Source organism: Salvia miltiorrhiza, chromosome 6 (assembly GCF_028751815.1).
Source record: "Salvia miltiorrhiza cultivar Shanhuang (shh) chromosome 6, IMPLAD_Smil_shh, whole genome shotgun sequence".
In the NCBI taxonomy this organism is placed as follows: Eukaryota; Viridiplantae; Streptophyta; class Magnoliopsida; order Lamiales; family Lamiaceae; genus Salvia; species Salvia miltiorrhiza.
The window spans coordinates 44,175,400-44,319,578 of NC_080392.1; the positions used below are offsets into that span (position 1 = coordinate 44,175,400).

General features: G+C 36.2%; 5 protein-coding genes, 2 long non-coding RNA genes, 1 other non-coding gene and 4 pseudogenes across 15 annotated transcripts; 7 read left to right on the forward strand and 5 right to left on the reverse strand.

Annotated features, from left to right (window-relative positions):
- Positions 1 to 2,088: 2,088 nt before the first annotated feature.
- On the reverse strand, positions 2,089 to 4,890 carry LOC130989856 (pentatricopeptide repeat-containing protein At1g20230-like). Its single transcript, XM_057913994.1, has one exon. The coding sequence runs from the start codon at positions 4,530 to 4,532 to the stop codon at positions 2,469 to 2,471; it is 2,064 nt and encodes a 687-aa protein (XP_057769977.1). The 5' UTR covers positions 4,533 to 4,890; the 3' UTR covers positions 2,089 to 2,468.
- A 13,877-nt stretch (positions 4,891 to 18,767) lies between these two features.
- On the reverse strand, positions 18,768 to 18,870 carry LOC130991060 (small nucleolar RNA Z103). Its single transcript, XR_009091024.1, has one exon. It is a non-coding gene; the product is annotated as a small nucleolar RNA Z103 (small nucleolar RNA).
- A 1,562-nt stretch (positions 18,871 to 20,432) lies between these two features.
- On the reverse strand, positions 20,433 to 26,653 carry LOC130989857 (uncharacterized). Of its 8 annotated transcripts, none has more exons than XM_057914001.1 (12): positions 25,819 to 26,653; positions 23,904 to 25,397; positions 23,507 to 23,674; positions 23,148 to 23,208; positions 22,947 to 23,017; positions 22,358 to 22,422; positions 22,162 to 22,206; positions 22,001 to 22,081; positions 21,756 to 21,823; positions 21,456 to 21,504; positions 20,843 to 21,003; positions 20,433 to 20,700 (listed from the first exon to the last, which is right to left on the reverse strand). In XM_057914001.1, the coding sequence occupies exons 3-12, from the start codon at positions 23,613 to 23,615 to the stop codon at positions 20,634 to 20,636; spliced, it is 777 nt and encodes a 258-aa protein (XP_057769984.1). In that variant the 5' UTR covers positions 23,616 to 23,674; positions 23,904 to 25,397; positions 25,819 to 26,653; the 3' UTR covers positions 20,433 to 20,633. The 8 variants fall into 8 exon arrangements, with proteins under 8 accessions (XP_057769984.1, XP_057769979.1, XP_057769982.1 ...); XM_057913996.1 differs by having other exon boundaries at positions 23,904 to 25,428; XM_057913999.1 differs by having other exon boundaries at positions 23,904 to 25,472.
- Positions 26,654 to 30,109: 3,456 nt separating this feature from the next.
- LOC130991011 (uncharacterized) lies at positions 30,110 to 45,926 on the forward strand (annotated as a pseudogene).
- On the reverse strand, positions 40,328 to 42,307 carry LOC130989858 (uncharacterized). The gene is made up of 2 exons (XR_009090764.1): positions 41,321 to 42,307; positions 40,328 to 40,945 (listed from the first exon to the last, which is right to left on the reverse strand). It is a non-coding gene; the product is annotated as an uncharacterized LOC130989858 (long non-coding RNA).
- A 524-nt stretch (positions 45,927 to 46,450) lies between the features above and the next one.
- Positions 46,451 to 64,529, forward strand: LOC130991012 (uncharacterized; annotated as a pseudogene).
- A 600-nt stretch (positions 64,530 to 65,129) lies between these two features.
- Positions 65,130 to 80,029, forward strand: LOC130991013 (uncharacterized; annotated as a pseudogene).
- LOC130989859 (uncharacterized) lies at positions 76,052 to 76,995 on the reverse strand. Its single transcript, XR_009090765.1, has 2 exons — positions 76,408 to 76,995; positions 76,052 to 76,329 (listed from the first exon to the last, which is right to left on the reverse strand). It is a non-coding gene; the product is annotated as an uncharacterized LOC130989859 (long non-coding RNA).
- Positions 80,030 to 80,063: 34 nt separating the features above from the next.
- LOC130991014 (uncharacterized) lies at positions 80,064 to 83,019 on the forward strand. Its single transcript, XM_057915216.1, has 3 exons — positions 80,064 to 80,070; positions 81,445 to 81,756; positions 82,008 to 83,019. The coding sequence occupies exons 1-3, from the start codon at positions 80,064 to 80,066 to the stop codon at positions 82,370 to 82,372; spliced, it is 684 nt and encodes a 227-aa protein (XP_057771199.1). The 3' UTR covers positions 82,373 to 83,019.
- A 10,509-nt stretch (positions 83,020 to 93,528) lies between these two features.
- LOC130991015 (protein FAR1-RELATED SEQUENCE 5-like) lies at positions 93,529 to 96,158 on the forward strand. Its single transcript, XM_057915217.1, has 3 exons — positions 93,529 to 95,819; positions 95,889 to 95,996; positions 96,069 to 96,158. Exons 1-3 carry the CDS (start codon positions 93,759 to 93,761, stop codon positions 96,156 to 96,158), a joined length of 2,259 nt encoding a protein of 752 aa, XP_057771200.1. The 5' UTR covers positions 93,529 to 93,758.
- Positions 96,159 to 108,660: 12,502 nt separating this feature from the next.
- On the forward strand, positions 108,661 to 110,823 carry LOC130991017 (protein FAR1-RELATED SEQUENCE 5-like). Its single transcript, XM_057915218.1, has one exon. The coding sequence runs from the start codon at positions 108,680 to 108,682 to the stop codon at positions 110,798 to 110,800; it is 2,121 nt and encodes a 706-aa protein (XP_057771201.1). The 5' UTR covers positions 108,661 to 108,679; the 3' UTR covers positions 110,801 to 110,823.
- A 15,030-nt stretch (positions 110,824 to 125,853) lies between these two features.
- LOC130991018 (uncharacterized) overlaps positions 125,854 to 144,179 on the forward strand; it is an 18,555-nt pseudogene continuing 229 nt past the window's right edge.

Here is a 144,179-nt window from a genome sequence, read left to right on the forward strand (position 1 = left end):
ACTTTAATGAATTTTTTATTCAAAATTCAATATTTGTTTTAATTATTAATTCTTTTTTATTGTAATTTAAATCTAGTTTTAATTACATTAATTTCTTTTTTATTATAACTGGAAATTTAATTTAAAAGTTTTAGATGCATTTTAAATTCGAGAAATGAGGAGAAATGTAATTGAAAATATTAAAGTACATTTTAACGCCTCATGGATGTCGATGAGGGGCTCTTATGTAGGGTCCCAAAGAGACTATTGGCTGTGGATGCTCTATGACTTTTTATATAAAGAGAGGCACGGGTTCTAAGACCAAATTGTTGAGTCGTGAATGTATTGAGATTGATGAAAATATGTTGAAATTAGCATTGAGAGTGGTAAAAATAAATTGTGATAGGATAGTGTCCTAAAATAAAAAGAGAAGTTGTTTTAGAGTAAATCGAAAAGGAAAGTTACGAAGTTATTTGAATGAGGGAAAGATTAATTTATTTCTACACAATTTATATTGTTATACGCTTTGTTCTATTTCAAAGAGAGGAGAGAATTATTATTATTATTATTATTATAGAATTTTAAAAATTCATGCATTCTATTTGAATAAATAAATCTTTTTCTGGTAAAAGTAGACATAGAAACAAAAACAAATAGCACCTTTCGTATCAAATGCATTCAATCGACAAAATGAAATAGAATAAGGAAGAATATTTATATACACAACGACGAGTCACATTTCATTTTATAAGATGCTTCATTTTTAGTAAATAAGTTGAAGTTTGACTTACTAAATATGTGTGATCAGTGTAGAGTTTGTATATGAGTGTAATTAAAAAATATTTTATCTTTTTAATTACGCAATAAAAAAATTATATATATCTAAATATATAATGAAGTACAATAATATGAAAGGAGAATATTTTTAGCGGTGGAAATTTATAGGAAGCAAATATTTGATATAAACCGTAGCTTTTTATTTTAGAGGATATATACCTTAGCTAGACACCCTAAAAGTTTCACATTATTGTATAGTGGCCAATAGTGTTGAGTTACTATTGCTAGATTCCTTTAATTATGAAGTATAGTATTTTATTTTATTATAATATGAACTTCATAATTGGGGTTTAATTCGAGCGCTTACAGATTGGAATGGCCCCTACGAACCTTACCTAGCAATAGCAATGCACATTAAATTCAAGAAAGCTTTCAAATAAATGGTGAGAAACGAAAGCTTAATATATACTCTCTCCTAATTTGTAGTATAAATTAATTAAATATGGTCGAGTTTACATTTAAAAAAATAATAATAAATTGTCATTTAGATCATCCATAATGGTAGAGTCCCTCCATTTAAGAGCCACACCTTCAATTCAATTTCATACAATTAACATGTTCGATTTTAAAATCAAACATTTCATTAAATTTAAAATCTCAACATTACATTAATTGAAATACAATGTATAATAAATCAAAACATTATAATAATTAAAAATTAGGTAAAAAAAAATAAATGAATTAAAAAGTTTAGAATTCGTTTGCCCACACGAACTCGTATCGAGATGATCTATCACTTTAATTCAAACTATATTTCCTAATTTAGCTTAGCTTCAGCGCAGAAAGGGGAAGACGAGGCGACGGCGCTAGGGCAGAAGGGGGGAGTGGGAGGCAACTTAAAAAATTTAATCATCTTAATTAAATTCTGTAATTAATTGTGTAATTTTTATCAAAATTAATTAATGTAACAATTTTAATCAAGTAGGAAGTAAAATGAGAGTAATAGTATAACTATTAATCATGTGGGGCAACATACTTTATACATTAAACACATTCGCATAAATTTTCATGTCGAAAAGAATCAATCAATACACTTGTTATGAGACGAAAGAGTAGTGTTTTAAAATTATAAATGATACATTACTACTTAGGTAATAAGTACTTTCCTTAATAGCAACATAATATTTCTGTTAATTATAAATCAACCTTCACATAACTATAAGCAATACATTTATTCAAACAAAATGATACTTTCATAATGACATATTCCTCAATTTTACTCAGACACTTCATTTTAAATGACAAGATTTCTGGAATTGATGCTATTGTTCGTTTTAAATAATGCATTTCTTTATTACTATAAATTATTACTAGTACATCCTCCCGTGCAGTGCACGAACATGGTTACGGGGATTCAGAATCACTGCAAATAACCACAGCAACTGGGAAATCATTTTGCAGCATTCTCAACTAAAATCAGAAGCACTATTCATACAACACAACATTGCAATGTTAGATATAAATTAAGATGAGAGAATGAACAAAGTTATCAGCATCAGATGAAGCATTTGCTAGCTTCTTTGATGATTATTTGCATTCACACTTAAGCACTTTCTCCTCCTCACTTCTTCCCTTCTGCAATTGCATACTTGAAAGAGCAAAAAATTCCACAAGACAAGACCAAAACTCTCAAACTTCTCTTCAATCAATCTTTACCAAAAATCTCTACAGGAACACAAGCCCTCTTCAAAATGGTGAAACCTCAAGGAATCCCTTACGACGATTCGTATACCTGCGAATTTCGCTATGAACTTGATGGTGTTATGACAGTCACCACATATCCTCAGGTTCTTGAAGACCCTAATGGATGATTCACCTCTCAAACTGAGTATCCCGAAAGCAACGGCCAGCTTCTCGCTATGATTGCACAAACTATCCTCCTGCTCCTCTCCATCCAAATCTTGTAGCACGAATTCCATATCAGGATATAATCCTGCCAACTTCATTTTCACGCGTACTTCGTCTAAAAATTTATACATCTCGCTGCTCATATCGTTGTCTTTATCACCAACAACAAACGTGTGCACCCTATTGTTCACTCGAATCCAGCTGCAACCGGGCATTTTCCTGATTCCTCTGTCTCTCATCAATCTCCTAACCTCGGAGGCTTCACCCCACTGTTTAGCAGCTGCAAGGATGTTAAAGAGTAACACATAATTTCCGGGGTTGTTTGGTTCTATCTCAAACAGTCTGCGAGCAGCAAGACGCCCTAGTTCAACATTCTTGTACGTCCGGCATGCTCCAAGCAAAGCTCCCCACGCGGCTGCACTTGGTTCTGATGACATCTGTTGGATGAAGTTATGCGCCTGAGCTAAGCGACCACCACGGCTAAGAACATCAACCACGCAAGAATAGTGCTCTGCATCAGGTTCAACTTCATGGTCCTTCATCATTGAATCAAAAATCGATAGCCCCTCATCCACCATCTGCGCGTGGCTGCAACCGGATAGAACACCTGTGAAAGTAACAGAGTTTGGCTTTACTCCTGAGCCCACCATCTCATTAAACAGTGATACAGCTTTCTCCCCTCTCCCGTGCATTGAGTTTGCAATGATAATTGTGTTCCACGCAACAGTATCTCGCAATGGCATCATTCTGAAAAGCCGGTTGGAGGCTTCTACATCGCCAGCCTTGGCATATATCAGCACTAGAGCAGTAGTGGCTGCCAGATCCTCCATTAAACAATGTCTAGTTATATACGCATGGACCTCGTTCCCTCCTCTCCATGCTTCTAAAACAGTACAAGCAGTCAAAGCACTCGTAACTGTGATCTGATTAGGCTTGCACCCTACTCGTTGCATATCTCTAAGCAACTCCAGCGCTTCTCGTGCTTTTCCATTATCAGCACAACCAGAAACGATGGAGTTCCAGGAAACACGATCCAACTTGACTCCTCGACTTCTCATGTGTTGAAATGTATCAAGTGCTCTCTCACCCTCACCGTTTGCAAAATATGCTGAGATGATTGCATTCCACGACGCAACATCAGGCCGTGGCATGTTAGCGAACACTGATTGAGCGTGCTTGATGCTCGAGCAACTCGAATACATATCCACAAGAGCACTACTCACAAACTGATTCTCCCCCATCCCATTCTTGAGGGCAAAACCATGCATCTCGCGCCCCGAATGCAAACACTTCAAGCGGGAGCAAGCAGGAACCACCGAGGACAATGTCATTGCATTCGGCCTAACTCCACTCACAACCATATCGCGAAAAGCACGAAGCGCCGCCTCTGGAAGCCCGCAGTTGACGCAACACGAGCAAAATGATGTCCAAGTGATGACATCCTTGATCCTCAAATCTCTAAACACTTGCTCCCCGCCCTTAAAGTACTTGCATTTCCCATACATATCAATCAGAGCATTCCCAATAAGCAAATCCGAACTAAACTTGTAGTTCAAAGCATCAAAGTGGACTTCTTTTGCCTTCGCCAAATCCCCTGAAACCGCACAAGCTTTGGCAGCAGCTAAGATAACAAACTCATCTAGATTTATCTTTCCCCTGTTTTTCACTTCAGTGTAAAGCTTAATCGCGTCTCTACTTCGGCCAGTCTTGGTATAAGCTGAAATCAATATAGTCCATGACTGCACGTCTGGTTCGGATATTCCGTCGAACAGTTGGCGTGCACGCGCTAAATCTCCCAAGTTGAGAAATTTCTTTATGAATTTGGCATTCAAATGTAACGGGAGACCAGTGGGTACCTTTGCGAGCATTTTATTGCCGGCATTCAGTTGTAAAGAAGAAGCGGCGGAGCCAAGAAAGATCTAACCCATCTCCGGCGAGATTCAGCTCAACTTCTTCTTGATGGAAAGGGCGGTGCGTGGCTTTGTAAATGGTAGAATAATAAAATTTCATAGCATTAGTGATTAGTGCATTACTACAGAAAGATTTTTTTAATATTGAAAATATAAATTGACTATAATTTTATTACATTAGCTCAAGTAATTTTTTTTATTACTTTTATTTTAATCGGATAAAGTTATGTTAGATGTTAACAATTAGCTCAAGTTAATTGATAAATATGTAATTGATGAAAAATGTGTTATAATAAGGTGATAATTTAAATATCACAACGCAAATGTGACTTGCATAATGTTCCTCCCTATAAATATTAATGTAGGCATAGTGTGGAAAATATTGTATATAGTCCGTTATAACATTCGCACATATGCAATCTGACATCAACAAATAGATACTAATATTTTATAGTATTATATTTAGTGTAAATAATTTCAGATTTAGGAGTTAATTTGTTGAAATTAATGATTTGTTGATTTGAAAGTTATTTGTTGAAATATTTGTGATTTACATCGTGATTTAGATAATTGTTAATATGGATTTGTTGAAATAACTATTAGATAACTTGTTTCATATAATTATGCACTCGATTAGTAAGAATTTTGCGCTGGATAATTACCGAATGAGCTTAGTTAGTAAGATTTTTGCGCCTTTTAATTACTTTTTTTTAGCAGGAAGAAGAAAATTTAATAGAAACGGCGGTACCAATAGTACCAAAAGGATTACAGAGATTAAAAAAGAGAGCTTCCCAGCCTAAAGACTAGATGCTAATTCTTGCTGCCGCAATCCACCTCCTGTAGTCACTTGGAATTTTCGGTATATTGTGCACCGTCATCCAACTTCAGATACGTGATTTGAGGTCAACAACAACACGATTTTTGTTCCATTCTCCTTGTTGGAATTTACACTCGTTTCTCTTCTTTCAAAAACACCATATCACTCCAGTCCAAACACCAAGCAAAAAACGCTTTTCTTTCTTGCAACTCAAATTTATAAAAGCATTAAAATGTTCTCTCACCTTGCATTGAAAAGTTGTTTGCTTGCCAATCCAAAGAACCACATCATTCCATATCTCGGTTGAATTTTCACATTTGAAAAAGATATGATCTGCCGACTCCATCTCCTCGTTACAGAAAACACACATCGACTCCATATGTTGGACGACCACATTTCTTTTCAAAAGATTCTCGCACGTAGCCAGTTTTCCTTTCAACGCCCTCCATGCCGTTGTAACGACTTTGGGAGGCATCGGTGCTCTCCAAATGGTAAAAAGCTCTGCTTCATTTCCGGGATGCTGTGAGGATCCGCGATGAAGATAGAGAGTCTTATACGCCGATTTAACTGAAAAAATACCATCATTCGACGCTTTCCACCACCACTTATCAGCCCTCCCTTCTGTTAGTCTCGCTTGACTAATGACATTTAGTAGTTGCTGAACTTGTTCTTTTTCTCTATCCAAAATATCACGGCTCCATCTAGGATTCCAGACCCACTCACCCTCCGACCACTCCCCATGCTTGAAACCGTCCCCTCCTGATTGCGGCTGAGTCGGCATAATCTTGGGAAAACTTCCGAAAGCCTAGCCTCCCCTACCCAAATGTGATGCCAAAAGGAAATGGAGGCTCCGTCTCCCACCTGCTGTTCAACATTTTCTCTAAACCAATTTCCCTCCGGACCCCAACTTAACCTCAACACGTTATTCCACCATCCTGCTCTCTGTCTCCCCGCCGTTCCAAACCCGCCAGCATCCCATTCAATTTTTCCATGACAGGCCCGTACCACTCGTGCCCACAGAGCATCACTCTCGGTGATGAATCTCCACAGCCATTTTGCCAAAAGCACCGTGTTAAACCAATCCAGATTTCTAATACTACAACCCCCATCCTCGCGCTCTCGGCACAGCTCCTCCCACTTTATCCAACAAATTTTTTTTGCTTCTAAATCTCCCCTCAGAGGAACTTACAAAGCAAGGTTCGAATTTCTGAATGCGCTCGTGCATATTTATTTTAAATAATACTCTCCGTAATATCGTTTCCACATTTGTCATTTCGGTCCGTCCGCGATATCGTTTTCACAGTTGCTATTTCGGTCCGTTCGCGATATCGTTTTCACTTCCATTTATAGAAGTAAGATCCACAAAATTCCACTCACAATAATAGTGAAACTCAAACTCCACTCACTACAATATTTTCTACTATTCACGACTTTTCTTAAAACTCACGCCGTCCACAATGTGAAAATAATATCGTGGACAGAGGGACTACTAAAATCTCGAGCGCATAATGATGTTAAACGAGTGCATAGTAGGATTTTAAGGTAATGGCTTATTATACTACCGATCACATTTCAGTAATTATATATAAGATTTTTGTGTAATTATTTAGGGATAATTGCATGAAAAAACACCAACTTTGATCAAAATCCAAATTTAACGCAAACTTAGGATTTTTCAATTTAATACACCAACTTTCATTGTTGTCCAAATTTGACACGGCTCAATTCTTAAAAATTCGAAAAATGACCCCTTTATGATACTAATTACACAAAAACCCACTTATGTTACAAATTGGGACATTCCAACCCAAAAGAATTTGATATCCTTATGATGTTTCTTTTAATTATATATCCGCGCCAGAAATGGTATCAGAGCGGGTTTTTAATGAGGAATTATATTATGTTTAATTTATTTTATGATTAACCTATGTGGATTAACCCATGTGGGAGGAGACTCCATTAAAATTATATGGATCCGGACGAGTGTCCGAGATGTATACCTTACAGGAATTCTCTCCAACATTTGGAAAGAGAGACTACTCGTCTACTAGACGAGTTAAACTGGAATAATCGAGCCCTCGTAACAAATATTCGGCGAGGAGAAGAGGTGGAAATTATCCGTGATATCATCACGGGTATTCAATCTTACCATGAACATCTCATGGGAATCGCTGCGACCAGAACGGCGATTGAACGAACCCAGGAGAAAGCCCATCAATCTCACATTTGATGGATCAGAAGGACAAGGCGGGAGTATCTTATCCTAGCTACCAAAAGATCGAGCCAAACTCTTCCGACAACGTCAACTTGCGGGAGATTCAAAGAACGGTGGAATATTATGGCGTCAAGCTGTATGAACTACCGATGGAGATGAGCAAAATATCACTCAAACAAGAGGAAATTCTAAACCTCTTGTGTGATATCAAGAAGAAGGTGGAGGACATCGAACAGCGAAAACCATGTTCCGGGAAAATTTGGAATAAATGGTCCAAAGATCCGACGTATCCACTACCACTCAATTCAGCACCCAAGGAATTGAAGCCGGAGGATATAATTCGACTCGTGAAAGGGAAACAACATGAATAACCTTGATCGAGTCGGATTAGAAGATCTACAAAAGTTAGCAGAATCTTTTGCTAACCTCAATATGGTTGATCTAAACATGAACCAAGAAGGAGAAATGCCGAAAGTCGAGCATCAACAAGCATGGTCGTCTAAAAGAGATGGGGCTCAAGAAGATTCGGGCCATTATCAACGAACCAGACGACGCAAGCCTCAGATGCAGGATACTCCTGTAGGAAAGGCCACACTTGAACCAATCCATCCATACGGATTGATTCTCAACATCGATGAAGCCAGTTTCAAAGATTGGGAAGGACTCATCGACGAATGGACTTCAGCAATGAAGATCGTGATTGCCACGATAGAATATGATAAAGAAGAATTTATCAAAATCTTCGAGGCAAGTTTTGCTGGCATGGCAAAACAATTCTGGGATAAAGCGGCAATCAAGGAAAAGAATGAGCTGCTTACCAAAACATCAGTTTCTGAAATCCTTGAGGGAGCCACCCTTCAGATTAAAATCCATTTTCTTGGAATGGGGTTTTTCGAAGGATCAGCAGAGGAGAAGCGCAAAAAATATCAACAGGCACTTTACAATCTACGATTGGTGGTGTTAGAGCCAAAAGCTCTCGATAAATTTCTGCGCCTATACACCCTATATGTCCATATGGGGGTAGTTGATGATCAAACCGCCAAGGACCTCTTTTTCACAAAGTTTCTGAGTCCATGGAGGGAGATGCTCATCAACGAGTACGTGTCACCAGGAGATTATCCACTTGATAGTGCGTCAAGGAGGATGTCATATGTTCACAGGAAGCTGTCCGAATGGTGCCAGAAAGCAGCGGACCAGAGGAATCTCAAGAAATTGAGAAGACTCAACAAAAGATCTCCATTGATGTGCGACAACATCGATCTTCCAATAGAGATTGGAGCCGAGTTGCTGTATCAACGGAGGAACAGAAAGAAACATAGGTACCAACCCTATGAAAAAAGATCAAAGAAAAGTTCTTGGAAGCCAAGATCTATGTGGACCAGACAGAAGGCACGTTCCTACAAATCAGGCCAAAGGAGCGGACCATCAAGGAGCCGGTTTTCATCTCAAAAGCGAATCCCGGCAAGAAAAACTTTCAGGCGTACTCAAGCCAAAACAAATGAAAGTTTTAAAGATTGCAACTGCTGGACGTACATGTGGTGCAAAGGGGCATATTTCTACGAATTGCCCAGACAACGAGCAAAGAGGGATTAGGAGATTCGAATCCACACCAGATATCGAAGACGCCCTCTATCACCAGGAATTGATACCCGTGTATCAGTTCGAAGATATACCCTCTGAAGATAGTATTTACGAGCAAGAAGAAGTCTTTAGTTCTGAAGATTCCGATTGGACTGATGGATCAACCGGAGACGAGTCAGACTAAAGAAGAGAACGAGGTTTTTCACACTCAGAAGGAGGATCAGAATGGATTTATCAGCAATTTTCTGATTCCCCAAGAAGAGGTAGTAAAGAAGCTCGTGAAAAAACTCAAGAAGGAAACCACGGAGGTACAAACATACCAACGATTTTCAAGTGGAAGAATGAATCAAGTTCTACATAGTTTGATTCCATTCAAAATAAGGCATCATGTCTTCTTCGGAGTTACCAATCGGGAGATGGCACTTCCAATTGAGATAACCGGCAACCAGGTGGAGATCCAACTTGTTCCAGCCGTTGACATCAAGCGGGATCTTAAAAGAATGAAGCCAGAAGTCGTCAGTACGATGAAATGAATTCATATTGGAGCAATCCAGTTGGTAATCAAATCTGCAATCTCACCCGGGACAGACCAACCAATTGATGTTGCACTCTGCGACAAGAGGATTAGGGATGCTAAAGATTCAGTTCTTGGAGCTTTCTCAGGCAATCTCTATGCTAAAAAGATTATAACCGAATTATACCCACAAATCGCTTATAATCTTCAGGATTCATCCTTCAGTCGAGCTCTGACACTCTATCAGGACTACAAGAGGAATTATCTATTGACAGGGGGAAATATGCCTTATTCGATTACATATCAAGTATCGTATGCCTTATCAAATTCCCACCACATAGATTTATTTCTGGGAAAAGAATTTATTGAGGTTCCAGAGATATTCAAAGAAGTAGCCAAGGCGGTCAATCCAAACCGAGTAGAAATTCCCCAAATTAGGGAAATTGATATCGAGATTGGAGACAAGCAGGTGCTAAACCACGATCAAAGTCTTAGATTGGGAGCACCAAGGCTATCATTCCAAGGAGATAGGCTTACTTCAAGGCCTTTAGAAAGAAGCTTCTCTCATTCTTATGAGAGAAGAGAGATTCAAGAAATACCAGCTCCAGACATGAGGGTTAAAATCAAATGTCCCGAAGGATGGAGAAGGGTTTCCACAAGAATTGATACAACCGAAAGGGACTTAATCCGGGTTATTGCCGGGTTGATGTTGCGGGAAAATATCCTCGCATCTGGATGACCACCGGAGCCAATCCTCAGGAGGTCAAAGAATGGTATGAATTCGGGGCATTAGCTTCAGTTTATACTACATCGCCAACATTTAGCGAGATCAAGGGTCTACCTAGGTGGATCCAAGAAACGGTTTATGATGCTTGGGCGAACAACAAGTCCCTTAACCGGGGAGATGTCCTGGAGCTATACTTTCTCAGTGCAGCCCCAGAACCAGCAGGCAAAGGGAATCATGAAGATTTTCATTTTATTAAGCTTCGGAGACCTGACACGGAGGCCTTAAACCGAATTAAGGCACCAAATCATGAAGTTTCTATTGTCACAACTTTTACGGAGGATCAAATCTCCACCAGACGTGCATGGGGACTATGGGTCTGTCTCACAGAGATGGACAAAATAAAGTACCAGTTCAAGTTCTCTCATAATGCAGGACTTGGATCTTTCCTGTTGAATTCCATGACAGGGAAAACTACAAGCTTCGCAGAGAAGGCCTTCGAAGAAAAAAGGCAGACTCTCTGGCGAAACAAGGTGGCGGAAAGCAAAGAAACTCGTCACAAGTTCTGTAATATGGCTCATCTGGGCCATTGGACAGATCACATCTGCACGGAGTGCCCAACGCAGAAGGAACCGGAATTCGGCAAAGGCTTCTTTCCAAAGCCTAACAAGAAGAAGTTCCGGTCCGACGAGCATGAGGAGCACCAGACTCCACGTGGACGAGCACCACGGGCACCAAAAAAGTAAGATGCCCGACAAAGAAAAGGGAGTCATGTGACTCAGGACAGGAGGACCACCCACTAAAAGAGAAACGACGAAAGTGGGTGGAAAATAATACAGGCCAACTACCCACTGACCGAAGTGGGTAATTTTACAGGAGCTCCACTCATCAAAAGAAGACAAAGGATGGTGGAAAAGTTGCAGGCTGGCCCCTCATAGCATTATCAACGGAATAATGGAGTATGGGACCAGAAAAGCACTACTCACCGAAAGCTGGAGACAAGGTTGAGTGGAAGATAAAGCAGCTGGACCCCACCAACCATTATCACAAAAGATAAAGGAAGGTCCAACTCCATGTGTAGGCACCAACTAGTGTCGGCAATTATGGCAGACAAGAGAAGGTGGCTGTCACTTTCCAAGCTAGCTGGCCACGAGAAAAAGGAATCCAAGGCCAACTACCGAGCAATTATAGAGGGCATCAGACCTCTATATAAACCCAAGCTCTGGAGAGGAGGGGGGCATCGAAAATTTCACAACCTTCTCACACACCACACTCTCTTTCTAGAAAATTATCTTTGTATTTTTAAATTTCTGTTTTCAAAGTTTTTCAATTTTAGTTTTAGTTTCTTTTTATCTATTATATAATAGGATTAAGCCTTAACCTATGTGGCATATCTAAAATCTCACCATTTCAAAATTTACCATTTATAATCTTCATCATTTATTAATCTCTGTTTTCAAAGTATTACATTCCATATAAAGATCCATTAATCTTAATAAATATAATTAATAATAAATGTATATATATATATATATATATATATCTATAATATTAACTTACATATAGTCTAAATTGATAAATTTTATTATTTATTTTATCTCGATAAAAATTAACCTTAATAAATATAATTAATAATAAATTTATACATATATAATAATAATATTATCATTAACTTACATATAATCTAAATTAATAAATTTTATTATTTATTTTATCTCGATAAAAATTAGATTTACATGTCTGACAAGAAAAAAATTATAAATGATTTTAATTGAATGTTAGTGATTAGATGTATATTTGTTATTAATTTTATATTTCTCAAAAGTGTGTATATATATTATATGTATATGTTGCAATATATTATACTGTATGAATTTATATATATATATATATATATATATATATAATATTTATCTTCTTAATTTTCAATAAAATCAATTTTAAATTGAGTTTGAATTGAGACATGCACACGTATGTAAATTATAAACGGGTCAGGTCATTGATTTACATGTTTGAATAATAAGGCACAAATTCTATAACCTGATTACTTTAAAACAAAATCGTATTTTATGTCTATCAAAATAATTAAAATTTTATTTTTTTTATGAAATATATCCGTACATTTTATTTGTATAGGGAAGAAAAATATATTTTTCATATCTAAAAACTTTATTTGTTTCCGTTTCGTAAATAATAATAATAATAATAATAATAATAATAATAATAATAATAATAATAATAATAATAATAATAATAATAATAATAATAATAATAATAATAATAATAGATAAATTATGAAATTAGTAATGCATAAATGAAGAATTTAGATAAAGAACAATAGAGGATATGATGTTAAAATACATTAAAAATCTTTAATTATGTATTAAATTTAAAATAATCTCAATCGAGTGAATAATTCATATAAATTACCTCATTTCACATTGATTTTTTTTAATAAGGTTTCACTAAAATAAAACTTATACAAGAAGAAGCCGTTGCTCTCCAAATTAAAATATCTATATTTAATTGGTGGAATGATTGAGACTAATACAATTTGAATTGCTCCAAGCGAGATGATTCTCGTAACCCAATTAAATGATGATACTCACAAGTTAAATTTATTCTTTCAAACTCCAAATGAGATGATTCTTGGAACTCAATTATAATATTTGAAGCTAATTAATAATGCATAAAAGTTTGTCAAGATTTTTTCAAGTTCCATACAAAATGATGTTTACAAGTTAGTTATGATATTAAAAGCTCCAAATCATACAATCTCACAAGTTAAATTTGATTTTTAAACCTCCAAATAGTGATGTTAAAAAAATTGACGCATAAAAGTTCATTTTGTGTATTTTAAGTCTAGACGAGATGATGCTCAAAAGTCTGGTATTCAAACATTAGATGTCGTCTTCCGGGCTTTAGATGATGATATGATCCTACAAGGTGGTTCAGACAAGATGATGTTCAGATGAAATAAAATATTCAATATTGACCTTTTTTCAAAATATTACACCCTCCGTCCCGCTATTCATGGCACGTTACTTTTCGGCACGGAGATTAAGGAGAAGCAAATTAGAGGAATAAAGAGTGTGGTCCACATCTTTGAGTTTGTGATTAAGGAGATTATTAGTTATTTTTATTTTATTAATTTCCAAAAAGACTTGATTTTTTTTATTTAATAATTTTATTTTGAATAACCTGTATTTACATGGATAATTTACTAAAAATCGAATAACCTGTATTTACATGGATAATTTTATTATGAATAACCTGTATTTAAAACTGATCCATGATGAGTCAAGTGCGCTGGAAATTGAAATCTGACCCAAAAACTTTAAAAAACTGGCGCCATTAATTGAAAACAGTACACTGAAGCTTTTTCATTGAAAATTTCAAAGTTCCCACAATTTTTGAAAGGGCAGAAACTAAAGCCCTTTATAAATAAGGCCTACAATCTGATTCCTACAATTTCAACAACATTCGGCAGATCCCACAACTGCTAAAAGACTAAAAAAAAAGCTACAAATGGCTAGAAGAAAAGATCTTTCTTCCTTTGAAAGAGCAGCCATCATCCAATTCCTCCTTCAAGGTAGCAAAGATGGAAAACCTGGCAGAGGGAAGATGAGTGCAGCGGTGCAAAAGTGGAGCAGTTCGCGTAGAACGATTAGTCGACTTTGGGCAGCTGCAAAAAAATAAAGTGAAAGTGGTGAGGTAATTAGTTCTTTGAGCAAGAAAATGTTAAGACCAAGGAGAAAACTTGTAGAACTTGATTTACATTTGATTGCAAGCTTAGATTTGTCAAAAAGATCTACCATTAGAAGGCTAGCATGTGGGATTAAATGCAGTAAAAGCACTGTGGGCAGGTGGATTAAATCTGGACTGATCTTACGGCTCCAAACAAGTTGCTTAGGCTACGGTTTTCCTTAGAAGCTCTAGAATATGATAGGATTCTTAGGAGTTTGACATTTAAAAGCATGCACAACACAGTCCACATTGATGAGAAATGGTTCTACATCACAAAAACTGCACAAAGGTTCTATTTAACTCCCGAAGAGATAGAACCTGACAGAACTTGCAAGAGCAAGAAGTTCATCACCAAGGCGATGTTCATGTGTGCTGTATGTAGGCCAATTTTTAATAGTGATGGTAGCTGCTTGTTTGATGGAAAAATTGGCATTTTTCCATTTACTGAATTGGTGCCAGCCAAAAGGAAGAGCAAGAACAGGGCAGCAGGTACAATGGAATGGAAACCAATACAAAGCATCACCAAACAAGTAGTGAAAGAATGCCTAATCAATCAGGTACATAGGGTGAATGTTATCTGCTCTAAATGTAACAATAGCATGTACCAAGTTCATGTCACTTCAGTTTATGCATAGCTAATGTAATGTAGTGCTGAATGCATGGAATGTATTCATAATGGCTGTGTAAGAATGTGTATTGCTTAAAAATTCAGATTGTAGTGCTGAATGTATTGCTAATGTACAAACTGATTCAGATGATTTTGTAAATGCAGCTGAACTATGAATGCAAAAATGCAGCTCGGCAGAATACATCAACACCCAACCAACAACCAACAACCAACAACCAACCATCAAAGCCCAACAATACCAACAAACATCAGCCATCAAATAAACAGCCACACCCAGCAATCAGCAGCCAACACCAAACAACAAGAACCCCATCAAATTAGAACAAAAGGATACCAAACCATAAGAACAAGGGAACTGATAAGAAACAGGGATATTTCATCTCATATTTAATTCTTTTCAATCATAGATGAACAATAGAATAGGGACCAAAAGTATGAGCATGTTTTCATCATTTCAGACCCACATAATCACACATAGCACATAGTACAAACACTGCAAATCCCACATGCCGCATATACCAACTTAAGAACAAGGGCTCGGCCGCATATACATCTACTGTGAAGAGCAGATTAGGGATTAGGGTAGATCTCACCAGAAAAAAGTTAGGAAGCATGATCTTCATCATCCTCATCTCACCATCGCTCATTTCCCTGTGTTGCCAGTTTTCCTCACAAAGGAAAAATGAATCGGGGTAAGCATCATAATTAGGGTTTGAAGATGATACAGGTAGTTCATCGGAGACCATAGGAGTACACGGGCTAGAGGGAATGAGAGTGCCTTTACCTTGTTGAGCTAAAGCCAGGCGATGCCATTCTCTGCATCCATCTTCAATCACCTTGACCTCGATCCATGTCTCCAAAGAACTCATCCATTTCCAATCATATGAATCTCCTAAATATTTCGACATCTATTCGGTTCAATCCCTCAGATTTTGGCAAAAAAAACTCTCAGAGCACTTGCGGCGAAAGGCGGAAGACGAAGAGAGAGATTGATCTGATTTTGGGTAAGGGTTTACATCATAGGGATTTCTGGAAAGGGGGAAGACGATGGTGGAGGCCAAATTGGTAAGAGACGAATGCAGAGGGGGCGGCGGCTTACAGCCAAACAAGGCGACGAGAGGCGGCAGGCGAAGAGAGGTGGAGGTTTCAGGCGAAGAGAGATGGAGGTTTCAGGCGAAACCTTCAAGCTCTAGATTTAGGGTTTCTCTGCGGCGGACTTGAAGAATTTTGTAAAATGGAAATGATTTCTCTATCTTTACAGATCCGATCGCCCGTTCCAATTCCAAGCATTAAAGTCAATTCGGTTTTAGTTAGACGCGTTTTTGTGTGGGTGATTTAATTAGGGTGTTAATTAGTGATTTAATGAACACTAACTACCCCCTTATTATTTCCTAAAATGGAAACGAGCCATTATCGGTGGGACAACCCGAAATGGAATACGTGTCATGAATAGCGGGACGGAGGGAGTAATAAATAAAAATTTATATTAAAAGAATATTTATTATTTTAACAAAAGGTTAACATTTAATTGGGGAATATGATTCAGATTAATATAATTTCAACTATATTACCTTAAAGTTAGAGCCAGAGCCAAGTCGCCAGATCCAGAGTCAGAGCTAAGTCGTTAGAGTCAGAGCCAGAGCCAAATCGCCAGATCCAGAGTCAGAGCTAAGCTATTGGAGCCAGAGCGTGGAGCCACACGCCAGAGACAATTCGCCAGAAGGCGGAGCTACTTAGCAGAGCGGAGCCAAAGAGTAGAAGTCTGCCCAAGGAAGGAAATACAGAGCTACTAGACAGAGCGGGACGATGAGGATAGAATCCAGCTCTGTAATTAGGGGACAACGACCTGACAAGTTATAATCTAATAATAGCCTTAATTAGTTTAATGGCGAGCATGCGGAATAGATGACCAAACGAATTTTCTACTTTACCCCGACTGTAATGCCTATAAATACATACGATGATGAAATAAAGCACACGCTCTCTCTTTTACTGCTTTAAGAACTCTTCTCTTTCCTTTCTCTCTAGAGTTTGAACTAATAAAATTATATACATAAATAAAATATCTAAATTGTTAGAGTTATGTTTGTTAGATAGTTGACAATTGGAGTCATGGTTGAATATAATTTCATACTTGATGATGCTCTCTCAAACTCTAGATGAGATGATGCTCAAAACTCCAGACGAGATGATGCTCTTTCAAATTTTAGACGAGATGATTCTCTTTCAAGTTTCAGACAAGATGATGCTCAGAAGTTAGAGGTGATCTGTCAAATCTGAGACGAGATGATGCCCACAACTTGGTTGGTCTTAAAACTCCAAATGATACGATGTTCGATAAATCAGTTATGGTCTTTTAAATATCAGACGATATTATTTTCATAATTAATTATGCTTTTAGAAGTTCGGAATTATATGATACTCACAATTCAATTATGATTTTTCAAACTCCATATAAAATTATGGTCAAAAGGCAAAAAAAAAAAAAAATTTGAACAAAATTAATAAATCTTGTAACAACAACAAATGCAACAAATCAATCCTCCATCATACCTATGTCAAATTTATATGTATTTCTACTCATTTTTTTTTCTTACGCGTCAACTTTTTATAAAATTTCATATGAAAACTGATGGGTATTTTTATGATCTCAACAAAATTAATAATTTAATTACTAAAAGTTGTTGAGATTAATATAATTTAAAATGTATTACTAATTTAATTTAATTAATTATATAATTAATTTACATAAAAAATTATTTTATATAATTATCATAAGAATAACATAAAATATATAAATTACAAGAAAATATGTACACGTCGAATTTCGACGGGTAATACACTAGTTTTATGTATACAAGAATTAACTACTAATGAGTAGCTAAACAAGTTTGTCTCCTCCCTTAGGGAGATATTATGAAATAAATTAAATATTTTATAATTCCTCTTTAAACGCTTTGTTTTGCTCAAACTTTTCGGTTTAGTAATTTTTTTTTTTTCATTAATCGACAAAGTATTCAACGTCGGCACTTAGTGAAGGAGGAAGGTTGCAACCATCTCTTGCGAGTGCGTGGTTGGACGAAGCCTGAAAGGCGGACGGTCCGTAAAACGCGACGAGAACTGACTCCCGAAGAAGACCAGTCGACGAAAGGTATAATGTTGATTTATGTTAGATTTATTTTGAAGTGTTACGGAAGCATGTTGGGCATGATAATTTGATTTAATTTGAAAATTATAATTTTTTGAAACTCATAAGGATTATATTGCATGTGGAAAGAAACATTTGGGGTATTTGTGATTTTTGGTTAAATAGAGGGGCAGATTTCTAATTAAAGAAAAACCGGCGTGTCAAAAATGGACAAAACTCTAAGTTCATGTATTTTATTGGATTTTCCTAAGTTGGTGTTAAAAATGGAATTTCTCCATAGTTGGTGTATTTTCACGCAAATTTCCCAATTATTTATAAGATTTTAAGATGGTTATAAACTATGCGCTCCCCTCTATAAGTAATTACATGCGCTCTTATTTTTTAAGATTTTCGTATAATTGTTTGAGATTAATTAGAAGTAATTATATGCGTTTGAGATTAATTAAAAGTATGGTATACTTTTGTGAGAAGGATTGTGCTCTTTGTCACCGCCGATTCGACCAAACTCCCATGGCTGTGGTATTTAAGAATCTCATTAATATAGTCATTTCTGCACATCACTAATTAGATTAATTTGGCTACCTATCATTTAGGTGACCTTCGTTGAGTTTCTCCACAAACCCAACAAATTGATTACATTATTTAAGACATTATATATGTTAATACAGTTCAGTATTCAATTTTATTACGTTCACGTGGATAAATAAAAGAGGCAAATAAAGTAACAAAAGCAACGAAAAAAACTTTTCTTTATTGCTCTTAAAAACAGAACAAAAAAAATAAAACCATACACTAAAGAAATTGAATTTATATAAAGAAATGGATCAAAATTTTGGCTTGAATTTTCTCCACAAAGAGAGAACATAAGAGCGCTCAGTTATTTCAGCGTCGAATCATCTGGGGAAAAATTCATCACATCCATTATCCAATTCATAATTTAATAGTTTTATTACACATGGATTAAACTGGAAAATTTTCATATTTTAACCCTAAAGAAAATTATTTTGTTTGAAAATCAATATAAAAATTTGAGTTGATAATAAGAGATGGATCAGAACTTTGGCTTGGATTTTCTCCACAAAGGGAGAAAACATAAGAGCGCTCAGTTCTGGTTTGGTTTGGGTTTGGCCTTACAAACGGTTTGGTTCGGGTTGAATTTTTAGCACCAGTTCTGGTTCCATTTTTTCGGGTTCGGTTCGGTTTTAAACCAAACCGCCCGAATGCTCACCCCTACATGCGAATAGGTTCTTGAAAAAATATAGTATATGTAACATGCAATTTGAATTAAAGAACACATCGAGAGTTTTAATTTGATATATAAACATAAAAGATAGATTTCAAATGAACAAATGGAAAGTCAAACGGCAATACCATCTATACCCTTGAGACGTATTTAAAAGTGAATTTGGTAGTTGAATTCTACGAATTAGAAAATGGAATCACAACTGTTTAATTACGCAAGATCTACGGTCTTAGTAGGTTCTTAATTTATATGCTAAGGGGAGTTTATTGAATAACTGCCCTATATATATATATATTGAAAATATCAAATGAAAATGGACAAATGTGGTGAAAATGAAAAATGATTGCATAAGTCAGTATATATATTGCATAAAATGCTTGTAATTTGCATAAGCTGCTTGTAATGATTGCATAACGAAATTAAATTAATTAGATAAAATTTTCGCTCCCTCCACGATTTGAACCCTGGTAAAAAACTTGTACAGTATTATACTACATATACAACACTATATATTGACTTATGCAATCATTCTCAATTCTCACGAAAGATAACATTATATATATATATATATATATATATATATATATAAGATCAAGTTAAACAGAGAATTATTATATATTTCACTTTGAACAAGTCTATACATGTTACGAACAAATCAACATAACAAACGAACAAACGTATTTAGTAAAAAAATAGAAAAACTCGCCACCAGCAGGATTCGAAACCGAGGAAAATTGCTGTTCATGCGGTACATTGATTTGTTCGTAAAAATTGTAGATCTGTTCGTTTTTGTTTCACGAATTCTCTATTTTCTAAATATTTAGCATTCTTTGTTTAACCTTTCTATATATATATATATATTTTTTTTTCTAAATTTGATAAGAATCCAAAGATTATGACACCAACAAATATGTAAAAAAAATATTATGACAGCTATTGATGAGCTTTCACCACAAAAAACATTATGACTTGTGATTAGAAAATGATCGTTTTTCTCCAACAAATCTTCATTATTGTGATTAATTTTGTTGTCCTAAATTTTACTGTGCGAATTATTTACATAGGAAAACGGAAATTTTCAAATTTTGAATATATACATTTTTCACAGTAAATTTGTAAATATTCATATTGCATTTTACTAGACGTTTGACAAAGAGAAAAGATCTAGTGAGAATGACTAAATGTATGGGAATTTTGAAAAGATAAATATATGATCGCATCAATCGTCTATAACCATTTCGTTTGAAATTCAAACACACCAAAAACTATGTTTTATAAATGAAAAACAGAGCAAATCTCTATCACATCATGTATCAGCACAGCTGATTCCTCTAGCAGAAATTGAAATTAAATTCTTAGAGCTACAAGTTAACACTCACCATGAGATATCATGCACATTCTTCGAATTAAATCAACTCGAAAACTAGATTCAAGCAACCGACTTACACGATTTTCTTAAGGGTGGTAACGTAAGTACAGCTCGAAAATGTCACAAATAGTTTGCGGAACCTGAAATAGGAAGTAAAGCCAGAAGAAAGAATTAGTCATAATATATTCACTAGAAATCGAAAAAGAAGACTGCGTGTATGCATTCACTATTAGTTCATAATGATGCCAAATAAGTCGATGAAAAAGAACAAGGCAGACGAACCAAACCCATTGGCTGGAATGCTGAGCCATAGCTGCATAACTTTTACGGAGATCTAAGTTAACCAAGCAATATGATGGTCCGTCTTTTTTAAGTCTGCAAAACAAGATGGATAACCAAATATCTACTGGTCCAATGTACTTGCGCACTATGTTAGGGCTTACCTGAAAATGATGAAAACTTATCACAATATACTTGGGTCAAAATATTATACTCCCTCCGTCCACGAAAGAACTCTTATCTTTCTTTTTTGAGACGTCCACAAAAAAACTTTCTACTTTTTTTTGGACTATAGCCCACCACTTATAATTACTTACTTATCACTTTTTCACAACTCCCAATATTAATTATAATACATTTTCACCACTCTCAATATACTCAACAACTTTTTCTCTACGCTCAATATACTCAACAACATTTTTCTTAAAACCCGTGTCACTCCCTCCTAGGAAGTTCTTTCATGGACAGAGGAAGTAGTAATAAAGTCAATCAAGACTTAAAAACATATGTAACAATAGTTTGGGACTTTTAAGATATGACATACAGTTGATTTACAAATGTTGAACCGAAACATCTAAAGCACGAATCTAGATAAAAATGACTGGGGGTATCTTACAATCTCACAGGCCTCGAGGCGTCTCCCGGAAGCATCAAGCAACAACTTTCTGGAATACAAAGAAAAGAACCTTATGAATTGATTGAATAAAATTAAAGAACTGCTATTCCAATAGAATCTTATAAAAGAAAAACTAAGAGATGCATTCATCTCAGTGAGCAATCTCACACCTTGACATGTTGCTCAATGCAACTAGAATTTCCTTGATTTCCAATTTAAACAGATGCACACAACACCGAAACTTCTTTTAATCAACATATGACCAACAAAGCATAACCTACGACTTCATCTAGCTCTTACCTTACTCCTTGATGAACGTCGCAATGGTTGCAATGACCAGATATACCGTAATCGTCAAATGTAATGATCTAGAAAATAAAATTCAAGAGCTTAACAGAATACAGTATCAATAAACTAAAGAATGCGCACAAGTGCTACAAAATTGTGGTTCCGCCAGCACAAACAACTCAAATATCAACACAATTGTTCCTTGATTGGATAAGTTAATTGGATAATAGGGACATGTTGACCAAAATAAATTTTACCAAGTCAATAGAATGGGTACGAGTTTCCTCATCAATGATGCTCGCCAACAAGTTCCAGTTCCACACTTTGCCAAAACCATCCTAGTATGTAACCTAACATTATGTTAGCACTTGACATGAAAAAATATGAACTAACATAAGAGATAAATTTCGAAAGAAACCTGCAAATCTGGATGGTCCAGTATCTTCACTTGCTGCGTTGGGATCTGCATATGATGCAATCAAAGTGAATTTTGGAAAAGACAATAATCAGAAACTATATATCTAGTATGGAAAGCGTTCACGATAAAATTAGGAAAAAGATATCCTTTGCAATGCTTCGCATATAGATGACAAAGCAAAAGTCAAAATGCAAACCTTGAGAACCACGGAGGCCAGGTATAACTCTTCTTTTCTAATACTTCCCATGCCGTCTGCATTGCCTACATTACCAAAAAGTGTTATAAGGTCTGAGAAAATTCTCAAAACCTAAGAGAAAAATATTCTAAACTAATAACCATCTTCACAATCAATAACTTGGTTCTGATCTATGATAGAGCTACATTTCATTATGTGATATATAGATGAAGTTCCATTGTAAAAAATGAAATCCCTCTAACATGAATTAGAATATCAAAAATTGTAAAAGCCAAAGTCAGTTGATCTTATATCCTGTGTCAATTGAATATTATCCTTGAAAAGAAGACAAAATTGTCCGTAGTCAACTTTAACACTTTCTTGCATGTAAATCTTTTTAGTTACCAGTGGTTAAAAAATTTCATCAAAAAAGTGTCATGACATCTAGCCAACAAGGCCTAATGGTTCTGGAAACTAAGTTAGAGATCTTTTTCACAACCTTGTTAGTTCCAAATTTTGATAATTTAAGATTCAGATATAACCAAATGTTGTCTGGGGCAAAATTATATTGGCACATACTGAAAATTGTAAGTACATGTGGCAGAGTTACCAGTTGACATGCAAAGTATGTGTACATTATGATGCCCAGAAGTCAGGTAATTAATCACAGGAGCAAAGAACCTGCAAGTGTGGAACAACACATTATACATGAATCCCAAATGGATCGAGCACGACAAAGATAGAGAACAAGTCTTCAGGAAAGCATAAATAGTGCTTGACATCAAATGAGAATACAAAATTTCAATCTTACATAGACTCATCGTCAGGATGAGCAATAACCACCAAGACATTTCTCCTTCTAGAACTCGCACCTTCCATTCAAGAAACCAACTATAAAGATTTAAGTTTTATATAAACCACATTTATGGATTGCCGAATAGCAGACAATTTTTTTCTTGGAGAGTGAAGAAAACAATAATTAAGAAGCATATTTTTGAAGGGCAAAAACTTGTGTGGGTCCTCCCTAATTAAACCGAATTAGAATTTATTAGTCTCCAATTATGGTTTGATAATTACAATTTGAATTTAATTAGGGTGAAGTGTGCCTCATGTTGAAATGCTGCAGTTCATCACATGTCATCATGCTCATGAACAAAATTCATAAATTACCATCGTTTAAGAATGCTGCTTTTGAGGCGGACAAAGATTCCAGAAAAACTTTGCAAAGAGAAGTAAATAAGAGCACTAGCACTGGTGAGATTAATGCTATCCATATCATGTTCGATTCTGAGATAGGATGTAGCCGCAATCATTCACTGAGGCATTTCATCGAACAATCTGTACATCAGATTCTTGCGTGAGGCCCGAACAAGAATCAAATAATGAGAATAGAACAAAATACACCAACAAACACCAAGAACCCTGATAGGCATACCTCAGGCATAAGTGTGAATTTCAACAACCAATCATCAACTATATTAGGAATGAATTAAATTTTCAATCAATGATTGAGTGAGCTATTCGTGATATTCCAACAATATTTCGGCCTAAGCAGAGAAAGACTAACCGAAGAGCCGAGCCTACGGTATTGAGGCGGTGGAGTTCGTCGGGCCACCGTGAGTGGAGAGATAGAAGGTGGGTCGTGGTGGCGGGTGAATCTGTTGTTTCAATGGCGATTACAGTCTTGCAGACTTCTCTGACAACCATTAGTTTTCTCGAATTTCTTTTTATTTCCATATTTTATTTTATTTGAATTTGATTATTATATTATTTGAGCACCGATGGATTATTATATTACTTTTGTCCATAAAAGATCTTCATACTTTTTCTTTTTGAGACGTTCACAAAAAAAAATTATTTATTTTTGGACTATAATTACAATACACTCAAGTGACTCAACTCACCAACCTTTTCCCCGCTCTCAATACACCCAACAATTTTTTTCTTAAAACACATATCACTCCACCCTATAAAGTTTTCTGGAGGTGGGATGCAATGCCTATCTTGGCCTTCCTACTTTCTCTTTAAGCCAAAAAGGAATTCAATTTGGGTATTTGAATGATAGATTGGAGAAGAAAATTTTATGCTGGAATCAAAGGAAGTTCTCTGCGGGGGAAAAAAGAGGTCCTTATCAAGGCGGTAGCTCAGGCGATGCCAACATTTGCTATGCAATGCTTCAGAATACCGGATACTATCCATAAAATATGTATGATATTTTGGTGAGGCGACAAGGAGGAGAAAAAATGTATGCATTAGGCGAGGTGAGAACGCATGTGTGTGTCGAAACAAAAAAGAGGCATGTGGTTCATGGATTTAAAGATTTTAAACAAAGCTTTAGCCGCGAAACATGCTTGGAGGATGATTTTGTATCCACCCGTGTTTTTAAAGCTAAATACTTCAAAAATGATGATTTGATGCAAGCTCATGCTCTCTCGAGATCGTCTTATGTTTTGGCGCTCTATTGCCTAGACGGAAATTAGTTTTTCAAATATAGATTTACCAAGATTGAGAGGTTTTATTAGTCACCTCACCACTTTTTTTTCCAACTCTATTACAAGTCCACCAAAATCAAAGTCATATATTTAAGCAAGTACAAGAACAGTAGCCTATTCCCTCCCCTGCTCTGCAGCACCAATTTCGGCTGTCATTCAGCTACCCTACTCTTTCATTCCTATCAAGCCTTTGAAGGATCGCAGAGGACCCATCTGCCCATATACATATACTATCAGCCACCATACTTCAACTGTTGAGGTACAAAAATAGGGAAATGTCTATCCTAGGCTGATACGTGGTAGGCTGGGACGTTGGATGAGTGCCACGTCAAAAGTGATAGATAACTAGTTCATTTCATTTAAATCAACCCAATCAACCCAGAAAACCGGTTCATTTCATTTACAACCAACCCAGACCGGTACTATAGTGCTTTTGAATTTACATCCAAAAATAGCTCATTCAGCCCCCTACACTTGACCCTTCTTCTCAAGCCTCCCATGGATCAATACTCAAGTCTTCATCCAAACTCTACTCCCTTTAAAGAATCAGCAACAATCCCTCTCCATTTCTTTGCACGCCAATACAATCCCTCTCCATTTCTTTGCACGCCAATAACAGAGAGTCAATGAGTTCATCTTAGCTTCTGCCAAACTTAAAAGATTTTTTTCCCAGCAAATCTATTATCACAACCAGGTTCAAACACATTCGCAAGGTATTATACTATCTCAGTCATTCAACATGATTCACACCAATAAGAATTCTGAGTAAGGCATAAATGACATCAACAGACTAGAAATTTTTAGGTGAAATAAGTGTGCTTTAACTGATTAGCTTTTGAACTCAAGTACCCAAATAGAACGCTAGTAAATAACACACAAGGACCTATCTATTGCATAACTGGTGAGGGCCACAATCAAACACCAGACCAGATTTCATAGTTCACCTAGTGCAGTAATTAGTTGAACTTAAGGCTTTGTAAGCTTACGAACCTGTTGATTCGAGTGCGGGTTATGTTGGCTGGGGTCGGACCTTGGAAGAGTTGGGCGAGAATGGAGACTGCGTTGCAGGGCACCGCGAATCGACGGAGCAACGGATGACTGCTCCGTTCACCAGATGCAGGGAAACAACAGCGCGGTGACCCCAGTTAAGGAAGACACGACAACACGATCGGCGTTGGGGGATCCAACACCGACGACGACGAACGCTATCGACTCGCCGATCCTCGAACCACCAGCAGCGATGGGCGGATTCTAGGCCTCGCAGCTCACCGATTTTTCTTGAGATGACGACGGTTGGGCTGTACCGAACAGAGAACAGCTAGGGCTCGACCCTTACTAGAGCTACGTTAGAGAAAATCAGAGAGAAGAGAGAACCAAGGAGGAAATCATGCCTATGGCCTCGCTCGGTAACGGCGGTGATTTCTGATGGAGAAGAGAATTAGGGCTCGCCCCTTTCGCCTTGATTGAGTGCGCCAGAGAGGGCGTGAGTGAGAGAGGGGAAAAGAGATAGAGGTTGCGAGTCAGGCGAAGGGGGATGCCGCGTTGACGACCGGATTCCGGCCTCGCCAGAGCTTAGAGAAAGGGAGAGGTGCTGTTCTGTATACAGCGAGAACGAGAGAGAGAGAGAGAAGGTATCAGCCGATTATTGAGAAGAAAGAAAGAAAGAGAGATGGGTTGGGCTTCAGTAATTGATTTTTTGATTGGGCCTCTACTGTTGGGCTGCAATTGTTTGACTGAAATTTATGATATTAATGGGCCAAGTCTTTAGGCCGAATCTGTGGGGGAATTTATTTTCTTAAAGGGTAATTATATATATAGCCCCCATTTTACTCAACATAGCCTCAAATTTATAAAAGAAATACAAATATTAGTGAATGTATTATTTTGCCCTTGTAGCCCCCAAATTTAAAACTTCAATAACTAGAATTCTAAAGACGTCAAAATACGCTACAATTCAATAAAATGTATAGCCCCAAATTAATAACTAGAAAATTGAAGAAGAACACGATACATAATGAAGAACATAACATATTTTCAAAGGATCAGAAAGTAACGTGCTTGTACCGATGGAGTTACTGAAGCAACGATCCTTGCTCGTTCTCGATTTCTTTCTCTGATGCGAGAGAGGGTGCATGTAGCAAGTCGTTCCAAGAAAATACTTTGCTATCTTGCAGAAGTCAGCACGGTGACTCACAGTAGAGATGCCACGCTTTCTACCATATTTCTGGCATGATATCTGTTATTGTTTTATCCATTTTAAGCTTCCTGTGACACTTTGATGTTCAAAGACCAAGGTAATCCGTTGAAGGATTTCTTTTTGCTTGCTTGATGTTTGAGATTACTTTAACTGCTATGCCCACCTGCAACCACATATGATTGTATAAGCATCTTTATTAATTCACTCATCTCATAAATTGCTCTAAAATCTGCTATAATCAAGCTTGATTTGGCAAACATGATTACTTTAAAGAAACTTTGATTCCTAATAAGCTAAGCCAGTAGTTTGAGCCGCATTATAAGATATTTAATACTCCTAATAATCTTAAATTTTAGGCTTCTATAAGCAGAAATTTGAGTTCAAAAATAACTTATAGATCTATCTTTATAATAGAATCATTATTTGTTCGTAACTTTCTACTCTGCCTGCGGGAGTTTAGTAGAAACCAGTAAGTCGTTCGAGGCTATACCGCCTCCACACATGATTTCTTGGAACTCTATGGTGTCTGTTTGTGCAGTGAGTGGCTGTATACACAATGTTCTTACTAAGCAATGTGTTTGTGGGATAAAAAGCCATCGGCTTGTTCATTCTTGGGGTGGGTTCTTGAAAGTATCCAACACGACTAGAAATTCATTCTTGTGGGGATTGTGTTGAGTTTTCTTCAATTTAACTGCATTTATATCTGATCAATTGAAAATATTAAATATGTTTTGTACGTATTGTGTTCTTCTTTTATTTTCTTTTGCAGGTTTTTAATTAATAATTTGGGGCTATACATCTTATTGAATTCTAGCGTATTTTTATCTCTTTAGAAATTTAGTTATTAAAGTTTTAATTTTGGGGGCTACAAGGGTAAATTTGTACATTTATTAATATTATTTTAATTTTTTTAAATTAGAGGCTATTATGAGTAAAATGGGGGCTATGTATAAAATCACCCTTTCTTAAATGGGTCGAGTTGGACTGGAGTTTTATTAGAAGAGGGCCAATTACTGAGTGGGCCGACCCCAACTATTTATTAAAGTAGAGTGGGCTGTTAGATTAAATGGTATTTTTTGGGGCTGCCCTATGTTGCTCCCATTTAATACTTCCAGTTAAAGGACTAGTCTACATTATTTCTAATTATGGATTTAACGAGGTTGTGAGATTAGTCAGCAAACCCTAAGATGAGTAGATTAATTAAGATTAATAATCTGAGCTCATAGACGATATTGCAAGCCATATCATCAGCCATCATGAGAATTATCCTCTCATCTGGAATTCCTAATCGTTTCACCGTTCTTAAGACAAAAAACCCACTAAAAAATAAGTAAAAATCATTATATAATTCGTTTTGACACGTCAACGACAACAAATAAAAAACCAAGACACGCACAAGATGAAGAATAGACCCCGATTACCTGTACAAGGATAAAGTATTGGCCATATGCCGATAATTAAACCCGAAGGACATATTTTAAGCAAAATTGAATTAAATGCTGATGATATGAACAAGCTGCAATAACAAGAAACACAACTATAACAGTTCAAAAGCATAGATATAATAAATCTAGCATTCGATTTGCTTTACCCTGAACATTAAACCCAGTAATTTGACCATTAAATTGAGGTGGAATTGTGTGGGGCATCATAGGGAAGAAGGCATTGCTGGAGGAATGCTAACTCGTAGGTGGAGTGATTATGTTGTACGTGTTGAAGATTCTTAGTTTCCGAGGGGAATTGCATCGCTACTTTTATGATTATCGTGCAAGGAAATTCATAAGGTGTCTCAAGATGCCCTCTAACTCTGAGATCCTTGCATAGTTGCATATAATGGAACCTTCATTTCACCTTAATTAGAATAAAACACTTCGTTTCACCTTAATTAGATGTTTTTTCTTTCCTCTCTTGTTTACAGTTTAGTTGCATTTGTTCATGTTAGAGAATTTACTGTCTTTTTCTTGTTTGAAGTTTAGTTGTATTTGTTCTCGTAATACCCCTACATTTCCCAATATAATCTTTCAGTATAATTATTGAATTTGAATTATAGGTAGTTATGCCCGAAAAAAAATTTATATGTATATATTCATTTTAAATTCCAACAAAGAGATTTTCAAAAGTTCATATGCAAAGCATTGCAAAGGATATCTTTCTCCTAATTTTATCGTGAACGCTTTCCATACCAGATACATACTTCCTAATTTTGACGTGGTAAGATTTATTTTGGTTAACATGTCCCTATTATCCAATCAACTTATCCAATCAAGGAACACTTGTGTTGATATTTGAGTTGTTTGTGCTGGAGGAACACAATTTGGTAGTACCTGTGCGCATTCTTTAGTTAATCGATACTGTATTATGTTAAGCTCTTGTATTTTCTTTATTAGATCATTACATTTGACGATTACGGCATATCTGGTCATTGCAACCACTGCGACGTTCATCAAGGAGTATAATATAAGAACTAGATGAACTCGTAGGTTATGCTCTATTGGCCATATGTCGATTAAAAGAAGTTTCGGTGTTGTGTGCATTTGTTTAAATTGAAAATTAAGGAAATTCTAGTAGCATTGAGCAACATGTCAAGCTGTGAGATTGCTCACTGAGATGAATGCATCTCTTAGTTTTTCTTTTATTTAAGAAGATTGTATTGGAATGGCAGTTCTTTAATTTTATTCAATCAATACATAAGGTTCTTTTCTTTGTATTCTAGAAAGTTGTTGCACGATGCTTCAGGGAGACACCTCGAGGCCTAGGCGATTGTAAGCTACCCCCAGTCATTTGTAATATAGATTCATGCTTTAGATGTTTCAGTTCAACATTTGTAAATCAACTGTATGTCATATCTGAAAAGTTCCAAACTATTGTTCCATATTTTTTCAAGTCTTGATTGACTTTACTACTATAATATTTTGACCCAAGTATATTATGATAAGTTTTCATTATTTTCAGGTAAGCCCTAACATAGTACGCAAGTACATCGGACCAGTAGATATTTGGTTATCCATCTTGTTTAGCAGACTTAAAAAAGACGGACCATCATATTGCTTGCTTAACTTAGATCTCCGTAAAAGTTATGCAGCTATGGCTCAGCATTTCAGCCAATGGGTTTGGTTCGTCTGCCTTGTTCTTTCTCATCGCGATTTATTTGGCATCATTGTGAATTAATAGTGAATGCATACAAGCATCATTTTTTTTCGATTTCTGGTGCATATATATGACTAATTCTTTATTCCTTGTTTACTTCGTCCTATTGCAGGTTCCGCAAACTATTTGTGACATTTTCAAGCTATACTTACGTTACCACCCTTAAGAAAATCGTATAAGTCGGTTGCTTGAATCTAGTTTTCGAGTTGATTTAATCCGAATAATGTGCATGATATCTCATGATGAGTGTTAACTTAGAGCTCTTAGAAATTAATTTTCATTTCTAAAACATAGTTTTTGGTGTGTTTGAATTTCAGATGAAATGGTTATGGACGATTGATGCGATCATATATTTATCTTTTCAAAATACCCATACATTTAGTCATTCTCACTATATCTCTTCTCTTTGTCTCCCTGTATAAACGTCTAGTAAAATACAATACAAATATGTACAAATTTACTGTGAAAAATGTATAGATTCAAAATTTGAAAATTTTCGTTTTCCTATGTAAATAATCCGCACAGTAAAACTTAGGACAACAAAATTAATCACAATAATGAAGATTTGTTGGAGAAAAGTGATCATTGTCGAATCACAATTATTATGATGATGAAATTGTGCTGAAATTGTATGTATACATGAATTATGTTTTATAGTACGTATGAAGCTTCAGAATAAATTATTGTCTTTTCCAAAATTCACTTTGATTGCATCATATGCAGATCCCAACGCAGCAAGTGAAGATACTGGACCATCCAGATTTGCAGGTTTCTTTTGAAATTTCTCTCTTATGTTAGTCCATATTTTTTCATGTCAAGTGCTAACATAATGTTAGGTTACATACTAGGATGGTTTTGGCAAAGTGTGGAACTGGAACTTGTTGGCTAGCATCATTGATGACGAAACTCGTACCCATTCTATTGACGTGGTAAGATTTATTTTGGTTAACATGTCCCTATTATCCAATCAACTTATCCAATCAAGGAACACTTGTGTTGATATTTGAGTTGTTTGTGCTGGTGGAACCATAATTTGGTAGTACCTGTGCGCATTCTTTAGTTAATCGATATTGTATTATGTTAAGCTCTTGTATTTTCTTTTCTAGATCATTACATTTGACGATTACGGCATATATGGTCATTGCAACCACTGCGACGTTCATCAAGGAGTAAGGTAAGAGCTAGATGAACTCGTAGCTTATGCTCTGTAAGTCGAAATCATTGGGAACACCAATGCCGAAACTAACATTCGTCAAGATTCTTTCCTTGGCAGCCTGAGAAAATTTCATCAACAAATATTGTTTAGGAATGTTTTTCACATTCATAAGATAATATATCTTTAAAATGTGAGAACACAAATATCCCGCAGTGTCAATTATGCGACAAGTGCACGTAGAAGGATAATTTTCCTTGTTGAACTGAATATGCCTCCGCTTCCCACCAACACAACCCGAGGACAAAATGAATTCAAGGTCATCCGAATCATACTTTGATGGACCTTTGATTATATCCACATTCAAAGACTGATTGGCCTCATGCTCAAATTTACGAAAAACACTTCTCGTCAGGACTTTAGCTGCATTCTTCATTAGTTCATTGTGATCCACATATAGCCCAGACATTCCTATACATAGTGCATGCTCTTCACTTTCTTTACGCCTCCATTCAATTTGAATTTCATCAAACTTAAACACAAAATCATGCAAGGATGTGCTCGCATGTAATACCCCGCTCATTTCTATTGAGTTTATAATTTATTTTAGGGGTTTTTGCAAATAAAATCACGAACAATTTTAAATTTGCAAAATTTTAACGTGACTTTTGAAGTGTGGCGAATTAAATCATAACCTTTTCAATTTTTGCAATTTCGTCCCCTCAATTTTTTCCGGCCACCGAAGTGATGAGTTGGAGCTTATGTGGATTATTTTTTTCCACGTAATTAATTTCTAACTAAGATTAAATTGCTGACTAAGATTAAAACAAAATCAAAACCTAATTCTTTTATTTTACTTCTTTTTCGTCTTTTATAAAAATATATTTGATGTGTATCTTAAGTTAAACATTATGACAAGATCTTAAATTTGATTTAAAATTCATTAAATATGAATTTGAAATAAATAATTTATTATAATTTAAAATTTTAAAGTGATTGTTTTTCTCCCTCCTATCTCTTATACAATATTCTTTATTTTTTTCTCTTTCTCCTTATTTTGTTATTATATTATTTCTATTTGTATCTCTTTCTCCTACAAAATTTATATATCTTCTCTTCTCTTTTGATTAAAAAAACATAATATTTATTTGTTGAATTATTTTATCAAAGCATACATAAAAATATTTAAATTAAAAATATTAATTAAAAAATATAATGCACAATTATCAACAAATATCGAGACAATACTATAAAAGTATTTATTAATTTTAATTTTAATAGAAAATAATAATCGATAACAAAAAACTTTCGGTAAATTTAATTATTATTATACAATACTCATTGAACTTAATATTATACTCCTACTCATTAAGTTGATAAAATTATTACTATACACTACTTTAAATCAAATACTAATATTTAAATTAATATATTTTTTGTTAGTAATTAATTTGATTCATAAATAATAATATTTTTACATAATTTCAAATTTTAAAAATAAATAAATATATCGTGGCCGTGCATCGTACGGGAGGGCGTACTAGTTTAAGGAAAATGGGGGATACTGAAATAAGTTCGACGAAAAAGAAGAAAAATAAAAGAATTAGGTTTTGATTTTATTTTAATCTTAGTCAGAAATTAATTACGTGGAAAAAAAATAATCCACATAAGCTCCAACTCATCACTCCGGTGGCCGGAAAAAAATTGAGGGGACGGAAATTGCAAAAATTGAAAAGGTTATGATTTAATTCGCCAAACTTCAAAAGTCGCGTTAAAATTGCAACTTCAAAATTGTTCGTGATTTTATTTGCAAAAACCTCTTTATTTTAAACTTAGATTAAACGATTTACGCCGGAGAAATAACATAAATTTATTTTTAATGCCAACAAAATGATTTACAAAATCGTTTGAAAAATTCATCTATTCAAATCTTTATGCATTTCATATTATTTAAAGTGATCATATGTGATTTATCTCTATGATTAAGTATTTATTTGTACATAATTTAATTTAAGTTTATGTTGAATTTTAACTATTTAATTGTGTTGGGCTTGATAATTTTTATTTGGGCCTTTTAGTTAAGGTTAATTGGTATATATATTTAGCATTTAATCCTTAGCCCAAACCCAACCCCATTTCTCTTTATCCCAATTCTCCCAAGTAGCAGCAACTCATTCTTTCATTCAAAACACATCAATTTTTACAACGTATGAACTTTATGAAATGTGTATACAATTTAGAATACAAGTAGTGGACAAGCATGTATAGAACTAGCCTTATAAACTGTAATTTCAAACTTGAGTCTTGGTTTTGGCTGTTGAATGCTGAGTGTGTACTTGAGAGAGATCTTTTGTTGAACTTGTGGTGTGTCTGTTGCTGTCATGAGAGTCGAGAGTAGAGGGGAGGGCAGCGACGGCTTCTCGCTGTCGTTCGCCGGAAGTCAGAGGGAGATGGGGGCGGTACGGTCGGCGGTGGCTCCGAGCTGAACAAACGGAAGAGAGAGGCAGGAGCTAGGGCACGGTCGCCGGAGTGGGGTCTGGTATTTGGGGATCTAGGGTTGGAGGTGGTGTTGTCGCCTGATATACGGGCGACAGTGGCTGCTATCGCCGGGGAGCGGCGCAGTACCTGTGTTCAGTGTGTGTGTTCTGTTTCTGGGGGAAGAAGAGGTGAGAGACGATAGAGGGAGATCGGAGGGAGAGGACGAAGGAGTCAGTGGCCGGCGGCGGAGAAGATGAGAGAAGAGCGGTGGTGGCCGGCTCTTCGCTGCTGCTACCGTCGACTGCGGAGTCCAGAGAAATAGGTTGACCGGTGGCTGTCTCGCCGGTGAAGAAGGCGGCGCGGCGGCCGGAGTTTGGTGAGGTAGCGAGAGGGTGGTGAGTGTGTGGAGTCGGCAGGGATTGAGAGAGAGAGAGAGAGATCAGCATTGTTTGTGTGTGCGCGCGCGCGCGCGTGACTTAGGTTGTAGAAGAAGGGTGAGGGTTTGGGTTTGAGAGTGGGCCTTTGGGCCGAATTTGTTTTTGAAAACTTGGGTTGGGTAATTTGTTAAATGGTGGACTGGTATTTACTTTTATTTGGGCTGCGAATTTTTGAAATAAAAATATGGGCTTCCATTTAATTGTTGGACTTGTTTAATTGATTTATTAATTTAACTCTTTATTTGAGTTTAATTAATTATTTTTAGAAAAAGTTTGCATAATAGTATTTTCTTATTATGTGCATATGTTAAATATATTTATTTAATTATGTGAGTTAAAGCATGAATTAATTTTGCATCAAACATTTTACATAGAATCATTTATGATTAAATTGGTTTTATTATTAATTCAATTATTTAAGAAAAATCGAATAAGGATATTGTTGGTGTTCTTGACTCAAGAATTTATTTTTCAATTATTTATTTATTAAAATATGAAAACCCGGCTAAGTGAATCATAGGATGATAAGCACTTCACTATGACTTAAGATTAGATTCAAGAGACCTATTAATATTATAGATTTCTTGTAGGATTTGTGGATCGTGAGGACTAGCACTGCTATTCCGATTCAGAGTTAAGATTAAACGACAGGCTTTGCCTAATCAGGTGGGCTTATTTTACAAATGTATGATTTAGCTATTGAGCTTAAATGTTTCAATGAAATGAAAACTGTTTATCCGATAAGATATTTTTGTGCACTTTGCTCTGTTTTAAAGCTCGCATAAGTTAATCAATCGAGGTTCTCTCTTGACCTAACACGTTATTTGAGAATTGTGTACACCTATTAGCTGACTCGGTGGGTTGATCTCCATTCGGGCACTAATCATGTATGAGGCGTTATAAGAGTGCTCGACGGGATGTGTTCCGGAGCAGTGGTTGAAAAATACTTTCAAATATTTTTCAGGTTGATTGGTCGGTGCTGACGGGGCAGATCTGAGGCTAGGGTTCAACTCCGTATTTTATCTTCCGCTGTTGTACTAGCTCTTATTGTCCTTTGTTTCTCTAACTTAAGACTTTTATGTTAAATTCTGAATTATGTTCCTTATCGAGCTTAGACTCTAAACTTCTGGTACTATGTTATTTAACATTGGTTATCAGAAGCATGAAATCAAACTTGTGATCCTAAGGTTTAGAATGTTGTTAATTGATTAGTATCACTCGATTTCTATCTTTCTTCATTCAAAGGGCGATGCCAGACTTTTTATCCTATTATTTGAATTTCACAAGGTTCTCCCCTTGTTTATTTCTATGATTTTGGTCGCACCTCGATTATAGTTTATTCCTTCAAGAATTGGGGTGTGACACACTACAAATAGTCTTCAGAACTTTGTTTGTTACCTCACTCCGTGAGGTTGCATGTAGCCCGACGCAAAATCTATAGGAGTGGTTGACACTAACAAATGGAACACAAACAAGCTTGTACTTGTTTGTTCGATACATACTATCCACCGATAAGACGTCGCCAAAATACTCATAATCAAAGGAGTGGAGCTGCGCGAGTCTCTGAAAAAAAAATTCATTAGGTGGCCATCATCATCTAGTTGAAAGTCCCGATAAAAAAACGGCTCGCTATTTGCCTTCGACGTAAAATATTGAACAAGCCACTTTGCATCACCATTCTCCACTTTTGTCTTCATCTTAAGGCTATTTATATGATTATATGCATCATTCCTCGTAAAACCGCCATTTTTTAGGACCACCAGACTCCTTCTCCATGAATCTACAAGCCCTAGCAACGCTAATGCCTGCTGAGTTCATCGCTTCTATCAAACTTTTCTTAGTCTTCCACAAATTACGTGCTGAACGTAGCAAATAGGACTGCTCACTGGGAAACAAATCATGATTGTGCTGTTTGTAGAAAGAAGAAACTTTCCATTGCCCCTCCCTCTTGCGTGACACCCTTAGCCTTGTCGTCCACAAAGATTTCCGAACTTGCTTCTTGAAAGTTGGCAGCCTTCCATTTAATGGTTTCGCTTCACTCTTCCCATGCCAACCACAAATAAATTCTTTGTAACAACATACTCTAGTACCACCAAAGTAACCTTGTTTACCTTTTGTCACACTAAAGCCCTTAAGTCTTCCATACTCACAATATATAAAGTGAGCAGCATCAGGATCTTTCACGGGGAACCCTGGTTCTAATTTTTTTTCTCAAATTCATCCACCAAGTCAAAATCTTCATCATTCAAATTTTGAATCTCATCTTTCAAATTTTGCTCACCAGCTTAAACATCTTCATTCCTTGCTACATCTTCAATAATAGGTTCTTCTACATATGATTTATCAGTAACCAATACTTCGTCTTCAAAGCCAACATCATCAAAAGGAGGCTCATTCAAATCAAATTCCATTATTAACCTAAAATGTTACAAAAGTGATTCATAATACGAAAACATTACGTCATACCATTAAAACAAGTTTCATGCCGAGTTAAAAAGTAAACTTCAACCAAAATATTGACTTGCCAATATCGGCATATTTTTATTCAATAAAAAAACAGGCCTATATATGTACTTGCCGAAATGAAAAACTGTCAAAACTCTACCAATATTTAAATTTATGATACTATTACAAAAAGACACTTTTCGAATTAAAAACAAACCTTTGCCGAAATATGTACTTGCCAAAATCGATAATTATGATATTCAATAACACCCACAAAAAAAAACAACATAAAAATATGATATTATCAAACTAAAAATACACAATAAACAAATAAAATGAACAAAATTCACTAATAATCCGTCAAAACTAGAAAAATACGTAACTTACAATGGAACTTTGAATAGCTTGAATATGGACATTTCACAATAGAAAAATCGAGCTTACAATTTCAATTTTCATATAAGAAGAATAAAAATAAATGATTAAAAAATGAACAAAATTCACAAATAATCCGTCAAAACTAGAAAAGAAATTTGGCCGAATTCTGATGTGATGACATCACGGTTCCCAAGAATCAATTGAGTGCTAGACGAAATCCATAAACGGAGTTAACTCAAAACTACAAAAGAAAAAGATAAATTGATTAAATGAAAAGCGCCACATGGCGCATCGGGAATAGAAGTGTTGGGCACCTAGGTGTGGCATAAAATTTACCCACATTTACACCTTCTCCTTAATTCATGTGTCGAAAAGTTTTGAGCCACTTATAGTTGGACGGAGGGAGTAGTATTTAGTAGTGGGTGAGTTAGTGGGCCTGTGATAGAAAACTATATAATTATTTGTTTATAAATTGCCCTTATTTTATGATTATAATTGCAAATTTAACACTAATTTGGCGGCAAAATATTAGTTGTAAAACTGATGTTTTATTTATTATATAGATATCTGATTAAGGGAGGTGTGGACCTATATTTGTATTAAGAGAATCTATGAGAGCCCAATGACATGCTATTTTTTAGCCCATTGTCCATTAAACCTCAATAGCTCAATCAATTACTCATTTTCTCACCCCTCAAAAAAACTTACTCATTTTCTCACGTTTTCATTTGTAGAACCTAGTTGAAACTTGAACATAGAAAACAAAGATTTTTTTATTTCATTTCATGTATACAAAGCCTTCACCCTTTCACATCAACAATTAGTTGTTCGATTCTCAACTCATTTTCCCAACATTGAGGTCCTCCTCAAATCTCAAATTGTTTCCAGATCAAGTGCAAGTTGTTTCAGCTGAATAGCAATGCACCTTTAATATCAAGGTTTCCAGGTTGGCTTCTCTTCTCATCTTAGCCCTGCAAATCAATTTTGAGTCACCATCCATTTTATAAAAATAATGCATCTAACTTTACAAATCGATAAAACTTGAATCTTTACACTTAGTTGGAGAATTGATATAGAAGGAAGCATTGTGCATATTAAATAAAATTGTGAACTTAGCCTTATGCCTGGTGATTGTTGAGTGATTTGGAAATAGAGACGGAGATGGGGTTTTGATGGTGAGAATCAGAACGGCGGCGGTCGTGGGGCCGTTGCTGTCCGACCAGAGGAGAGGAGAAGGCGGCGGCGATTCTCGCTATGAGAATAGAGGCCGGTGGCTGTTCGCGGGCTAAGATTGAGAGAGAAGGGTTTCTGAAATTTGGGGGAATTATGGGTGGAAGGTCTGAGAAGGAATAGAGAAGGAGAAAGAGGCGGCAAGGGAGATAGGGAAGGAGAGAGCTAGAGAGGGGGAGATGCCGGTGGTGACGGGGGCCGAAGGCGGCGCCCTTCGCCGGGGAAGAAGGAGAAGGCGGCAGCGCTGGAGAGATCGAGAGAGTGAACAGAGAGAGAAGTCTGATTGATTAAAGGAGAGAGAAAGTGTTCATTTGGGCTTTGGAAACTGGGCTTGTTATTTTACTCTTCTTGGGAATAATTTAATTTTTGTTGGTCTTACTTTAATAATCAGATTTTGGGTATTATATCAAATGATCGATTAGGCTTTCATTCTTTTTAATAATGGGTTGAGACTAATGAGTTGAATTATTCAATTGAATAGAATATAGATTTGATATACTTAATCAAATTCAATTGAATAATTCAACTCATTAGTCTCAACCCATTATTAAAAAGAATGAAAGCCTAATCGGTCATTTGATATAATACCCAAAATCTGATTATTAAAGTAAGACCAACAAAAATTAAATTATTCCCAAGAATAGTAAAATAACAAGCACAGTTTCCAAAGCCCAAATGAACACTTTCTCTCTCCTTTAATCAATCGGACTTCTCTCTCTGTTCACTCTCTCGATCTCTCCAGCGCTGCCGCCTTCTCCTTCTTCCCCGGCGAAGGGCGCCGCCTTCGGCCCCCGTCACCACCGGCATCTCCCCCTCTCTAGCTCTCTCCTTCCCTATCTCCCTTGCCGCCTCTTTCTCCTTCTCTATTCCTTCTCAGACCTTCCACCCATAATTCCCCCAAATTTCAGAAACCCTTCTCTCTCAATCTTAGCCCGCGAACAGCCACCGGCCTCTATTCTCATAGCGAGAATCGCCGCCGCCTTCTCCTCTCCTCTGGTCGGACAGCAACGGCCCCACGACCGCCGCCGTTCTGATTCTCACCATCAAAACCCCATCTCCGTCTCTATTTCCAAATCACTCAACAATCACCAGGACTAAGGCTAAGTTCACAATTTTATTTAATATGCACAATGCTTCCTTCTATATCAATTCTCCAACTAAGTGTAAAGATTCAAGTTTTATCGATTTGTAAAGTTAGATGCATTATTTTTATAAAATGGATGGTGACTCAAAATTGATTTGCAGGGCTAAGATGAGAAGAGAAGCCAACCTGGAAACCTTGATATTAAAGGTGCATTGCTATTCAGCTGAAACAACTTGCACTTGATCTGGAAACAATTTGAGATTTGAGGAGGACCTCAATGTTGGGAAAATGAGTTGAGAATCGAACAACTAATTGTTGATGTGAAAGGGTGAAGGCTTTGTATACATGAAATGAAATAAAAAAATCTTTGTTTTCTATGTTCAAGTTTCAACTAGGTTCTACAAATGAAAACGTGAGAAAATGAGTAAGTTTTTTTGAGGGGTGAGAAAATGAGTAATTGATTGAGCTATTGAGGTTTAATGGACAATGGGCTAAAAAATATGGGTATTTGAATGATAGATTGGAGAAGAAAATTTTATGCTGGAATCAAAGGAAGTTCTCTGCGGGGGGAAAAAAGAGGTCCTTATCAAGGCAGTAGCTCAGGCGATGCCAACATTTGCTATGCAATGCTTCAGAATACCGGATACTATCCATAAAATATGTATGATATTTTGGTGAGGCGATAAGGAGGAGAAAAAATGTATGCATTAGGCGAGGTGAGAACGCATGTGTGTGTCGAAACAAAAAAGAGGCATGTGGTTCATGGATTTAAAGATTTTAAACAAAGCTTTAGCCGCGAAACATGCTTGGAGGATGATTTTGTATCCACCCGTGTTTTTAAAGCTAAATACTTCAAAAATGATGATTTGATGCAAGCTCATGCTCTCTCGAGATCGTCTTATGTTTTGGCGCTCTATTGCCTAGACGGAAATTAGTTTTTCAAATATAGATTTACCAAGATTGAGAGGTTTTATTAGTCACCTCACCACTTTTTTTTCCAACTCTATTACAAGTCCACCAAAATCAAAGTCATATATTTAAGCAAGTACAAGAACAGTAGCCTATTCCCTCCCCTGCTCTGCAGCACCAATTTCGGCTGTCATTCAGCCACCCTACTCTTTCATTCCTATCAAGCCTTTCAAGGATCGCAGAGGACCCATCTGCCCATATACATATACTATCAGCCACCATACTTCAACTGTTGAGGTACAAAAATAGGGAAATGTCTATCCTAGGCTGATACGTGGTAGGCTGGGACGTTGGATGAGTGCCACGTCAAAAGTGATAGATAACTAGTTCATTTCATTTAAATCAACCCAATCAACCCAGAAAACCGGTTCATTTCATTTACAACCAACCCAGACCGGTACTATAGTGCTTTTGAATTTACATCCAAAAATAGCTCATTCAGCCCCCTACACTTGACCCTTTTTCTCAAACCTCCCATGGATCAATACTCAAGTCTTCATCCAAACTCTACTCCCTTTAAAGAATCAGCAACAATCCCTCTCCATTTCTTTGCACGCCAATAACAGAGAGTCAATGAGTTCATCTTAGCTTCTGCCAAACTTAAAAGATTTTTTTCCCAGCAAATCTATTATCACAACCAGGTTCAAACACATTCGCAAGGTATTATACTATCTCAGTCATTCAACATGTTTCACACCAATAAGAATTCTGAGTAAGGCATAAATGACATCAACAGACTAGAAATTTTTAGGTGAAATAAGTGTGCTTTAACTGATTAGCTTTTGAACTCAAGTACCCAAATAGCAGTAACAGACCCTCTAAGCTTTTATGAGATGAGTAGAACGCTAGTAAATAACACACAAGGACCTATCTATTGCATAACTGGTGAGGGCCACAATCAAACACCAGACCAGATTTCATAGTTCACCTAGTGCAGTAATTAGTTGAACTTAAGGCTTTGTAAGCTTACGAACCTGTTGATTCGAGTGCGGGTTATGTTGGCTGGGGTCGGACCTTGGAAGAGTTGGGCGAGAATGGAGACTGCATTGCAGGGCACCGCGAATCGACGGAGCAACGGATGACTGCTCCGTTCACCAGATGCAGGGAAACAACAGCGCGGTGACCCCAGTTAAGGAAGACACGACAACACGATCGGCGTTGGGGGATCCAACACCGACGACGACGAACGCTATCGACTCGCCGATCCTCGAACCACCAGCAGCGATGGGCGGATTCTAGGCCTCGCAGCTCACCGATTTTTCTTGAGATGACGACGGTTGGGCTGTACCGAACAGAGAACAGCTAGGGCTCGACCCTTACTAGAGCTACGTTAGAGAAAATCAGAGAGAAGAGAGAACCAAGGAGGAAATCATGCCTATGGCCTCGCTCGGTAACGGCGGTGATTTCTGATGGAGAAGAGAATTAGGGCTCGCCCCTTTCGCCTTGATTGAGTGCGCCAGAGAGGGTGTGAGTGAGAGAGGGGAAAAGAGATAGAGGTTGCGAGTCAGGCGAAGGGGGATGCCGCGTTGACGACCGGATTCCGGCCTCGCCAGAGCTTAGAGAAAGGGAGAGGTGCTGTTCTGTATACAGCGAGAACGAGAGAGAGAGAGAAGGTATCAGCCGATTATTGAGAAGAAAGAAAGAAAGAGAGATGGGTTGGGCTTCAGTAATTGATTTTTTGATTGAGCCTCTACTGTTGGGCTGCAATTGTTTGACTGAAATTTATGATATTAATGGGCCAAGTCTTTAGGCCGAATCTGTGGGGGAATTTATTTTCTTAAAGGGTAATTATATATATAGCCCCCATTTTACTCAACATAGCCTCAAATTTATAAAAGAAATACAAATATTAGTGAATGTATTATTTTGCCCTTGTAGCCCCCAAATTTAAAACTTCAATAACTAGAATTCTAAAGACGTCAAAATACGCTACAATTCAATAAAATGTATAGCCCCAAATTAATAACTAGAAAATTGAAGAAGAACACGATACATAATGAAGAACATAACAAATTTTCAAAGGATCAGAAAGTAACGTGCTTGTACCGATGGAGTTACTGAAGCAACGATCCTTGCTCGTTCTCGATTTCTTTCTCTGATGCGAGAGAGGGTGCATGTAGCAAGTCGTTCCAAGAAAATACTTTGCTATCTTGCAGAAGTCAGCACGGTGACTCACAGTAGAGATGCCACGCTTTCTACCATATTTCTGGCATGATATCTGTTATTGTTTTATCCATTTTAAGCTTCCTGTGACACTTTGATGTTCAAAGACCAAGGTAATCCGTTGAAGGATTTCTTTTTGCTTGCTTGATGTTTGAGATTACTTTAACTGCTATGCCCACCTGCAACCACATATGATTGTATAAGCATCTTTATTAATTCACTCATCTCATAAATTGCTCTAAAATCTGCTATAATCAAGCTTGATTTGGCAAACATGATTACTTTAAAGAAACTTTGATTCCTAATAAGCTAAGCCAGCAGTTTGAGCCGCATTATAAGATATTTAATACTCCTAATAATCTTAAATTTTAGGCTTCTATAAGCAGAAATTTGAGTTCAAAAACAACTTATAGATCTATCTTTATAATAGAATCATTATTTGTTCGTAACTTTCTACTCTGCCTGCGGGAGTTTAGTAGAAACCAGTAAGTCGTTCGAGGCTATACCGCCTCCACACATGATTTCTTGGAACTCTATGGTGTCTGTTTGTGCAGTGAGTGGCTGTATACACAATGTTCTTACTAAGCAATGTGTTTGTGGGATAAAAAGCCATCGGCTTGTTCATTCTTGGGGTGGGTTCTTGAAAGTATCCAACACGACTAGAAATTCATTCTTGTGGGGATTGTGTTGAGTTTTCTTCAATTTAACTGCATTTATATCTGATCAATTGAAAATATTAAATATGTTTTGTACGTATTGTGTTCTTCTTTTATTTTCTTTTGCAGGTTTTTAATTAATAATTTGGGGCTATACATCTTATTGAATTCTAGCGTATTTTTATCTCTTTAGAAATTTAGTTATTAAAGTTTTAATTTTGGGGGCTACAAGGGTAAATTTGTACATTTATTAATATTATTTTAATTTTTTTAAATTAGAGGCTATAATGAGTAAAATGGGGGCTATGTATAAAATCACCCTTTCTTAAATGGGTCGAGTTGGACTGGAGTTTTATTAGAAGAGGGCCAATTACTGAGTGGGCCGACCCCAAGTATTTATTAATGTAGAGTGGGCTGTTAGATTAAATGGTATTTTTTGGGGCTGCCCTATGTTGCTCCCATTTAATACTTCCAGTTAAAGGACTAGTCTACATTATTTCTAATTATGGATTTAACGAGGTTGTGAGATTAGTCAGCAAACCCTAAGATGAGTAGATTAATTAAGATTAATAATCTGAGCTCATAGACGATATTGCAAGCCATATCATCAGCCATCATGAGAATTATCCTCTCATCTGGAATTCCTAATCGTTTCACCGTTCTTAAGACAAAAAACCCACTAAAAAATAAGTAAAAATCATTATATAATTCGTTTTGACACGTCAACGACAACAAATAAAAAACCAAGACACGCACAAGATGAAGAATAGACCCCGATTACCTGTACAAGGATAAAGTATTGGCCATATGCCGATAATTAAACCCGAAGGACATATTTTAAGCAAAATTGAATTAAATGCTGATGATATGAACAAGCTGCAATAACAAGAAACACAACTATAACAGTTCAAAAGCATAGATATAATAAATCTAGCATTCGATTTGCTTTACCCTGAACATTAAACCCAGTAATTCGACCATTAAATTGAGGTGGAATTGTGTGGGGCATCATAGGGAAGAAGGCATTGCTGGAGGAATGCTAACTCGTAGGTGGAGTGATTATGTTGTACGTGTTGAAGATTCTTAGTTTCTGAGGGGAATTGCATCGCTACTTTTATGATTATCGTGCAAGGAAATTCATAAGGTGTCTCAAGATGCCCTCTAACTCTGAGATCCTTGCATAGTTGCATATAATGGAACCTTCATTTCACCTTAATTAGAATAAAACACTTCGTTTCACCTTAATTAGATGTTTTTTCTTTCCTCTCTTGTTTACAGTTTAGTTGCATTTGTTCATGTTAGAGAATTTACTGTCTTTTTCTTGTTTGAAGTTTAGTTGTATTTGTTCTCGTAATACCCCTACATTTCCCAATATAATCTTTCAGTATAATTATTGAATTTGAATTATAGGTAGTTATGCCCGAAAAAAATTTTATATGTATATATTCGTTTTAAATTCCAACAAAGAGATTTTCAAAAGTTCATATGCAAAGCATTGCAAAGGATATCTTTCTCCTAATTTTATCGTGAACGCTTTCCATACCAGATACATACTTCCTAATTTTGACGTGGTAAGATTTATTTTGGTTAACATGTCCCTATTATCCAATCAACTTATCCAATCAAGGAACACTTGTGTTGATATTTGAGTTGTTTGTGCTGGAGGAACACAATTTGGTAGTACCTGTGCGCATTCTTTAGTTAATCGATACTGTATTATGTTAAGCTCTTGTATTTTCTTTATTAGATCATTACATTTGACGATTACGGCATATCTGGTCATTGCAACCACTGCGACGTTCATCAAGGAGTATAATATAAGAACTAGATGAACTCGTAGGTTATGCTCTATTGGCCATATGTCGATTAAAAGAAGTTTCGGTGTTGTGTGCATTTGTTTAAATTGAAAATTAAGGAAATTCTAGTAGCATTGAGCAACATGTCAAGCTGTGAGATTGCTCACTGAGATGAATGCATCTCTTAGTTTTTCTTTTATTTAAGAAGATTGTATTGGAATGGCAGTTCTTTAATTTTATTCAATCAATACATAAGGTTCTTTTCTTTGTATTCTAGAAAGTTGTTGCACGATGCTTCAGGGAGACACCTCGAGGCCTAGGCGATTGTAAGCTACCCCCAGTCATTTGTAATATAGATTCATGCTTTAGATGTTTCAGTTCAACATTTGTAAATCAACTGTATGTCATATCTGAAAAGTTCCAAACTATTGTTCCATATTTTTTCAAGTCTTGATTGACTTTACTACTATAATATTTTGACCCAAGTATATTATGATAAGTTTTCATTATTTTCAGGTAAGCCCTAACATAGTACGCAAGTACATCGGACCAGTAGATATTTGGTTATCCATCTTGTTTAGCAGACTTAAAAAAGACGGACCATCATATTGCTTGCTTAACTTAGATCTCCGTAAAAGTTATGCAGCTATGGCTCAGCATTTCAGCCAATGGGTTTGGTTCGTCTGCCTTGTTCTTTCTCATCGCGATTTATTTGGCATCATTGTGAATTAATAGTGAATGCATACAAGCATCATTTTTTTTCGATTTCTGGTGCATATATATGACTAATTCTTTATTCCTTGTTTACTTCGTCCTATTGCAGGTTCCGCAAACTATTTGTGACATTTTCAAGCTATACTTACGTTACCACCCTTAAGAAAATCGTATAAGTCGGTTGCTTGAATCTAGTTTTCGAGTTGATTTAATCCGAATAATGTGCATGATATCTCATGATGAGTGTTAACTTAGAGCTCTTAGAAATTAATTTCAACTTCTGCTATAGGAATCAGTTGTGCTGATACATGACGTGATAGAGATTTGCTCTGTTTTCATTTCTAAAACATAGTTTTTGGTGTGTTTGAATTTCAGATGAAATGGTTATGGACGATTGATGCGATCATATATTTATCTTTTCAAAATACCCATACATTTAGTCATTCTCACTATATCTCTTCTCTTTGTCTCCCTGTATAAACGTCTAGTAAAATACAATACGAATATGTACAAATTTACTGTGAAAAATGTATAGATTCAAAATTTGAAAATTTTCGTTTTCCTATGTAAATAATCCGCACAGTAAAACTTAGGACAACAAAATTAATCACAATAATGAAGATTTGTTGGAGAAAAGTGATCATTGTCGAATCACAATTATTATGATGATGAAATTGTGCTGAAATTGTATGTATACATGAATTATGTTTTATAGTACGTACGAAGCTTCAGAATAAATTATTGTCTTTTCCAAAATTCACTTTGATTGCATCATATGCAGATCCCAACGCAGCAAGTGAAGATACTGGACCATCCAGATTTGCAGGTTTCTTTTGAAATTTCTCTCTTATGTTAGTCCATATTTTTTCATGTCAAGTGCTAACATAATGTTAGGTTACATACTAGGATGGTTTTGGCAAAGTGTGGAACTGGAACTTGTTAGCTAGCATCATTGATGACGAAACTCGTACCCATTCTATTGACGTGGTAAGATTTATTTTGGTTAACATGTCCCTATTATCCAATCAACTTATCTAATCAAGGAACACTTGTGTTGATATTTGAGTTGTTTGTGCTGGTGGAACCATAATTTGGTAGTACCTGTGCGCATTCTTTAGTTAATCGATATTGTATTATGTTAAGCTCTTGTATTTTCTTTTCTAGATCATTACATTTGACGATTACGGCATATATGGTCATTGCAACCACTGCGACGTTCATCAAGGAGTAAGGTAAGAGCTAGATGAACTTGTAGCTTATGCTCTGTAAGTCGAAATCATTGGGAACACCAATGCCGAAACTAAGCAGCCCGAGAAAATTTCATCAACAAATATTGTTTAGGAATGTTTTTCACATTCATAAGATAATATATCTTTAAAATGTGAGAACACAAATATCCCGCAGTGTCAATTATGCGACAAGTGCACGTAGAAGGATAATTTTCCTTGTTGAACTGAATATGCCTCCGCTTCCCACCAACACAACCCGAGGACAAAATGAATTCAAGGTCATCCGAATCATACTTTGATGGACCTTTGATTATATCCACATTCAAAGACTGATTGGCCTCATGCTCAAATTTACGAAAAACACTTCTCGTCAGGACTTTAGCTGCATTCTTCATTAGTTCATTGTGATCCACATATAGCCCAGACATTCCTATACATAGTGCATGCTCTTCACTTTCTTTACGCATCCATTCAATTTGAATTTCATCAAACTTAAACACAAAATCATGCAAGGATGTGCTCGCATGTAATACCCCGCTCATTTCTATTGAGTTTATAATTTATTTTAGGGGTTTTTGCAAATAAAATCACGAACAATTTTAAATTTGCAAAATTTTAACGTGACTTTTGAAGTGTGGCGAATTAAATCATAACCTTTTCAATTTTTGCAATTTCGTCCCCTCAATTTTTCCGGCCACCGAAGTGATGAGTTGGAGCTTATGTGGATTATTTTTTTCCACGTAATTAATTTCTAACTAAGATTAAATTGCTGACTAAGATTAAAACAAAATCAAAACCTAATTCTTTTATTTTACTTCTTTTTCGTCTTTTATAAAAATATATTTGATGTGTATCTTAAGTTAAACATTATGACAAGATCTTAAATTTGATTTAAAATTCATTAAATATGAATTTGAAATAAATAATTTATTATAATTTAAAATTTCAAAGTGATTGTTTTTCTCCCTCCTATCTCTTATACAATATTCTTTATTTTTTTCTCTTTCTCCTTATTTTGTTATTATATTATTTCTATTTGTATCTCTTTCTCCTACAAAATTTATATATCTTCTCTTCTCTTTTGATTAAAAAAACATAATATTTATTTGTTGAATTATTTTATCAAAGCATACATAAAAATATTTAAATTAAAAATATTAATTAAAAAATATAATGCACAATTATCAACAAATATCGAGACAATATTATAAAAGTATTTATTAATTTTAATTTTAATAGAAAATAATAATCGATAACAAAAAACTTTCGGTAAATTTAATTATTATTATACAATACTCATTGAACTTAATATTATACTCCTACTCATTAAGTTGATAAAATTATTACTATACACTACTTTAAATCAATTACTAATATTTAAATTAATATATTTTTTGTTAGTAATTAATTTGATTCATAAATAATAATATTTTTACATAATTTCAAATTTTAAAAATAAATAAATATATCGTGGCCGTGCATCGTACGGGAGGGCGTACTAGTTTAAGGAAAATGGGGGATACTGAAATAAGTTCGACGAAAAAGAAGAAAAATAAAAGAATTAGGTTTTGATTTTATTTTAATCTTAGTCAGAAATTAATTACGTGGAAAAAAAATAATCCACATAAGCTCCAACTCATCACTCCGGTGGCCGGAAAAAATTGAGGGGACGAAATTGCAAAAATTGAAAAGGTTATGATTTAATTCGCCAAACTTCAAAAGTCGCGTTAAAATTGCAACTTCAAAATTGTTCGTGATTTTATTTGCAAAAACCTCTTTATTTTAAACTTAGATTAAACGATTTACGCCGGAGAAATAACATAAATTTATTTTTAATGCCAACAAAATGATTTACAAAATCGTTTGAAAAATTCATCTATTCAAATCTTTATGCATTTCATATTATTTAAAGTGATCATATGTGATTTATCTCTATGATTAAGTATTTATTTGTACATAATTTAATTTAAGTTTATGTTGAATTTTAACTATTTAATTGTGTTGGGCTTGATAATTTTTATTTGGGCCTTTTAGTTAAGGTTAATTGGTATATATATTTAGCATTTAATCCTTAGCCCAAACCCAACCCCATTTCTCTTTATCCCAATTCTCCCAAGTAGCAGCAACTCATTCTTTCATTCAAAACACATCAATTTTTACAACGTATGAACTTTATGAAATGTGTATACAATTTAGAATACAAGTAGTGGACAAGCATGTATAGAACTAGCCTTATAAACTGTAATTTCAAACTTGAGTCTTGGTTTTGGCTTGAATGCTGAGTGTGTACTTGAGAGAGATCTTTTGTTGAACTTGTGGTGTGTCTGTTGCTGTCATGAGAGTCGAGAGTAGAGGGGAGGGCAGCGACGGCTTCTCGCTGTCGTTCGCCGGAAGTCAGAGGGAGATGGGGGCGGTACGGTCGGCGGTGGCTCCGAGCTGAACAAACGGAAGAGAGAGGCAGGAGCTAGGGCACGGTCGCCGGAGTGGGGTCTGGTATTTGGGGATCTAGGGTTGGAGGTGGTGTTGTCGCCTGATATACGGGCGACAGTGGCTGCTATCGCCGGGGAGCGGCGCAGTACCTGTGTTCAGTGTGTGTGTTCTGTTTCTGGGGGAAGAAGAGGTGAGAGACGATAGAGGGAGATCGGAGGGAGAGGACGAAGGAGTCAGTGGCCGGCGGCGGAGAAGATGAGAGAAGAGCGGTGGTGGCCGGCTCTTCGCTGCTGCTACCGTCGACTGCGGAGTCCAGAGAAATAGGTTGACCGGTGGCTGTCTCGCCGGTGAAGAAGGCGGCGCGGCGGCCGGAGTTTGGTGAGGTAGCGAGAGGGTGGTGAGTGTGTGGAGTCGGCAGGGATTGAGAGAGAGAGAGAGAGAGATCAGCATTGTTTGTGTGTGCGCGCGCGCGCGCGTGACTTAGGTTGTAGAAGAAGGGTGAGGGTTTGGGTTTGAGAGTGGGCCTTTGGGCCGAATTTGTTTTTGAAAACTTGGGTTGGGTAATTTGTTAAATGGTGGACTGGTATTTACTTTTATTTGGGCTGCGAATTTTTGAAATAAAAATATGGGCTTCCATTTAATTGTTGGACTTGTTTAATTGATTTATTAATTTAACTCTTTATTTGAGTTTAATTAATTATTTTTAGAAAAAGTTTGCATAATAGTATTTTCTTATTATGTGCATATGTTAAATATATTTATTTAATTATGTGAGTTAAAGCATGAATTAATTTTGCATCAAACATTTTACATAGAATCATTTATGATTAAATTGGTTTTATTATTAATTCAATTATTTAAGAAAAATCGAATAAGGATATTGTTGGTGTTCTTGACTCAAGAATTTATTTTTCAATTATTTATTTATTAAAATATGAAAACCCGGCTAAGTGAATCATAGGATGATAAGCACTTCACTATGACTTAAGATTAGATTCAAGAGACCTATTAATATTATAGATTTCTTGTAGGATTTGTGGATCGTGAGGACTAGCACTGCTATTCCGATTCAGAGTTAAGATTAAACGACAGGCTTTGCCTAATCAGGTGGGCTTATTTTACAAATGTATGATTTAGCTATTGAGCTTAAATGTTTCAATGAAATGAAAACTGTTTATCCGATAAGATATTTTTGTGCACTTTGCTCTGTTTAAAGCTCGCATAAGTTAATCAATCGAGGTTCTCTCTTGACCTAACACGTTATTTGAGAATTGTGTACACCTATTAGCTGACTCGGTGGGTTGATCTCCATTCGGGCACTAATCATGTATGAGGCGTTATAAGAGTGCTCGACGGGATGTGTTCCGGAGCATTGGGTCCCAAATGGGAACATGGCTGGGTTACGCCCTCAGTTCAAGTAAGCAGGAGTAATGGATTCGTCGGTGGCTAAAAGGTCCGTGATCACAGCGAGTAACGAAAAGGGAGTGTGACAATTGCGCGCAATATAATAAAATATTTTAACATGCTTAGAAGTTATTTCAATTTAAAACCTTCTAAGTCATGTCAAGTATAATTGGATAAACTGCTCTTATGATTTATGAAATGTTTATAAAATGCTATCCCACTAAGTACATTAGTACTTAGCCCAAAAATACTTTCAAATATTTTTCAGGTTGATTGGTCGGTGCTGACGGGGCAGATCTGAGGCTAGGGTTCAACTCCGTATTTTATCTTCCGCTGTTGTACTAGCTCTTATTGTCCTTTGTTTCTCTAACTTAAGACTTTTATGTTAAATTCTGAATTATGTTCCTTATCGAGCTTAGACTCTAAACTTCTGGTACTATGTTATTTAACATTGGTTATCAGAAGCATGAAACCAAACTTGTGATCCTAAGGTTTAGAATGTTGTTAATTGATTAGTATCACTCGATTTCTATCTTTCTTCATTCAAAGGGCGATGCCAGACTTTTTATCCTATTATTTGAATTTCACAAGGTTCTCCCCTTGTTTATTTCTATGATTTTGGTCGCACCTCGATTATAGTTTATTCCTTCAAGAATTGGGGTGTGACACACTACAAATAGTCTTCAGAACTTTGTTTGTTACCTCACTCCGTGAGGTTGCATGTAGCCCGACGCAAAATCTGTGATTCGTAAAAGCAGACGACCATCTTTTCTTCAATCCATACATGGTATCTATGCTCACCGAGGCCATACTCATGAATCATAGCCTTCCAAGCCTCTTCAAATTCGGTCTCCGTATCACATCCATTCATACAATGAAACTAAGCTCTCTTGAAAGTAGCACTCCCGTTCAATTTGCCAAAATGAGATGGCACGTTTTGGTTCATATGCCATTGGCAAAGACGATGACTAAAAGTCAGAAATACGGAATCAGTTGCATTCATAAGAGATTGACATTGATCGGTAAAAATAACCTCCGGTTATTTGGCAGACATGCTGGTCCAAAAAGTAGTGAACAACCATTCATACGATCGGGTTGTTTCATCTGATGAAAACCCTAGGCCAAACAAAACATTCTTCAAGTGGTGGTTGACATTAACAAATGGAACACAAACAAGCTTGTACTTGTTTGTTCGATACATACTATCCACCGATAAGACGTCGCCAAAATACTCATAATCAAAGGAGCTGCGCGAGTCTCTGAAAAAAAAATTCATTAGGTGGCCATCATCATCTAGTTGAAAATCCCGATAAAAAAACGGCTCGCTATTTGCCTTCGACGTAAAATATTGAACAAGCCACTTTGCATCACCATTCTCCACTTTTGTCTTCATCTTAAGGCTATTTATATGATTATATGCATCATTCCTCGTAAAACCGCCATTTTTTAGGACCACCAGACTCCTTCTCCATGAATCTACAAGCCCTAGCAACGCTAATGCCTGCTGAGTTCATCGCTTCTATCAAACTTTTCTTAGTCTTCCACAAATTACGTGCTGAACGTAGCAAATAGGACTGCTCACTGGGAAACAAATCATGATTGTGCTGTTTGTAGAAAGAAGAAACTTTCCATTGCCCCTCCCTCTTGCGTGACACCCTTAGCCTTGTCGTCCACAAAGATTTCCGAACTTGCTTCTTGAAAGTTGGCAGCCTTCCATTTAATGGTTTCGCTTCACTCTTCCCATGCCAACCACAAATAAATTCTTTGTAACAACATACTCTAGTACCACCAAAGTAACCTTGTTTACCTTTTGTCACACTAAAGCCCTTAAGTCTTCCATACTCACAATATATAAAGTGAGCAGCATCAGGATCTTTCACGGGGAACCCTGGTTCTAATTTTTTTTCTCAAATTCATCCACCAAGTCAAAATCTTCATCATTCAAATTTTGAATCTCATCTTTCAAATTTTGCTCACCAGCTTAAACATCTTCATTCCTTGCTACATCTTCAATAATAGGTTCTTCTACATATGATTTATCAGTAACCAATACTTCGTCTTCAAAGCCAACATCATCAAAAGGAGGCTCATTCAAATCAAATTCCATTATTAACCTAAAATGTTACAAAAGTGATTCATAATACGAAAACATTACGTCATACCATTAAAACAAGTTTCATGCCGAGTTAAAAAGTAAACTTCAACCAAAATATTGACTTGCCAATATCGGCATATTTTTATTCAATAAAAAAACAGGCTTATATATGTACTTGCCGAAATGAAAAACTGTCAAAACTCTACCAATATTTAAATTTATGATACTATTACAAAAAGACACTTTTCGAATTAAAAACAAACCTTTGCCGAAATATGTACTTGCCAAAATCGATAATTATGATATTCAATAACACCCACAAAAAAAAAACAACATAAAAATATGATATTATCAAACTAAAAATACACGATAAACAAATAAAATGAACAAAATTCACTAATAATCCGTCAAAACTAGAAAAATACGTAACTTACAATGGAACTTTGAATAGCTTGAATATGGACATTTCACAATAGAAAAATCGAGCTTACAATTTCAATTTTCATATAAGAAGAATAAAAATAAATGATTAAAAAATGAACAAAATTCACAAAATTCACAAATAATCCGTCAAAACTAGAAAAGAAATTTTGCCGAATTATGATGTGATGACATCACGGTTCCCAAGAATCAATTGAGTGCTAGACGAAATCCATAAACGGAGTTATCTCAAAACTACAAAAGAAAAAGATAAATTGATTAAATGAAAAGCGCCACATGGCGCATCGGGAATAGAAGTGTTGGGCACCTAGGTGTGGCATAAAATTTACCCACATTTACACCTTCTCCTTAATTCATGTGTCGAAAAGTTTTGAGCCACTTATAGTTGGACGGAGGGAGTAGTATTTAGTAGTGGGTGAGTTAGTGGGCCTGTGATAGAAAACTATATAATTATTTGTTTATAAATTGCCCTTATTTTATGATTATAATTGCAAATTTAACACTAATTTGGCGGCAAAATATTAGTTGTAAAACTGATGTTTTATTTATTATATAGATATCTGATTAAGGGAGGTGTGGACCTATATTTGTATTAAGAGAATCTATGAGAGCCCAATGACATGCTATTTTTTAGCCCATTGTCCATTAAACCTCAATAGCTCAATCAATTACTCATTTTCTCACCCCTCAAAAAAACTTACTCATTTTCTCACGTTTTCATTTGTAGAACCTAGTTGAAACTTGAACATAGAAAACAAAGATTTTTTTATTTCATTTCATGTATACAAAGCCTTCACCCTTTCACATCAACAATTAGTTGTTCGATTCTCAACTCATTTTCCCAACATTGAGGTCCTCCTCAAATCTCAAATTGTTTCCAGATCAAGTGCAAGTTGTTTCAGCTGAATAGCAATGCACCTTTAATATCAAGGTTTCCAGGTTGGCTTCTCTTCTCATCTTAGCCCTGCAAATCAATTTTGAGTCACCATCCATTTTATAAAAATAATGCATCTAACTTTACAAATCGATAAAACTTGAATCTTTACACTTAGTTGGAGAATTGATATAGAAGGAAGCATTGTGCATATTAAATAAAATTGTGAACTTAGCCTTAGGCCTGGTGATTGTTGAGTGATTTGGAAATAGAGACGGAGATGGGGTTTTGATGGTGAGAATCAGAACGGCGGCGGTCGTGGGGTCGTTGCTGTCCGACCAGAGGAGAGGAGAAGGCGGCGGCGATTCTCGCTATGAGAATAGAGGCCGGTGGCTGTTCGCGGGCTAAGATTGAGAGAGAAGGGTTTCTGAAATTTGGGGGAATTATGGGTGGAAGGTCTGAGAAGGAATAGAGAAGGAGAAAGAGGCGGCAAGGGAGATAGGGAAGGAGAGAGCTAGAGAGGGGGAGATGCCGGTGGTGACGGGGGCCGAAGGCGGCGCCCTTCGCCGGGGAAGAAGGAGAAGGCGGCAGCGCTGGAGAGATCGAGAGAGTGAACAGAGAGAGAAGTCTGATTGATTAAAGGAGAGAGAAAGTGTTCATTTGGGCTTTGGAAACTGGGCTTGTTATTTTACTCTTCTTGGGAATAATTTAATTTTTGTTGGTCTTACTTTAATAATCAGATTTTGGGTATTATATCAAATGATCGATTAGGCTTTCATTCTTTTTAATAATGGGTTGAGACTAATGAGTTGAATTATTCAATTGAATAGAATATAGATTTGATATACTTAATCAAATTCAATTGAATAATTCAACTCATTAGTCTCAACCCATTATTAAAAAGAATGAAAGCCTAATCGGTCATTTGATATAATACCCAAAATCTGATTATTAAAGTAAGACCAACAAAAATTAAATTATTCCCAAGAATAGTAAAATAACAAGCACAGTTTCCAAAGCCCAAATGAACACTTTCTCTCTCCTTTAATCAATCGGACTTCTCTCTCTGTTCACTCTCTCGATCTCTCCAGCGCTGCCGCCTTCTCCTTCTTCCCCGGCGAAGGGCGCCGCCTTCGGCCCCCGTCACCACCGGCATCTCCCCCTCTCTAGCTCTCTCCTTCCCTATCTCCCTTGCCGCCTCTTTCTCCTTCTCTATTCCTTCTCAGACCTTCCACCCATAATTCCCCCAAATTTCAGAAACCCTTCTCTCTCAATCTTAGCCCGCGAACAGCCACCGGCCTCTATTCTCATAGCGAGAATCGCCGCCGCCTTCTCCTCTCCTCTGGTCGGACAGCAACGGCCCCACGACCGCCGCCGTTCTGATTCTCACCATCAAAACCCCATCTCCGTCTCTATTTCCAAATCACTCAACAATCACCAGGCCTAAGGCTAAGTTCACAATTTTATTTAATATGCACAATGCTTCCTTCTATATCAATTCTCCAACTAAGTGTAAAGATTCAAGTTTTATCGATTTGTAAAGTTAGATGCATTATTTTTATAAAATGGATGGTGACTCAAAATTGATTTGCAGGGCTAAGATGAGAAGAGAAGCCAACCTGGAAACCTTGATATTAAAGGTGCATTGCTATTCAGCTGAAACAACTTGCACTTGATCTGGAAACAATTTGAGATTTGAGGAGGACCTCAATGTTGGGAAAATGAGTTGAGAATCGAACAACTAATTGTTGATGTGAAAGGGTGAAGGCTTTGTATACATGAAATGAAATAAAAAAATCTTTGTTTTCTATGTTCAAGTTTCAACTAGGTTCTACAAATGAAAACGTGAGAAAATGAGTAAGTTTTTTTGAGGGGTGAGAAAATGAGTAATTGATTGAGCTATTGAGGTTTAATGGACAATGGGCTAAAAAATATGGGTATTTGAATGATAGATTGGAGAAGAAAATTTTATGCTGGAATCAAAGGAAGTTCTCTGCGGGGGAAAAAAGAGGTCCTTATCAAGGCGGTAGCTCAGGCGATGCCAACATTTGCTATGCAATGCTTCAGAATACCGGATACTATCCATAAAATATGTATGATATTTTGGTGAGGCGATAAGGAGGAGAAAAAATGTATGCATTAGGCGAGGTGAGAACGCATGTGTGTGTCGAAACAAAAAAGAGGCATGTGGTTCATGGATTTAAAGATTTTAAACAAAGCTTTAGCCGCGAAACATGCTTGGAGGATGATTTTGTATCCACCCGTGTTTTTAAAGCTAAATACTTCAAAAATGATGATTTGATGCAAGCTCATGCTCTCTCGAGATCGTCTTATGTTTTGGCGCTCTATTGCCTAGACGGAAATTAGTTTTTCAAATATAGATTTACCAAGATTGAGAGGTTTTATTAGTCACCTCACCACTTTTTTTTTCCAACTCTATTACAAGTCCACCAAAATCAAAGTCATATATTTAAGCAAGTACAAGAACAGTAGCCTATTCCCTCCCCTGCTCTGCAGCACCAATTTCGGCTGTCATTCAGCCACCCTACTCTTTCATTCCTATCAAGCCTTTCAAGGATCGCAGAGGACCCATCTGCCCATATACATATACTATCAGCCACCATACTTCAACTGTTGAGGTACAAAAATAGGGAAATGTCTATCCTAGGCTGATACGTGGTAGGCTGGGACGTTGGATGAGTGCCACGTCAAAAGTGATTAGGGATGTCAATGCAGCCCGAAACCCGTGGGCCGACCCGAATAACCCGACAAAATTAGAGGGTTAGGGTTGAAAAATTGCAACCCGAAAAAACCTCCAGCCCGATTAGCCTGCACCCGACTAACCCGGAACCCGATAGGGCTAGCCCGAAAACCCGATGGGCTGGCCCGATGGGCTGACGGAATTGTGACTGATGCATCCAGTTACAACTTCTGCTATGTTTAGATCTATGGTATTTGCTTAAATATATATGTATAGCCTCATTAAAAAAAGTTAAATTAATTAGTTAGAATATATATGTGTGTGTGTAATCTCATTAAAAAAAGTGAAATTAATTACGGATTTTTTGTAGAAATTGATTATTAGTATCTCATTAGTTAGAAATTAATTATTAGTATCTCATTTTAAAGTGATACCAATTTTTTTTTTTCTGTCAATGAGACGTGCATGGTAAATCCACTAATCTATATATAATATAATAATGCAGTTTTTAACAGTAACAAATTAGCGCTATTATTTAAAAAATCAGTTATTGACTAATCAAATGACAATTCAACTGTTTCGCATATCCAGCTCACTTCTTCTATATTTATGCTAATTTATGGTTTTCTTTTTCATTTTTTCGTTTCCTTTATCTTTTGTTTTTTTTTTTCTTTATTTTCTCTCTTCTAAAAAATTATACATTTTAACTAATAATAAAATATTCAATATGCATATCAATTTGAAGAGCGTGATAATATCTTTAATTTGATATATAATATATTAAAAATAAATTTGAGATGATAAAGATATTGCAAGTTAAGTCTCAAACAAAACTATTTTCTCTATCCTCTCTCTTATTTTATTTTTTCTTCAATTATCATTTTATTTTACTTTTTATATCATTTGTTTATTTCATTTTTTCTTTTAATTAAATTTATTTATTTCCTTTTGTTTTTCCATTTTCTTTTCTTTACTTGCACATAATTTTTTTGTGAATGATTATTATGGAAATACAATTGTATAATTTTAATTATTAGTGCCTGTATTATTTTTAGTACAAATTTTTGTTTATTTTTTTCATTTAATTCATGAATTTAAATCAATATTAATAGTTCCCCCCCCCCCCCATTTTGCAGCATTTATACTTTTTTTAGTAGAGGGGTAAGACTTATAGAGTACTTAATTGTTTTCATATATTTGGTCATGTGTTTGGATTGCTCTAATAATTATACTATCAATTTTACTTAAAAAAACTGAAATTTAAATAAATAAAATATTATTGAGACAGTAAACTTGAATTTGAGATCTTTAGTGCCAATCTATACCACTTTACTATGAGGTCAAACACATTTACTTTTCAACTATATATACTCTTTCTTAGGGTGTATGCTCATAGAAGGAATAAATAGTATTTTTTAAAAATTTAAATTTATAATGACATTTTATTAAACAAAAAAATGAGGATATTTTTTCACAACAATAGATTTATGATTTCTTTTTTTACGAAAATCTAATAATTTGTGTGGGTTCATGAAAAAATTATCTAAATTATCTTTTAAATTGTTCCATCTAAATTAGTTGGTGCCTTTTTTATAGTGTTTGATGGATACTTTTATCCATATTATTATATTGTGTATATTAAGATATTGCTATATGTATGTTTAATTAGATTTTTTTATGTATGTAAAATTCTACAAATTTTGATAATGTTCATGGCACGGGTACGAAACTAGAAATTTGGATTATGAAAAAAAGTAGGACATGTATATTTTTAAAAGCTAGGAGATTGAAGTCACAAGAATATAGAAAATATACAATATCTAAATAATATCGGTTAAAAAAATAATATCTAAATAATATTTTTTTACAGTTAAATATAATTTGACTTTATATTTATCTTAATATTATATAGTATAAAATATTTATTTAATTACTATAATTATGATTATATTTTATACCAAATTGAAAATTTACGTGTTTTCGGATTTAGGTTCTTTATTGCATTATTGACGTGGATTATTATTATTTTTAAATAATTTTATTTGTTTATATTTTAATTTTATTTAATATATTTATTAACAAATCTTTTAATTTTGACGCTCGTCGTGCATCGCACGGGTAGACGTACTAGTTATTCAATAATAATTCAGATTGATTCTAGTGCATTGATACATGTTAAATTTTACTATCTCATTTTAATATAATTTTGTTTATGTAATTTGAATATCTTATATTTTTGCATTTCATGCTTTGCTACATAATTTATATCTTTAATATCTATGTATATTTTATACATTATACACTAGATCATTAGGAATAATAAAATACAAATGATAATTTTATTTTTACGCCTTTAACCTGATTAGCCCGATGGGCTAGCCCGAAACCCGAAAGTTTAGGGTTAGGGTTGAAGATTTACAACCCGAAAAAATCTCCAACCCGATTAGCCCGCACCCGACTAACCCGGAACCCGATAGGGCTAGCCCGAAAACCCGGTGGGCTGGCCCGATTGACATCCCTAAAAGTGATAGATAACTAGTTCATTTCATTTAAATCAACCCAATCAACCCAGAAAACCGGTTCATTTCATTTACAACCAACCCAGACCGGTACTATAGTGCTTTTGAATTTACATCCAAAAATAGCTCATTCAGCCCCCTACACTTGACCCTTCTTCTCAAACCTCCCATGGATCAATACTCAAGTCTTCATCCAAACTCTACTCCCTTTAAAGAATCAGCAACAATCCCTCTCCATTTCTTTGCACGCCAATAACAGAGAGTCAATGAGTTCATCTTAGCTTCTGCCAAACTTAAAAGATTTTTTTCCCAGCAAATCTATTATCACAACCAGGTTCAAACACATTCGCAAGGTATTATACTATCTCAGTCATTCAACATGTTTCACACCAATAAGAATTCTGAGTAAGGCATAAATGACATCAACAGACTAGAAATTTTTAGGTGAAATAAGTGTGCTTTAACTGATTAGCTTTTGAACTCAAGTACCCAAATAGAACGCTAGTAAATAACACACAAGGACCTATCTATTGCATAACTGGTGAGGGCCACAATCAAACACCAGACCAGATTTCATAGTTCACCTAGTGCAGTAATTAGTTGAACTTAAGGCTTTGTAAGCTTACGAACCTGTTGATTCGAGTGCGGGTTATGTTGGCTGGGGTCGGACCTTGGAAGAGTTGGGCGAGAATGGAGACTGCATTGCAGGGCACCGCGAATCGACGGAGCAACGGATGACTGCTCCGTTCACCAGATGCAGGGAAACAACAGCGCGGTGACCCCAGTTAAGGAAGACACGACAACACGATCGGCGTTGGGGGATCCAACACCGACGACGACGAACGCTATCGACTCGCCGATCCTCGAACCACCAGCAGCGATGGGCGGATTCTAGGCCTCGCAGCTCACCGATTTTTCTTGAGATGACGACGGTTGGGCTGTACCGAACAGAGAACAGCTAGGGCTCGACCCTTACTAGAGCTACGTTAGAGAAAATCAGAGAGAAGAGAGAACCAAGGAGGAAATCATGCCTATGGCCTCGCTCGGTAACGGCGGTGATTTCTGATGGAGAAGAGAATTAGGGCTCGCCCCTTTCGCCTTGATTGAGTGCGCCAGAGAGGGTGTGAGTGAGAGAGGGGAAAAGAGATAGAGGTTGCGAGTCAGGCGAAGGGGGATGCCGCGTTGACGACCGGATTCCGGCCTCGCCAGAGCTTAGAGAAAGGGAGAGGTGCTGTTCTGTATACAGCGAGAACGAGAGAGAGAGAGAAGGTATCAGCCGATTATTGAGAAGAAAGAAAGAAAGAGAGATGGGTTGGGCTTCAGTAATTGATTTTTTGATTGAGCCTCTACTGTTGGGCTGCAATTGTTTGACTGAAATTTATGATATTAATGGGCCAAGTCTTTAGGCCGAATCTGTGGGGGAATTTATTTTCTTAAAGGGTAATTATATATATAGCCCCCATTTTACTCAACATAGCCTCAAATTTATAAAAGAAATACAAATATTAGTGAATGTATTATTTTGCCCTTGTAGCCCCCAAATTTAAAACTTCAATAACTAGAATTCTAAAGACGTCAAAATACGCTACAATTCAATAAAATGTATAGCCCCAAATTAATAACTAGAAAATTGAAGAAGAACACGATACATAATGAAGAACATAACAAATTTTCAAAGGATCAGAAAGTAACGTGCTTGTACCGATGGAGTTACTGAAGCAACGATCCTTGCTCGTTCTCGATTTCTTTCTCTGATGCGAGAGAGGGTGCATGTAGCAAGTCGTTCCAAGAAAATACTTTGCTATCTTGCAGAAGTCAGCACGGTGACTCACAGTAGAGATGCCACGCTTTCTACCATATTTCTGGCATGATATCTGTTATTGTTTTATCCATTTTAAGCTTCCTGTGACACTTTGATGTTCAAAGACCAAGGTAATCCGTTGAAGGATTTCTTTTTGCTTGCTTGATGTTTGAGATTACTTTAACTGCTATGCCCACCTGCAACCACATATGATTGTATAAGCATCTTTATTAATTCACTCATCTCATAAATTGCTCTAAAATCTGCTATAATCAAGCTTGATTTGGCAAACATGATTACTTTAAAGAAACTTTGATTCCTAATAAGCTAAGCCAGCAGTTTGAGCCGCATTATAAGATATTTAATACTCCTAATAATCTTAAATTTTAGGCTTCTATAAGCAGAAATTTGAGTTCAAAAACAACTTATAGATCTATCTTTATAATAGAATCATTATTTGTTCGTAACTTTCTACTCTGCCTGCGGGAGTTTAGTAGAAACCAGTAAGTCGTTCGAGGCTATACCGCCTCCACACATGATTTCTTGGAACTCTATGGTGTCTGTTTGTGCAGTGAGTGGCTGTATACACAATGTTCTTACTAAGCAATGTGTTTGTGGGATAAAAAGCCATCGGCTTGTTCATTCTTGGGGTGGGTTCTTGAAAGTATCCAACACGACTAGAAATTCATTCTTGTGGGGATTGTGTTGAGTTTTCTTCAATTTAACTGCATTTATATCTGATCAATTGAAAATATTAAATATGTTTTGTACGTATTGTGTTCTTCTTTTATTTTCTTTTGCAGGTTTTTAATTAATAATTTGGGGCTATACATCTTATTGAATTCTAGCGTATTTTTATCTCTTTAGAAATTTAGTTATTAAAGTTTTAATTTTGGGGGCTACAAGGGTAAATTTGTACATTTATTAATATTATTTTAATTTTTTTAAATTAGAGGCTATAATGAGTAAAATGGGGGCTATGTATAAAATCACCCTTTCTTAAATGGGTCGAGTTGGACTGGAGTTTTATTAGAAGAGGGCCAATTACTGAGTGGGCCGACCCCAAGTATTTATTAATGTAGAGTGGGCTGTTAGATTAAATGGTATTTTTTGGGGCTGCCCTATGTTGCTCCCATTTAATACTTCCAGTTAAAGGACTAGTCTACATTATTTCTAATTATGGATTTAACGAGGTTGTGAGATTAGTCAGCAAACCCTAAGATGAGTAGATTAATTAAGATTAATAATCTGAGCTCATAGACGATATTGCAAGCCATATCATCAGCCATCATGAGAATTATCCTCTCATCTGGAATTCCTAATCGTTTCACCGTTCTTAAGACAAAAAACCCACTAAAAAATAAGTAAAAATCATTATATAATTCGTTTTGACACGTCAACGACAACAAATAAAAAACCAAGACACGCACAAGATGAAGAATAGACCCCGATTACCTGTACAAGGATAAAGTATTGGCCATATGCCGATAATTAAACCCGAAGGACATATTTTAAGCAAAATTGAATTAAATGCTGATGATATGAACAAGCTGCAATAACAAGAAACACAACTATAACAGTTCAAAAGCATAGATATAATAAATCTAGCATTCGATTTGCTTTACCCTGAACATTAAACCCAGTAATTCGACCATTAAATTGAGGTGGAATTGTGTGGGGCATCATAGGGAAGAAGGCATTGCTGGAGGAATGCTAACTCGTAGGTGGAGTGATTATGTTGTACGTGTTGAAGATTCTTAGTTTCTGAGGGGAATTGCATCGCTACTTTTATGATTATCGTGCAAGGAAATTCATAAGGTGTCTCAAGATGCCCTCTAACTCTGAGATCCTTGCATAGTTGCATATAATGGAACCTTCATTTCACCTTAATTAGAATAAAACACTTCGTTTCACCTTAATTAGATGTTTTTTCTTTCCTCTCTTGTTTACAGTTTAGTTGCATTTGTTCATGTTAGAGAATTTACTGTCTTTTTCTTGTTTGAAGTTTAGTTGTATTTGTTCTCGTAATACCCCTACATTTCCCAATATAATCTTTCAGTATAATTATTGAATTTGAATTATAGGTAGTTATGCCCGAAAAAAATTTTATATGTATATATTCGTTTTAAATTCCAACAAAGAGATTTTCAAAAGTTCATATGCAAAGCATTGCAAAGGATATCTTTCTCCTAATTTTATCGTGAACGCTTTCCATACCAGATACATACTTCCTAATTTTGACGTGGTAAGATTTATTTTGGTTAACATGTCCCTATTATCCAATCAACTTATCCAATCAAGGAACACTTGTGTTGATATTTGAGTTGTTTGTGCTGGAGGAACACAATTTGGTAGTACCTGTGCGCATTCTTTAGTTAATCGATACTGTATTATGTTAAGCTCTTGTATTTTCTTTATTAGATCATTACATTTGACGATTACGGCATATCTGGTCATTGCAACCACTGCGACGTTCATCAAGGAGTATAATATAAGAACTAGATGAACTCGTAGGTTATGCTCTATTGGCCATATGTCGATTAAAAGAAGTTTCGGTGTTGTGTGCATTTGTTTAAATTGAAAATTAAGGAAATTCTAGTAGCATTGAGCAACATGTCAAGCTGTGAGATTGCTCACTGAGATGAATGCATCTCTTAGTTTTTCTTTTATTTAAGAAGATTGTATTGGAATGGCAGTTCTTTAATTTTATTCAATCAATACATAAGGTTCTTTTCTTTGTATTCTAGAAAGTTGTTGCACGATGCTTCAGGGAGACACCTCAAGGCCTAGGCGATTGTAAGCTACCCCCAGTCATTTGTAATATAGATTCATGCTTTAGATGTTTCAGTTCAACATTTGTAAATCAACTGTATGTCATATCTGAAAAGTTCCAAACTATTGTTCCATATTTTTTCAAGTCTTGATTGACTTTACTACTATAATATTTTGACCCAAGTATATTATGATAAGTTTTCATTATTTTCAGGTAAGCCCTAACATAGTACGCAAGTACATCGGACCAATAGATATTTGGTTATCCATCTTGTTTAGGAGACTTAAAAAAGACGGACCATCATATTGCTTGCTTAACTTAGATCTCCGTAAAAGTTATGCAGCTATGGCTCAGCATTTCAGCCAATGGGTTTGGTTCGTCTGCCTTGTTCTTTCTCATCGCGATTTATTTGGCATCATTGTGAATTAATAGTGAATGCATACAAGCATCATTTTTTTTCGATTTCTGGTGCATATATATGACTAATTCTTTATTCCTTGTTTACTTCGTCCTATTGCAGGTTCCGCAAACTATTTGTGACATTTTCAAGCTATACTTACGTTACCACCCTTAAGAAAATCGTATAAGTCGGTTGCTTGAATCTAGTTTTCGAGTTGATTTAATCCGAATAATGTGCATGATATCTCATGATGAGTGTTAACTTAGAGCTCTTAGAAATTAATTTCAACTTCTGCTATAGGAATCAGTTGTGCTGATACATGACGTGATAGAGATTTGCTCTGTTTTCATTTCTAAAACATAGTTTTTGGTGTGTTTGAATTTCAGATGAAATGGTTATGGACGATTGATGCGATCATATATTTATCTTTTCAAAATACCCATACATTTAGTCATTCTCACTATATCTCTTCTCTTTGTCTCCCTGTATAAACGTCTAGTAAAATACAATACGAATATGTACAAATTTACTGTGAAAAATGTATAGATTCAAAATTTCAAAATTTTCGTTTTCCTATGTAAATAATCCGCACAGTAAAACTCAGGACAACAAAATTAATCACAATAATGAAGATTTGTTGGAGAAAAGTGATCATTGTCGAATCACAATTATTATGATGATGAAATTGTGCTGAAATTGTATGTATACATGAATTATGTTTTATAGTACGTACTGAAGCTTCAGAATAAATTATTGTCTTTTCCATAATTCACTTTGATTGCATCATATGCAGATCCCAACGCAGCAAGTGAAGATACTGGACCATCCAGATTTGCAGGTTTCTTTTGAAATTTCTCTCTTATGTTAGTCCATATTTTTTCATGTCAAGTGCTAACATAATGTTAGGTTACATACTAGGATGGTTTTGGCAAAGTGTGGAACTGGAACTTGTTGTCTAGCATCATTGATGACGAAATTCGTACCCATTCTATTGACGTGGTAAGATTTATTTTGGTTAACATGTCCCTATTATCCAATCAACTTATCCAATCAAGGAACACTTGTGTTGATATTTGAGTTGTTTGTGCTGGTGGAACCATAATTTGGTAGTACTTGTGCGCATTCTTTAGTTAATCGATATTGTATTATGTTAAGCTCTTGTATTTTCTTTTCTAGATCATTACATTTGACGATTACGGCATATCTGGTCATTGCAACCACTGCAACGTTCATCAAGGAATAAGGTAAGAGCTAGATGAACTCGTAGCTTATGCTCTGTAAGTCGAAATCATTGGGAACACCAATGCCGAAACTAACATTCGTCAAGATTCTTTCCTTGGCAGCCCGAGAAAATCTCTTCAACAAATATTGTTTAGGAATGTTTTTCACATTCATAAGATAATATATCTTGAAAATGTGAGAACACAAATATCCCGCAGTGTCAAATATGCGACAAGTGCACGTAGAAGGATAATTTTCCTTGTTGAACTGAATATGTCCTCCGCTTCCCACCAACACAACCCGAGGACAAAATGAATTCAAGGTCATCCGAATCATACTTTGATGGACCTTTGATTATATCCACATTCAAAGAATGATTGGCCTCATGCTCAAATTTACGAAAAACACTTCTCGTCAAGACTTTAGCTGCATTCTTCATTAGTTCATTGTGATCCACATATAGCCCAGACATTCCTATACATAGTGCATGCTCTTCACTTTCTTTACGCCTCCATTCAATTTGAATTTCATCAAACTTAAACACAAAATCATGCAAGGATGTGCTCGCATGTAATACCCCGCTCATTTCTATTTAGTTTATAATTTATTTTAGGGGTTTTTGCAAATAAAATCACGAACAATTTTAAATTTGCAAATTTTAACGTGACTTTTGAAGTGTGTCGAATTAAATCATAACCTTTTCAATTTTTGCAATTTCGTCCCCTTCAATTTTTTCCGGCCACCGAAGTGATGAGTTGGAGCTTATGTGGATTATTTTTTTCCCACGTAATTAATTTCTAACTAAGATTAAATTGCTGACTAAGATTAAAATAAAATCAAAACCTAATTCTTTTATTTTACTTCTTGTTCGTCTTTTATAAAAATATATTTGATGTGTATCTTAAGTTAAACATTATGACAAGATCTTAAATTTGATTTAAAATTCATTAAATATGAATTTGAAATAAATAGTTTATTATAATTTAAAATTTTAAAGTGATTGTTTTTCTCCCTCCTATCTCTTTTACAATATTCTTTATTTTTTTTCTCTTTCTCCTTATTTTGTTATTATATTATTTCTATTTGTATCTCTTTCTCCTACAAAATTTATATATCTTCTCTTCTCTTTTGATTAAAAAAACATAATTATTTATTTGTTGAATTATTTTATCAAAGCATACAGAAAAATATTTCAATTAAAAATATTAGTTAAAAAATATAATGCACAATTATCAACAAATATCGAGACAATATTATAAAAGTATTTATTAATTTTAATTTTAATAGAAAATAATAATCGATAACAAAAAACTTTCGGTAAATTTAATTATTATTATACAATACTCATTGAACTTAATATTATACTCCTACTCATTAAGTTGATAAAATTATTACTATACACTACTTTAAATCAAATACTAATATTTAAATTAATATATTTTCGTTAGTAATTAATTTGATTCATAAATAATAATATTTTTACATAATTTCAAATTTTAAAAATAAATAAATATATCGTGGCCGTGCATCGTACGGGAGGGCGTACTAGTTTAAGGAAATGGGGGATACTGAAATAAGTTCGACGAAAAAGAAGAAAAATAAAAGAATTAGGTTTTGATTTTATTTTAATCTTAGTCAGAAATTAATTACGTGGAAAAAAAATAATCCACATAAGCTCCAACTCATCACTTCGGTGGTCGGAAAAAAATTGAGGGGAAATTGCAAAAATTGAAAAGGTTATGATTTAATTCGCCACACCTCAAAAGTAGCGTTAAAATTGCAAATTCAAAATTGTTCGTGATTTTATTTGCAAAAACCTCATTATTTTAAACTTAGATTAAACGATTTACGCCGGAGAAATAAAATAAATTTATTTTTATTGCCAACCAAATGATTTACAAAATCGTTTGAAAAATTCATCTATTCAAATCTTTATGCATTTCATATTATTTAAAGTGATCATATGTGATTTATCTCTATGATTAAGTATTTATTTGTACATAATTTAATTTAAGTTTATGTTGAATTTTAACTATTTAATTGTGTTGGGCTTGATAATTTTTATTTGGGCCTTTTAGTTAAGGTTAATTGGTATATATATTTAGCATTTAATCCTTAGTCCAAACCCAACCCCATTTCTCTTTATGCCAATTCTCCCAAGTACAACAACTCATTCTTTCATTCAAACCAACACATCAATTTTTACAACGTATGAACTTTATGAAATGTGTATACAATTTAGAATACAAGTAGTGGACAAGCATGTATAGAACTAGCCTTATAAACTGTAATTTCAAACTTGAGTCTTGGTTTTGGCTGTTGAATGTTGAGTGTGTACTTGAGAGAGATCTTTTGTTGAACTTGTGGTGTGTCTGTTGCTGTCATGAGAGTCGAGAGTAGAGGGGAGGGCAACGACGGCTTCTCGCTGTCGTTCGTCGGAAGTCAGAGGGAGATGGGGGCGGTACGGTCGGCGGTGGCTCCGAGCTGAACAAACGGAAGAGAGAGGCAGGAGCTAGGGCACGGTCGCCGGAGTGGGGTCTGGTATTTGGGGATCTAGGGTTGGAGGTGGTGTTGTCGCCTGATATACGGGCGACGGTGGCTGCTATCGCCGGGGAGCGGCGCAGTACCTGTGTTCAGTGTGTGTGTTCTGTTTCTGGGGGAAGAAGAGGTGAGAGACGATAGAGGGAGATCAGAGGGAGAGGACGAAGGAGTCAGTGGCCGGCGGCGGAGAAGATGAGAGAAGAGCGGTGGTGGCCGGCTCTTCGCTGCTGCTACCGTCGACTGCGGAGTCCAGAGAAATAGGTTGACCGGTGGCTGTCTCGCCGGTGAAGAAGGCGGCGCGGCGGCCGGAGTTTGGTGAGGTAGCGAGAGGGTGGTGAGTGTGTGGAGTCGGCAGGGATTGAGAGAGAGAGAGAGAGAGAGAGAGAGATCAGCATTGTTTGTGTGTGTGTGTGCGTGACTTAGGTTGTAGAAGAAGGGTGAGGGTTTGGGTTTAAGAGTGGGCCTTTGGGCCGAATTTGTTTTTGAAAACTTGGATTGGGTAATTTGTTAAATGGCGGACTGCTATTTACTTTTATTTGGGCTGCGAATTTTTGAAATAAAAATATGGGCTTCCATTTAATTGTTGGACTTGTTTAATTGATTTATTAATTTAACTCTTTATTAGAGTTTAATTAATTATTTTTAGAAAAAGTTTGCATAATAGTATTTTCTTATTATGTGCATATGTTAAATATATTTATTTAATTATGTGAGTTAAAGCATGAATTAATTTAGCATCAAACATTTTACATAGAATCATTTATGATTAAATTGGTTTTATTATTAATTCAATTATTTAAGAAAAATCGAATAAGGATATTGTTGGTGTTCTTGACTAAAAATTTATTTTTCAATTATTTATTTATTAAAATATGAAAACCCGGCTAAGTGAATCATAGGATGATAAGCACTTCACTATGACTTAAGATTAGATTCAGGAGACCTATTAAGATTATAGATTTATTGTAGGCTTTGTGGATCGTGAGGACTAGCACTGCTATTCCGATTCAGAGTTAAGATTAAACGACAGGCTTTGCCTAATCAGGTGGGCTTATTTTACAAATGTATGATTTAGCTATTGAGCTTAAATGTTTCAATGAAATGAAAACTGTTTATCCGATAAGATATTTTTGTGCACTTTGCTCTGTTTAAAGCTCGCATAAGTTAATCAATCGAGGTTCTCTCTTGACCTAACACGTTATTTGAGAATTGTGTACACCTATTAGCTGACTCGGTGGATTGATCTCCATTCGGGCACTAATCATGTATGAGGCGTTATAAGAGTGCTCGACGGGATGTGTTCCGGAGCATTGGGTCCCAAATGGGAACTTGGCTGGGTTACGCCCTCAGTTCAAGTTAGCAGGAGTAATGGATCCGTCGGTGGCTAAAAGGTCCGTGATCATAGCGAGTAACGGAAAGGAAGTGTGACAATTGCGCGCAATATAATAAAATATTTTAACATGCTTAGAAGTTATTTCAATTTAAAACCTTCTAAGTCATGTCAAGTATAATTTGATAAACTGCTCTTATGATTTATGAAATGTTTATAAAATGTTATCTCACTAAGTACATTAGTACTTAGCCCAGAAATACTTTCAAATGTTTTTCAGATTGATTGGTCGGTGCTGACGGGGCAGAGCTGAGGCTAGGGTTCAACTCCGTATTTTATCTTCCGCTGTTGCACTAGCTCTTATTGTCCTTTGTTTCTCTAACTTAAGACTTTTATGTTAAATTCTGAATTATGTTCCTTATCGAGCTTAGACTCTAAACTTCTGGTACTATGTTATTTAACATTGGTTATCAGAAGCATGAAACCAAACTTGTGATCCTAAGGTTTAGAATGTTGTTAATTGATTAGTATCACTCGATTTCTATCTTTCTTCATTCAAAGGGCGCTGCCCGACTTTTTATCCTATTATTTGAATTTCACAAGGTTCTCCCCTTGTTTATTTCTATGATTTTGGTCGCACCTCGATTATAGTTTATTCATTCAAGATTTGGGGTGTGACACACTACAAATAGTCTTCAGAACTTTGTTTGTTACCTCACTCCGTGAAGTTGCATGTAGCCCGGCGCAAAATCTGTGATTTGTAAAAGCAGACGACCATCTTTTCTTCAATCCATACATGGTATTAAACCATCTATTTCTTACCGAGGCCATACTCATGAATCATAGCCTTCCAAGCCTCTTCAAATTTGATCTCCGTATCACATCCATTTATACAATGAAACTAAGCTCTCTTGAAAGTAGCACTCCCGTTCAATTTGCCGAAATGAGATGGCGCGTTTTGGTTCATATTCCATTGGCAAAGATGATAACTAAAAGTCAAAAATACGGAATCAGTTGCATTCATAAGAGATTGACATTGATCGGTAAAAATAACCTCTGGTTCTTTGGCAGACATGTTGGTCCAAAAAGTAGTGAACAACCATTCATACGATCGGGTTGTTTCATCTGATGAAAACCCTAGGCCAAACAAAACATTCTTCAAGTGGTGGTTGACACTAACAAATGGAACACAAACAAGCTTGTACTTGTTTGTTCGATACATACTATCCACCGATAAGACGTCGCCAAAATACTCATAATCCAAGGAGCGGCGCGAGTCTCTGAAAAAAAAATTCATAAGGTGGCCATCATCATCTAGTTGAAAGTTCCGATAAAAAAATGACTCGCTATTTGCCTTCGACGTAAAATATTGAACAAGCCACTTTGCATCATCATTCTCCACTTTTGTCTTCATCTTAAGGCTATTTATATGATTATATGCATCATTCCTCGTAAAACCGCCATTTTTTAGGACCACCAGACTCCTTCTCCATGAATCTACAAGCCCTAGCAACGCTAATGCCTGCTGAGTTCATCGCTTCTATCAAACTTTTCTTAGTCTTTCACAAATTACGTGCTGAACGTAGCAAATAGGACTGCTCACTGGGAAACAAATCATGATTGTGCTGTTTGTAGAAAGAAGAAACTTTCCATTGCCCCTCCATCTTGCGTGACACCCTTAGCCTTGCCGTACACAAAGATTTCCGAACTTGCTTCTTGAAAGTTGGCAGCCTTCCATTTAATGGTTTCGCTTCACTCTTCCCATGCCAACAACAAAAAATTCTTTGTAACAACATACTCTAGTACCACCAAAGTAACCTTGTGTACATTTTGTCACACTAAAGCCCTTAAGTCTTCCATACTCACAATATATAAAGTGAGCAACATCAGGATCTTTCACGGGGAACCCTGGTTCTAATTTTTTTCTCAAATTCATCCACCAAGTCAAAATCTTCATCATTCAAATTTTGAATCTCATCTTTCAAATTTTGCTCACCAGCTTAAACATCTTCATCCCTTGCTACATCTTCAATAATAGGTTCTTCTACATATGGTTCATCAGTAACCAATACTTCGTCTTCAAAGCCAACATCATCAAAAGGAGGCTCATTCAAATCAAATTCCATGATTAACCTAAAATGTTACAAAAGTGATTCATAATACGAAAACATTACGTCATACCATTAAAACAAGTTTCATGCCGAGTTAAAAAGTAAACTTCAGCCAAAATATTGAGTTGCCAATATCGGCATATTTTTATTCAATAAAAAAACAGGCCTATATATGTACTTGCCGAAATGAAAAACTGTCAAAACTCTACCAATATTTAAATTTATGATACTATTACAAAAAGACACTTTTCGAATTAAAAACAAAACTTTGCCGAAATATGTACTTGCCAAAATCGATAATTATGATATTCAATAACACACACAAAAAAACAACATAAAAATATGATATTATCAAACTAAAAATACATAATAAACAAATAAAATGAACAAAATTCACTAATAATCCGTCAAAACTAGAAAAATACGTAACTTACAATGGAGCTTAGAATAGCTTGAATATGGACATTTCACAATAGAAAAATCGAGCTTACAATTTCAATTTTCATATAAGAAGAATAAAAATAAATGATTAAAAAATGAACAAAATTCACAAATAATCCGTCAAAACTAGAAAAGAAACATAACCTTACAATAGAGCTTCAAATAGCTTGAATATGGACACTTCACAATAGAAAAATCGAGCTTACAATATAAATTTTCATTTAAGAAAAATGAAGAGCTTCAGAATCAGCTCAGACTTCGTGTGGAAGAAAATCGAAGAAAGTAAACCCAAAAGTCATGTTTTGATCCCCCAAAAAATTGGAATTCAGAAAATGGCGCGGAAAATTAAGCATGTGTCATGCTTGCCGAGTGTTTCGGTAACAAATTTTGCCGAATTCTGATGTCATGACATCACGGTTCCCAAGAATCAATTAAGTGCTAGACGGAATCCATAAACGGAGTTAACTCAAAACTACAAAAGAAAAAGATAAATTGATTAAATGAAAAGCGCCACATGGCGCATCGGGAATAGGAGTGTTGGACACCTAGGTGTGGCATAAAATTTACCCACATTTACACCTTCTCCTTAATTCATGTGTCGAAAAGTTTTGAGCCACTTATAGTTGGACGGAGGGAGTAGTATTTAGTAGTGGGTGAGTTAGTGGGCCTGTGATAGAAAACTATATAATTATTTGTTTATAAATTGCCCTTATTTTATGATTATAATTGCAAATTTAACACTAATTTGGCGGTAAAATATTAGTTGTAAAACTGATGTTTTATTTATTATATAGATATCTGATTAATGGAGGTGTGAACCTATATTTGTATTAAGAGAATCTATGAGATCCCAATGACATGCTATTTTTTAGCCCATTGTCCATTAAACCTCAATAGCTCAATCAATTACTCATTTTCTCACCCCTAAAAAAAACTTACTCATTTTCTCACGTTTTCATTTATAGAACCTAGTTGAAACTTGAACATAGAAAACAAAGATTTTTTTATTTTTTTATTTCATTTCATGCATACAAAGCCTTCACCCTTTCACAGCAACAATTAGTTGTTCAATTCTCAACTCATTTTCCCAACATTGAGGTCCTCCTCAAATCTCAAATTGTTTCCAGATCAAGTGCAAGTTGTTTCAGCTGAATAGCAATGCACCTTTAATATCAAGGTTTCCAGGTTGGCTTCTCTTCTCATCTTAGCCCTGCAAATCAATTTTGAGTCACCATCCATTTTATAAAAATAATGCATCTAACTTTACAAATCGATAAAATTTGAATCTTTACACTTAGTTGGAGAATTGATATAGAAGGAAGCATTGTGCATATTAAATAAAATTGTGAACTTAGCCTTAGTCCTGGTGATTGTTGAGTGATTTGGAAATAGAGACGGAGATGGGGTTTTGATGGTGAGAATCAGAACGGCGGCGGTCGTGGGGCCGTTGCTGTCCGACCAGAGGAGAGGAGAAGGCGGCGGCGATTCTCGCTATGAGAATAGAGGCCGGTGGCTGTTCGCGGGCTAAGATTGAGAGAGAAGGGTTTCTGAATTTTGGGGGAATTATGGGTGGAAGGTCTGAGAAGGAATAGAGAAGGAGAAAGAGGCGGCAAGGGAGATAGGGAAGGAGAGAGCTAGAGAGGGGGAGATGCCGGTGGTGACGGGGGCCGAAGGCGGTGCCCTTCACCGGGGAAGAAGGAGAAGGCGGCAGCGCTGGAGAGATCGAGAGAGTGAACATAGAGAGAAGTCCGATTGATTAAAGGAGAGAGAAAGTGTTCATTTGGGCTTTGGAAACTGGGCTTGTTATTTTACTCTTCTTGGGAATAATTTAATTTTTGTTGGTCTTACTTTAATAATCATATTTTGGGTATTATATCAAATGATCAATAAGGCTTTCTTTCTTTTTAATAATGGGCTGAGACTAATGAGTTGAATTATTCAATTGAATAGAATATAGATTTGATAGCATAACACATTTAATTGTGTTGATTAAGTATATGATGAGAATCATCATTAGTTTAATAAGTGACTTGTGATTAATCAAGTTAGATTGATTAAGAGTTATTCTTTCATATATACTATTAATTACTTGATTCATGAATTGATGAATGAAAATGCATCATAATTCTATTATGTGCATATAGTAAGTATGACTCACATATTATTTGATTAAAGTATTTATGAAATTATATTCTGATTTTGAAAGAAAAATATTTAAGCATTGAAAATATTTTCAAGTTAAATTTTTTTAACAAAAGTCAAGCAAGGATATTGTTGTTGGTGCCCTTAGCCGAGCAATTGATTTTCAAGATTTTAAAGTGAGTTTTAAAACCCAGGCATAGTGATTTAGAAATTAGTAAGCTTTACCCTACTTTGAACTAAGACCGGTATCACGAGACCTATTAAGATTAGATTATCTTGTAAGCTCAGTTGACCAAGAGGAATAGCACTGCATTTTCAAGACGAGTTACATTTGAACTTCAGGCTTTGTCCTATCAAGGTGGGCTTTATTTTCAAAAATTATGCTTGAGTTATATAAACTCGCAAATGCTTTATGAACTGTTTACTATCCATGAAATGTTATCTATGCACATTTTGTATCAGGTTAATGCTATTTCTTAATTCATCGAGATTCATCGAGCTGGCCTAACACGTCGCGCGAGAATTGTGTACACAAGGTTAGTTGTGTAGTGGGTTAATCCCTTGTACCACCGCCAAGATTTCAGCCATCATAGCACTTGAGATAGGCTGAGTGTCATAGATAAAACACCATTGTGCCTTCATGATTTCTAATTATGATTCCCACCCCATACGCTCCCCTGATCTAGATAAAACAAAGCATTGACGTCAACACGGAAGCAACTATGCATCGGCTTAATCCACTTCTTCTTCTTCCCCAATGAGACACCCTAACATTTATCCGTCAAGTATGTGGGCTTGGCTACTACATATGCTTTCCGAATACGCCTTACTCGTCTCTTCATACGACAATTCAACAAACTCCTTTGCACCATGCTTTTTGGTGCACAGATAAGTAGCACCATAACTCATATTCATCACTTCCTCATTCCTTCAAGATCACTTCTGCAATATCCATGAGTTGCATCCCTGTTGCTTTTTGCATCACATCCCAAAAAACGTGATTGTCGGCATATTTGTTGCACCTCACGGCAAGACTCACAGATTCCATCCGTAGGAACATAATGGTTTCAGAGGTTGGCCGTCGTCGGGATTAGATTAGAGAAGGCTCGCCAGAGAAAAAATTTGTATAACCCCATGCAGACCTTGGACCTATGAATACAATCATATCCGTTTCATTCCACACTTTCCATATCAAGCCCTCCTTAATCATCGATCTGCTCTAGGCAATAGAGTGCCAAAACATAAGACGATCTCGAGGGAGCATGAGCTTGCATCAAATCACCATTTTTGATGTATTTAGCTTTAAAAACACGGGCTACCAGTGACTCAAGATACAAAATCATCGTCCAAGTATGTTTCGCCACTAAAGCTTTGTTTCAAATCTTTAAATCCCTGAACCTCATGCTTCTTTTTTGTTTCGGCACACACATGGGTTCCCACCTGGCCTAATGCATACGTATTTTCTCATCCTTATTGCCCCACCAAAATACCGCCCATATTTTATGGATATCATCACAAATAGTATCCGGGATTATGAAGCACTGCACAGCAAACGTTGGCACCGCCTTAGCTACCCGCCTTGATAAGGACCTCTTTTTCCCCGCAAATAACTTACTTTGATTCCAGCATAAAATTTTCTTCAAATACCCAAATTGGATTCCTTTTTGGTTTAAAGAGAAAGTAGGAAGGCCAAGATAGGCGTTGTATCCCACCTCCAGAAAATATAATAATCAAATACACCCTCCGTCCATGGAAGAATTTTATAGGGTGGAGTGATATGATTTTTAAGAAAAAAATTGTTGGGTGTACTTAGAGCGGGGAAAATGTTGTTGAGTTGAGTCACTTGAGTGTATTGAGAATGGTGAGAAAATATTGTAATTATAGTCCAAAAATAAATAGAAAGTGTTTTTTGTGAACGTCCCAAAAAAGAAAAGTATGAAGTTCTTTTATGGACAAAAGGAATATAATAATTCATCGGTGCTCAAAAAATATAATATTCAAATTCAAATAAAATAAAACATGAAAAGAAAAAGAAATTTGAGAAAACTAATGGCTGTCGGAGAAGTCTGCAAGACTGCAATCGTCATTGAAACAGCAGATCCACATTCCACCACGACCCATCTTCTCTCTCTCCACTCACGGTGGCCCGACGAACTCCACCGCCTCAATACCGTAGGCTCGGCTCTTCGGTCAGTCTTTCTCTGCTTAGGCCGAAAAGTTGTTGGAATATCACGAATAGCTCACTCAACCATTGATTGAAAATTTAATTCATTCCTAACCTAGTTGATGATTGGTTGTTGAAATTCACACTTATGTCTGAGGTATGCCTATCAGGGTTCTTGGTGTTTGTTGGTCTATTATGTTCTATTCTCCTTATTTGATTCTTGTTCAGGCCTCACACAAGAATCTGATGTACAGATTGTTCGACGAAATGCCCCAGTGACTTATTGCGGCTACATTCTATCTCAGAATCGAACATGGCATGGATAGCATTAATCTCATCAGTGCTAGTGCTCTGGTTTGCTTCTCTCTGCAAAGTTTTTCTAGAATCTCTGTCCGTCTCAAAAGCAGCATTCTTAAACGATGGTAATTTGTGAATTTTGTCCATGAGCAAGATGACATGTGATGAATTGCAGCATTTCAACATGAGGCACACTCCGCCCTAATTAAATCCAAATTATAATTATCAAACCATAATTGGAGACTAATAAATTCTGGGGAGGATGCACACAAGTTTTTGCCCTTTAAAATATGTTTCTTAATTATTGTTTTCTTCACTCTCCAAGAAAAAAAACTGTCTGCTATTCAGCAATCCATAAATGTGGTTTATATAAAACTTAAATGTTTATAGTTGGTTTCTTGAATGATAGGTGATAGGTGCGAGTTCTAGAAAGAGAAATATCTTGGTGGTTATTGCTCATCCTGACGATGAGTCTATGTAAGATTGAAATTTCAGTATTCCCATTTGATGTCAAGCACCACTTATGCTTTCCTGAAGACTTGTTCTCTATCTTTGTCGTGCTCGATCCATTTGGGATTAATGTATAATTTATTGTTCCACACTCGCAGGTTCTTTGCTCCTGTGATTAATTACGTGACTTCCAGGCATCATAATGTACACATACTTTGCATGTCAACTGGTAATGCTGCACATGTACTTACAATTTTCAGTATGTGCCAATAAAATTTTGCCCCAGACAACATTTGGTTATACCTGAATCTTAAATTATCAAAATTTGGAACTAACAAGGTTGTGAAAAAGAACTCAAACTTAGTTTCCAGAACCATTAGGCCTTGTTGGCTAGAGGATAATATTCAATTGACACAGGATATAAGATCAATTGACTTTGGCTTTTACAATTTTTGATCTTCTAATTCATGTTAGAGGGATTTCATTTTTTACAATGGAGCTTCATCTATATGTCGCATAATGAAATGTAGCTCTATCATAGATCATAACCAAGTTATTAATTGTAAAGATGGTTATTAGTTTGGAATATTTTTCTCTTAGGTTTTGAGAATTTTCTCAGACCTTACAACACTTTTTGGTAATGTAGGCATAGCAGACGGCAGGGGAAGTATTAGAAAATAAGAGTTATACATGGCATCCGTGGTTCTCAAGGTTTGCATTTTGACTTTTGGTTTGTCATCTATATGCAAAGCATTGCAAATGATATCTTTCTCCTAATTTTATCGTGAACGCTTTCCATACCAGATACATAGTTCCTAATTTTGACGTGGTAAGATTTATTTTGGTTAACATGTCCCTATTATCCAATCAACTTATCAAATCAAGGAACACTTGTGTTGATATTTGAGTTGTTTGTGCTGGTGGAACCACAATTTGGTAGTACCTGTGCGCATTCTTTAGTTAATCGATACTGTATTCTGTTAAGCTCTTGTATTTTCTTTATTAGATCATTACATTTGACGATTATGGCATATCTGGTCATTGCAACCACTGCGACGTTCATCAAGGAGTAATATAAGAGCTAGATGAACTCGTAGGTTATGCTCTGTTGGCCATATGTCGATTAAAAGAAGTTTCGGTGTTGTGTGCATCTGTTTCAATTGAAAATTAAGGAAATTCTAGTAGCATTGAGCAACATGTCAAGCTGTGAGATTGCTCACTGAGATGAATGCATCTCTTAGTTTTTCTTTTATTTAAGAAGATTGTATTGGAATGGCAGTTCTTTAACTTTATTCAATCAATACATAAGGTTCTTTTTTTTGTATTCCAGAAAGTTGTTGCACGATGCTTCAGGGAGACACCTCGAGGCCTAGGCGATTGTAAGCTACCCCCAGTCATTTTTAATCTAGATTCATGCTTTAGATGTTTCAGTTCAACATTTGTAAATCAATTGTATGTCATATCTGAAAAGTTCCAAACTATTGTTCCATATTTTTTCAAGTCTTGATTGACTTTACTACTATAATATTTTGACCCAAGTATATTATGATAAGTTTTCATTATTTTCAGGTAAGCCCTAACATAGTACGCAAGTACATCGGACCAGTAGATATTTGGTTATCCATCTTGTTTAGCAGACTTAAAAAAGACGGACCATCATATTGCTTGCTTAACTTAGATCTCCGTAAAAGTTATGCAGCTATGGCTCAGCATTTCAGCCAATGGGTTTGGTTCGTCTGCCTTGTTCTTTCTCATCGCGATTTATTTAGCATAATTGTGAATTAATAGTGAATGCATACAAGCATCATTTTTTTTCGATTTCTAGTGCATATATATGACTAATTCTTTATTCCTTGTTTACTTCCTCCTATTGCAGGTTCCACAAACTATTTGTGACACTTTCAAGCTATACTTACGTTACCACCCTTAAGAAAATCGTATAAGTCGGTTGCTTGAATATAGTTTTCGAGTTGATTTAATCCGAATAATGTGCATGATATCTCATGATGAGTGTTAACTTAGAGCTCTTAGAAATTAATTTCAACTTCTGCTATAGGAATCAGCTGTGCTGATACATGACGTGATATAGATTTGCTCTGTTTTCATTTCTAAAACATAGTTTTTGGTGTGTTTGAATTTCAGATGAAATGGTATGAACGATTGATGCGATCATATATTTATCTTTTCAAAATACCCATATATTTAGTCATTCTCACTAGATCTTTTCTCTTTGTCTCCCTGTATAAACGTCTAGTAAAATACAATACGAATATGTACAAATTTACTGTGAAAAATGTATAGATTCAAAATTTGAAAATTTTCGTTTTCCTATGTAAATAATCCGCATAGTAAAACTTAGGACAACAAAATTAATCACAATAATGAAGATTTGTTGGAGAAAAGTGATCATTGTCGAATCACAATTATTATGATGATGAAATTGTGCTGAAATTGTATGTATACATGAATTATGTTTTATAGTACGTACGAAGCTTCAGAATAAATTATTGTCTTTTCCAAAATTCACTTTGATTGAATCGTATGCAGATCCCAACGCAGCAAGTGAAGATACTGGACCATCCAGATTTGCAGGTTTCTTTTGAAATTTCTCTCTTATGTTAGTCCATATTTTTTCATGTCAAGTGCTAACATAATGTTAGGTTACATACTAGGATGGTTTTGGCAAAGTGTGGAACTGGAACTTGTTGGCTAGCATCATTGATGACGAAATTCGTACCCATTCTATTGACGTGGTAAGATTTATTTTGGTTAACATGTCCCTATTATCCAATCAACTTATCCAATCAAGGAACACTTGTGTTGATATTTGAGTTGTTTGTGCTGGTGGAACCATAATTTGGTAGTACCTGTGCGCATTCTTTAGTTAATCGATATTGTATTATGTTAAGCTCTTGTATTTTCTTTTCTAGATCATTACATTTGACGATTACGGCATATCTGGTCATTGCAACCACTGCGACGTTCATTAAGGAATAAGGTAAGAGCTAGATGAACTCGTAGCTTATGCTCTGTAAGTCGAAATCATTGGGAACACCAATGCCGAAACTAACATTCGACAAGATTCTTTCCTTGGCAGCCCGAGAAAATCTCTTCAACAAATATTGTTTAGGAATGTTTTTCACATTCATAAGATAATATATCTTGAAAATGTGAGAACACAAATATCCCGCAGTGTCAAATATGCGATAAGTGCACGTAGAAGGATAATTTTCCTTGTTGAACTGAATATGCCTCCGCTTCCCACCAAACAACCCGAGGACAAAATGAGTTCAAGGTCATCCGAATCATACTTTGATGGACCTTTGATTATATCCACATTCAAAGAATGATTGGCCTCATGCTCAAATTTACGAAAAACACTTCTCGTCAAGACTTTAGCTGCATTCTTCATTAGTTCATTGTGATCCACATATAGCCCAGACATTCCTATACATAGTGCATGCTCTTCACTTTCTTTACGCCTCCATTCAATTTGAATTTCATCAAACTTAAACACAAAATCATGCAAGGATGTGCTCGCATGTAATACCCCGCTCATTTCTATTTAGTTTATAATTTATTTTAGGGGTTTTTGCAAATAAAATCACGAACAATTTTAAATTTGCAATTTTAACGTGACTTTTGAAGTGTGGCGAATTAAATCATAACCTTTTCAATTTTTGCAATTTCGTCCCCTCAATTTTTTCCGGCCACCGAAGTGATGAGTTGGAGCTTATGTGGATTATTTTTTTCCACGTAATTAATTTCTAACTAAGATTAAATTGCTGACTAAGATTAAAACAAAATCAAAACCTAATTCTTTTATTTTACTTCTTTTTCGTCTTTTATAAAAATATATTTGATGTGTATCTTAAGTTAACATTATGACAAGATCTTAAATTTGATTTAAAATTCATTAAATATGAATTTGAAATAAATAATTTATTATAATTTAAAATTTTAAAGTGATTGTTTTTCTCCCTCCTATCTCTTTTACAATATTCTTTATTTTTTTTCTCTTTCTCCTTATTTTGTTATTATATTATTTCTATTTGTATCTCTTTCTCCTACAAAATTTATATATCTTCTCTTCTCTTTTGATTAAAAAAACATAATACTATATTTAGAGTTAATATATAAAACTATCCACTTTCATATTGTAAAGATAAAAATTGTCCACTAAGATAAAAATAATAAAAACTGTCCACTTTTTGATTGAAAAGACAGAAATACCCCTTACTTTAAAATTTAAAAAAATGGCCACTCATTTCTCTCTTTCTCTCATCTCTCTCTTCACCTTCACGAATCACGTCTCTCTCTCTCTCTCTCCCTCTTCCTCTCCTTCTCGTCCTCACCGCCGCTCCACAGTTGCCGCCCACCACCACCGCTACACTGCTGTTCTGAGACGGAGGGAGCCGCGCACGCGGCAGCATTGCTCTGCCACTACTCACTCGCCCCACCCCTGAATTCCAATTCGCCTCGCCGGAGTTGTTGCAGCGGCTGGGCAGATCTGGCGCGGCCGTGAGCTGCCCACTGAACGGCAGATCTGGTCCGGGCAATAGAGGATGGGGTCGGACGGCGGTACGTGGCGCGGAGGCTGGTGAGGATCTGGTGGTTCTGGCGGCGGAGCTAGGGGGTTTTGCTGCGGAAACCCTAGATCTGAAGCGGTGTTCTCGGATTCGACGGCGACGTGGTGCTGCGTGGTGCACGGAGGCTGGTGAGGATCTGGTGGTTCTGGTGGTTCTACAGATAGAAGTTGTTTTCTGGTTAAAGTGATCTAAAATCGATTCAAGTTGTTATCTAGACTTGCAGTTAGAAAAAGAAACCTTCGTGCTGCCAACATTTGGCAGCACAGCTATTGTTCTGGTCATGGATGCAGATGTCTGCTTTGTTTTTAGCCTTTGATTTGGTGTGAGCCTTGTTTTGGATGCTATGGTTGTCATTTATTTGATGAAATTTTCTGTGTAGTTGCATCCAAGAGCGAATACTATACTGAAGATGATTTTCTGGACGGCCTTTCTTGTTGTCATGGGCTTGGTGAGTTGCTGTTTAGAAGCTCTGGAACCAGAGTGCTGGAGCCTCACTCGTTCCTTTGGGGTGCATCCTGTGGAACCAGAGTGCTGGAGCTCGTGAAGAAACATAATTCTCCCGGCCTTCTATGGAAGAGAATAAAGCTCACTTCCACCCGTAAAGCCAATGCTAAGAAACGCCTTCGTCGCGTTTGGCAGAATGAAGCTGTTTTGCGGGCATATGCTGAGACACCTCCCCAGGAAGTATCACGGGCTGAAGGTAGTGGAAATATTGCCAAGGATAACCAAAGCCCCCAAGGTTAGACGAAATGAGTAAGGGCTCTAAGCAAGCATGACAAGGGGACTAGAAAAAGTAATGCGGCAATATATAATGTTCGTTTTGCCATCTTTGTGCCTCAACTTCATAACTAATGTTTTGTTGATGGAGCATCCCGGCGCCGCTGGCGAGAAGCAGAAGACACAACCGATTAAGTTAGCAATCTGGCACTGTTTGGTGACGCAGAGGATGGGGCGGTAGGAGTCGGCGGCGGAGAAGTAGTCGAGGGAGTTGAACCATAGGAAATTGCCGCCGAGATCGATCTCCACGTTCAGTGTGGTGGCGTTGGAGCCTATTTGGATAGTCGTGTAGTATTGGTTGGTTGTGCCATCTTTTCTGATTGGGAAAATGAAGGCTTTAGGGGATGTTAGAGCATTTGAAAACAAGGATGAAAGGAGCAACGAGGAAATTATCAAGATCGGAACACTAGGGGAAGCCATTATGGTTGTATTGTGAGTGAAGCTCTTGGAATGGATGCATGTTTATGTATTCAGTTTTGGAATAGGATGCCAGCTAATCAGCATTATATTTCAAATCATATTTTCAGGTTGGTCCCCAGCTGAATCCATTGTTTATTTCTCCACTTACGTATATTTAAGTAATACAATGAATAGTGATAGTTAATCTTTTGCCTTTTGTATGCTTTCAATGAAATTATGAAACACTACGTATATTCTTGTTTTTTCCTTTTATAAGATTAGTTTAGATAGAAGAAAATTGTATAGGGTAATCTGTTTATCAAGATGGATTGGAATTTTGGAATATAGGCGCACAATTATTTCTATCATTTTAGTTAATTTTACTTGATTCATATCCAACTAAAATGGTAGATAACGAGTATAAAAATACTCAATATCAATAATGAGAAGTAAACACATCGAAGACTTTTGGTAAATATCATTATTTTGTGAGGAGGCATGCTCCCGTGCATCCATATGCTTGGACATTAAATCTTAATTGAAGATTAATATATACTAATTGAGAATTAATGAAATTCTAAATGGATTTACTTGATCCACTGTAAAGTTTTTTCCAATAGATGTATAATGATATAGCCGATTACAAGTACTAGTTCGACGTTCCTTTAAGTAAGATGTATAATTATTTTTTTAATGTTCTTAAATTCACAACCAAATTTATGAATTCACAATTTAATGTTTTTGAATTCACGACCACATTTATGAATTCACAACCAAATCTATAAATTCACAATCAAAATAAATTACAGTTTTAATTGTGAATTCAAACTTTAAAAACTCAAATTCACAACTACTTGAATTCACAACCAAAATAAATTCTAGTTGTGAATTAAATTCTGATTGTGAATTTTACTGGTTGTGAATTCCCAACCAAAAAATTCTTGCTATGTATTAAATTTTGGTTGTAAATACACAACCAAAAAATTCTTGTTGTGAATTCGACTGTTTAGGGTTTAGGGTTTAGATTGGGTTTGGGGTTTAGGGTTTAGGTTTTAGGGTTTAGGGTTTAGTTTTTAGGGTTTAGGGTTCAGGTTCAGGTTCAGTTTCAGTTCAGTTCAGTTTCAGTTCAGTTGTGAATTCACAATCGTAACAATTCACAACTAGGGTTTAGATTGGGTTTAGGGTTTAGGTTTTAGGGTTTAGTTTTTAGGGTTTAGGGTTCAGTTCAGTTCAGTTTCAGTTCAGTTAAGTTTCAGTTCAGTTGTGAATTCACAACTAGGGTTTAGGTTTAGGTTTAGGGTTTAGTGTTTCAGTTCAGTTCAGTTGTGAATTCACAATTGTAACAATTCACAACTAGTGTTTAAGTTTAGGGTTTAAGGTTTAGGATTTAGGGTTTAGATTTTAGAGTTTAGGGTTTAGGGTTCAGTTGAGTTCAGTTCAGTTTCAGTTCAGTTCAGTTTCAGTTTCAGTTCAGTTGTGAATTCACAACTAGGGTTTAGGTTTAAGGTTTAGAGTTTAGTGTTTAGGGTTTCAGTTCAGTTGTGAATTTAATGTTTCAGTTCAATTTAGTTTAGTTTCAGTTAAGTTTCAGTTCAGTTCAGTTGTGAATTTAGTGTTTCAGTTCAGTTGTGAATTCACAATCGTAACAATTCACAACTAGGGTTTAGGGTTTCAGTACTTTAGTTGTGAATTTAATGTTTCAGTTCAGTTCAGTTGTGAATTTAGTGTTTCAGTTCAGTTGTGAATTCACAATCGTAACAATTCACAACTAGGGTTTAGGTTTAGGGTTTCAGTTTAGTTGTGAATTTAATGTTTCAGTTCAGTTGTGAATTTAGTGTTTCAGTTCAGTTGTGAATTCACAATTGTAATAATTCACAACTAGATTTAAGAATTCACAACCAGGTCGATGAATTCACAACTAGCTCGATGAATTCACAACTTAATATTCTTGAATTAATTTACAACCAAATCTATAAATTCACAATCAAAATAAATTACAGTTTTAATTGTGAATTCAAACTTTAAAAACTCAAATTTACAACTACTTGAATTCACAACCAAAATAAATTCTAGTTGTGAATTAAATTCAGGTTGTGAATTCGACTAATTGTGAATTCACAACCAACATAAATCTGGTTGTGAATTAAATTTTGGTTGTGAATTCGTTTGTTGTGAATTCACAACCAAAAAATTCTAGTTGTGAATTAAATTTTGATTGTGAATTCGACTGGTTGTGAATTAAATTTTGGCTATGAATTCACAAACAAAAAATTCTGGTTGTGAATTCTCAATTCACAACCAGTGTGAATTCACAACAAAAAAATTATGGTTGTGAATTCACACTGGTTGTGAATTGCGGGATTTTTTAAAGGGGTGATGTAAAGTGGACATTTTTTTAATTTTTAATGTGGAAGGGTATTTTAGTAACAGTGGTCATTTTTTAATATTTTTATCTTAGTGGACAATTTTTAATTTTACAATATGAAAGTGGCCATTTTAAAAATCCACTCTAATATTTATTTGTTGAATTATTTTATCAAAGCATACATAAAAATATTTAAATTAAAAATATTAATTAAAAAATATAATGCACAATTATCAACAAATATCGAGACAATATTATAAAAGTATTTATTAATTTTAATTTTAATAGAAAATATTAATCGATAACAAAAAACTTTCGGTAAATTTAATTATACAATACTCATTGAACTTAATATTATACTCCTACTCATTAAGTTGATAAAATTTTTACTATACACTACTTTAAATCAAATACTAATATTTAAATTAATATATTTTTTGTTAGTAATTAATTTGATTCATAAATAATAATATTTTTACATAATTTCAAATTTTAAAAATAAATAAATATATCGTGGCCGTGCATCGTACGGGAGGGCGTACTAGTTTAAGGAAATGGGGGATACTGAAATAAGTTCGATGAAAAAGAAGAAAAATAAAAGAATTAGGTTTTGATTTTATTTTAATCTTAGTCAGAAATTAATTACGTGGAAAAAAAATAATCCACATAAGCTCCAACTCATCATTCCGGTGGCCGGAAAAAATTGAGGGGACGAAATTGCAAAAATTCAAAAGGTTATGATTTAATTCGCCACACTTCAAAAGTAGCGTTAAAATTGCAAATTCAAAATTGTTCGTGATTTTATTTGCAAAAACCTCTTTATTTTAAACTTAGATTAAACGATTTACGCCGGAGAAATAAAATAAATTTATTTTTAATGCCAACAAAATGATTTTCAAAATCGTTTGAAAAATTCATCTATTCAAATCTTTATGCATTTCATATTATTTAAAGTGATCATATGTGATTTATCTATATGATTAAGTATTTATTTGTACATAATTTAATTTAAGTTTATGTTGAATTTTAACTATTTAATTGTGTTGGGCTTGATAATATTTATTTGGGCCTTTTAGTTAAGGTTAATTGGTATATATATTTAGCATTTAATCCTTAGCCCAAACCCAACCCCATTTCTCAGCTTCTCCCAAGTACAACAACTCATTCTTTCATTCAAACCAACATATCAATTTTTACAACGTATGAACTTTATGAAATGTGTATACAATTTAGAATACAAGTAGTGGACAATCATGTATAGAACTAGCCTTATAAACTGTAATTTCAAACTTGAGTCTTGGTTTTGGCTGTTGAATGTTGAGTGTGTACTTGAGAGAGATCTTTTGTTAAACTTGTGGTGTGTCTGTTGCTGTCATGAGAGTCGAGAGTAGAGGGGAGGGCAGCGACGACTTCTCGCTGTCGTTCGCCGGAAGTCAGAGGGAGATGGGGGCGGTACGGTCGGCGGTGGCTCCGAGCTGAACAAACGGAAGAGAGAGGCAGGAGCTAGGGCACGGTCGCCGGAGTGGGGTCTGGTATTTGGGGATCTAGGGTTGGAGGTGGTGTTGTCGCCTGATATACGGGCGACGGTGGCTGCTATCGCCGGGGAGCGGCGCAGTACCTGTGTTCAGTGTGTGTGTACTGTTTCTGGGGGAAGAAGAGGTGAGAGACGATAGAGGGAGATCGGAGGGAGAGGACGAAGGAGTCAGTGGCCGGCGGCGGAGAAGATGAGAGAAGAGCGGTGGTGGCCGGCTCTTCGCTGCTGCTACCGTCGACTGCGGAGTCCAGAGAAATAGGTTGACCGGTGGCTTTCTCACTTTGATTACATAGAATCATTTATGATTAAATTGGTTTTATTATTAATTCAATTATTTAAGAAAAATCGAATAAGGATATTGTTGGTGTTCTTGACTCAAGAATTTATTTTTCGACTATTTATTTATTAAAATATGAAAACCCGGCTAAGTGAATCATAGGATGATAAGCACTTCACTATGACTTAAGATTAGATTCAGGAGACCTATTAAGATTATAGATTTCTTGTAAGCTTTGTGGATCGTGAGGACTAGCACTGCTATTCCGATTCAGAGTTAAGATTAAACGACAGGCTTTGCCTAATCAGGTGGGCTTATTTTACAAATGTATGATTTAGCTATTGAGCTTAAATGTTTCAATGAAATGAAAACTGTTTATCCGATAAAATATTTTTGTGCACTTTGCTCTGTTTAAAGCTCGCATAAGTTAATCAATCGAGGTTCTCTCTTGACCTAACACGTTATTTGAGAATTGTGTACACCTATTAGCTGACTCGGTGGGTTGATCTCCATTCGGGCACTAATCATGTATGAGGCGTTATAAGAGTGCTCGACGGGATGTGTTCCGGAGCATTGGGTCCCAAATGGGAACTTGGCTGGGTCACGCCCTCAGTTCAAGTTAGCAGGAGTAATGGATCCGTCGGTGGCTAAAAGGTCCGTGATCACAGCGAGTAACGGAAAGGGAGTGTGACAATTGCGCGCAATATAATAAAATATTTTAACATGCTTAGAAGTTATTTCAATTTAAAACCTTCTAAGTCATGTCAAGTATAATATGATAAACTGCTCTTATGATTTATGAAATGTTTATAAAATGCTATCCCACTAAGTACATTAGTACTTAGCCCAAAAATACTTTCAAATATTTTTCAGGTTGATTGGTCGGTGCTGACGGGGCAGAGCTGAGGCTAGGGTTCAACTCCGTATTTTATCTTCCGCTGTTGCACTAGCTCTTATTGTCCTTTGTTTCTTTAACTTAAGACTTTTATGTTAAATTCTGAATTATGTTCCTTATCGAGCTTAGACTCTAAACTTCTGGTACTATGTTATTTAACATTGGTTATCAGAAGCATGAAACCAAACTTGTGATCCTAAGGTTTAGAATGTTGTTAATTGATTAGTATCACTCGATTTCTATCTTTCTTCATTCAAAGGGCGCTGCCCGACTTTTTATCCTATTATTTGAATTTCACAAGGTTCTCCCCTTGATTATTTCTATGATTTTTGTCGCACCTCGATTATAGTTTATTCCTTCAAGATTTGGGGTGTGACACACTACAAATAGTCTTCAGAACTTTGTTTGTTACCTCACTCCGTGAGGTTGCATGTAGTTCGGCGCAAAATCTATGATTTGTAAAAGCAGACGACCATCTTTTCTTCAATCCATACATGGTATCTATGCTCACCGAGGCCATACTCATGAATCATAGCCTTCCAAGCCTCTTCAAATTCGGTCTCCATATCACATCCATTCATACAATGAAACTAAGCTCTCTTGAAAGTAGCACTCCCGTTCAATTTGCCAAAATGAGATGGCGCGTTTTGTTTCATATGCCATTGGCAAAGACGATGACTAAAAGTCAGAAATACGGAATCAGTTGCATTCATAAGAGATTGACATTGATCGGTAAAAATAACCTCCGGTTCTTTGGCAGACATGCTGGTCCAAAAAGTAGTGAACAACCATTCATACGATCGGGTTGTTTCATCTGATGAAAACCCTTGGCCAAACAAAACATTCTTCAAGTGGTGGTTGACACTAACAAATGAAACACAAACAAGCTTGTACTTGTTTGTTCGATACATACTATCCACCGATAAGACGTTGCCAAAATACTCATAATCCAAGAAGCTGCGAGAGTCTCTGAAAAAAAAAATTCAAAAGGTGGCCATCATCATCTAGTTGAAAGTCCCGATAAAAAAACGGCTCGCTATTTGCCTTCGACGTAAAATATTGAACAAGCCACTTTGCATCACCATTCTCCACTTTTGTCTTCATCTTAAGGCTATTTATATGATTATATGCATCATTCCTCGTAAAACCGCCATTTTTTAGGACCACCAGACTCCTTCTCCATGAATCTACAAGCCCTAGCAACGCTAATGCCTGCTGAGTTCATCGCTTCTATCAAATGTTTCTTAGTCTTTCACAAATTACGTGCTGAACGTAGCAAATAGGACTGCTCAATGGGAAACAAATCATGATTGTGCTGTTTGTAGAAAGAAGAAACTTTCGATTGCCCCTCCCTCTTGCGTGACACCCTTAGCCTTGCCGTACACAAAGATTTTCGAACTTGCTTCTTGAAAGTTGGCAGCCTTCCATTTAATGGTTTCGCTTCACTCTTCCCAAGCCAACCACAAACAAATTCTTTGTAACAACATACTCTAGTACCACCAAAGTAACCTTGTTTACCTTTTGTCACACTAAAGCCCTTAAGTCTTCCATACTCACAATATATAAAGTGAGCAGCATCAGGATCTTTCACGGGGAACCCTGGTTCTAATTTTTTTCTCAAATTCATCCACCAAGTCAAAATCTTCATCATTCAAATTTTGAATCTCATCTTTCAAATTTTGCTCACCAGCTTAAACATCTTCATCCCTTGCTACATCTTCAATAATAGGTTCTTCTACATATGGTTCATCAGTAACCAATACTTCGTCTTCAAAGCCAACATCATCAAAAGGAGGCTCATTCAAATCAAATTCCATATGATTAACCTAAAATGTTACAAAAGTGATTCATAATACGAAAACATTACGTCATACCATTAAAACAAGTTTCATGCCGAGTTAAAAAGTAAACTTCAACCAAAATATTGACTTGCCAATATCGGCATATTTTTATTCAATAAAAAAACAGGCCTATATATGTACTTGCCGAAATGAAAAACTGTCAAAACTCTACCAATATTTAAATTTATGATACTATTACAAAAAGACACTTTTCGAATTAAAAACAAACCTTTGCCGAAATATGTACTTGCCAAAATCGATAATTATGATATTCAATAACACCCACAAAAAAAAAACAACATAAAAATATGATATTATCAAACTAAAAATACACAATAAACAAATAAAATGAACAAAATTCACTAATAATCCGTCAAAACTAGAAAAATACGTAACTTACAATGGAGCTTAGAATTGCTTGAATATGGACATTTCACAATAGAAAAATCGAGCTTACAATTTCAATTTTCATATAAGAAGAATAAAAATAAATGATTAAAAAATGAACAAAATTCACAAATAATCCGTCAAAAGGAGAGAGAAAGTGTTCATTTGGGCTTTGGAAACTGGGCTTGTTATTTTACTCTATTTGGGAATAATTTAATTTTGTTGGTCTTACTTTAATAATCAGATTTTGGGAATTATATTGTCACACCCCAATTCTTGAAGGAATAAATATAATCGAGGTGTGAATAATTCATAGAAATAAACAAGGAACAACCTTGTAAAAACCCGAAATAGAATAGAAAGTCGGGCTAAGCTCGGTCAGGTATATCATTTGAAATTTAACATGAAGATCTTAAGTTGGGAAAACAAAAGACTGATATGAGTAATTGCTACAGCGGAAGTCTAACATAAGAATTTATCTCTAGCCTCAGCTCCGTCCCGTCAGCACCAGCCAGCCAACCTGAAAACATTTGAAAGTATTTTTGGGCTAAGTACTAATGTACTTAGTGGGCATGCATTTTCTGAAACATCTCATATTTTAATAAAGACAGTTTATCCAATTATACTTGACATGACTTAGAAGGTTTTAAAATGAAATAACTTCTAAGCATGTTAAAATATTTTCTTTCATTTGTGCGCACATGTCACACTCCCTTTCTGTTATTCGCTGTGATCCCGGACCTCTAGCCACCGACGGATCTCTGTCTCCCGCTTACTTGAACTGAGGGCGTAACCCAGACAAGTTTACTTTGACCTCGGGACGCTACCCAGGCAGGCCTGATATTTCTCATGCTTCGGAACACATCCAGCCGAGCACCCTTATAACGCCTCTGGTTAGAGCCCGATGGAGATCAACCCACCGAGTCAACTAACAAGTGTACACAATTCTCAAACAACGTATTAGGTCATAAGAGAACCTCAATTGATTAACTGTACGAGCCTTAAACAGAGCAGAGTGCACATAAACATTTTATTGGATAAACAGTTTTCATTACATTAAATAAACAATTTGCATTTCATTGAAACATTTAGAGCTTAATAACTCAATCATACTTTGTACATTTGGAAAGTAATGCCCACCTGGATAGGCAAAGCCTGAAGATCATACACATAAAAACCTGTCTTGGGAAAGCAGCGCTATTCCCCCTGGTCACAAAACCTACAAGAAATTCTATTCTTAATAGGTCTCGTGAAGCTAATCTTAAGTCATGGTATAGTGCTTATTATTCTATGATTCACTTAGCCGGGTTTTCAAAATTTAATGAATAAATAATTGAAAACATTTCTCTTGAGTTAAGAACACCAACAACATTCTTACTCATCTTTTTTTAATAATTGGAATTATAAATAAAACCAATTAAATCATAAATATTCTTTTTGCAAAATATAATGCAAATCATGTCATGCTTAGCATATAATAAGTAATTACTTAAAATATGCTTATAATAATAATTTAATATTATTATTAAAAAAAATTACTCTTTGAAAATAATTAATTAAACTTAAAAAGTCTAATTAATTATAATAGTGTAGCTCCTTTAAATAAAATCTGCACAAATCCAATTAAATAAATACTTGGGCAGCCCATGATTTAAAATAATCTAAGGCCCAACTTAATAAAAAAAAATCGGCCCAACTGACTCGGCCCAAAATTAAGAAATAACCCAGCCCATTTAATTAAAAAAAAACTCGGCCCAAGTACTCATAAAAATCGGCCCATAATTAAATTAAATAAACTGAGCTCAATACTGGCTTGGCCCAAATACTCAAGCCCAACTGATAAATAAAATAAAAACCGGCCCAACCCCTAACCCAAACCTAAAGCCCAACACCCCCACCACCCCTTTTCTTCCTTATCAGCCGCACACACACACGCATAACACAGAAACACACTCACACACACGTAAAACAGCAACATCAACCTCTCATCTCCCTCTCTCGGCTCCCTGCCACCTCGCGCCGGACGCTCGCCGGAGGCGCAGCAGCGACGAGCTGCCGCCACCAGCTTTCTCTCTAACCTCTCTCTCTCTCGACTGCTTGAACTCACGGTTGCTGGAGCTCGCCGGAGCAAGCGGCGGTAACCACTACCTCTCGGTTGAAAGATCCGCCCACCCCACTCTTCTTTCTTGGGCGAAAACCGCCACCACTGAACTCGCCGGAGGAGCAGCGGCGGTAGGCCGCGCCACCCTCGACTTTCTACACACGCCCAAGCACATGGACGGAGGTAGCACGCAGCCGCCGTGCCCTAACCTCCACCCAGACCAGCTCCCCCCTTCCCCCTCGCTCTCCCTCGGTACTCTCTCTGTGACTTCTGCCGACGAGCAGCAGCCGGAGCCGCCCGCCGGAGCCCTAGGCTCAGCCTCTTCTCCTCGTCTCTCCCTTCAAGCCCTTGCCGGACGACAGCGGCAGGGCCGCCGCGCCACGGCCTCCCTCTGTGAAATCTCAGCCTAGTCCAGCCACCACCCCGACTCGACTCACACCCAAAAACAGCAACCCGACTCAACGTAGCAAGTTCAGAAATAAAGAATAAAAATTCAAGCTTTGGGGTTCTACTTCTCTTCTCAAACATGCTTCATATATGTATATATGTACACAAATTGTATGCAGATTTAACATAACTTATTTGTACATTTATTCAAAATGTTTTCTTGTTTCTGTAAACACATGTATATGAATGAAATGGGTCATCATGGATTTGAAGTATGTGAAGGTTTGATATGCTACAATTGCAGTGTCATAACTGAATGAACAAGTATAAAATAGGTAGAGAGATTCAAAGATGAAACCTCTGGTTTGAGTTGCTGAAATATGAGTTTTGTGGCAGTTTGATCCATTCGCAAAATGGCTGAGCTCTGCACTTTGATTTCTTTGGGTTTAGAGTAACTTGAGGGAGAAATGAGATTGATCGAAAATGGGTGATTGAATGGGGAGCGGATCCCCTACTGTGGAATAAACACAGCACCAGTTACTGTGCTTTAAAACACAGCCGTTTTACTCCACAAACAACAGCTTTTAATTTTTTATAATTTCTTTAACTAAAGTCGTTTTTCTTCTCAATAAGCGTGGAACCCATTTTATTTTAGGAGTAGTTCTTTCCACATACAGTACAAAGCGTGGAACCCATTTCTTTTCCCTCCTTTTTTTTGTTCTCTGCATACAAGGAACTACATAACCTTTTCATCTCTCTTTTCTCTATTCCCTCCATAATCTCACAGTAACCCTCATTAAATCAGTCCACTTCAGGTAATTCACGTAGCCCTTCCTAATCTCTGTTCTCTTTTCTCTTTTATTTATTAGATGTAATTTATCATTTATATACTGAAAATTAAAATTAATAGTTGATGTAATTTCACATGAAAAATACTGTGTTGGATTTACAAGTTTTTTCATTTTTAAATATATCACCTAGATGACAATGGAAGAAGCTCAATGACAAATAATGAAATAACTCACGTGAACTTAAGAGTTTTAAGGCTGCTTTCGTAACTTCTTTTTGTTATTGTGTAATTGCATATTAGTTGATGTAGTTATTAATATTGTGTGTATTTTAATTTTTTTTTTTATGTGACAGACAATTGTTGCACCAATTTTATTAATGGATTTTAGTTCAGATTTAGAGTTGAAGCCTAGAATTGGTATGCAATTTGATAGCTTGGATGAGGTTTGGATGTTTTGGGTGCAATATGGAGGGAAATCAGGATTTGGAGTGAGAAAACATTACAGTAACAAGAACAAGAAAACTGGTCATATAACATCATACAAATATGTTTGTTGTAAGGAGGGTATTCGTAAAGCAGACAAAAGAGATTCTTTGGCACTCAATCCTCGACTTGAAACCCGAACAGATTGTAAAGTAAGATTGGGAGTCACTTACATGGATGGTAAGTATAAAATAAATGAGTTTATTGAAGAACACAATCATCCTCTCCATCTTCCCGAGACAGTTCATATGTTGTCTTCCCAACGTAAAATAACAGAAATTCAAGCACATGAGATTGATTTGGCAGAGGATGCTGGACTCAGACAGAAATCAGCTTATAATTTGTTGATTAGAAGAGCAGGGGGGAGAGATGGCATTGGTTACACCATGTTGGATGCTAAGAATTATCTACGTTCTAAAAGGCAAAGAAGCATGGTATATGGTGAAGCCGGTTGTCTAATGAGATATTTTCAACAAAAGTTATCTGAAAATCCTTCATTTTATCATGCTAATCAGATGGATATGGAAGAGCAGATAACTAATGTGTTTTGGGCAGATGCAAGAATGTTGATAGACTATGAGTATTTTGGTGATGTTGTGTCATTAGATACCACATATTGCACGAATCGTGCAAATAGACCGTTAGCTATATTTTCAGGTTTCAATCATCATAGAAAAGCTGTGATTTTTGGCGCATCACTTTTGTATGATGAGACGGCGGCGTCATTCAAATGGTTGTTCGAAACTTTTTTGGAAGCTCACAAGCAAAAAAAGCCGTTCACTGTCTTTACAGATCAAGATCAAGCTATGGCAAAGGCCTTACACGAGGTACTGCCCGAGACAGCTCATGGATTATGTACATGGCACTTAATGCAAAATGGCATCAAACACTTAGGAAATTTGATGAAAGAAGGATCACGTTTTTTAACAGATTTTAAGAGATGTATGTATAGCTTTGATGATCAGGCCCAATTTGAGGAGGCTTGGAGTAGCTTATTGACACAATATAGTCTCCAAGACAACACATGGTTGAAACATGTTTATAGTGTAAAGGAGAAATGGGCTGGTTGCTACATGAATGCGTTCACGCTTGGGATGAGAAGCACACAACTTAGTGAGAGTGTCAATTCCGATATCAAGAAGTGCATGAAGCCCAACTTGAACATTATGCAATTTTTTAATAATTTTGAGCAGGTTGTGGAGGAGAAGAGATATAGTGAGCTAAGGTGTGATTTTGAAGCACGCCAGAAATTGCCTAGATTGAGTTTAGAGAGTTCTCCGATGTTGCAACAACTTTCCAAGGTTTATACTCCATCTGTCTTTGATCTATTTCAAAAAGAGTTTGTTTTATTTGCAGCTGCCTACATAAAGCATAAACAAGAAACTCCATCATCCTTTGAATATGTTATTGGATTGATCAATCATGATAGAGAATGGAGGGTGACACATGATCCTAATACAAAGATGCTTATATGTAGTTGTCGAAGATTTGAGATGGTTGGATTAATATGTTGTCATATTGTGAAAGTGTATGATGTGATGGATATAAAAATACTTCCGGAGCATTATATTTTGAAAAGGTGGACAAGAGAAGCTAGGAGTGGTGTAGTACAAGACTATGTAGGTAATGAAGTTGAAGAAGATCCTAAATTACAAAGTACAGAGAGGTATCGAAAATTATGCCGGATGCTTATAAGATTGGCAACTGAAGCTTGTATTTACCCATCAACATTTTCCTTGGTGCATGAAACAATGCATGATTTGAGTAAGAAAGTGATGGAAATGCGTTTAATGGAGGATGGCCAAGAAAATAAGAATAGTGTGAGGACCTCTCCATCAATCTCTTCTATGCCATCAAGAAGATTCAAACAAAGAATTGGAATGAAAGGGTCGAAACGACTAAAGAGTTGGGTAGAACTTCAGTCAAAGCGAAACAAAACAAATCATAGAGTGAAGGTATGTAGACTTGTTATACTTTTAAGTTTATTGATTGCTTATATGATAAATATTTTATAATTATTGTAGAATCTTGGAGCAAAAAGTGCACTATCCGCTTCTTGTTCGACACCTCCAGAACCTAATGTGTGCCTTCAAAGAGCCACAAATCAATTTAGCTTCACCGATTTGTTGACGGTAAGAAAGATTAATTTTATAGCATATAGTTTGTATAATTGCTCATTAATTCGTCTGTTTTTTTTCATATAGGCACCCCTTCATCAATCTTTACATTATGTTGATGGAATGTATTTCAATGGAGATACATCTAGTGTCAATATTCAAGATCAAGATTTTTGAAACTTGAGTTCTTGTAATTTTTTTAACTAGTCTTTACTCATCTATTTGTATGCTAATATGAATACCTTTTGTGGGATATAATTTGTCATATTCTTTTGAGTTTGAGGCAAAAAGTAAAGGTTCTCAACTATTGTGGATTCTATGAATCATAAAGTAATTATGGTTTTTTGTTGGATACTCATATTTTTGCACGATCTTAATAGTTCTATCTTTCAAGAAATATAGCATATATGTAATGGTTTCATTGAGGTTTTCATATAGGGAGAAAAAGAATTATTTCTGTATTGATCTTTTTTGAATTGTTCTAATGATACTTTGATATTGATCATATACAGAAGGAGAAAACAAAAGGATGGAGTTTTCTGATATTGATCTTTTCTGAATTGCTCTAATGATTTTTTTGTATTTTTTGTACTGTGTTTGGAAATAATTATTTTAAATAAAGTAATATTGAGAAGAAAAAGAAATATTGGAAAAAGTAATATTGAGAAGCTTGCAGCAGTGGAAGAAAATATATTGCATTAGAAGCATTACAATGTTGCTTAAGAAAGAGAGAAGCTTGCAGATATTGAGAAGAAAAAGAAATGGGTTCCACGCTTTGTACTGTATGTGGAAAGAACTACTCCTAAAATAAAATGGGTTCCACGCTTATTGAGAAGAAAAACGACTTTAGTTAAAGAAATTATAAAAAATTAAAAGCTGTTGTTTGTGGAGTAAAACGGCTGTGTTTTAAAGCACAGTAACTGGTGCTGTGTTTATTCCACAGTAGGGGATCCGCTCCCTGATTGAATGATTGAAAGGTATGGTGGTGGAAGTGGGTGGTGATGTTGGTGGTGGAAGTGGGTGGTGATGTTGATTTTTTTTTTAAAAAAAAAGAGTAGGTGGAAGTAGGAGTAAAATAAAATAAAAAAAATCTTCCGGGTTGTACTATGAAAACTGTAATAATTCTTCAGGGTTTACTAAGTAAAAGCTCGTGAAAATGTTTGAATGCTAAATTAAATAAATATGCAATGCATATAAATTCAATAACTAAATTTACAAATGTTTTTGTAAATCATTTTTGTTGGAATTAAAAATAAATTCTTTTTCTCATTCCGGCGTGAATCATCTTAAATCTAAGTTCAAAATTATTCTAAACTTAGCTCGAGGAAACGGGGTATTACATCCCTCCCTCCTTAAAAAAAAAATTTCGTCCCCGAAATTACATATCTGGTATTCTAGCTTGGGATACTTGACTTTCATTTCATTTATTTCTTTTGTGGCCTTTTCCATCCTGTGATGGTTCCACTTCATGATGAGAACAAAATTATTGTCTCATAAAACTTGAACCTTGCGATCCAGTATCTGGACTGGTTTTTTTTCATAACTTAAGTCCTGACTAGGACTACTTTATCTGGCTTAATCAAATGCTTTGGATTAAACACATACTTTCTTAACTGAGAGACATGAAACACATTGTGCACGTCTCCAATACTGGGTGGCAATGCCAACCTATAGGCTACAGGGCCTATCTTATCTAGGATCTCAAAAAGTCCTATATAACGGGGTCGTAACTTGCCCCTCTTTCTGAAACGTATAACTCCCTTTGAGGGAGAAACTTTGAGGAAAACTCGATCCCCAACATTGAATTCTAACTCCGATCGGCGTTTATCGGCGTAAGACTTTTGTCTATCTTGAGCTTCTTTGATTCTTTGCTTGATGTGGTCGACCTTCTCAACCATCTGTTGGACCAGTTCAGGACCTAACAGCTTTCTTTCACCCACTTCATCTCAGTAAAGTGATGAACTATATTTTCGGCCATACAAGGCCTCATCTGGATTATTCCAAATGTTGCTTGATAACTGTTTGTTATAAGCAAATTCTACGAGAGATAATGTAACAACCCGCTCTTTTATTATACTTAAATCCAGTAATATTTCAGTAAATCAAGCCCAGTAAATAATTATGATTTAAATTCAGTTTATGACACTGGATTATTTTCTAATTGAAGCAAGGTTATTATTTTATTTCTACGCCAGTTAGCTTCGCGAGAGTAAAACCACGATGAGAATTATTGAGTAAGCCAATAATGATTCAGTTCAGATTCATAACTGACTTAGTTAAGTCATGTTATTTATTAATTACAATAGAATTATTTTTCTATTTTTATTTCTCGAGTCGTGAATTTATTCCGGCTTGTGAAGAATTAAATCTACGTTATTAATTTAGATATTTTTCCGTGTATTAAATTTAGCACGCTATGCTCCCTCAGCCACTCTATTCTCACTCGTGCTTAGCTTTTATTTTTCCACTCTACATAGTCAAAGAAAAATTTCAACAGACAAATCTCAATTGTCAGCAGAAAATCTCATCACTTAAATTCTTCAACCACGCCTCAATTTAGCCGCACTATTCACCATCTTTTCACACTATCAGCCTCTCCTTAAGTTCAGTATTTACTCCCTTTAAAAGGCATCCTCACTTACCTAAAATCCTTAGCAGCTGCAAAGGATTTTAAACGAAGCAAGATCACCATTCATAACATAGCAGAACATCAACCAAGCATCATTCAAGGTAATTATTATCCCAGTTTACTCTCTCCATTTACATGCTTCGCATTCACATCCCAACAAAATCTATGTTTAGTATAAGAAGTACTGAGATATTAATTAATGGCATATTTCTACTATAGAATCATCATACTAGAATCCTTAAACAAGGCAAATGCATCAAGATATACTAAATAGCATGAGAACCAAAAGAACGCCACTAGCCTTGCATAAACAATATAGAGAACTGAAACTTCAAGTAGACAAGCTTCGAATTTAGTTTTTAGGAAGAAGGGACATGGCCCTGTTCGGTCGAACCGAGACGACGATGATGACGCTCTTGCTACCTCGGCAGAATCTGAGAAATAACAGCAGCGGCATCGTGGAGGGAGGCGGCGACCGCTGGCCGGACTCCAAATTAAGCAACGGCGACTTACCTTCATCCGCCCAACCTCAGCAAAACACTGCTCGGCTTCGAAGAGATGACAGCGACAATGGAGCTCTCTTCGGCTTCAAAACCCGGAGAAACGCTGGAAACGGCAACCTCCTACGGCCTCATCGGAGCCCGAGAACGACAGCAACGGCGTGGCTCGAACGATGTCTACAGTCGCCGGAATCCAGTTGCAGCGGCGGTGGACTCCTCGGCTTGGATACAGATCGAGAGAGAGAGAACCGAAGGAAGCGTGATAGGCGAGAGGAGGAAGAGAGTTTGTCGAGGGAGATTCGGCGGCGACCTCGCCGGCAACTGGAAGGGCCAAGACGCGGACGGCGATGTCTTGATTTGAGAAAGAGAGCCGAGCGGCTGTTGAGCGAGAGAGAGAGATGAGCAGCGTTCGTTCTTTTCTCGATAATTTAGAGGGAGCGTGCGGTTTGATAATAAAAAAAAGAGAATGAAGGTTTTGCTTTAATAAAGATATAGAAAGAGATTAACTTTAATAAAGATAAAAGGGAGAGAAAGAGGAGAATTGTCGGTAGAGAGAAAGAGAGATAGAGAGGCGTGAGAGATGATAGAGAGAGAACCGAGAGTGAGGACTTATGGGGAGGATTTTGGGCTTTCTCAATTGGGCCTAGTTCATTTAATTTGTTGGGCCTAATGTTATTTATGCATTGGGCTTTGAATTTATTCATTTGGGCTCGAATTAAATTCCTAATGGGCCTTGATTATTTTATTTTAATTGGGCCTTCATAATTGTTCTATTAAGTTTAATTAGAGAAAATTTTAAGACTTACTAATTATTAATTAGTAAGTGAATTAGATTATTTTAAGATGAGTAGATTATTAAAGATTAATAATCCGACCTCATAAGACGAGCTTTAATTCCTTAAATAGGATTAGCATCTCATAATTTAATTAAAGGAATATGAGTCATGCATAATCATTTCACGCATCCTCATTTACTGAGATTTTTCGAGAATTAGAATCTTATTTTATTTTCTCGGATTAAAGGTCAAGCACCAGAGTTAGAGCTAAACCGTGAGTCTGCTATTCAGGTGGGCATTTCTTACGCATAAAATAAAAATGCTATTTAAGAACTATGCAACTTTCATGCTTTAAAATGCAAAATTAGATTTTGAAATGAGTTATGCTTTATTATGCTTAAATGAGTTAAACTTATTTCTCTTTATTACCTACGCTTGTCACGCTTTAATAATTTACACTATGCTATTTACGCTTAATTATGGCTTAAATTTTTACAATTATTATTTATGCTTTGTTATGCTTTTAAGAGATTTACGCTTAAGTGAGTTACGCTTTGTTACGCGCCTACGTGGTTCACGCTTTGTTACGCTTTAATGCTTTACGCTTATTATTTAACGCCTATGTGAGTTACGCTTTAATGCTTTATGCTTATTATCTAATGCTTATTTGATGCTAACAAGATCGATTCCTGAGCGGATAACTATCTTGCCAGGATATATATTTATATATGCAACGCGACTGTGAGTCAATGAGAGGGTTGGCCGGTCAAACGTCCGTTGAGGGAGGCCTCCCTCAACGGTACGATGCTAGCGTCTGTTGGGGGAGGCCTCCCTCAACAGTACGATGCCGTGTCCGGTGAGGGAGGCCTCCCTCACGGCGCGATGCCTGTGTTCGTTGAGGAAAGCCTTCCTCACGACACGATGCTTATTGATATGATTTTTGATGATGAGGAATGCACTTACGCTATTTATGAATTTGGAAATGTTTAATGAGCAAAGGATATGAAAGAAACTCATGCCTCTTATGCGATATTGTGAAATTGTTAATGATGTTATGTTATATGCTTGGCAACTGCCCACTAAGTACTCTTGTACTTAGCCCTTCGATGTTTATGTTTGTGCAGGTTGAGCTGTGATGGGCGATGAAGTGTTGTTGCTGAGTAGAGCTTTTGTCGAACTTAAAGTAGGCTCAGAAAGGATACATGTCTTCATACATGTATCTCAGTTATGCTTTCCGCTGTAAACACTGATTATTTCAGTTACGCCTTCCGTTGCAAACTCTGATAAAGTTTTACTCAAGCCCCTAACGATGCCTTTTCCTTTTAAGGAATATAACGCGTATTCAAGTACTTTGAGTATTCTTTTATGCATCTCTTTCTAAACCCGCTTCGTAATTTCCCTTCCCCAGTCATGGTTTCCCGGCTTAATTATCCTTAATTAAGGCCGGTCGTGACAGATAACAAATCCCCCCAACTTCCACTTTTGTCTGCGACAATCGTTCGTAACATAACTTCTAGAATCTGAATCGTTCTTTCTGACTGCCCGTCAGTCTGAGGGTGGTACGCTGTGCTGAAGTTCAGCTGAGTGCCCATGGCTTCTTGTAAACTTTTCCAGGAACGCGATGTGAATCTAGTGTCACGATCTGACGTGATAGATACAGGTACATCGTGAAGGCGTACTATCTCTTTGACATATAACTTTGCAAGTTTCTCCAATCCAAATGTCATTTGAATTGGTAGAAAGTGCGCTGACTTTGATAATCGGTCCTCGATGACGCTATATCTCTTTTCATTCTTGTTTACCAGAAAATTTTCTTTAAATTCTGGTGCATCTTTGTACTGCCTGGATGTGCAGTGTATGGAGTATCATGAGCTTTGCTCATAATCTCATTCTTTAATTTTTCTTTGTGTGGCACACACAATCTTTCACCAAACATAAGTGCGTTATCATTTGTTTCAGTGAATCCTTTCGTTTCATTCGTTCTTGCCGCGAGACGCATCTTCTCCAAGAACCAATCTTCTCTTTGTGCTTTGCACAATTCTTTCTCTCAAATCAGGTTTAGTTGTCAGCGCAGCTACTTAACCTGATACTGAATCTGGGGAATAAACAATCTCTAAACTGAGTGAAGCGAAGTCACGAATCAGCTCCTTCTGTTGGATAATGAAATACCCTAGCTTAGCCTTCGTCTTTCGACTCAAGGCGTCACCTACTACATTTGCTTTTCCTGGATGGTAACTGATGGTGCAATCGTAATTATTTACTAATTCGAGCCATCTTCGTTGTCTCATGTTTAAATCCTTTTTGCTCGAAAAAGTACTTTAAACTCTTATGATCTGTAAAGATCTTACACTTAACTCCATAGAGGTAGTGTCTCCAAATCTTCAGCGCGTGCACAACGGCTGCTAGTTCTAAATCATGAATCGGGTAGTTCAGCTCAAGGGGCTTCAATTGACGAGACGTGTATGCTATCACTTTCTGATTTTGCATCAACACGCAACCCAATCCTAGTTTCGAGGCTTCAGTGTACACCTCAAATTCTTCATTCTCCCCTAGTATTGCTAACACTGGTGCAGTAGTCAACCTAGTCTTGAGCTACTTAAAACTTTGTTTACAAGCTTCAGACCAAACATACTTAGTCCCTTTTCTCAAAAGCTGAGTCATTGGCCTAGCCAATTTCGAGAATCCTTCGATAAATCTTCTGTAGTAACCTGCTAGACCGAGGAAACTCCTGAACTCATTGACGTTGGATGGTGCCTTTCATTCCTTGACTACTTCGACCTTGGCGTGGTCTACTTTGATTCCTTCAGTCGACACTATGTGACCGAGAAACATAACTTCCTTTAACCAAAATTCACATTTGTTGAATTTGGTAAACTATTTCTCATTGCGCAGGGTTTTGAGTACGATGCGTAAGTGCTCTTCATGTTGTTCTTCGGTCTTAGAGTATATGAGGATGTCGTCGTTAAACACTAAGACAAAACTATCGAGATACTGATGGAAAACTCTGTTCATTAGGTCCATGAAAACTGCTGGGGCATTCGTTAAATCTAAGGGCATCACTGTGAACTCGTAAAGTCCATAACGCGTTCGAAACGCTGTCTTTGGAATGTCTTCTCTTTTCATCCTGAGTTGGTGGTAATCAAATCTTAGGTCAATCTTGGAAAACACACCGGCTCCTCTCAACTGATTTAACAGGTCGTCTATCCTCGGAAGAGGATATCTATTCTTATGAGCTTGCTTCAACTTCTTATAATCAATACATATCCTTAGTGTATCATCTTTTCTTTGACATCTTTAATTAGTGCTCCCCATAGTGACATACTATGTTGCATGAAACTAGGTCTGGTGAAAATTTGGTAATTCATTGGAAAAAATATCTTTGTACTCTCAAATCTGTTGAACTTCCTTAATTGTTTCCTTCGTCCTAAGTCACCTTCTCAGATTGACTAGGGAATTCTAACATCAAACTTTTCTCATCGTCTTCGTAACTTTCACTTCGAGGATTAATGGCACTCCTTCTGCCCTGTAAACTCATTTTCCCATTTCCAAATGGTTATTTAATGGGGGTTTCTAAGTTTCCATTGTGGTGGCGTTCCAACTTTATTCTTGCTGTAGCTTCTGGCACTTTAGCCAAATCATTCACTCTCTTAGCTTGAGCCTACTAGCCTTGGGGTTGGGTTATACCTTAAGTGTAGTTCTAGTGTTTTCCTTCTATTTAAGGGTTTCCTATATTTCTTTCATTCCATTTTCTTTTTCTTTACCTCCATCTTGAGGTGGTGTACATATCTTGTTTATGCGTGAACTTTTTACTTCTCTATTTGTTGTAGTGACTCGGTGGTGAGAGTCTCGTTCATTGCTTGTTCCTTCATAATATCTCCCTAGTTTACTAGGGAAATTGAATATCTCCTGACGCGATTCATTCACGAACTCCTTTACGCATTTCTCATTATTGTCCACCATGTGGACCACATGTTGACAGCTAGTTGAAAACTTCATCATACTCACTACCTGCTCCAGTTCTTCGCTTGGGATTCCAAAAATCGCTTTGATTACCAAAAGACAGCTTGATACTTAGTGCATCGTTATAATGGTTAAAAACTAATGACAAACTGAGTAATTCTAATCACGACTATACTTATCGTGATAAAAGGATATTCTATTGTGACAACTATATAGTGCGAGTCTCTAAATATTGTGATGATGCTCTACCTCGAGATCAAAAATCTTAATTAACAATCACCGAGATCTTAGTCATGTGGGCTGGCCAGACCCAACAAAACGAATCACTCAGTCAAATGGGAGTTTCGCCCCCAATCATGTCAACTTCTAATTCATGTAAGGCTCTGGTCAAACTTCGAACTTAAAACACTTACTAATAAGTACTTCATCATAAGTTACTAATACCATGAAAGTCCATTCTATGTCGTTCTAGCCAAGCTATCACGACTAACATCATAATCATAAGCAACATAAGTTCTTATGTGAAAAAAAACTTAATCTCACCGCTATTGAAATAGCTCAAGTGAATCCTTAGTCTTAAGGCAGTGCCTCTATGTTGTAACATCTTTATGTTAAACATTTCTATCTTACCAGTCTTTACTTAAATCGATCAAGCGGTGCTATCACGATTAACATTCTCAAAACATTCTTGGGTGGTACTCAAACGGTTTGTAAGAGGACCCATCATTCTAATCGTATAGGCCGCTAGCCTAAAACGACAACATAAAACTTTCTCATTCATTCATACATACATACATACTTCAGTTTCTTTTGAAACCTTAACATATATGGACATTTAAAGTCCCTTTCATGAAAACTTTACTTGTGCTGGAAAGATTCAAAGAATCTAACTCGACAATACATCTGGTATTCGTGAAAGGCTCAATAGTCCTGAACACGACTTTAACTGATCTTATCGTTAAGGGCTCGGGTAGTCCCAAACACGATACTTACTTATCTTATCGTTAAGGGCTCGGGTTGTCCCAAACACGATACTGAGCTTGGTTATATGAGTCGGAGACCCAAAATAACAATATGAAAGCGATTAGCAATTCATAACTTATAACATATGGAAAGCGATAAGCAATTCACATAGCATCATTCATTGAAGCGCACACTTTTTCTTGGAAACATTTATAACATCTGAAATACATATATGTATATTTTTGAAACTATTACCGTACCTTTGTTGCGGCAGTGTGACGGCGAGCTGAGGGCTACTGACATTCTTAGAAGTCTAGAGATACTATTCTAGACTCGACATCAAAACTTATGGTTATCAGAAACATGAAAGAAAACTCATGCTCTGATACCATTCTGTCACACCCCAATTCTTGAAGGAATAAATATAATCGAGGTGTGAATAATTCATAGAAATAAACAAGGAACAACATTGTAAAAACCCGAAATAGAATAGAAAGTCAGGCTATGCCCATTTGGATCACAAGTTTTGTTTCATGCTTCTGACAACCGACATTCATTGGCATAAATTAAGTAGTGAAGAGTCTAAGCTCGGTCAGGTATATCATTTGAAATTTAACATGGAGATCTTAAGTTGGGAAAACAAAAGACTGATATGAGTAATTGCTACAGCGGAAGTCTAACATAAGAATTTATCTCTAGCCTCAGCTCCGTCCCGTCAGCACCAGCCAGCCAACCTGAAAACATTTGAAAGTATTTTTGGGCTAAGTACTAATGTACTTAGTGGGCATGCATTTTCTGAAACATCTCATATTTTAATAAAGACAGTTTATCCAATTATACTTGACATGACTTAGAAGGTTTTAAAATGAAATAACTTCTAAGCATGTTAAAATATTTTCTTTCATTTGTGCGCACATGTCACACTCCCTTTCTGTTACTCGCTGTGATCCCGGACCTCTAGCCATCGACGGATCTCTGTCTCCCGCTTACTTGAACTGAGGGCGTAACCCAGACAAGTTTACTTTGACCTCGGGACGCTACCCAGGCAGGCCTGATATTTCTCATGCTCCGGAACACATCCAGCCGAGCACCCTTATAACGCCTCTGGTTAGAGCCCGATGGAGATCAACCCACCGAGTCAACTAACAAGTGTACACAATTCTCAAACAACGTATTAGGTCATAAGAGAACCTCAATTGATTAACTGTACGAGCCTTAAACAGAGCAGAGTGCACATAAACATTTTATTGGATAAACAGTTTTCATTACATTAAATAAACAATTTGCATTTCATTGAAACATTTAGAGCTTAATAACTCAATCATACTTTGTACATTTGGAAAGTAATGCCCACCTGGATAGGCAAAGCCTGAAGATCATACACATAAAAACCTGTCTTGGGAAAGCAGCGCTATTCCCCCTGGTCACAAAGCCTACAAGAAATTCTATTCTTAATAGGTCTCGTGAAGCTAATCTTAAGTCATGGTATAGTGCTTATTATTCTATGATTCACTTAGCCGGGTTTTCAAAATTTAATGAATAAATAATTGAAAACATTTCTCTTGAGTTAAGAACACCAACAATATTCTTACTCATCTTTTTTTAATAATTGGAATTATAAATAAAACCAATTAAATCATAAATATTCTTTTTGCAAAATATAATGCAAATCATGTCATGCTTAGCATATAATAAGTAATTACTTAAAATATGCTTATAATAATAATTTAATATTATTATTAAAAAAAATTACTCTTTGAAAATAATTAATTAAACTTAAAAAGTCTAATTAATTATAATAGTGTAGCTCCTTTAAATAAAATCTGCACAAATCCAATTAAATAAATACTTGGGCAGCCCATGATTTAAAATAATCAAAGGCCCAACTTAATAAAAAAAAATCGGCCCAACTGACTCGGCCCAAAATTAAGAAATAACCCAGCCCATTTAATTAAAAAAAAACTCGGCCCAAGTACTCATAAAAATCGGCCCATAATTAAATTAAATAAACTGAGCTCAATACTGACTTGGCCCAAAAACTCAAGCCCAACTGATAAATAAAATAAAAACCGGCCCAACCCATAACCCAAACCTAAAGCCCAACACCCCCACCACCCCTTTTCTTCCTTATCAGCCGCACACACACACGCATAACACAGAAACACACTCACACACACGTAAAACAGCAACATCAACCTCTCCTCTCCCTCTCTCGGCTCCCTGCCACCTCGCGCCGGGCGCTCGCCGGAGGCGCAGCAGCGACGAGCTGCCGCCACCAGCTTTCTCTCTAACCTCTCTCTCTCTCCACTGCTTGAACTCACGGTTGCTGGAGCTCGCTGGAGCAAGCGGCGGTAACCACTACCTCTCGGTTGAAAGATCCGCCCACCCCACTCTTCTTTCTTGGGCGAAAACCGCCACCACTGAACTCGCCGGAGGAGCAGCGGCGGTAGGCCGCGCCACCCTCGACTTTCTACACACGCCCAAGCACATGGACGGAGGTAGCACGCAGCCGCCGTGCCCTAACCTCCACCCAGACCAGCTCCCCCCTTCCCCCTCGCTCTCCCTCGGTACTCTCTCTGTGACTTCCGCCGACGAGCAGCAGCCGGAGCCGCCCGCCGGAGCCCTAGGCTCAGCCTCTTCTCCTCGTCTCTCCCTTCAAGCCCTTGCCGGACGACAGCGGCAGGGCCGCCGCGCCACGGCCTCCCTCTGTGAAATCTCAGCCTAGTCCAGCCACCACCCCGACTCGACTCACACCCAAAAACAGCAACCCGACTCAACGTAGCAAGTTCAGAAATAAAGAATAAAAATTCAAGCTTTGGGGTTCTACTTCTCTTCTCAAACATGCTTCATATATGTATATATGTACACAAATTGTATGCAGATTTAACATAACTTATTTGTACATTTATTCAAAATGTTTTCTTGTTTCTGTAAACACATGTATATGAATGAAATGGGTCATCATGGATTTGAAGTATGTGAAGGTTTGATATGCTACAATTGCAGTGTCATAACTGAATGAACAAGTATAAAATAGGTAGAGAGATTCAAAGATGAAACCTCTGGTTTGAGTTGCTGAAATATGAGTTTTGTGGCAGTTTGATCCATTCGCAAAATGGCTGAGCTCTGCACTTTGATTTCTTTGGGTTTAGAGTAACTTGAGGGAGAAATGAGATTGATCGAAAATGGGTGATTGAATGGGGAGCGGATCCCCTACTGTGGAATAAACACAGCACCAGTTACTGTGCTTTAAAACACAGCCGTTTTACTCCACAAACAACAGCTTTTAATTTTTTATAATTTCTTTAACTAAAGTCGTTTTTCTTCTCAATAAGCGTGGAACCCATTTTATTTTAGGAGTAGTTCTTTCCACATACAGTACAAAGCGTGGAACCCATTTCTTTTCCCTCCTTTTTTTTGTTCTCTGCATACAAGGAACTACATAACCTTTTCATCTCTCTTTTCTCTATTCCCTCCATAATCTCACAGTAACCCTCATTAAATCAGTCCACTTCAGGTAATTCACGTAGCCCTTCCTAATCTCTGTTCTCTTTTCTCTTTTATTTATTAGATGTAATTTATCATTTATATACTGAAAATTAAAATTAATAGTTGATGTAATTTCACATGAAAAATACTGTGTTGGATTTACAAGTTTTTTCATTTTTAAATATATCACCTAGATGACAATGGAAGAAGCTCAATGACAAATAATGAAATAACTCACGTGAACTTAAGAGTTTTAAGGCTGCTTTCGTAACTTCTTTTTGTTATTGTGTAATTGCATATTAGTTGATGTAGTTATTAATATTGTGTGTATTTTAATTTTTTTTTTTTATGTGACAGACAATTGTTGCACCAATTTTATTAATGGATTTTAGTTCAGATTTAGAGTTGAAGCCTAGAATTGGTATGCAATTTGATAGCTTGGATGAGGTTTGGATGTTTTGGGTGCAATATGGAGGGAAATCAGGATTTGGAGTGAGAAAACATTACAGTAACAAGAACAAGAAAACTGGTCATATAACATCATACAAATATGTTTGTTGTAAGGAGGGTATTCGTAAAGCAGACAAAAGAGATTCTTTGGCACTCAATCCTCGACTTGAAACCCGAACAGATTGTAAAGTAAGATTGGGAGTCACTTACATGGATGGTAAGTATAAAATAAATGAGTTTATTGAAGAACACAATCATCCTCTCCATCTTCCCGAGACAGTTCATATGTTGTCTTCCCAACGTAAAATAACAGAAATTCAAGCACATGAGATTGATTTGGCAGAGGATGCTGGACTCAGACAGAAATCAGCTTATAATTTGTTGATTAGAAGAGCAGGGGGGAGAGATGGCATTGGTTACACCATGTTGGATGCTAAGAATTATCTACGTTCTAAAAGGCAAAGAAGCATGGTATATGGTGAAGCCGGTTGTCTAATGAGATATTTTCAACAAAAGTTATCTGAAAATCCTTCATTTTATCATGCTAATCAGATGGATATGGAAGAGCAGATAACTAATGTGTTTTGGGCAGATGCAAGAATGTTGATAGACTATGAGTATTTTGGTGATGTTGTGTCATTAGATACCACATATTGCACGAATCGTGCAAATAGACCGTTAGCTATATTTTCAGGTTTCAATCATCATAGAAAAGCTGTGATTTTTGGCGCATCACTTTTGTATGATGAGACGGCGGCGTCATTCAAATGGTTGTTCGAAACTTTTTTGGAAGCTCACAAGCAAAAAAAGCCGTTCACTGTCTTTACAGATCAAGATCAAGCTATGGCAAAGGCCTTACACGAGGTACTGCCCGAGACAGCTCATGGATTATGTACATGGCACTTAATGCAAAATGGCATCAAACACTTAGGAAATTTGATGAAAGAAGGATCACGTTTTTTAACAGATTTTAAGAGATGTATGTATAGCTTTGATGATCAGGCCCAATTTGAGGAGGCTTGGAGTAGCTTATTGACACAATATAGTCTCCAAGACAACACATGGTTGAAACATGTTTATAGTGTAAAGGAGAAATGGGCTGGTTGCTACATGAATGCGTTCACGCTTGGGATGAGAAGCACACAACTTAGTGAGAGTGTCAATTCCGATATCAAGAAGTGCATGAAGCCCAACTTGAACATTATGCAATTTTTTAATAATTTTGAGCAGGTTGTGGAGGAGAAGAGATATAGTGAGCTAAGGTGTGATTTTGAAGCACGCCAGAAATTGCCTAGATTGAGTTTAGAGAGTTCTCCGATGTTGCAACAACTTTCCAAGGTTTATACTCCATCTGTCTTTGATCTATTTCAAAAAGAGTTTGTTTTATTTGCAGCTGCCTACATAAAGCATAAACAAGAAACTCCATCATCCTTTGAATATGTTATTGGATTGATCAATCATGATAGAGAATGGAGGGTGACACATGATCCTAATACAAAGATGCTTATATGTAGTTGTCGAAGATTTGAGATGGTTGGATTAATATGTTGTCATATTGTGAAAGTGTATGATGTGATGGATATAAAAATACTTCCGGAGCATTATATTTTGAAAAGGTGGACAAGAGAAGCTAGGAGTGGTGTAGTACAAGACTATGTAGGTAATGAAGTTGAAGAAGATCCTAAATTACAAAGTACAGAGAGGTATCGAAAATTATGCCGGATGCTTATAAGATTGGCAACTGAAGCTTGTATTTACCCATCAACATTTTCCTTGGTGCATGAAACAATGCATGATTTGAGTAAGAAAGTGATGGAAATGCGTTTAATGGAGGATGGCCAAGAAAATAAGAATAGTGTGAGGACCTCTCCATCAATCTCTTCTATGCCATCAAGAGGATTCAAACAAAGAATTGGAATGAAAGGGTCGAAACGACTAAAGAGTTGGGTAGAACTTCAGTCAAAGCGAAACAAAACAAATCATAGAGTGAAGGTATGTAGACTTGTTATACTTTTAAGTTTATTGATTGCTTATATGATAAATATTTTATAATTATTGTAGAATCTTGGAGCAAAAAGTGCACTATCCGCTTCTTGTTCGACACCTCCAGAACCTAATGTGTGCCTTCAAAGAGCCACAAATCAATTTAGCTTCACCGATTTGTTGACGGTAAGAAAGATTAATTTTATAGCATATAGTTTGTATAATTGCTCATTAATTCGTCTGTTTTTTTTTCATATAGGCACCCCTTCATCAATCTTTACATTATGTTGATGGAATGTATTTCAATGGAGATACATCTAGTGTCAATATTCAAGATCAAGATTTTTGAAACTTGAGTTCTTGTAATTTTTTTAACTAGTCTTTACTCATCTATTTGTATGCTAATATGAATACCTTTTGTGGGATATAATTTGTCATATTCTTTTGAGTTTGAGGCAAAAAGTAAAGGTTCTCAACTATTGTGGATTCTATGAATCATAAAGTAATTATGGTTTTTTGTTGGATACTCATATTTTTGCACGATCTTAATAGTTCTATCTTTCAAGAAATATAGCATATATGTAATGGTTTCATTGAGGTTTTCATATAGGGAGAAAAAGAATTATTTCTGTATTGATCTTTTCTGAATTGTTCTAATGATACTTTGATATTGATCATATACAGAAGGAGAAAACAAAAGGATGGAGTTTTCTGATATTGATCTTTTCTGAATTGCTCTAATGATTTTTTTGTATTTTTTGTACTGTGTTTGGAAATAATTATTTTAAATAAAGTAATATTGAGAAGAAAAAGAAATATTGGAAAAAGTAATATTGAGAAGCTTGCAGCAGTGGAAGAAAATATATTGCATTAGAAGCATTACAATGTTGCTTAAGAAAGAGAGAAGCTTGCAGATATTGAGAAGAAAAAGAAATGGGTTCCACGCTTTGTACTGTATGTGGAAAGAACTACTCCTAAAATAAAATGGGTTCCACGCTTATTGAGAAGAAAAACGACTTTAGTTAAAGAAATTATAAAAAATTAAAAGCTGTTGTTTGTGGAGTAAAACGGCTGTGTTTTAAAGCACAGTAACTGGTGCTGTGTTTATTCCACAGTAGGGGATCCGCTCCCTGATTGAATGATTGAAAGGTATGGTGGTGGAAGTGGGTGGTGATGTTGGTGGTGGAAGTGGGTGGTGATGTTGATTTTTTTTTTTTAAAAAAAGAGTAGGTGGGAGTAGGAGTAAAATAAAATAAAAAAAATCTTCCGGGTTGTACTATGAAAACTGTAATAATTCTTCAGGGTTTACTAAGTAAAAGCTCGTGAAAATGTTTGAATGCTAAATTAAATAAATATGCAATGCATATAAATTCAATAACTAAATTTACAAATGTTTTTGTAAATCATTTTTGTTGGAATTAAAAATAAATTCTTTTTCTCATTCCGGCGTGAATCATCTTAAATCTAAGTTCAAAATTATTCTAAACTTAGCTCGAGGAAACGGGGTATTACATCCCTCCCTCCTTAAAAAAAAAATTTCGTCCCCGAAATTACATATCTGGTATTCTAGCTTGGGATACTTGACTTTCATTTCATTTATTTCTTTTGTGGCCTTTTCCATCCTGTGATGGTTCCACTTCATGATGAGAACAAAATTATTGTCTCATAAAACTTGAACCTTGCGATCCAGTATCTGGACTGGTTTTTTTTCATAACTTAAGTCCTGACTAGGACTACTTTATCTGGCTTAATCAAATGCTTTGGATTAAACACATACTTTCTTAACTGAGAGACATGAAACACATTGTGCACGTCTCCAATACTGGGTGGCAATGCCAACCTATAGGCTACAGGGCCTATCTTATCTAGGATCTCAAAAAGTCCTATATAACGGGGTCGTAACTTGCCCCTCTTTCTGAAACGTATAACTCCCTTTGAGGGAGAAACTTTGAGGAAAACTCGATCCCCAACATTGAATTCTAACTCCGATCGGCGTTTATCGGCGTAAGACTTTTGTCTATCTTGAGCTTCTTTGATTCTTTGCTTGATGTGGTCGACCTTCTCAACCATCTGTTGGACCAGTTCAGGACCTAACAGCTTTCTTTCACCCACTTCATCTCAGTAAAGTGATGAACTATATTTTCGGCCATACAAGGCCTCATCTGGATTATTCCAAATGTTGCTTGATAACTGTTTGTTATAAGCAAATTCTACGAGAGATAATGTAACAACCCGCTCTTTTATTATACTTAAATCCAGTAATATTTCAGTAAATCAAGCCCAGTAAATAATTATGATTTAAATTCAGTTTATGACACTGGATTATTTTCTAATTGAAGCAAGGTTATTATTTTATTTCTACGCCAGTTAGCTTCGCGAGAGTAAAACCACGATGAGAATTATTGAGTAAGCCAATAATGATTCAGTTCAGATTCATAACTGACTTAGTTAAGTCATGTTATTTATTAATTACAATAGAATTATTTTTCTATTTTTATTTCTCGAGTCGTGAATTTATTCCGGCTTGTGAAGAATTAAATCTACGTTATTAATTTAGATATTTTTCCGTGTATTAAATTTAGCACGCTATGCTCCCTCAGCCACTCTATTCTCACTCGTGCTTAGCTTTTATTTTTCCACTCTACATAGTCAAAGAAAAATTTCAACAGACAAATCTCAATTGTCAGCAGAAAATCTCATCACTTAAATTCTTCAACCACGCCTCAATTTAGCCGCACTATTCACCATCTTTTCACACTATCAGCCTCTCCTTAAGTTCAGTATTTACTCCCTTTAAAAGGCATCCTCACTTACCTAAAATCCTTAGCAGCTGCAAAGGATTTTAAACGAAGCAAGATCACCATTCATAACATAGCAGAACATCAACCAAGCATCATTCAAGGTAATTATTATCCCAGTTTACTCTCTCCATTTACATGCTTCGCATTCACATCCCAACAAAATCTATGTTTAGTATAAGAAGTACTGAGATATTAATTAATGGCATATTTCTACTATAGAATCATCATACTAGAATCCTTAAACAAGGCAAATGCATCAAGATATACTAAATAGCATGAGAACCAAAAGAACGCCACTAGCCTTGCATAAACAATATAGAGAACTGAAACTTCAAGTAGACAAGCTTCGAATTTAGTTTTTAGGAAGAAGGGACATGGCCCTGTTCGGTCGAACCGAGACGACGATGATGACGCTCTTGCTACCTCGGCAGAATCTGAGAAATAACAGCAGCGGCATCGTGGAGGGAGGCGGCGACCGCTGGCCGGACTCCAAATTAAGCAACGGCGACTTACCTTCATCCGCCCAACCTCAGCAAAACACGCTCGGCTTCGAAGAGATGACAGCGACAATGGAGCTCTCTTCGGCTTCAAAACCCGGAGAAACGCTGGAAACGGCAACCTCCTACGGCCTCATCGGAGCCCGAGAACGACAGCAACGGCGTGGCTCGAACGATGTCTACAGTCGCCGGAATCCAGTTGCAGCGGCGGTGGACTCCTCGGCTTGGATACAGATCGAGAGAGAGAGAACCGAAGGAAGCGTGATAGGCGAGAGGAGGAAGAGAGTTTGTCGAGGGAGATTCGGCGGCGACCTCGCCGGCAACTGGAAGGGCCAAGACGCGGACGGCGATGTCTTGATTTGAGAAAGAGAGCCGAGCGGCTGTTGAGCGAGAGAGAGAGATGAGCAGCGTTCGTTCTTTTCTCGATAATTTAGAGGGAGCGTGCGGTTTGATAATAAAAAAAAGAGAATGAAGGTTTTGCTTTAATAAAGATATAGAAAGAGATTAACTTTAATAAAGATAAAAGGGAGAGAAAGAGGAGAATTGTCGGTAGAGAGAAAGAGAGATAGAGAGGCGTGAGAGATGATAGAGAGAGAACCGAGAGTGAGGACTTATGGGGAGGATTTTGGGCTTTCTCAATTGGGCCTAGTTCATTTAATTTGTTGGGCCTAATGTTATTTATGCATTGGGCTTTGAATTTATTCATTTGGGCTCGAATTAAATTCCTAATGGGCCTTGATTATTTTATTTTAATTGGGCCTTCATAATTGTTCTATTAAGTTTAATTAGAGAAAATTTTAAGACTTACTAATTATTAATTAGTAAGTGAATTAGATTATTTTAAGATGAGTAGATTATTAAAGATTAATAATCCGACCTCATAAGACGAGCTTTAATTCCTTAAATAGGATTAGCATCTCATAATTTAATTAAAGGAATATGAGTCATGCATAATCATTTCACGCATCCTCATTTACTGAGATTTTTCGAGAATTAGAATCTTATTTTATTTTCTCGGATTAAAGGTCAAGCACCAGAGTTAGAGCTAAACCGTGAGTCTGCTATTCAGGTGGGCATTTCTTACGCATAAAATAAAAATGCTATTTAAGAACTATGCAACTTTCATGCTTTAAAATGCAAAATTAGATTTTGAAATGAGTTATGCTTTATTATGCTTAAATGAGTTAAACTTATTTCTCTTTATTACCTACGCTTGTCACGCTTTAATAATTTACACTATGCTATTTACGCTTAATTATGGCTTAAATTTTTACAATTTATTATTTATGCTTTGTTATGCTTTTAAGAGATTTACGCTTAAGTGAGTTACGCTTTGTTACGCGCCTACGTGGTTCACGCTTTGTTACGCTTTAATGCTTTACGCTTATTATTTAACGCCTATGTGAGTTACGCTTTAATGCTTTATGCTTATTATCTAATGCTTATTTGATGCTAACAAGATCGATTCCTGAGCGGATAACTATCTTGCCAGGATATATATTTATATATGCAACGCGACTGTGAGTCAATGAGAGGGTTGGCCGGTCAAACGTCCGTTGAGGGAGGCCTCCCTCAACGGTACGATGCTAGCGTCTGTTGGGGGAGGCCTCCCTCAACAGTACGATGCCGTGTCCGGTGAGGGAGGCCTCCCTCACGGCGCGATGCCTGTGTTCGTTGAGGAAAGCCTTCCTCACGACACGATGCTTATTGATATGATTTTTGATGATGAGGAATGCACTTACGCTATTTATGAATTTGGAAATGTTTAATGAGCAAAGGATATGAAAGAAACTCATGCCTCTTATGCGATATTGTGAAATTGTTAATGATGTTATGTTATATGCTTGGCAACTGCCCACTAAGTACTCTTGTACTTAGCCCTTCGATGTTTATGTTTGTGCAGGTTGAGCTGTGATGGGCGATGAAGTGTTGTTGCTGAGTAGAGCTTTTGTCGAACTTAAAGTAGGCTCAGAAAGGATACATGTCTTCATACATGTATCTCAGTTATGCTTTCCGCTGTAAACACTGATTATTTCAGTTACGCCTTCCGTTGCAAACTCTGATAAAGTTTTACTCAAGACCCTAACGATGCCTTTTCCTTTTAAGGAATATAACGCGTATTCAAGTACTTTGAGTATTCTTTTATGCATCTCTTTCTAAACCCGCTTCGTAATTTCCCTTCCCCAGTCATGGTTTCCCGGCTTAATTATCCTTAATTAAGGCCGGTCGTGACAGATAACAAATCCCCCCAACTTCCACTTTTGTCTGCGACAATCGTTCGTAACATAACTTCTAGAATCTGAATCGTTCTTTCTGACTGCCCGTCAGTCTGAGGGTGGTACGCTGTGCTGAAGTTCAGCTGAGTGCCCATGGCTTCTTGTAAACTTTTCCAGGAACGCGATGTGAATCTAGTGTCACGATCTGACGTGATAGATACAGGTACATCGTGAAGGCGTACTATCTCTTTGACATATAACTTTGCAAGTTTCTCCAATCCAAATGTCATTTGAATTGGTAGAAAGTGCGCTGACTTTGATAATCGGTCCTCGATGACGCTATATCTCTTTTCATTCTTGTTTACCAGAAAATTTTCTTTAAATTCTGGTGCATCTTTGTACTGCCTGGATGTGCAGTGTATGGAGTATCATGAGCTTTGCTCATAATCTCATTCTTTAATTTTTCTTTGTGTGGCACACACAATCTTTCACCAAACATAAGTGCGTTATCATTTGTTTCAGTGAATCCTTTCGTTTCATTCGTTCTTGCCGCGAGACGCATCTTCTCCAAGAACCAATCTTCTCTTTGTGCTTTGCACAATTCTTTCTCTCAAATCAGGTTTAGTTGTCAGCGCAGCTACTTAACCTGATACTGAATCTGGGGAATAAACAATCTCTAAACTGAGTGAAGCGAAGTCACGAATCAGCTCCTTCTGTTGGATAATGAAATACCCTAGCTTAGCCTTCGTCTTTCGACTCAAGGCGTCACCTACTACATTTGCTTTTCCTGGATGGTAACTGATGGTGCAATCGTAATTATTTACTAATTCGAGCCATCTTCGTTGTCTCATGTTTAAATCCTTTTTGCTCGAAAAAGTACTTTAAACTCTTATGATCTGTAAAGATCTTACACTTAACTCCATAGAGGTAGTGTCTCCAAATCTTCAGCGCGTGCACAACGGCTGCTAGTTCTAAATCATGAATCGGGTAGTTCAGCTCAAGGGGCTTCAATTGACGAGACGTGTATGCTATCACTTTCTGATTTTGCATCAACACGCAACCCAATCCTAGTTTCGAGGCTTCAGTGTACACCTCAAATTCTTCATTCTCCCCTGGTATTGCTAACACTGGTGCAGTAGTCAACCTAGTCTTGAGATACTTAAAACTTTGTTTACAAGCTTCAGACCAAACATACTTAGTCCCTTTTCTCAAAAGCTGAGTCATTGGCCTAGCCAATTTCGAGAATCCTTCGATAAATCTTCTGTAGTAACCTGCTAGACCGAGGAAACTCCTGAACTCATTGACGTTGGATGGTGCCTTTCATTCCTTGACTACTTCGACCTTGGCGTGGTCTACTTTGATTCCTTCAGTCGACACTATGTGACCGAGAAACATAACTTCCTTTAACCAAAATTCACATTTGTTGAATTTGGTAAACTATTTCTCATTGCGCAGGGTTTTGAGTACGATGCGTAAGTGCTCTTCATGTTGTTCTTCGGTCTTAGAGTATATGAGGATGTCGTCGTTAAACACTAAGACAAAACTATCGAGATACTGATGGAAAACTCTGTTCATTAGGTCCATGAAAACTGCTGGGGCATTCGTTAAATCTAAGGGCATCACTGTGAACTCGTAAAGTCCATAACGCGTTCGAAACGCTGTCTTTGGAATGTCTTCTCTTTTCATCCTGAGTTGGTGGTAATCAAATCTTAGGTCAATCTTGGAAAACACACCGGCTCCTCTCAACTGATTTAACAGGTCGTCTATCCTCGGAAGAGGATATCTATTCTTATGAGCTTGATTCAACTTCTTATAATCAATACATATCCTTAGTGTATCATCTTTTCTTTGACATCTTTAATTAGTGCTCCCCATAGTGACATACTATGTTGCATGAAACTAGGTCTGGTGAAAATTTGGTAATTCATTGGAAAAAATATCTTTGTACTCTCAAATTTGTTGAACTTTCTTAATTGTTTCCTTCGTCCTAAGTCACCTTCTCAGATTGACTAGGGAATTCTAACATCAAACTTTTCTCATCGTCTTCGTAACTTTCACTTCGAGGATTAATGGCACTCCTTCTGCCCTGTAAACTCATTTTCCCATTTCCAAATGGTTATTTAATGGGGGTTTCTAAGTTTCCATTGTGGTGGCGTTCCAACTTTATTCTTGCTGTAGCTTCTGGCACTTTAGCCAAATCATTCACTCTCTTAGCTTGAGCCTACTAGCCTTGGGGTTGGGTTATACCTTAAGTGTAGTTCTAGTGTTTTCCTTCTATTTAAGGGTTTCCTATATTTCTTTCATTCCATTTTCTTTTTCTTTACCTCCATCTTGAGGTGGTGTACATATCTTGTTTATGCGTGAACTTTTTACTTCTCTATTTGTTGTAGTGACTCGGTGGTGAGAGTCTCGTTCATTGCTTGTTCCTTCATAATATCTCCCTAGTTTACTAGGGAAATTGAATATCTCCTGACGCGATTCATTCACGAACTCCTTTACGCATTTCTCATTATTGTCCACCATGTGGACCACATGTTGACAGCTAGTTGAAAACTTCATCATACTCACTACCTGCTCCAGTTCTTCGCTTGGGATTCCAAAAATCGCTTTGATTACCAAAAGACAGCTTGATACTTAGTGCATCGTTATAATGGTTAAAAACTAATGACAAACTGAGTAATTCTAATCACGACTATACTTATCGTGATAAAAGGATATTCTATTGTGACAACTATATAGTGCGAGTCTCTAAATATTGTGATGATGCTCTACCTCGAGATCAAAAATCTTAATTAACAATCACCGAGATCTTAGTCATGTGGGCTGGCCAGACCCAACAAAACGAATCACTCAGTCAAATGGGAGTTTCGCCCCCAATCATGTCAACTTCTAATTCATGTAAGGCTCTGGTCAAACTTCGAACTTAAAACACTTACTAATAAGTACTTCATCATAAGTTACTAATACCATGAAAGTCCATTCTATGTCGTTCTAGCCAAGCTATCACGACTAACATCATAATCATAAGCAACATAAGTTCTTATGTGAAAAAAAACTTAATCTCACCGCTATTGAAATAGCTCAAGTGAATCCTTAGTCTTAAGGCAGTGCCTCTATGTTGTAACATCTTTATGTTAAACATTTCTATCTTACCAGTCTTTACTTAAATCGATCAAGCGGTGCTATCACGATTAACATTCTCAAAACATTCTTGGGTGGTACTCAAACGGTTTGTAAGAGGACCCATCATTCTAATCGTATAGGCCGCTAGCCTAAAACGACAACATAAAACTTTCTCATTCATTCATACATACATACATACTTCAGTTTCTTTTGAAACCTTAACATATATGGACATTTAAAGTCCCTTTCATAAAAACTTTACTTGTGCTGGAAAGATTCAAAGAATCTAACTCGACAATACATCTGGTATTCGTGAAAGGCTCAATAGTCCTGAACACGACTTTAACTGATCTTATCGTTAAGGGCTCGGGTAGTCCCAAACACGATACTTACTTATCTTATCGTTAAGGGCTCGGGTTGTCCCAAACACGATACTGAGCTTGGTTATATGAGTCGGAGACCCAAAATAACAATATGAAAGCGATTAGCAATTCATAACTTATAACATATGGAAAGCGATAAGCAATTCACATAGCATCATTCATTGAAGCGCACACTTTTTCTTGGAAACATTTATAACATCTGAAATACATATATGTATATTTTTGAAACTATTACCGTACCTTTGTTGCGGCAGTGTGACGGCGAGCTGAGGGCTACTGACATTCTTAGAAGTCTAGAGATACTATTCTAGACTCGACATCAAAACTTATGGTTATCAGAAACATGAAAGAAAACTCATGCTCTGATACCATTCTGTCACACCCCAATTCTTGAAGGAATAAATATAATCGAGGTGTGAATAATTCATAGAAATAAACAAGGAACAACATTGTAAAAACCCGAAATAGAATAGAAAGTCAGGCTATGCCCATTTGGATCACAAGTTTTGTTTCATGCTTCTGACAACCGACATTCATTGGCATAAATTAAGTAGTGAAGAGTCTAAGCTCGGTCAGGTATATCATTTGAAATTTAACATGGAGATCTTAAGTTGGGAAAACAAAAGACTGATATGAGTAATTGCTACAGCGGAAGTCTAACATAAGAATTTATCTCTAGCCTCAGCTCCGTCCCGTCAGCACCAGCCAGCCAACCTGAAAACATTTGAAAGTATTTTTGGGCTAAGTACTAATGTACTTAGTGGGCATGCATTTTCTGAAACATCTCATATTTTAATAAAGACAGTTTATCCAATTATACTTGACATGACTTAGAAGGTTTTAAAATGAAATAACTTCTAAGCATGTTAAAATATTTTCTTTCATTTGTGCGCACATGTCACACTCCCTTTCTGTTACTCGCTGTGATCCCGGACCTCTAGCCATCGACGGATCTCTGTCTCCCGCTTACTTGAACTGAGGGCGTAACCCAGACAAGTTTACTTTGACCTCGGGACGCTACCCAGGCAGGCCTGATATTTCTCATGCTCCGGAACACATCCAGCCGAGCACCCTTATAACGCCTCTGGTTAGAGCCCGATGGAGATCAACCCACCGAGTCAACTAACAAGTGTACACAATTCTCAAACAACGTATTAGGTCATAAGAGAACCTCAATTGATTAACTGTACGAGCCTTAAACAGAGCAGAGTGCACATAAACATTTTATTGGATAAACAGTTTTCATTACATTAAATAAACAATTTGCATTTCATTGAAACATTTAGAGCTTAATAACTCAATCATACTTTGTACATTTGGAAAGTAATGCCCACCTGGATAGGCAAAGCCTGAAGATCATACACATAAAAACCTGTCTTGGGAAAGCAGCGCTATTCCCCCTGGTCACAAAGCCTACAAGAAATTCTATTCTTAATAGGTCTCGTGAAGCTAATCTTAAGTCATGGTATAGTGCTTATTATTCTATGATTCACTTAGCCGGGTTTTCAAAATTTAATGAATAAATAATTGAAAACATTTCTCTTGAGTTAAGAACACCAACAATATTCTTACTCATCTTTTTTTAATAATTGGAATTATAAATAAAACCAATTAAATCATAAATATTCTTTTTGCAAAATATAATGCAAATCATGTCATGCTTAGCATATAATAAGTAATTACTTAAAATATGCTTATAATAATAATTTAATATTATTATTAAAAAAAATTACTCTTTGAAAATAATTAATTAAACTTAAAAAGTCTAATTAATTATAATAGTGTAGCTCCTTTAAATAAAATCTGCACAAATCCAATTAAATAAATACTTGGGCAGCCCATGATTTAAAATAATCAAAGGCCCAACTTAATAAAAAAAAATCGGCCCAACTGACTCGGCCCAAAATTAAGAAATAACCCAGCCCATTTAATTAAAAAAAAACTCGGCCCAAGTACTCATAAAAATCGGCCCATAATTAAATTAAATAAACTGAGCTCAATACTGACTTGGCCCAAAAACTCAAGCCCAACTGATAAATAAAATAAAAACCGGCCCAACCCATAACCCAAACCTAAAGCCCAACACCCCCACCACCCCTTTTCTTCCTTATCAGCCGCACACACACACGCATAACACAGAAACACACTCACACACACGTAAAACAGCAACATCAACCTCTCCTCTCCCTCTCTCGGCTCCCTGCCACCTCGCGCCGGGCGCTCGCCGGAGGCGCAGCAGCGACGAGCTGCCGCCACCAGCTTTCTCTCTAACCTCTCTCTCTCTCGACTGCTTGAACTCACGGTTGCTGGAGCTCGCCGGAGCAAGCGGCGGTAACCACTACCTCTCGGTTGAAAGATCCGCCCACCCCACTCTTCTTTCTTGGGCGAAAACCGTCACCACTGAACTCGCCGGAGGAGCAGCGGCGGTAGGCCGCGCCACCCTCGACTTTCTACACACGCCCAAGCACATGGACGGAGGTAGCACGCAGCCGCCGTGCCCTAACCTCCACCCAGACCAGCTCCCCCCTTCCCCCTCGCTCTCCCTCGGTACTCTCTCTGTGACTTCCGCCGACGAGCAGCAGCCGGAGCCGCCCGCCGGAGCCCTAGGCTCAGCCTCTTCTCCTCGTCTCTCCCTTCAAGCCCTTGCCGGACGACAGCGGCAGGGCCGCCGCGCCACGGCCTCCCTCTGTGAAATCTCAGCCTAGTCCAGCCACCACCCCGACTCGACTCACACCCAAAAACAGCAACCCGACTCAACGTAGCAAGTTCAGAAATAAAGAATAAAAATTCAAGCTTTGGGGTTCTACTTCTCTTCTCAAACATGCTTCATATATGTATATATGTACACAAATTGTATGCAGATTTAACATAACTTATTTGTACATTTATTCAAAATGTTTTCTTGTTTCTGTAAACACATGTATATGAATGAAATGGGTCATCATGGATTTGAAGTATGTGAAGGTTTGATATGCTACAATTGCAGTGTCATAACTGAATGAACAAGTATAAAATAGGTAGAGAGATTCAAAGATGAAACCTCTGGTTTGAGTTGCTGGAATATGAGTTTTGTGGCAGTTTGATCCATTCGCAAAATGGCTGAGCTCTGCACTTTGATTTCTTTGGGTTTAGAGTAACTTGAGGGAGAAATGAGATTGATCGAAAATGGGTGATTGAATGATTGAAAGGTATGGTGGTGGAAGTGGGTGGTGATGTTGGTGGTGGAAGTGGGTGGTGATGTTGATTTTTTTTTTTAAAAAAAAAGAGTAGGTGGGAGTAGGAGTAAAATAAAATAAAAAAAATCTTCCGGGTTGTACTATGAAAATTGTAATAATTCTCCAGGGTTTACTAATTAAAAGCTCGTGAAAATGCTTGAATGCTAAATTAAATAAATATGCAATGCATATAAATTCAATAACTAAATTTACAAATGTTTTTGTAAATCATTTTTGTTGGAATTAAAAATAAATTCTTTTTCTCATTCCCGCGTGAATCATCTTAAATCTAAGTTCAAAATTATTCTAAACTTAGCTCGAGGAAACGGGGTATTACATATATCAACTGATCGATTAGGCTTTCATTATTTTAATAATGGGCTGAGACTAATGAGTTGAATTATTCAATTGAATAGAATATAGATTTGATAACATAACACATTTAATTGTGTTGATTAAGTATATGATGAGAATCATCATTAATTTATTAAGTGACTTGTGATTAATCAAGTTAGATTGATTAAGAGTCATTCTTTCATATATACTATTAATTACTTGATTCATGAATTGATGAATGAAAATGCATCATAATTCTATTATGTGCATATAGTAAGTATGATTCACATATTATTTGATTAAAGTATTTATGAAATTATATTCTGATTTTGAAAGAAAAATATTTAAGCATTGAAAATATTTTCAAGTTAAAATTTTTCAACAAAAGTCAAGCAAGGATATTGTTGTTGGTGCCCTTAGCCGAGCTATTGATTTTCAAGATTTTAAAGTGAGTTTTAAAACCCAGGCATAGTGATTTAGAAATTAGTAAGCTTTACCCTACTTTGAACTAAGACTGGTATCACGAGACCTATTAAGATTAGATTATCTTGTAGGCTCAGTTGACCAAGAGGAATAGCACTGCATTTTCAAGACGAGTTACGTTTGAACTTCAGGCTTTGTCCTATCAAGGTGGGCTTTATTTTCAAAAATTATGCTTGAGTTATATAAACTCGCAAATGCTTTATGAACTGTTTACTATCCATGAAATGTTATCTATGCACGTTTTGTATCAGGTTAATGCTATTTCTTAATTCATCGAGATTCATCGAGCAAGCCTAACACGTCGCGCGAGAATTCTGTACACAAGGTTAGTTGTGTAGTGGGTTAATCCCTTGTACCACCGCCAAGATTTCCGCCATCATAGCACTTGAGATAGGCTGAGTGTCATAGATAAAACACCATTGTGCCTTCATGATTTCTAATTATGATTCCCACCCCATACGCTCCCTGATCTAGATAAAACAAAGCATTGACGTCAACACGGAAGCAACTATGCATCGGCTTAATCCACTTCTTCTTCTTCCCCAATGAGACACCCTAACATTTATCCGTCAAGTATGTGGGCTTGGCTACTACATATGCTTTCCGAATACGCCTTACTCGTCTCTTCATACGACAATTCAACAAACTCCTTTGCACCATGCTTTTTGGTGAACAGATAAGTAGCACCATAACTCATATTCATCCCTTCCTCATTCCTTCAAGATCACTTCTGCAATATCCATGAGTTGCATCCCTGTTGCTTTTTGCATCACATCCCCAAAAACGTGATTGTCGGCATATTTGTTGCACCTCATGGTAAGACTCACAGATACCATCCGTAGGAACATAATGGTTTCAGAGGTTGGCCGTCGTCGAGATTAGATTAGAGAAGGCTCGCCAGAGAAAAAATTTGTATAACCCCATGCAGACCTTGGACCTATGAATACAATCATATCCGTTTCATTCCACACTTTCCATATCAAGCCCTCCTTAATCATCGATCTGCTCTAGGCAATAGAGTGCCAAAACATAAGACGATCTCGATGGAGCATGAGCTTGCATCTAATCACCATTTTTGAAGTATTTATCTTTAAAAACACGGGCTACCAGTGACTCAGGATACAAAATCATCGTCCAAGTATGTTTCGCCACTAAAGCTTTGTTTCAAATCTTTAAATCCCTGAACCTCATGCTTCTTTTTTTGTTTCGGCACACACATGGGTTCCCACCTGGCCTAATGCATACGTATTTTCTCATCCTTATTGCCCCACCAAAATACCGCCCATATTTTATGGATATCATCACAAATAGTATCCAGGATTATGAAGCACTGCACAGCAAACGTTGGCACCGCCTTAGCTACCCGCCTTGATAAGGACCTCTTTTCCCCCGCAAAGAACTTACTTTGATTCCAGCATAAAATTTTCTTCAAATACCCAAATTGGATTCCTTTTTGGTTTAAAGAGAAAGTAGGAAGGCCAAGATAGGCGTTGTATCCCACCTCCAGAAAATATAATAATCAAATACACCCTCCGTCCATGGAAGAATTTTATAGGGTGGAGTGATATGATTTTTAAGAAAAAAATTGTTGGGTGTACTTAGAGCGGGGAAAATGTTGTTGAATTGAGTCACTTGAGTGTATTGAGAATGGTGAGAAAATATTATAATTATAGTCCAAAAATAAATAGAAAGTGTTTTTTGTGAACGTCCCAAAAAAGAAAAATATAAAGTTCTTTTATGGAAAAAAGGAATATAATAATTCATCGGTGCTCAAAAAATATAATATTCAAATTCAAATAAAATAAAACATGAAAAGAAAAAGAAATTTGAGAAAACTAATGGCTGTCGGAGAAGTCTGCAAGACTGCAATCGTCATTGAAACAGCATATCCACATTCCACCACGACCCACCTTCTCTCTCTCCACTCACGGTGGCCCGACGAACTCCACCGCCTCAATACCGTAGGCTCGGCTCTTCGGTCAGTCTTTCTCTGCTTAGGCCGAAAAGTTGTTGGAATATCACGAATAGCTCACCTAACCATTGATTGAAAATTTAATTCATTCCTAACCTAGTTGATGATTGGTTGTTGAAATTCACACTTATGTCTGAGGTATGCCTATCAGGGTTCTTGGTGTTTGTTGGTCTATTATGTTCTATTCTCCTTATTTGATTCTTGTTCAAGCCTCACACAAGAATCTGATGTACAGATTGTTCGACGAAATGCCCCAGTGACTAATTGCGGCTACATTCTATCTCAGAATCGAACATGGCATGGATAGCATTAATCTCATCAGTGCTAGTGCTCTGGTTTGCTTCTCTCTGCAAAGTTTTTCTAGAATCTCTGTCCTTCTCAAAAACAGCATTCTTAAACGATGGTAATTTGTGAATTTTGTCCATGAGCAAGATGACATGTGATGAATTGTAGCATTTCAACATGAGGCACACTCCGCCCTAATTAAATCCAAATTATAATTATCAAACCATAATTGGAGACTAATAAATTCTGGGGAGGATGCACACAAGTTTTTGCCCTTTAAAATATGTTTCTTAATTATTGTTTTCTTCACTCTCCAAGAAAAAAAACTGTCTGCTATTCAGCAATCCATAAATGTGGTTTATATAAAACTTAAATGTTTATAGTTGGTTTCTTGAATGATAGGTGCGAGTTCTAGAAAGAGAAATATCTTGGTGGTTATTGCTCATCCTGACGATGAGTCTATGTAAGATTGAAATTTCAGTATTCCCATTTGATGTCAAGCACCACTTATGCTTTCCTGAAGACTTGTTCTCTATCTTTGTCGTGCTCGATCCATTTGGGATTAATGTATAATTTATTGTTCCACACTCGCAGGTTCTTTGCTCCTGTGATTAATTATGTGACTTCCAGGCATCATAATGTACACATACTTTGCATGTCAACTGGTAATGCTGCACATGTACTTACAATTTTCAGTATGTGCCAATAAAATTTTGCCCCAGACAACATTTGGTTATACCTGAATCTTAAATTATCAAAATTTGGAACTAACAACACTACAGGAAAACAGACCTATTGCGACATACGCACATGCGACACTACATGTATGTGATGTAAAATTACCACACTTACACTTTATGTGTCATATATTTACGTCAATTGTGCGTCACCTATATATTGTGTTGTTGTTTAGTGACACAAATGCGACACTCGTTTTAACGTCTCAGAATTACAACAGTCTATTCGCGACGCCTCAATAAAATGTCATAATTATACCACATTTTGATAAAAGTGTTGCATTTAGTGTCATATATTTGCGTCAATTGTGCATCATCTAAATATTGTGTTGTAGTTTAGTGACACATATGCGACAATCATTTCAATGTCTCAAAGTTGCGACAATTTATTAGCGACACCACAATAAAATGTTTTAATTATACCACATATTTAGAATAGCGTTGCATTCAATGTCATATATTTACATCAATTAATTGTCATCGAAGTATTATGTCACAATTTTATGACATCGATGTGGCACTTATTTTAATATCTCAAAAACTGCGACATTAATTCGCGACATCTCAATAAAATATCATAATTATACAACACGTTTAAAATAATGTTGCACAATTGTGGCACAATTTTCAGCATTTTCTAATTATGACATAAATTTATTGCATAATCTTTGTAACATCGGATATACGACATCATTTTACATTTTTAGTAGAGCTATATTCATGACCATCTCATATGAAATTTTACTAAATTCAATAAAATAAAATAATTATTAGTAGAATGAAAATAAATAAAATAAAATAAAATAATTCTAGACTACTTTATGTACTAATACTAGGAATTTGAGTAAAGATGTTAACCTGAAAATTTAAGACTTGAATTTATTACTTCATTTTATAAATGTGTAAGTTAATTTAGTTTATCATTATTTAAGATTGCATAAATTTTAACTTTTTGTTCAAATTTTTCTTTTTCTGTTGTCATAATCGCAAACTTTCAAAATAAACATTTTATCTTAAAAAAAAAAAAAAGTTGACCCATTTATGAGTTTGAAATACAAAAATATAAAAGTCCTTAAATGATTAAATATAGAAAATTCAGCATAAAAAATTTACACTTGTGGAGATCAAACTAAACTAAATTTTGTCGTAGACATGTACGAAAATTAGCTCTACTACATAAATGTAATCATAAATGTAGTAATTTATTATTTTTACAACACAGTTAAGTACTAAAAGTCATTGGGTTGCCATCTTCAACTTGATGCCCCATTACATCCATCTTGTCTCCATCTTTTATCCCAAGCTATCAATTAAAATACAAAAACACCAAGTTACTACATATTTAACTCGACTAATCAGATAACAGAGATTATATTAATTATAGAGAAATGTTTAAATAATATTTGGATCTTGTATATTAATTTCGTATCGAACTAATCAAATTTTGTGATTATTATAAAAAATTCTAAAGAGTGCTCGCCTAAGAAACATAAACGAAACCAAAGAAGGTGGAAGAGCGGAAAGGAAAGTTTCAGGGACTCCGGCCTAACCATCGCCCCTAAACAATCCCGGCTCAAAACCACCCGAGACGGACTAGAAAAACATAAAAAAGAGGCAAAAAAAACCACGAAAAGAGAAAACAAACCAACATGAAGCAAAGGGTGTCGAACACCAAAGTCATCCATCGCCGCGAAGAAGACTGCAGCCGCCAAAAACACAACACCCAACCTTGCATGCAACTCCACCCTCCAGCAGCCAGAGACGCACGCCAGCAAGTCCGGACGAAACAACAAGCAGCAAGAACCCGACAGCCAAACCAAGCAGCCAGACCACTCCCCCCCCCCCCAACGTCCAAATCTCCAAAACCAACAGCCAAAGCACCAGCAGCAGGCAGACCAGGTGCTAGACGAAAGGAAACAAAGATCAACCAGACCCTCAAAATTATATAGAACATATGTGAACCTGTAATTGATTAATTAATCAATATCCAGAAATTAAATGAACACTCAAAATTATAATTTTTTGTTTACTCTAATTTGCCAATTGCCATCTCATTTAAGATCTAATTCAAAAAATAATTTATTACAGGATACAACTCCCATTAGCGAAGAAAGAAATATCGAACTAAACACGGTCATATGTCTATTTATATAGAGAGGAACCTGAGACTAGGTCAAATATAATAAAAACCAGACTACACCATATATTTGTTGATGAAGTGCCATCATAGCCTTTGCAAGGTTGTGAAAAAGAACTCAAACTTAGTTTCCAGAACCATTAGGTCTTGTTGGCTAGAGGATAATATTCAATTGACACAGGATATAAGATCAATTGACTTTGGCTTTTACAATTTTTGATCTTCTAATTCATGTTAGAGGGATTTCATTTTTTACAATGGAGCTTCATCTATATGTCACATAATGAAATGTAGCTCTATCATAGATCATAACCAAGTTATTGATTGTAAAGATGGTTATTAGTTTGGAATATTTTTCTCTTAGGTTTTGAGAATTTATTTTATCAGACCTTACAACACTTTTTGGTAATGTAGGCATAGCAGACGGCATGGGAAGTATTAGAAAATAAGAGTTATACATGGCCTCCGTGGTTCTCAAGGTTTGCATTTTGACTTTTGGTTTGTCATCTATATGCAAAGCATTGCAAATGATAGCTTTCTCCTAATTTTATCGTGAACGCTTTCCATACCAGATACATAGTTCCTAATTTTGACGTGGTAAGATTTATTTTGGTTGACATGCCCCTATTATCCAATCAACTTATCCAATCAAGGAACACTTGTGTTGATATTTGAGTTGTTTGTGCTGGTGGAACCACAATTTGGTAGTACATGTGCACATTCTTTAGTTAATCGATACTGTATTCTGTTAAGCTCTTGTATTTTCTTTATTAGATCATTACATTTGACGATTACGGCATATCTGGTCATTGCAACCACTGCGACGTTCATCAAGGAGTAATATAAGAGCTAGATGAACTCGTAGGTTATGCTCTGTTGGCCATATGTCGATTAAAAGAAGTTTCGGTGTTGTGTGCATCTGTTTAAATTGAAAATTAAGGAAATTCTAGTAGCATTGAGCAACATGTCAAGCTGTGAGATTGCTCACTGAGATGAATGCATCTCTTAGTTTTTCTTTTATTTAAGAAGATTGTATTGGAATGGCAGTTCTTTAATTTTATTCAATCAATACATAAGGTTCTTTTCTTTGTATTCCAGAAAGTTGTTGCACGATGCTTCAGGGAGACACCTCGAGGCCTAGGCGATTGTAAGCTACCCCCAGTCATTTTTAATCTAGATTCATGCTTTAGATGTTTCAGTTCAACATTTGTAAATCAACTGTATGTCATATCTGAAAAGTTCCAAACTATTGTTCCATATTTTTTCAAGTCTTGATTGACTTTACTACTATAATATTTTGACCCAAGTATATTATGATAAGTTTTCATTATTTTCAGGTAAGCCCTAACATAGTACGCAAGTACATCAGACCAGTAGATATTTGGTTATCCATCTTGTTTAGCTAGACTTAAAAAAGACGGACCATCATATTGCTTGCTTAACTTAGATCTCCGTAAAAGTTATGCAGCTATGGCTCAGCATTTCAGCCAATGGGTTTGGTTCGTCTGCCTTGTTCTTTCTCATCGCGATTTATTTGACATCATTTTGAATTAATAGTGAATGCATACAAGCATCATTTTTTTTCGATTTCTGGTGCATATATATATGACTAATTCTTTATTCCTTGTTTACTTCCTCCTATTGCAGGTTCCGCAAACTATTTGTGACATTTTCAATCTATACTTACGTTACCACCCTTAAGAAAATCATATAAGTCGGTTGCTTGAATCTAGATTTCGAGTTGATTTAATCCGAATAATGTGCATGATATCTCATGATGAGTGTTAACTTAGAGCTTTAGAAATTAATTTCAACTTCTGCTATAGGAATCAGTTGTGCTGATACATGACGTGATAGAGATTTGCTCTGTTTTCATTTCTAAAACATAGTTTTTGGTGTGTTTGAATTTCAGATGAAATGGTTATGGACGATTGATGCGATCATATATTTATCTTTTCAAAATACCCATACATTTAGTCATTCTCACTAGATCTTTTCTCTTTGTCTCCCTGTATAAACGTCTAGTAAAATACAATACGAATATGTACAAATTTACTGTGAAAAATGTATAGATTCAAAATTTGAAAATTTTCATTTTCCTATGTAAATAATCCGCACAGTAAAACTTAGGACAACAAAATTAATCACAATAATGAAGATTTGTTGGAGAAAAGTGATCATTGTCGAATCACAATTATTATGATGATGAAATTGTGCTGAAATTGTATGTATACATGAATTATGTTTTATAGTACGTACGAAGCTTCAGAATAAATTATTGTCTTTTCCAAAATTCACTTTGATTGCATCATATGCAGATCCCAACGCAGCAAGTGAAGATACTGGACCATCCAGATTTGCAGGTTTCTTTTGAAATTTCTCTCTTATGTTAGTCCATATTTTTTCATGTCAAAAGCTAACATAATGTTAGGTTACACATACTAGGATGGTTTTGGCAAAGTGTGGAACTGGAACTTGTTGTCTAGCATCATTGATGACGAAACTCGTACCCATTCTATTGACGTGGTAAGATTTATTTTGGTTAACATGTCCCTATTATCCAATCAACTTATCCAATCAAGGAACACTTGTGTTGATATTTGAGTTGTTTGTGCTGGTGGAACCATAATTTGGTATTACCTGTGCGCATTCTTTAGTTAATCGATATTGTATTATGTTAAGCTCTTGTATTTTCTTTTCTAGATCATTACATTTGACGATTACGGCATATCTGGTCATTGCAACCACTGCGACGTTCATCAAGGAATAAGGTAAGAGCTAGATGAACTCGTAGCTTATGCTCTGTAAGTTGAAATCATTGGGAACACCAATGCCGAAACTAACATTCTTCAAGATTCTTTCCTTGGCAGCCCGAGAAAATCTCTTCAACAAATATTGTTAAGGAATGTTTTTCACATTCATAAGATAATATATCTTGAAAATGTGAGAACACAAATATCCCGCAGTGTCAAATATGCGACAAGTGCACGTAGAAGGATAATTTTCCTTGTTGAACTGAATATGCCTCCGCTTCCCACCAACACAACCGAGGACAAAATGAATTCAAGGTCATCTGAATCATACTTTGATGGACCTTTGATTATATCCACATTCAAAGAATGATTAGCCTCATGCTCAAATATATGAAAAACACTTCTCGTCAAGACTTTAGCTGCACTCTTCATTAGTTCATTGTGATCCACATATAGCCCAGACATTCCTATACATAGTGCATGCTCTTCACTTTCTTTACGCCTCCATTCAATTTGAATTTCATCAAACTTAAACACAAAATCATGCAAGGATGTGCTCGCATGTAATACCCCGCTCATTTCTATTTAGTTTATAATTTATTTTAGGGGTTTTTGCAAATAAAATCACGAACAATTTTAAATTTGCAATTTTAACGTGACTTTTGAAGTGTGGCAAATTAAATCATAACCTTTTCAATTTTTGCAATTTCGTCCCCTCAATTTTTTCCGGCCACCGAAGTGATGAGTTGGAGCTTATGTGGATTATTTTTTTCCACGTAATTAATTTCTAACAAAGATTAAATTGCTGACTAAGATTAAAACAAAATCAAAACCTAATTCTTTTATTTTACTTCTTGTTCGTCTTTTATAAAAATATATTTGATGTGTATCTTAAGTTAAACATTATGACAAGATCTTAAATTTGATTTAAAATTCATTAAATATGAATTTGAAATAAATAGTTTATTATAATTTAAAATTTTAAAGTGATTGTTTTTCTGCCTCCTATCTCTTTTACAATATTCTTTATTTTTTTCTCTTTCTCCTTATTTTGTTATTATATTATTTCTATTTGTATCTCTTTCTCCTACAAAATTTATATATCTTCTCTTCTCTTTTGATTAAAAAAACATAATATTTATTCGTTGAATTATTTTATCAAAGCATACATAAAAATATTTAAATTAAAAATATTAATTAAAAAATATAATGCACAATTGTCAACAAATATCGAGACAATATTATAAAAGTATTTATTAATTTTAATTTTAATAGAAAATAATAATCGATAACAAAAAACTTTCGGTAAATTTAATTATTATTATACAATACTTATTGAACTTAATATTATACTCCTACTCATTAAGTTGATAAAATTATTACTATACACTACTTTAAATCAAATACTAATATTTAAATTAATATATTTTTTGTTAGTAATTAATTTGATTCATAAATAATATTTTTACATAATTTCAAATTTTAAAAATAAATAAATATATCGTGGCCGTGCATCGTACGGGAGGGCGTACTAGTTTAAGGAAATGGGGGATACTGAAATAAGTTCGACGAAAAAGAAGAAAAATAAAAGAATTAGGTTTTGATTTTATTTTAATCTTAGTCAGAAATTAATTACGTGGAAAAAAAAACAATCCACATAAGCTCCAACTCATCACTCCGGTGCCTGGAAAAAATTGAGGGGACGAAATTGCAAAAATTGAAACGGTTGTGATTTAATTCGCCACACTTCAAAAGTCGCGTTAAAATTGCAAATTCAAAATTGTTCGTGATTTTATTTGCAAAAACCTCGTTATTCAAATCTTTATGCATTTCATATTATTTAAAGTGATCATATGTGATTTATCTCTATGATTAAGTATTTATTTGTACATAATTTAATTTAAGTTTATGTTGAATTTTAACTATTTAATTGTGTTGGGCTTGATAATTTTTATTTGGGCTTTTTAGTTAAGGTTAATTGGTATATATATTTAGCATTTAATCCTTAGTCCAAACCCAACCCCATTTCTCTTTATGCCAATTCTCCAAGTACAGCAACTCATTCTTTCATTCAAACCAACACATCAATTTTTACAACGTATGAACTTTATGAAATGTGTATACAATTTAGAATACAAGTAGTGGACAAGCATGTATAGAACTAGCCTTATAAACTGTAATTTCAAACTTGAGTCTTGGTTTTGGCTGTTGAATGTTGAGTGTGTACTTGAGAGAGATCTTTTGTTGAACTTGTGGTGTGTCTGTTGCTGTCATGAGAGTCGAGAGTAGAGGAGAGGGCAGCGACGGCTTCTCGCTGTCGTTCGCTGGAAGTCAGAGGGAGATGGGGGCGGTACGGTCGGCGGTGGCTCTGAGCTGAACAAACGGAAGAGAGAGGCAGGAGCTAGGGCACGGTCGCCGGAGTGGGGTCTGGTATTTGGGGATCTAGGGTTGGAGGTGGTGTTGTCGCCTGATATACGGGCGACGGTGGCTGCTATCGCCGGGGAGCGGCGCAGTACCTGTGTTCAGTGTGTGTGTTCTGTTTCTGGGGGAAGAAGAGGTGAGAGACGATAGAGGGAGATCGGAGGGAGAGGACAAAGGAGTCAGTGGCCGGCGGCGAAGAAGATAAGAGAAGAGCGGTGGTGGCCGGCTCTTCGCTGCTGCTACCGTCGACTTCGGAGTCCAGAGAAATAGGTTGACCGGTGGCTGTCTCGCCGGTGAAGAAGGCGGCGCGGCGGCCGGAGTTTGGTGAGGTAGCGAGAGGGTGGTGAGTGTGTGGAGTCGGCAGGGATTGAGAGAGAGAGAGAGAGAGAGAGAGAGAGAGAGAGATAGAGAGAGAGAGAGAGAGAGAGAGATCAACATTGTTTGTGTGTGTGTGCGTGACTTAGGTTGTAGAAGAAGGGTGAGGGTTTGTGTTTAAGAGTGGGCCTTTGGGCCGAATTTGTTTTTGAAAACTTGGATTGGGTAATTTGTTAAATGGTGGACTGCTATTTACTTTTATTTGGGCTGCGAATTTTTGAAATAAAAATATGGACTTCCATTTAATTGTTGGACTTGTTTAATTGATTTATTAATTTAACTCTTTATTTGAGTTTAATTAATTATTTTTAGAAAAAGTTTGCATAATAGTATTTTCTTATTATGTGCATATGTTAAATATATTTATTTAATTATGTGAGTTAAAGCATGAATTAATTTTGCATCAAACATTTTACATAGAATCATTTATGATTAAATTGGTTTTATTATTAATTCAATTATTTAAGAAAAATCGAATAAGGATATTGTTGGTGTTCTTGACTCAAGAATTTATTTTTCGACTATTTATTTATTAAAATATAAAAACCCGGCTAAGTGAATCATAGGATGATAAGCACTTCACTATGACTTAAGATTAGATTCAGGAGACCTATTAAGATTATAGATTTCTTGTAAGCTTTGTGGATCGTGAGGACTAGCACTGCTATTCCGATTCAGAGTTAAGATTAAACGACAGGCTTTGCCTAATCAGGTGGGCTTATTTTACAAATGTATGATTTAGCTATTGAGCTTAAATGTTTCAATGAAATGAAAACTGTTTATCCGATAAGATATTTTTGTGCACTTTGCTCTGTTTAAAGCTCGCATAAGTTAATCAATCGAGGTTCTCTCTTGACCTAACACGTTATTTGAGAATTGTGTACACCTATTAGCTGACTTGGTGGGTTGATCTCTATTAGGGCACTAATCATGTATGAGGCGTTATATGAGTGCTCGACGAGATGTGTTCCAGAGCATTGGGTCCCAAATGGGAACTTGGCTGGGTTACGCCCTCAGTTCAAGTTAGCAGGAGTAATGGATCTGTCGGTGGCTAAAAGGTCCGTGATCACAACGAGTAACGGAAATGGAGTGTGACAATTGCGCGCAATATAATAAAATATTTTAACATGTTTAGAAGTTATTTCAATTTAAAACCTTCTAAGTCATGTCAAGTATAATTTGATAAACTGCTCTTATGATTTATGAAATGTTTATAAAATGTTATCCCACTAAGTACATTAGTACTTAGCCCAAAAATACTTTCAAATGTTTTTCAGGTTGATTGGTCGGTGCTGACGGGGCAGAGCTAAGGCTAGGGTTCAACTCCGTATTTTATCTTCCGCTGTTGCACTAGCTCTTATTGTCCTTTGTTTCTCTAACTTAAGACTTTTATGTTAAATTCTGAATTATGTTCCTTATCGAGTTTAGACTCTAAACTTCTGGTACTATGTTATTTAACATTGGTTATCAGAAGCATGAAACCAAACTTGTGATCTTAAGGTTTAGAATGTTGTTAATTGATTAGTATCACTCGATTTCTATCTTTCTTCATTCAAAGGGCGCTGCCCGACTTTTTATCCTATTATTTGAATTTCACAAGGTTCTCCCCTTGTTTATTTCTATGATTTTTATCGCACCTCGATTATAGTTTATTCCTTCAAGATTTGGGGTGTGACACACTACATGCTGGTCCAAAAAGTAGTGAACAACCATTCATACGATCGGGTTGTTTCATCTGATGAAAACCCTTGGCCAAACAAAACATTCTTCAAGTGGTGGTTGACACTAACAAATGGAACACAAACAAGCTTGTACTTGTTTGTTCGATACATACTATCCACCGATAAGACGTCGCCAAAATACTCATAATCCAAGGAGCTGCGCGAGTCTCTGAAAAAAAAATTCAAAAGGTGGCCATCATCATCTAGTTGAAAGTCCCGATAAAAAAACGGCTTGCTATTTGCCTTCGACGTAAAATATTGAACAAGCTACTTTGCATCACCATTCTCCACTTTTGTCTTCATCTTAAGGCTATTTATATGATTATATGCATCATTCCTCGTAAAACCGCCATTTTTTAGGACCACCAGACTCCTTCTCCATGAATCTACAAGCCCTAGCAACACTAATGCCTGCTGAGTTCATCGCTTCTATCAAACTTTTCTTAGTCTTTCACAAATTACGTGTTGAACGTAGCAAATAGGACTGCTCACTGGGAAACAAATCATGATTGTGCTATTTGTAGAAAGAAGAAACTTTCCATTGCCCATCCCTCTTGCGTGACACCCTTAGCCTTGCCGTACACAAAGATTTTCGAACTTGCTTCTTGAAAGTTGGCAGCCTTCCATTTAATGGTTTCGCTTCACTCTTCCCATGCCAACCATTTAAATGAAAAGCGCCACATGGCGCATCGGGAATAGAAGTGTTGGGCACCTAGGTGTGGCATAAAATTTACCCACATTTACACCTTCTCCTTAATTCATGTGTCGAAAAGTTTTGAGCCACTTATAGTTGGACAGAGGGAGTAGTATTTAGTAGTGGGTGAGTTAGTGGGCATGTGATAGAAAACTGTATAATTATTTGTTTATAAATTGCCCTTATTTTATGATTATAATTGCAAATTTAACACTAATTTGGCGGCAAAATATTAGTTGTAGAACTGATGTTTTATTTATTATATAGATATCTGATTAAGGGAGGTGTGGACCTATATTTGTATTAAGAGAATCTATGAGAGCCCAATGACATGCTATTTTTTAGCCCATTGTCCATTAAACCTCAATAGCTCAATCAATTACTCATTTTCTCACCCCTCAAAAAAACTTACTCATTTTCTCACGTTTTCATTTATAGAACCTAGTTGAAACTTGAACATAGAAAACAAAGATTTTTTTATTTTTTTATTTCATTTCATGTATACAAAGCCTTCACCCTTTCACAGCAACAATTAGTTGTTCAATTCTCAACTCATTTTCCCAACAATGAGGTCCTCCTCAAATCTCAAATTGTTTCCAGATCAAGTGCAAGTTGTTTCAGTTGAATAGCAATGCACCTTTAATATCAAGGTTTCCAAGTTGGCTTCTCTTCTAATCTTAGCCCTACAAATCAATTTTGAGTCACCATCCATTTTATAAAAATAATGCATCTAACTTTACAAATCGATAAAACTTGAATCTTTACACTTAGTTGGAGAATTGATATAGAAGGAAGCATTGTGCATATTAAATAAAATTGTGAACTTAGCCTTAGGCCTGGTGATTGTTGAGTGATTTGGAAATAGAGACGGAGATGGGGTTTTGATGGTGAGAATCAGAACGGCGGCGGTCGTGGGGCTGTTGTTGTCCGACTAGAGGAGAGGAGAAGGCGGCGGCGATTCTCGCTATGAGAATAGAGGCCGGTGGCTGTTCGCGGGCTAAGATTGAGAGAGAAGGGTTTCTGAAATTTGAGAGAATTATGGGTGGAAGGTCTGAGAAGGAATAGAGAAGGAGAAAGAGGCGGCAAGGGAGATAGGGAATGAGATAGCTAGAGAGGGGGAGATGCCGGTGGTGACGGGGGCCGAAGGTGGCGCCCTTCGCCGGGGAAGAAGGAGAAGGCAGCAGCGCTGGAGAGATCGAGAGAGTGAACAGAGAGAGAAGTCCGATTGATTAAAGGAGAGAGAAAGTGTTCATTTGGGCTTTGGAAACTGGGCTTGTTATTTTACTCTTCTTGGGAATAATTTAATTTTTGTTGGTCTTACTTTAATAATCAGATTTTGGGTATTATATCAAATGATCGATTAGGCTTTCATTCTTTTTAATAATGGGCTGAGACTAATGAGTTGAATTATTCAATTGAATAGAATATAGATTTGATAGCATAACACATTTAATTATGTTGATTAAGTATATGATGAGAATCATCATTAGTTTATTAAGTGACTTGTGATTAATCAAGTTAGATTGATTAAGAGTTATTCTTTCATATATACTATTAATTACTTGATTCATGAATTGATGAATGAAAATGCATCATAATTCTATTATGTGCATATAGTAAGTATGACTCACATATTATTTGATTAAAGTATTTATGAAATTATATTATGATTTTGAAAGAAAAATATTTATGCATTGAAAATATTTTCAAGTTAATTTTTTTTAACAAAAGTCAAGCAAGGATATTGTTGTTGGTGCCCTTAGCCGAGCTATTGATTTTCAAGATTTTAAAGTGAGTTTTAAAACCCAGGCATAGTGATTTAGAAATTAGTAAGCTTTACCCTACTTTGAACTAAGACTGGTATCACGAGACCTATTAAGATTAGATTATCTTGTAGGCTCAGTTGACCAAGAGGAATAGCACTGCATTTTCAAGACGAGTTACGTTTGAACTTCAGGCTTTGTCCTATCAAGGTGGGCTTTATTTTCAAAAATTATGCTTGAGTTATATAAACTCGCAAATGCTTTATGAACTGTTTACTATCCATGAAATGTTATCTATGCACGTTTTGTATCAGGTTAATGCTATTTCTTAATTCGTCGAGATTCATCGAGCAAGCCTAACACGTCGCGCGAGAATTGTGTACACAAGGTTAGTTGTGTAGTGGGTTAATCCCTTGTACCACCGCCAAGATTTCAGCCATCATAGCACTTGAGATAGGCTGAGTGTCATAGATAAAACACCATTGTGCCTTCATGATTTCTAATTATGATTCCCACCCCATACGCTCCCTGATCTAGATAAAACAAAGCATTGACGTCAACACAGAAGCAACTATGCATCGGCTTAATCCACTTTTTCTTCTTCCCCAATGAGGCACCCTAACATTTATCCGTCAAGTATGTGGGCTTGGCTACTACATATGCTTTCCGAATACGCCTTACTCGTCTCTTCATACAACAATTCAACAAACTCCTTTGCACCATGCTTTTTGGTGCACAGATAAGTAGCACCATAACTCATATTCATCCCTTCCTCATTCCTTCAAGATCACTTCTGCAATATCCATGAGTTGCATCCCTATTGCTTTTTGCATCACATCCCAAAAAACGTGATTGTCGGCATATTTGTTGCACCTCACGGCAAGACTCACAGATACCATCCGTAGGAACATAATGGTTTCAGAGGTTGGCCGTCGTCGGGATAAGATTAGAGAAGGCTCACCAGAGAAAAAATTTGTATAACCCCATGCAGACCTTGGACCTATGAATACAATCATATCCGTTTCATTCCACACTTTCCATATCAAGCCCTCCTTAATCATCGATCTGCTATAGGAAATAGAGTGCCAAAACATAAGACGATCTCGAGGGAGCATGAGCTTGCATCAAGTCACCATTTTTGAAGTATTTAGCTTTAAAAACACGGGCTACCAGTGACTCAGGATACAAAATCATCGTCCAAGTATGTTTCGCCACTAAAGCTTTGTTTCAAATCTTTAAATCCCTGAACCTCATGCTTCTTTTTTGTTTCGGCACACACATGGGTTCCCACCTGGCCTAATGCATACGTATTTTCTCATCCTTATTGCCCCACCAAAATACCGCCCATATTTTATGGATATCATCACAAATAGTATCCGGGATTATGAAGCACTGCACAGCAAACGTTGGCACCGCCTTAGCTACCCGCCTTGATAAGGACCTCTTTTCCCCCGCAAAGAACTTACTTTGATTCCAGCATAAAATTTTCTTCAAATACCCAAATTGGATTCCTTTTTGGTTTAAAGAGAAAGTAGGAAGGCCAACATAGGCGTTGTATCCCACCTCCAGAAAATATAATAATCAAATACACCCTCCGTCCATGGAAGAATTTTATAGGGTGGAGTGATATGATTTTTAAGAAAAAAATTGTTGGGTGTACTTAGAGCGGGAAAAATGTTGTTGAGTTGAGTCACTTGAGTGTATTGAGAATGGTGAGAAAATATTGTAATTATAGTCCAAAAATAAATAGAAAGTGTTTTTTGTGAACGTCCCAAAAAAGAAAAGTATGAAGTTCTTTTATGGACAAAAGGAATATTATAATTATCAAACCATAATTGGAGACTAATAAATTCTGGGGAGGATGCACACAAGTTTTTGCCCTTTAAAATATGTTTCTTAATTATTGTTTTCTTCACTCTCCAAGAAAAAAAACTGTCTGCTATTCAGCAATCCATAAATGTGGTTTATATAAAACTTAAATGTTTATAGTTGGTTTCTTGAATGATAGGTGCGAGTTCTAGAAAGAGAAATATCTTGGTGGTTATTGCTCATCCTGACGATGAGTCTATGTAAGATTGAAATTTCAGTATTCCCATTTGATGTCAAGCACCACTTATGCTTTCCTGAAGACTTGTTCTCTATCTTTGTCGTGCTCGATCCATTTGGGATTAATGTATAATTTATTGTTCCACACTCGCAAGTTCTTTGCTCCTGTGATTAATTACGTGACTTCCAGGCATGATAATGTACACATACTTTGCATGTCAACTGGTAATGTGCCAATTAGGCTGCCCAATTAGGCTGCACATGTACTTACAATTTTAAGTATGTGCCAATAAAATTTTGCCCCAGACAACATTTGGTTATACCTGAATCTTAAATTATCAAAATTTGGAACTAACAAGGTTGTGAAAAAGAACTCAAACTTAGTTTCCAGAACCATTAGGCCTTGTTGGCTAGAGGATAATATTCAATTGACACAGGATATAAGATCAATTGACTTTGGCTTTTACAATTTTTGATCTTCTAATTCATGTTAGAGGGATTTCATTTTTTACAATGGAGCTTCATCTATATGTCACATAATGAAATGTAGCTCTATCATAGATCATAACCAAGTTATTGATTGTAAAGATGGTAATTAGTTTGGAATATTTTTCTCTTAGGTTTTGAGAATTTTCTCAGACCTTACAACACTTTTTGGTAATGTAGGCATAGCAGACGGCATGAGAAGTATTAGAAAATAAGAGTTATACATGGCCTCCGTGGTTCTCAAGGTTTGCATTTTGACTTTTGGTTTGTCATCTATATGCAAAGCATTGCAAATGATATCTTTCTCCTAATTTTATCGTGAACGCTTTCCATACCAGATACATAGTTCCTAATTTTGACGTGGTAAGATTTATTTTGGTTAACATGTCCCTATTATCCAATCAACTTATCCAATCAAGGAACACTTGTGTTGATATTTGAGTTGTTTGTGCTGGTGGAACCACAATTTGGTAGTACATGTGCGCATTCTTTAGTTAATCGATACTGTATTCTGTTAAGCTCTTGTATTTTCTTTATTAGATCATTACATTTGACGATTACGGCATATCTGGTCATTGCAACCACTGCGATGTTCATCAAGGAGTAATATAAGAGCTAGATGAACTCGTAGGTTATGCTCTGTTGGCCATATGTCGATTAAAAGAAGTTTCGGTGCTGTGTGCATCTGTTTAAATTGAAAATTAAGGAAATTCTAGTAGCATTGAGCAACTTGTCAAGCTGTGAGATTGCTCACTGAGATGAATGCATCTCTTAGTTTTTCTTTTATTTAAGAAGATTGTATTGGAATGGCAGTTCTTTAATTTTATTCAATCAATACATAAGGTTCTTTTCTTTGTATTCCAGAAAGTTGTTGCACGATGCTTCAGGGAGACACCTCGAGGCCTAGGCGATTGTAAGCTACCCCCAGTCATTTTTAATCTAGATTCATGCTTTAGATGTTCAGTTCAACATTTGTAAATCAACTGTATGTCACATCTGAAAAGTTCCAAACTATTGTTCCATATTTTTTCAAGTCTTGATTGACTTTATTGCTATAATATTTTGACCCAAGTATATTTTGATAAGTTTTCATTATTTTCAGGTAAGTCCTAATATAGTACGCAAGTACATATCGGACCAGTAGATATTTGGTTATCCATCTTGTTGAGCAAACTTAAAAAAGACGAACCATCATATTGCTTGCTTAACTTAGATCTCTGTAAAAGTTATGCAGCTATGGCTCAGCATTTCAGCCAATGGGTTTGGTTCGTCTGCCTTGTTCTTTCTCATCGCGATTTATTTGGCATCATTGTGAATTAATAGTGAATGCATACAAGCATCATTTTTTTTCGATTTCTGGTGCATATATATGACTAATTCTTTATTCCTTGTTTACTTCCTCCTATTGCAAATTCCGTAAACTATTTGTGACATTTTCAAGCTATACTTACGTTACCACCCTTAAGAAAATCGTATAAGTCGGTTGCTTGAATCTAGTTTTCGAGTTGATTTAATCCGAATAATGTGCATGATATCTCATGATGAGTGTTAACTTAGAGCTCTTAGAAATTAATTTCAACTTGTGCTATAGGAATCAGTTGTGCTGATACATGACGTGATATAGATTTGCTCTGTTTTCATTTCTAAAACATAGTTTTTGGTGTGTTTGAATTTCAAATGAAATGGTTATGGACGATTGATGCGATCATATATTTATCTTTTCAAAATACCCATACATTTAGTCATTCTCACTAGATCTCTTCTCTTTGTCTCCCTGTATAAACGTCTAGTAAAATACAATACGAATATGTACAAATTTACTGTGAAAAATGTATAGATTCAAAATTTGAAAATTTTCGTTTTCCTATGTAAATAATCCGCACAGTAAAACTTAGGACAACAAAATTAATCACAATAATGAAGATTTGTTGGAGAAAAGTGATCATTGTCGAATCACAATTATTATGATGATGAAATTGTGCTGAAATTGTATGTATACATGAATTATGTTTTAAAGTACGTACGAAGCTTCAGAATAAATTATTGTCTTTTCCAAAATTCACTTTGATTGCATCATATGCAGATCCCAACGCAGCAAGTGAAGATACTGAACCATCCAGATTTGCAGGTTTCTTTTGAAATTTCTCTATTATGTTAGTCCATATTTTTTCATGTCAAGTGCTATCATAATGTTAGGTTACATACTAGGATGGTTTTGGCAAAGTGTGGAACTGGAACTTGTTGGCTAGCATCATTGATGACGAAACTTGTACCCATTCTATTGACGTGGTAAGATTTATTTTGGTTAACATGTCCCTATTATCCAATCAACTTATCCAATCAAGGAACACTTGTGTTGATATTTGAGTTGTTTGTGCTGGTGGAACCATAATTTGGTAGTACCTGTGCGCATTCTTTAGTTAATCGATATTGTATTATGTTAAGCTCTTGTATTTTCTTTTCTAGATCATTACATTTGACGATTACGGCATATCTGGTCATTGCAACCACTGCGACGTTCATCAAGGAGTAAGGTAAGAGCTAGATGAACTCGTAGCTTATGCTCTGTAAGTCGAAATCATTGGGAACACCAATGCCGAAACTAACATTCGTCAAGATTCTTTCCTTGGCAGCCCGAGAAAATCTCTTCAACAAATATTGTTCAGGAATGTTTTTCACATTCATAAGATAATATATCTTGAAAATGTGAGAACACAAATATCCCGCACTGTCAAATATGCGACAAGTGCACGTAGAAGGATAATTTTCCTTGTTGAACTGAATATGCCTCCGCTTCCCACCAACACAACCCGAGGACAAAATGAATTCAAGGTCATCCGAATCATACTTTGATGGACTGTTTACCTCATTTCTGAGTGTTCGTTTTGTATGTTTTAGCACTCTTTCGAGCATGCTCTGTGCCTTGAAGTATCTTCTTTTACTTGCTCGTTCGTCTTTTGTGCTCTTGGGTGTTACTTGCAGGTTATCTGGTTCTCGGGCGAGT

Coding starts and splice junctions, on each gene's coding strand:
- LOC130989856 (XM_057913994.1), bottom strand. CDS start 4,532: ATGCTCGCAAAGGTACCCACTGGTCTCCCGTTACATTTGAATGCCAAA.
- LOC130989857 (XM_057913995.1), bottom strand. CDS start 23,615: ATGATATGGATAGCATTAATCTCACCAGTGCTAGTGCTCTTATTTACT. Junction 23,209..23,506: donor AGCAGCATTCTTAAACGATG/GTAATTTATGAA, acceptor CTTGAATGGAAG/GTGCGAGTTCTAGAAGGAGA. Junction 23,018..23,147: donor CATCCTGACGATGAGTCTAT/GTAAGATTGAAA, acceptor CCACACTTGCAG/GTTCTTTGCTCCTGTGATTA.
- LOC130991014 (XM_057915216.1), top strand. Junction 81,757..82,007: donor TGCGTGGTGCACGGAGGCTG/GTGAGGATCTGG, acceptor TTTTCTGTGTAG/TTGCATCCAAGAGCGAATAC.
- LOC130991015 (XM_057915217.1), top strand. CDS start 93,759: ATGGATTTTAGTTCAGATTTAGAGTTGAAGCCTAGAATTGGTATGCAA. Junction 95,820..95,888: donor AAACAAATCATAGAGTGAAG/GTATGTAGACTT, acceptor TAATTATTGTAG/AATCTTGGAGCAAAAAGTGC. Junction 95,997..96,068: donor GCTTCACCGATTTGTTGACG/GTAAGAAAGATT, acceptor TTTTTCATATAG/GCACCCCTTCATCAATCTTT.
- LOC130991017 (XM_057915218.1), top strand. CDS start 108,680: ATGGATTTTAGTTCAGATTTAGAGTTGAAGCCTAGAATTGGTATGCAA.